General features: G+C 36.5%; 1 protein-coding gene across 4 annotated transcripts; it reads left to right on the top strand.

The window, feature by feature from the left end:
* The first annotated feature begins 25,974 nt into the window (after nt 1-25,974).
* Nucleotides 25,975-111,733, top strand: CD47 (CD47 molecule). Of its 4 annotated transcripts, XM_074214433.1 has the most exons (11): nt 25,975-26,053; nt 35,226-35,570; nt 63,880-63,969; nt 86,434-86,541; nt 89,918-90,010; nt 91,245-91,337; nt 94,048-94,140; nt 100,825-100,856; nt 103,472-103,496; nt 104,122-104,154; nt 106,622-111,733. In XM_074214433.1, the coding sequence occupies exons 1-11, from the start codon at nt 26,008-26,010 to the stop codon at nt 106,624-106,626; spliced, it is 963 nt and encodes a 320-aa protein (XP_074070534.1). In that variant the 5' UTR covers nt 25,975-26,007; the 3' UTR covers nt 106,627-111,733. The 4 variants fall into 4 exon arrangements, with proteins under 4 accessions (XP_074070534.1, XP_074070535.1, XP_074070536.1 ...); XM_074214434.1 differs by lacking the exon at nt 104,122-104,154; XM_074214435.1 differs by lacking the exons at nt 103,472-103,496; nt 104,122-104,154.
* The last annotated feature ends 32,446 nt before the right edge of the window (nt 111,734-144,179 follow it).

Below are 144,179 nucleotides of genomic sequence, written 5' to 3'. Positions count from 1 at the left end.
CATAGATCATCTTCCTATATAGAAAAGTAAAGATTTTACCTAATGAGTCCCTTATGCATTCTTTTACATGTTTACCTTTTTATGCTTCTATTGAGCCCTGATTTGAAACCCAAATTTTCTATTCAGTTCTTATCTTTTCATCAGAAATACTTAAGTCTTCTATTTCATTAAATATCCATTTTTTTCTCTTGAAGATTATTCTCAGTTTTGCTGGCTAGGTTATCCTTGGTTGTAATCCCAGTTTTTTTTTGTCTTTCAAAGCATCATATTCTACACTCTCTGCTTGATTTAATATGCTACAAAATCTTTTTTATGTGAAATGATACACTACTAAATCTTGTGTGATCCTGGGCATGACTCCATGGTATTTGAATGGTTTTTCCTCTTTAGAACTTGAAGTATTTTCTCTTTGACTTGGGAGTTCTGAAGTTTGGCTAGAATATTCCCAGGAGTTTAGTTTTTGGGATCTCTTTTAGTAGATTCTTTCAATTTTTGTTTTATCCTCCAATTCTAGGATAAGGGGCAGTTTTTCCTTGATAATTTAATAATCTTTTCCTTGATAATTTTATGTCTAGGTTCTTTCTTTGATCATGGTTTTCAGGTAATCTAATAAGTCTTAAATTATCTCTCCTCAATTTATTTTCCAGGTCAGTTGTTATTCTATCTTTTTTTTTAAGGTTGTTTTTTTTTTGCAAGGCAAATGGGGTTAAGTGGCTTGCCCAAGGCCATACAGCTAGGTAATTATTAAGTGTCTGAGACTCGATTTGAATCCAGGTACTCCTGATACCAGGGCCAGTGCTTTATCCATTGCGCCACCTAGCCGCCCTCATCCTATCTTTTGATTTTGTTTTATTGTTTTGATGTCTCATGGAGTCATGAAATTCCACTTGTCTAATTTTTTAAGGGATTATTTTCCTCAATTATTTTCTTTTTTCCATCTAGTCAATTCTGTTTTCATAATCTTTTTCTTTCTTTCTTTCTTTCTTTCTTTCTTTCTTTCTTTCTTTCTTTCTTTCTTTCTTTCTTTGTCTGTCTGTCTGTCTTTCTTTCTTTCTTTCTTTTTCTTTTTCTTTCTTTTTTCTTCTTTCTTCCTTTTACCAATAGATTTTATCATGCTTCTAATTTTCTTTTCATAATTTTCTTCCTTGGCTTTCATTTCATTGATTAATTTTTCCTCTAACACTTCTAGTTGATTTTGAAAATAATTTTTAGGTCTTCCAGGAATTTTTTTGAGTTTGTATTCAATTCACATTTTTTTCTTTGAGGCTTTGCTTGAGGTTATTTTGACTTCATTATATTCTTCTAGGTCTATACCTTAATAGTCCCTGTCACCATAATAGTTTTTTATGATCAGGTTCTTTTTACTGTGTTATTTACTAGTTTTTCTACATTATTTCTTGATTTAGCATTTTATATTGATATTGCACTCTGTTCCTAGAGTGGAGAGAGAAGGGGCACTGTTTCAAGATTCAGCTTCTTTTCCCCACTGTTGTTATCAGAGCTGTGTCTGCAGGTTTGAACTTTTTTTTTTGCTTTCCAGGTGGTATGATCTAGGGAGAGATGTGGTCACTGCTCTCTTGGTTTGTACTATAGTCTTTACCCAACTATAGCCTCTGATCCTTTGCAATTGCAATAGGTACTGCTTCTCAGGGCCCCTCCACTCTTCAGAAATGATATTGTTTCTTTTGATCTCTGATCCTTTTGGTGGAAAGTGATATTACCCCTCAGGACTTCGACTCCCTCTTGACTGAAAATGTTTTTCTCTGCCCTTAAACTGATCCAGAAGTGAGTATGGGCCATATGACTGCCAAAATCAGTCTGATTCTGTGTCCAGTGCTAATATAGGTATTACCTCTAAAATATTTCTGACCAGTTGCCATAACTCCTTACTGTCTCTGATTTGAGAGCTCCCAAACCTGCTGTTGCTTCTGACATCACCACCTAGTTCCATTACTAATATTCAGCATCATTATGTGGCTTCTGGGCTAGCCTCCATCCCTATGTCTCAGATCTTTCTTTCTGACTTCCTAAGTTGTCTCGGCAAGAATAATGTCTTACTTTGACCTTGTGTTCCCTCTGCCCCTTCAGAACTCAACTGGAGGTGTTATTTTAAAGTTGTTTGGAAGGGAATTTTGGGAGAGCTCAGCTGAATATTTCTTCATTACACAATCTAGACTCTGTCCCTGGAAGTCTCAGTTTGCTTGTACTTGAGAAGTAGTATAACTAAAGCAAAGCAAAAGCTTTGAGAGCCGTGTTACTAAACCAATGGAACTTACATTAAGTAACTTGGTCGATCCATATTTCCATTCATATAATCAAATCAGGGATCTTTAAGGTCACAAGGACCAATTCCCTCTTTTTACAGATGAAGAAAATGAGACATAGAAAGGTCACATAACTTGCCAAGTCACACAACTAGGAAGCATATAGGGTAGGATATGAACCCAGGTTTTCTTGACTCTTAAGTCAAATGTCCTGATTTTCACAATTCTCACCTCAATGACTAATATTTCAGAGAAGCCACAGGATTTAAAGCTGGGGGAAGAACTTAAGAGATCATCTAGTCTAACCTTATTGTACACATGAGAAAGCTGAGGCCTAGAGAGGTTGTGATTTATCCAAGACCATACAAGTTATGGCAAAGTTAGGATTCAAACTCAAATTTTCTGAAGTCAAATTCACTTGGACTCTCTCCATTATCTCTAACTCTTCTAACTTCTTAACGCATGTTTGATTCTTCCTTTTCTGCCTCTCCCTCTTTCCACCCTTCCTGTCCTCTACAAAGTAGATATTTGAATAGTTTAGGGATCAAGAGGAAATATTTTAATCTTCTGGATAAAGGTCATTTCTTATTATTCCTTGGCTTGGTGCATTGGCATCAGCTGGGTCTGGAAGGTGCATACTTTACACTTGACTGAAACATTCACAGCCCACAGTGCTGTGAGCTCAACTCTGCTGCCTCCATCTGCCGCTTATGATAAACATTCACGTTTTACGTATATTACTATCGATTCATCCCCCTAGTGCTTTGATGGCTCTTCACACAGCATGCAGCCCCACTGGCATAAAGCCAGTCCTGGGGTGGAGGATGGAAGCCAGACATATAAAGGACTCAGAGCTCAGTGGGAAGGGAAGGAGGAGAAAATTGCCTGAAGGAGCTAATGGCAAAAATTGTGAACTGTGCGCCATAGGCCTCCTGGGGCTGTTCACATCACAAGGTAGTATAACACTCCTTGTATTACTATAGGGCCAGAGCTAGCTTAATATGTGGCTTTTCTGAGGGGAAGAGGAGAAGGCTGAGAGGTTGCTTTGCTTTCAATTGAAAAAGGAGATGAACATGCCCAGTCTGGTAGCCTGACAACATTCTATTATGAGGAACCTCTAGGAAACTGCAATACATAGGAATTTGCCTCTAACCCTCAAAGGCTTTTTGGTCACGTTACCATCTATGCCCCTTTTCTGAGTTTACCTACGAGGTTCAGCTGGTGCTGGCTTCCCTTTCAGTGCTTCCCTTCCAGCATCATCACCAATTGCATTTGAGAAAGATAGATCAATGCTCTGAGAGAAGTCTCTCTATCAACACCATTACAGCATAAGCCAAAATTACTGGTATGTTCCCATGCATGGCTATTCCTTCACAATCACAATGACATAGAACATTAAATCTGAAATGGAAAGAACCTTAGAAATCATTCTTATATAATCCCTTCCTACTTGGGAAATGTGATGCTGAAGGGTCAGAGGAAACAGTATACAATGAAAAGTATCATTAAATTAGTAAATAATGGGGAGCATCAAGCACCCCCAGCAGAATATGTGAATTCACATTACATGTCTGCTACTAGATAAAAACAGTTAAATAGGAAACATTCATCTTCAGTTCTTCCTCAACTCACTTCCTTAACATATGGGAGTTATTATGGTGCATGGAAAGAAGTCTGACTTTAGAATTGCAGGATCTGGTTTCACATTCCAACTCTATGACATACTACCTGTATAATATTTATTCAAATTCTGAGTCTCAGTTTCCATATCTGCAAAATGAAGGAAATGGACTGGATGACCTCTAAAATATCCTATACCTTTTTGATAACATTCTTCAAAAAGTGAAAAAAAATATTAAGCATGCATCTGTGTATATTGTTAACTCATTTATATGTGTATATTATTTACACACTTGTAAATTATATACCTGTATTGTTGAACTAAGAATTACATTATTATTTATATCAAAATAATCATTTAAAAGGGATGAGGTAAAATGAGATACTACTTTATTCTAGAGTCAGTAGGGAGTTTATTGAGGAAGAGAGAACAATAGATAGATCTTTCCTAAAGAAAAAAATAAAAATATTTTAAGCTCTTGGCAGCTGTGTAGATAGGTTGGAATAGGAAAGGATTTAAGGCAGAGAGACCAATTGCAATAATCTGGAAAAAGGTAGTTAAATGTTTTAATTAGAAATATGGCTGTAGGAATAGAAAGAAAGGGACAGAAAAGGAAAGGCATAGAGGTAAAAAACAAGATTTGTCAACATCCTAGATATATGGATACAGGGTGACATATCAAAGATGATACCGAAGTTGTGAAAATCTAGATGAGTAGAAGGATCATGGCATCCTTGACAGTAATAGGAGAGTCTGGCATTTTTGAGGAGAAATATAATGTTACGAAATCAATGATATTGTCAAGACCAATCCATGAATGCTCATCCTGTGTGATTCACTGTGTTTCACTCAAAATGAAAAGGGGAAGACAGTATTCTTGTTCATTGACCCCAACCACAGAGCCCTGCTCCCAAGGACCTTTGCTTGGGAAGAAGAGATTGGAGATGGAATTTTACCTCTAATACCTACCCAACTTTAGTAATAGTTTATAACTGGTAGTTAAGTGGATAGAGCGCTGAATTTAGAATTAGGAAGACTCATCCTCAGGAGTTCAAATCTGATCTGGGATATTTACTAGCTCTGTGATCCTGGGAGTCATTTAACCCTGTTTTCCTCAGTTGCTGATCAATAAATGAAGGAAAAGACAAAGTTATCTTTCCTAAGAAAATCTCAATGAGGTTAAATAGAGTTGTTCACAATTCAACAACAACAGTAACTGCCTTGAGGGGCCAATATGAGGGACTGAAGCTAGGTAGGAGTCTGCACAGCAGAGAGAGGGAACTGAGTAGGTATGTTTTAGGGGATAAACTAGGATGGATGGGTTACAAACAAGCTTAGTCAGTAAAGATGGCATGTGATCTGTTTTTGTACCCTTTAATTGGAGTTAGGGCCCCAATAGAAAGAGTCCTACTTAGAGACCTATGAAATATACCCTGAAAACAACTGCCTTAAGATCCTTTGGTCTCCAGATATATGGTCCATTGATCATTCCTCCCAAGATACCCAAAGCCTGCATTCTACTCCATGATCATGAGGAAAAAATAGCTTATGTTTCAACTTTGGGATGGTATTTTTCTAACATTCTATAGGAACATGTAATCCATCTGTTTGTATGATGTGAGGGTGGGAATGATTATATATAGATTACAGAGAGGTAGTATCATGTAGTGCATAGAAGACTAAACTTGGACTTAGGAAAACTTGGATTAGAAACCTGCCTCAAATACTTATTAACAACTTGATATTAGGTTAGTTTCTTAACCTCTACACACTTCAGAGTTGGATAATAATGGCACCAAATTTTCAGTATTCTGAGGAACAAATATGATTTATATGAAGCTTTTGAAACTCTAAAATGTGGTATAGATGTGAATAAGAAAATGAAATTTTCTTATAAGTAAGTTCTCTCGAGCCTGTATGAGGATGTGCCTTCCTTGAGAATTTACCTTCTCCCCCCCACCACATGCCATAGGTGATTTGGCTGCATTCCAAAGATGCCAGGAGCCAGCCACTCCTTGGAATACAGGTAGTACTGGGGAGAACTGGCTATTCTCCCAGTATTTACTTTATTCAAAGTAAACCCTTCCAGCCTGCTATGGCATTTCTTTGAAGTCTTAAAACTGGTAGACTTGTAGACTTTTCTGACTTTTCCCATATTTCTGTTAAAGGACTCAGGAATCCCTCCCAACTAAATTAGCAACTAGCCTTCTTTGTTCTCCACTGATAAATACTCTGAGGCTCCAAGCATTGGCAGAAATCTCACCCATGGAGAATATTTTCGTATGGGGCTTTCTTTCCTTCCCAGTCAAGACTCAAGACTACTGGAAAGAACTCGAGGTTCCCCTAGCCACGGACTGTTCAGAGTTGGTGCTCCCCCAAATTGGTGATGTTTTCTTTATCTTTTTCTTCTACTTTGATCATAGTATTACTAACCTTTTGTCTTTTATGTATTATCTGCTGTATTTGGATGTTATTGTAATCAATCTATTCCTTGTGTTGTGTAATTAAAGTATTTTCATTTTTACTGGTGTCAGCGAGAGTGTCATTTGCAGGAACGAATCTGAACCTCATTTAAAATCACAATACAAGATGTCAACTGTAGATCATAGGTGTGTATAGAGAGTAAACCAAATTCGTCTTCATTAAGATGATTTTCTATTATCTCAGGTGTAAAGTGTGGTGAGTATTAATTAATAATATACTAATGGTCTAAACCCAGAGAACCAAAAACCAAAGAAAGTTAGGTTTGAGAGAGATGCTATTCTGACTGGAGAGAACATAAGAGGGTGGGCACCAGTAGGGGCAGTTGCTGGGAATACTGGTTAGAAGATAGTCAGTAACCTTAGAGCATAATGGGAAAGGGGATCAATCACAGAAATAGGAAGAATTAGAGTCATTTAGTCACATACCAGCCAGGTACTTAAAGGCATCCTAATTTCCTATCCACCCCAGTGTACAACTTTAGCAAACATTTGTTAAGTACCTGCTATATGCATGATAGATGCTAAATATTTAAGAATGAAAATGCTTCTAGCAACTTACAGTCGACTAGAGAAATGTGAAATACATACAGATAAAAATGATGCATGGTAATAAATGATAGAAAAAAAAAGAAAGATCTAAACAAAGTCCTTCAGGAAAATTTGTTTCAGGGTAAGAATACAGTGAGTTGAGGGTAGCTAGGTAATGCAGTAGATAGAGCACCAATCCTGGAGTCAGGAGGACCTGAGTTCAAATATGGTTTCAGAGACTTAATAATTGCCTAGGTATGTGACCATTGTCTTAAATAAATAATTTTTTAAAAAATACAATGAATTAGAGAGATCATGAAAGGCTCTATCTTTTAAAAATTCATTCTCATTCTATGTGTAGGACTAATAGCTACTCACCCATAAATAAATGGTCAAAGGATATGAACAAATAGTTCTTAAAAGAAGTACTGCAAAATATTCACTAACACATGAAAAAATGTTCCAAATAATTACTTATAAGAGAAATGAAGAAGAAACTAACCCTGAAGTTTCATTGCAAATTAGCTAAAATGACCCAAAATAACTCAATATAAGAAGGGTTGTGAAAAAAGATAGACACACTAGTATATTGTTGATGGAGCTATGAAACAGTATAACCATTTTGGAAAGCAATTTGGAGTTATGTAAATAAAGTGACAAAAATATCCATAACTTGTGAACCAGAGATTCTACTATTTGGAAGTCATTAATAAAAAAAAGTTCCCCAAAATGCTAAAATATTTCTAGCAGTACTTTTCCTTTTAGCCAAAAATTGTAAACACTGTAGATTCCCACCAATCGAGGAAATGATTAAGCAATTTCTGGTTCATAAATATAATGGAATATTACAGTGCTATCAGAAATAAAATATGTGGGGGGGCGGAGCCAAGATGGCGACAAGAAGGGATGGAGTCTTAGGAGCTCTCTGATAAAATTCATCAGCTAAGGACTCTAACTAAACTTTCAAGAGACAGAACCAACAATGGGTCCCAGTGAGGCAGTTCTCCTACTCAAGGTAATCTGTAAAAGAGCAGAAAGGCTCTGCTCCCTGGGATTGGAGAGGCGGCCCACCAGAGGGGTGGCCCGCCAGAGCCAAAGAACCTCAGCCTCCTGGAGGCAGCCCCAGGGCGCTGGGAGTCTCACCTCACAGCAGCGGGGGAGTCTCCTGTGCTGCACTCCGAGGAGCACTGGCACAAAGTGGGGGAACAGTGGGGGACCTCTGCCAGAGCCAGCACGTGGAGCCCAGCCCTCAGGGCACACAGAGAGCCTATGGTCTTTCCCCAGCCCTGATCCAGGAAACAGAAGCAGGCGGAGCCAGTAAGCAGGAGCCCCCAGGGCATGAGCCCATTGAGCTGAGGGAAGGGAGTGAAGAGAGACTGCAGAGCTCTTCTGTCCTCTGCCTCTGGAACAGGACTCTGGGGCTCCCACCACAGTCAGATCCTGATAGCAGTCTAGGCCCCCCCATAGAACAGCAGGGCCCCCTCCACCTCAGCCCCGTGGCAGAGGGAGGTGCTTATGGTCATTCACAGACCAGGAGGGAGGACAGAGCCTCACACACTGAGACCTTTGTGGGAGTGTCCCAAAAGTTCAAGAAACACCCCAAACCAGGCCCAGGCTGGGAAAATGAGCAAACAGAGAAACAAAAAGAAGACTATTGAGAAATATTTTGCAAATGAGCCCAAGAAGAACCAAAATACTCAGTCTGAAGATGAGGAAGCACAAGCTCCTGCATCTAAAGACTACAAGAAAAACAGAAATTGGGCTCAGGCTATGACAGAGCTCAAAAAAGACTTTGAAAATCAATTGAGGGAGTTGGAAGAAAAACTGGGAAAAGAAAGGAGAGAGATGCAGGAAAAACATGAAAATGAAGTCAGCAGCTTAGTCAAGGAAATCCCCAAAAATGCTGAAGAAAATAGCATGCTAAAAACCAGCTTAGGTCAAATGGATAAAACAGTTCAAAAAGTTATTGAGGAGAAGAATGCTTTAAAAAGCAAAATTGGCCAGATGGAAAAAGAGATAAGAAAACTCTCTGAGGAGAACAAATCCTTTAGACAAAGAATAGAATTCAGGGAGATTGATGAATTTACCAGAAATCAGGAATCAATACTTCAAAACCAAAAAAAATGAAAAATTAGAAGAAAATGTGAAATATCTCATTGAAAAAACAACTGATATGGAAAACAGACTTAGGAAAGATAATTTAAAAATTATTGGAATACCTGAAAGTCATGATCAGGAAAAGAGACTTGACATCATTTTCAAAGAAATACTACAGGAAAATTGCCCTGATATTCTAGAAGCAGAGGGCAAAATAGAAATGGAGAGAATCCACCGATCCCCCTGAGAAAGAGATCCCAAAAAACCAACCCCTAGGAATATTATATCCAAGTTCCAGAACTCCCAAGTCAAAGAGAAAATATTACAAGCAGCCAGAAGGACACAGTTCAAATATCATGGAGCTGCAGTCAGGATCACACAGACCTTAGCAGCAGCTACATTGGAAGCTCGTAGGGCTTGGAATAGAATATACCGGAAGGCAAGAGAGCTTAGAATGCAGCCAAGAATGAACTACCCAGCAAGGCTGAATGTCCTCTTCCAGGGAAAAAGGTGGACTTTCAATGAACCAGGGGAATTTCAAATGTTCCTTTTGGAATGGCCAGAGCTGAACAGAAGGTTTGATCTTCAGATACAGGACTCAGGTGAAGCATGGAGATTGGAGGAGAGGGGGGAATATGAGGTACTTAATGAGGATGAACTGCATGTATTCCTGCATAGAAAAATGACACTGATGATACTCATATGAACCTCCTCAGTTAATAGAGCAGGTAGAGAGAGCTTTTATAGTTGAAGCACAGGAGAAAGCTGAATTTGAAGATAAAATATGGTGTAAAAATGGAGTCAATAGGAAAAAAGGGAAATGGAATGGGAGAAAGAAAAAGGAGAGGGGGAATAGTCCAAGATATTTCACATAAGATTTTTTTTATTACAATGAGCTATTGCAATGATATGGAAGGGGGAAGGCAAGGGGGAATGAGGGAAACTTTGCTTTCATCAGAGATGGCTAGGAGAGGAAACAGCAAATACTCAATGGGGTATAGACATCTGGAGTAAGAAGGAGGGGGGAGCAGGGGGAAGGGGTGGGGATGTGAATAAAGGAGGAGAGGATGGACCATGGGGGGAGAGTGGCCAGATATAACACATTTTCTTTCTTACTTCTTGCAAGGGGCTGGGAATGGAAGGCCTGCCCAGGACCACAGGGCCAGGTGGATTCTGGGCCTAAGGGGTGGTATGGGGGCTCAGGGCTTCTTGGCCCCAGGACCAGGGATCTGTCTGTTGCGCCACTCAGCGACCCTACAGCAGAGTCATAGTGAAAGGAGAGAGAAAATAGAGTACACGGTAGTGGAGAAATAAGAAAGGAGGGAGTTGCGATCAGCAATGGCAATGGTGAAAAAATATGGAAATAACTTTTGTGATGGACTTATCATAAAGAATGAGATCCACCCATGACAGAGTTGTTGATGTTGGAACAAAGACTGAAACACATTTTTTGTTATTATTATTTGGGGGAGGGTGCAGGGCAAGTGGGGCTGGGTGGCCTGCCTGGGGCCACATAGCAGGGTGATCTTTGGGTGTCTGGGGCCGGATTTGGACCCAGGTGCTCCTGGCTCAAGGGCCAATCCTCTGTCTGCCACCCAGCCACCCCTACTATTATTACTATTTTATTTTATTTTGTGTCTTTTTTTTTCTTTCTTTCTTTTGTTTTTTGCAGAGCAGTGGGGATCGGGTGGCTTGCATGTCACACGGCTGGGCGATTCTTGGGGTTACGAGGCTGGATATGGACTCGGGTGCTCGTGGCTCCAGGGCTGGTGCTTCGTCCATTGCACCACCTAGCCACACCTACAATTATTACTATTATTATTTTTTTATTTTAATTTTTTTCTCTCCCCTTTACTTTTTTCGCCCAAACAAGTCTATCTATATTCATGGGGGAGGAGGGGTATTTTGTTTACTTGTAAACAAGAATATTTTATTAATGTAAAAAAACATTTGTACAAAATGAGAATAAAAAATAAATTTAAAAAAAGAAATAAAATATGTGATGAATACAGAGAATCATGAAGAGAGTTATATGAATTGATTTAGTTGAAGTAAGCAGAACTAAGAAAACAATATATATAGTAATCACAACAACATAAGTGTAAAAACAATGACACAAACTAAAAGTGACTGTAACAAGATTTACATAGATAGAATATTGAATTAAGTAAGTTTCCTTGACCAGCAATAAGACCAATGGATTAGAGAATCAACACAATGAAGGCAAGAAGACAAGTTCGGAGGTTATTATAAAAATCCCAGACAAGCTGTGATTAAGGCCTCAATTATGGTAGCTATAATAATTGGAGTATGGAAAGGAGAATATGGATGAGATAGATATTACAGTTGTGAAATCAATAAGAAAAAGCAGTTGAATAGATGGGTAAAGTAAAGTAAAGGAGAGAGATATTTCAAAAATGAAAGTTTGGGGTCTGGTGGTTTGATGATTCCATCAAAAGGAATAAAGCAATGAATGGAGATAGAATTAAGGATGGGGATGGAAAATAAGATAGGTTAGTGAGAAGTCTGAACATCATCTAGGAGGAATTATTCACCAAGCAGCTAGAAAAGAGAAATTGAATCTTGAAGGAGAGGTAGGGAGGGAAGATATACATTTGAGTAATTTGTTGATAATTAAAGCTATGGGAGTGGATGATATGAATATTTATACCGAGAAGAGAAAAATACCAAGTATAGATTCTTGGGAAACATCCATATTTAAGGGGCAAGAAAAGGGTTTTAAAATAAGCCAGGTAAACTAAAGAGAATAGATTATCAAGGAAGAGCAGCAGATGTATGTTTTGCATGCTATCATATGTATAATTGATATCATATTGTTGCCTTTTCAGTGAGTGGAAGAGGGGTAGGAGGGGAGAGAATTTGGAACTCCAAATTTAAAAAAAGAAAAGGATGTTAAAAACAAATAAATAGTAAATTTAAAAACATTATTAATGGAAAGAACAGGTGGTCATTGCTATCAGGTACTGCAGAAAGACAAAAGAGAATGAAGCTGTTGGATTTGGTGACAAGGAAGTCATCAACAAATAGTTAAGTGAGTAAGGATAAAGTAAAGGCAAAGAATGGCTTTCTTTTAAGATTTTTGACTATGAAGAGGAAAGACGTTTATTTTAGGAGCCCCAAAGATGGTGCTAAAGGATGACTTTTCCAGTAAAGTGCTAACCTTGGTGAAAGAAGAGGCCAATTCATTTGCTTAAAGTAAGGGTTTAGAAGACAGAATTAGGGGCTTGCAGATGGAAGAGAAGGTATGAGATAGATATCATAAAGAATGTCATGGGGCATGTAATGGTCAACAAGAGATGAATAAAAAAATTATTAGAGAGAACTCAGTTGAAATTAGATAACTTTGTAATGGACCCAAGAAATCCATAACCAGCAATTTTGGCACCCAGGATAACAATCACAGAAAGATCCTTTAAATCAACTACATGGAAGAGGAGATAGGATTGATACAAATTCCAAAAAGGAGATCCCCTAGGGATCTCTAAGTCACTTATGAAGAAACTGTCATTCTAAGAGAGACTTGATTAGCATTTGGCCCTTGACCAGGAGAAAGACTGCTGCTTAGTTAAACTATTATTGCTAACTGGTTTTCACATTAGAAAATGAATAGAAGTGTTGTCAAATTGTACATGAATCACATTTTAATTTGAAAAATATTTAAACAATAATTATTTAAAATTTTTGTAACTTCAAAATATTGGTGCCCTAAGGTAAAACCATAATTATGAATTGGGGACCCATTCATCCCAGTTTCTTGATTTCTTCCAGTACTATTTGGATAATTACTTATTAGGGGAATAGGAACAGACCGGATAGATGCTTGGAATTATCTAGTGTGAGGATTAATAGAAGAAAAATGGCAAGAAGTCAAAGAGGCAAGAGACTTAATGGTATTACTCATCTCAGAAAATATCTGTATTTTAATAGCAACCTTCAATGATTCAGCAAAATAAATGAGAAATGGGAAATTTCTAGGTACTCTATCTAGGCCACTGAGGGAAATAAGGGGGTAAGGGAGGGCAAGGGAAGTTTCTGGTGCCCCTAAATCACATTATGTAAGCATCTGCCTGTTGTGCCCCTGGGTGAGGACAGCTCTGTACCTAAACAAACAGAGAAGGGGGTAGGGATAAGAATGCCTACTTGCAGATGTCTGGAAAGGAATCATTAGGTTCAGAAATTCCTTCTTCCATGAAAAATGAACCAGCTGATTACAATAAACTTACCCATCTTATGCATACCGCTATCAATTCATTCCCTCAGTGCTTTGAAGGCTCATCACATAGCATGCCAATCCCCTGGCACAAAGCTACTTCTTGGGTGGAGGAGAAAAGCCAGATATATAAAAAGGGTTCATAGTCTTGTCTAGGAAGATAAAAGGAAGAGAAAATTAACTGAAGAAACTAATGACGAAGCTCAGGGTCTGTGTGCTACAGACTGCCAGGGTTGTACATAATCACAAGGCAGTGAGTGTCTAACTGCCAATGTCACTGTGAAGGGCAGAGTTATTTTAATGTGTGGCAGTTCTGAGGGTGGAGAAGAAAAAGAAGGCTGATCTACTGTTCTACGTGTTACTGACAAAGGAGATGAGCATTCCTAGGAAGTGGAATCCTGAAAGATTTTGTTTTTTTTCTTGAAAATCACTGGAATCCCCCAGGTAAATAAAGTTCTGACAGAAAAGTCATCCGATATATTCAGAAAACAACAAAGTCGTTGGTCAGTTGGACTGATTTCAACCAGTGGTCCTTATCATCATTTCTATAGAATGGATCCATGCTTCTAAATCATTGACAAGAGTCCTTGTTTTCTCTCAAGGAGATTATTCAACATTGCACAGAAATAAGTAGTACAAGGAAGATTAGCCTGAGAAACAAAACAAAACAACACAATACAATATGCCTTAGTCTTTCATAAACTGGAATAATTCAATTAGTTTTGATTATGCTGGAATGTGGCTGAATCTCTCCCTGCACACAGAATATTACAACATGGGCTCCCCCAAATTTTCAGCCTACTAAAACTTATATTCTATTTTTGTATAGTCACACTTCCAAGGAGACAAAAAGGGGGGGAAGTTTCATAATTTTCATTTAATTTAGTTTCTCAATAAAGAAGCCCATCTTATCAGAAGGCTCCTGTATAAGGAAGGTTAAACATATTTAAATCTCAAACATTTAAAAATGGATTTCAATAAAACAGTTCTTATAGCAGCAAACCATATTCAACTAGTTTCTTGCACCACCTCTAAACTCACTAAAAATGAGAAATTAAAAACATAAGACTCCAAAAGGGTGCTGAGAGAGTGGTGCAACAAGGAGAAAATGTTAAGAAGGATTTTCTCTAAACTTAAAAAAAAGTTAAAAATGAAAGCAAAAGTCATTTTGACTTTTTACTACAGAGGAAATGGTCTATCAGCCTTCAAAGACCTCTTAGCACAGTCCCTAGCACATCAATGGTGTTTAATAAATGCTTAGTGAAGATGGCTAAGATGGAAATGTTTTACATAATTGTCCTTATATGACTTATATTAAATTGCTTAACATCCCAGAAGGGGAGAGGGAGAGAGAATTTGAAATTCCAAACTATTAAATAACAAATGTTAAAAATTATTTTTACATATAATTGGAAAATAAAACATTGCTTAAAAAAATTAAATGCTTACTGATTTAACAATGATGGCTTAGGGTTAAACATCATGAGTCCAAGACTGAAGTACATAAAATATCTGTGGTCAGTCAATGAGCTAATCATGGGAGTTTCCCCATACAGTTTCCTAAATTCATTTGCTAGATAACTGTTTTGCAACTTGAAATATATTGCTACTTAGAATTAATGTTATAATTTGTATAGGCCTTCAAACTAAACCACAAAAGTTTGAAATTAGAGATGGAGCTAAGTTGACCTAATAGAGCGAGTACTTTGCTGTAGTTTGAGTTAGGATGTGCTGGGTTTTAATCTTTCCTAAAATACTTAGTTCTGTGATTCTGGGTGAGTGACTCAGTCTCTTGAAGTCTCAGTTCTTAGCCTGTAAAATGTAGAGAATAATATAAGTATCTCCAAGGGTTGGTGTGATGATCAAATAAGATAAATTATATAAAGTTCTTTGAAAAATTTTAAAGACTTTTATTATTGTGAGCTGTACAGGGCTAAGATGAGTTCTAGGTGGAGAGAATATTTTGAAAAAGACTTTATCATTTGCACTCTCCCACCTCCTGGGGCATTCTTTACTTCGGTTAAGCTCTCCAAGGCAGCATTCCAACCAAGCTTTCCAACTAGGCTTTCTATATTTCCCCCAATCAAAGCTGCATTATTTCAGGGAAGTGTAAACTCATCCAGGTTATAGGGGAACAATTTTCAACAGTGTGTGACTAACTAATTGCTCCTTAAATTCTCTCAGAGGTTTTGCCTTTTCCGAAGAGTTAATTATTCACTCAAATAGGTCTCTGACAGGTAGAATGTTAGGCAACATATCTCCCAAAAACATAGGTAAAAATTTTAATGTATAACAAGATAATGTTTGGGGAGGCACATGCCACAGGCAAGATTGTGTTTCTAGGTACCTCCCATAACAGTTATTGCCCTTCCTATGATCCTTTTCTTTACTTCCAACCTTACAGATGCCCTAAAGTAGCAGTAGTGAGAAATCTAAGTGAAAGGAGTAGGAGTAAGGAGTTTGCTTGCCTGGGTCATTTGTAAATTGAATGTTTGTAGGAATTGTCCTGTTTGGACCCTACTATTGTTCTGGAAAAAAATGAAATAGGACTTGTGAGTCAACTTTTTAATCTTTCCTAATGCTAATGAATCCCCTACTTGGGATAAGGTAAATTTTAGAGACATGCTCATAGCTTCAGAGTTCTCCTGGCAATAGGAAAGTTGCTTGTCATTTATCTGCAGCATTCTTACTGAAGTGGGGTCAACCATACTGAACCCAAATTCTTAGTCATATAACGGAGAGCAAAGGAAATCAGCAACTCTGTGGCTGCCACTTGGGGTGGGAGAAGCAGCTGAGGCTGCTTTTCTGACTCTGGAGACTATAGCAGGACACCCAGACTGAGAGTAGGAGGCCTACATAGTCTGCTGTAAGTCAGTGAGCCTACTCTGCCTGATGAACATTAGGGTGAATTGCCAAGGAGCTCTAACTTCTTTTTTCTCCCAGGATCCCTTTTTTTCTGGAATGGCATAGTTTTTAAAAATCTCTCTCTTTCCCCATGAGTCAATTCCCCTCTATGAGTCAGTGTTCCATTTGGAGTTGTCCATGTAAACTATCCAGATGTGCGCTTGAGTAATATGGATATCCAAGAGTATTTTTAAAGGCCGGATAGAATGGAGTCATCTGCTACAAATAAAAGACAGGGTGGTGTTAGTGGAAAGCACCCTGGAAAGACCCTGACACTATGCTGTTGTTGAGTTGTTTTTCAGTCATATCTAACTCTTTGTGAACCTGTTGGGAGTTTCCTTGGCAAAGATACTGGAGTTGTTTGCCATTTCCTTCTCCAGCTCATTTTACAGATGAGGAAACTGAGGCAGGCAGTGACTTGCCCAGGGTCCCACAAGCTAGTAAGCATCTGAGGTACAGATATGAACTTAGGAAGATGAATGACTCTTCCTGACTCTGGGTTTGGTACTTTCTATTGTGTCACCTAACCCCATTGTGTCCATAGGCAAATCACTTACATTTCTGATCTTCTGTTCACTTGTTCTACTTATCCCAGGGTTGTTGTTAGGATAACATATAAACTGTAATGTGATGGCTTAAATGATTTTCAAAGTATTCATTAATGCTTATACTAAACACCAGGGTTACGGATTTTAAAAGAAGTTGGTGTCTTCTCTCAAGGTACTTTAAAAAATTTAAAAAAAATTTTTTTTAATTACATGCAAAGGCAGTTTTCTATATTCATCCTTTTGCAAGTTTTTAAGTTCCTCATTTTTCTCCCTCCCTTTGTTTCCTTCTCTCTTTCCCAAGGCAGCAAACAATCTTATATTGGTTGTACATGCACAATCGTATTTAACGTATTTCCATATTAGTCACATTGTGAAGGAGGAAGTAGAAGGGGGGAAAAAACTATCTCAAGGTACTTCTAATAAGATAAGACAATACATATAGGAGTCAGAAGAAAAGGCACCATGGTCTTCAGAGTGCTGCTGCAAAGCAGGTGCCTCCTCTTTGCTTTGTTATTTCCATAAATAAAATCACATCTGTTTCTGATGATGAAACAGGACTAAAGTAATTAGAGGCAAGGTCCTTATTTTCTGTCTTCAGTAGCTGTGTCTGATGGTGGGAGGTGGGAGTTGTAGTTATAGAGGCAGTTGCCTAGTGCATCTCATCTCCTCAAGAGTTGCTTTTCTGGATGATGGTTTGGGTGGTGATGGTGGTGATCAGTGTATGCGGATGGCGATGTATGTGTGTGTGTGAAATAGAATGTGTGGTCTGAGGGTGCTATTCTTGGGGCTCTTGGCTTACATGCCTGTCAATGGCAGCAGGTTAGCAATTGTTCATGGAAATGTTGGACCATTGTGTAAACATGTTATTATTAGAATATAGGAATGACATGTTTTTAACAATAATTAATTAAACAAAGGGGGAAATTGTTCAGATGGAATAGAAAGTTGTGTCTTTTGGGAGACTGATGAGGCCCTGAAGTCTTGGCTATGATTTTGTAAATTATTCTGAAGCAGCTCCAGGCACAGTGGTAGCAGAAGAGTCATAAATGACACCTTGGCTGGCACTCCTTTCTCCCAAAGAACAGAGAGTTAGGCCAGGTCTCTCTGAGATCCATGCATATTATTTATTGTTACAAAAACAAGGCTCCTGCAATTTATATTATCCAAAAGAAAAGCTTTTGTTTTTCTGATGCTCTCTAGCAGAGTATCACAAGATGTGGGTGTCCTATATAAACAGTACCTAAAAGCAGCAGGAAGTGATGCCACCTTGGCACATAGGCTTCAATGGGGTGCTAAGATCCCAGTTGCATACCAAGACTTCTGTTTGCATTAACACTTGGAAAGGGAATCGGAACATGACTGGTAGAAAGAATTCTGGATCTGGAGTCTGAGGACCCTCATTTGAATCTTCAATCTGACACAAATACTATGAGATATTTGATAAATAACATCTCTGGCCCTCAGTTTCTCTGTTGGAAAACTGGGCAGGTTGAACTGAGGTTTCTTCTTCTAACACTACCTCTGTGTTCTCAATATAAATCAGAATCCACATCTCCATAGAAGAATATTGGCCATGTCAATTCCTCAAGGCTCACAAACTGTCTACCTTTGAGACTGTTCTTAGCCTTGACTTAAGCTGAGTGGATAGGAGACCTCTTCTCTCACTCAAGTCTTTCTTTTTTGTTTATTTCTGTTGCACAAATCCATCTCTCCATCGATCACAGCCCAGACATACCCTTCATCCCAGGCAACATTATCTGTCACTCACTGCTAAACAAAATTTGAAACAGGAGACTCTTACATTGCAGAAGCTTGGGGGGGAAATGCCTTCAGGCGTCCAAATTCTTCAAGCAAGTGGCTGAGATCTGGACTCTTTATTAAATAATAAAAAGTTAAGGCTATATGGAATTTTAGAAATCACTTAATGTAGTCAACTCCCTCAACTTTTCAGATTGACTTGAGACTTACAAGGGTAAAGTGACTTGTCCAATATCCTATCATAAAGATTCACTTTTTATAATGGCTAAAAATGTGCTTGACAGCTAACAGTTTGAAATATATATATAATATATGTATATATATTTACATATACATATAAACATATGCAAATCACTAATATGTGTGTTCATACTATCAGAATAGCTGACATTAGAAGGTAGTATTTTCTCCTTATCTTAAAACAGTAACCAAAGTTGTATGACAATAAAAAGCTTTACTTGTATCAATAACAGGTCACTGAACCTTAGAGCATATTGGAAAAGTTTAGGAGGAAAGAGCTATGAGTTCACTTGTGGAAGGAACTTCTGGTATTGAGACTTCCTTCACTAAAGTAGGTCAGATTCCTTTCTATCACACTCTTAAAAAGTGACTTGGAGGCACCATGAGGTTAAGTGATTTACCTTTAGTCTCATAATAGAAGAAAAGAGCTGAATCTAGACCTTCCTGATTATAAGATTCATCTTTTCTTTATGGTGCTACATTAACCAGCTTCCAGGGATCATCCTGGAAAGAGCTAAACCACTCAACTAGATGTCATAGCAGATAGGACCTAGAGTCAGGATGACTTGAGTTTAACTAGCTTTGTGATGGCAAGGCACTTAACCTCTAATTGCTCACTATTTGGTCATTTTGATGGTACATTTGGAGTTTCTTTCTTTCTTTCTTTTTTTTAGGTTTTTCTTTTGCAAGGCAAACGGGGTTAAGTGACTTGCCCAAGGCCACACAGCTAGGTAATTATTAAGTGTCTGAGACCGGATTTGAACCCAGGTACCCCTGACTCCAAGGCCAGTGCTTTATCCACTACACCACCTAGCTGACCTGCATTTGGAGTTTTCTTGACAGACATACTGGAGTGTTTTGCTATTTCCCTCTCTAGCTCATTTTACAGATGAGGAAACTGAGGCAAGCAGGATAAAGTAACTCGCCTAGGTTACACAGTTAGTAAATGCCCAATATTGAATTTGAACTCATTAGGATAAATTTTCCTGATTCCAGGTCCAATGTTCTATCCATCCTGCCTATGTATCCATTCTTTCACCTATTTGTGTTGTCACCTCTAAAATAGGAGTAGTAATAGCACTTACCTCCCAGGGTAATTGTAAGGATAAAATGAGGCAATTAATTGTAAGGATGAAAGAAATAGTTGTAAGGATAAAAGTACTTAATATAATACATAGTACACATTAAATATCTCCTTTCCTCATTCCTCCCCTTTCCCCTCCCTTTTTCTGTTCTTATCTTTTTTTCCTTTCTTCTTTTCTCTTTCCTTCTTTCTTCTCTTTTTTTCCTTTCTTTTTCCTCCCTTCCTTCCTTTTTCCTTTCCTTCCCTCTTCTTTTCTTTACTTCTTCCTCTCTTTTTTCCCTCCTTCCTTCCTTTTTACAATACCCATCCTAGGATTATGCTTCTTCACACTACTCATCTGCAATCTAGCACACAGGATATTTATACATGTGATATACAAGATTTTCTTCCCCCTTCCCAGGCTGGCTTTCTACTTTTTGCTCCAGGAACTATAACCAAATCAATACCACTTTTCTTCTAGAAAGTACATTTCAAACTGTCCTATTGTTCTATTTGACTACTACCTCAAGGAATTTTCAGACTAATCTTAATCACTATTCTCCTATATGTGCTATTTTTTTCCCCATTCAGAATGCAAGCTTCTTGAGAGCAGGAAAAATGTTATTTCTGTATTTGCATGCGGAGCATTTAGAATGCTGCCTGGCCCACAGTAAGCACTTAAATGCATGCATGCATTCATTCATTCATTCATTCACAGCCTAGACCCTAATTGCTCCTCAAACTTCTATTAGTTATAGAGTTACTGTTATGGACTTCTGCCCCACTATGAAAATCTTTTATTTCAGTTTTAATGAAAGCAATCATCAAAATTCAACTACTGACACTGAACTGAGCATGGTACTGTATTAGATATTGCACAAAGGGAATGATGTGAGCCCACTTTTGTTGGGCCACTTCATGACCTGTCTTCCTACAATCTAAGAAACAGAATACCAGGCAGATAAGAATATAAAGATGACAAAATATAAGCAATACTCCAATACATAGGTAAACCAGATTATACACATTCACTGCAAATCCACATCAGGAAGAGAAGCAATTTGAATTGGTCAGCAATAATTCTATTACTAGGGCAGACTATGAGGGCAGGGACAAACTATGGAAATTCTAAATTCAGCCTGGGGCCACCACCTCTCATCTAATCAATCCAGGGGGCTTCTAAGGGGAAGAAAGCCTTTCAGAACCAACTTGAATAATGAGAAATAGCTATGAGTACAGCAGGGCAGGGATTCCTAATATATGGCAAAGTTTTAGTCATCAGGGATAGTATAGAGTAATCAAAGGCAATATAAAGAAATGGAAAGAGCCTATTGCTGGGAATCATTTTTTAAACCTGGGTCTCAAAATAGTTTTGTCACTGATTCATTTGCCATTATCTTGCCTCCCTCTCCTAGTTGTTGTGAGGATAAATTTACAAATACAGATGAAACAGCCTTGAAAAAGTTTTTTTTTAAGTACCTTAAAATAGAAAATATTTTTTTGTCATTGTTCAGTTGTATCTGACTCCTTGTTATCCCATTTGGGTTTTTTCCCTTGGCAAAGATACTGTAGTGGTTTCCCATTTCCTTCTCAAGCTCATTTTACAGTTGAGGAAACTGAGGCAACTGAGGCAGTTAAGTGACTTGTTTAGGGTCACATAGCTAGTAAATATCTGAGGTCAGATTTGAACTCAGGTCTTTCTGACTTCTGAGTCTGGTGCTTTATGCACTGAAATATTTGCCAGATTTTGTTTTGTTAGAGATAGGAATAGCACAGTCCAAGGGACTTCCCAAGGAAATGATAATACAGGATTGATTGCAGATTGCCTCCAGCTCCCCATTGAACAGATTCAAATAAACCACGGAGCGACCCATTATTTTAATTATTACTCTCAATCCCAATCTCTTCCTCTTAAGGTTGAAGGTTATCACAGAGAGGTCTAATATCAGTACTCTTTTAATTCAAGTTGGGATAAAATGAAGAACTTGGATGACATCAAACAAAAGGAGATGTACTTTGAGCTAACAAAAAGAAAAGGATATACAATAAAGATACCATGCTATGTAACTTCTCTGAACAGGTTTTCTTCATACCTATATGGAAATCAGTATAGTCATCAGCAAAGGATATGACAAAAGCCTGATGACTCTTATGTTCTTCAGAAACAGACCAAATTGGAATGACCCAGAGGCCAACACGGCTGAGACTTTTTTTTATTATATAAATATTTATGTGTTTTCCAATTTTATACAACAGTAGTTTCTACCTATCATTTTTTGTAAAGTTTTGAATTTTTCAATTTTCCGCCCTCCCTCTCTTCCCTCCCCCAACAAAAGGTAATCTGATAATTTTTACATTGTTTCCATGCTCTGCATTGATCAAAATTGAATGTGTTGAGAGAAAAAACATATCCTTGAGGAAGAAATAAAATATTAGAGATAGTAAAATTATGTAGTACATAAGCCAACTTTTTTAAAAAAAAAAATTGAAGGTCTTTGGTCTTTTGTTTAAACCCACAGTTTTTTTCTCTGGATACAAAGGGTATTCTCTGTCACAGATACCCTAAAAATGTCCCTGATTATTGCACAGATGGAATGAGCAGGTCCATCAAGGTTGAACATCACCCCCATGTTGCTGTTGGGGTGTATAATGTTCTTCTGGTTCTGCTCATCTCACTCAGTATCAGTTCATGCAAGTCTTTCCAGACTTCTCTGAAATCTCATCCCTCTTGGTTTCTAATAGAACAATAGTGTTCCATAACATACATATACCACAGTTTGCTATACCATTCCCCAATTGAAGGACATTCACTTGATTTCCAATTCTTTGCCACCACAAACGAGACTGCTATGAATATTTTTGTACAAGTGATGTTTTTATCCTTTTTCATGATCTCTTCAAAGCATAGACCCAGTAGAAGTATTCTGGATCAAAGGGTTAGCACATTTTCATCTTTTGAGTAAATTCCAAATTGCTTTCCAGGAGAGCTGGATTAGTTTACAACTCTGCCAACAATGCATGAGTATCCTAGATTTCCAACATTGATCATTGTCCTTTCTGGTCATATTGGTCAGTCTGAGAGGTGTGAGGTGGTACCTCAGAGATGCTTTAATTTGCATTTCTGTAATCAGTGGTTGAGGCATTTTATCACTTGAGGAGACCAAGAAATTGCACCCTGGACCAACCAGGTCCTAGGACAGCTTTGTCTTCTTTTAGGGAAAACTAATTCTTCTTGAAAAAGGGATGGGGAAGAGCCTGAGTCCACTCTAGATGGTGATTGAGTTTAAAACATTTTTAAAAACTGAATCAGGGAAAGGAGCCAGTCAGGTCCTGTGACTACTTTGTCTCCTTTTTAGAGAGACAAAATAAGTCTGTCACAAGAGGGAAGAAAGAAGGATGTGCCTAATCTATGTTATAGTATGGAAGAAGTAACAGCTATTAGTCCTATTACAGGGTCACTTCTTGACCTCTGAAAATTTAGAAAGAAAAAAGCAAATTGGATTATAGAAAATTTCTGTTATAAAGTTTTGTTCTGGAAATCATGCTAACCTATGTTCCCCACCCCCAATCTTCCAAAGAGCATTATACAAAGAGGATGGAAATGATTGGCAATCATTGGGACTATCTAAACTATCAATACTTCCTACACAGGGCAAGCTGATTCAGAACTGTTAAGTGAAAAAGAGACACTGGTGGGACTAGGAGAGTTTAAGCTTGAGGGAAAAAAAATGATTAGCCATAGCCAGAACTTGTTGGAAACCCAGAAGAGCTGCACAAGTTTTGCCTAGCAATATGTTAAGATCTCAGGGTCTTTGCTCTTTCCCTTTTCTTTGTCTTTGGGAAAAGCTGCTCCATCCTCCCTTTCCCCATATACCACAAAGCCCTAGGAGTGTGGAAATCCCAGAAGGATGTGGAAATTCCTAGAAAAGAACCACAAATTGGGAGTGGTGGGGGAAATGGCTGGATGGGTTTAAGAAAGTGTATCAATTTTATTTTCACTATTATTAAGCTGTAGCAGCTTATAGGTTGCTTGCCTGAATTTGTTGGATACAGGGAAAAGAAACTGAGAAAATTATTCCAAGAATTGGGGGTTGAGCCAGTATAATTAAAGCAATTACCATTTTAATGCTAATTAATAGTAATAATCATTACTACACTTAGTTTTTTTTAAGCTCTGGTGTGGGGGGGTAAGAAAGAAGTCACTGTCAGTTCCCTGTGATCTCTCTACCTTTCACTCCCACCACTCCCAGCCCCTACCCCCCCCAAAAGAAGGCAAAACGGCTAGTTATCTTATTGGAGAAAACTGTCAGATTGCCACCTGGTGGTTGACTCAAACATCTCAGTCTCAGTTTCAGAACCCTCTACTGGAACCCATGTGACAGCTGTCTTTCTATATGTTGAGGAAGGGGGCACAGCAATATTTTGTTTTACTATTTTGTGTGTTTTTGTGTGTATGTACACGCACTAGTGATTTCCAACAGACTGTTAGGAGCACTAATTCTTTTTTGTCTCTTAAAGGAAACTAGATCATTGGTTTATGAATCCCTTGAAAGCAGGATTGTCTTGCCCTTTTGTGTCATCCCAGCATTTAGCAAAATGCCTCATCCTCACTAGGCATTTAATAACTATTTATTGAGTATTAATTGATTGAAACCAGTCTTCATTAGGATTATATAATTTGAGGTAGAGGGGACCTCAGATGCCATCAACCTGTCACTATAGCCTCTTCCAGCTTGCCTGTGAGGAACTGAGGCCCACAGAGAGTAATTCAAGGTCACATTGGGATTAAACAGAACCAGGATTCAAACCAAGGACCTCTGACTTCATATCCAACATTCGTTGCAATGCTTCAGAGTTGTCTGTAATGATTTGTTCAGTCCTGCTGTGCTCCTGGAACTGAGCTAGTCCGGGAAGGCTAGTCCTGGCTTTGTCACTAAGGCCTCTACCATGAGGAAGTTACTTAATCTTTTATCGTTCCAAGTTTCCTCATCTGAAACCGGTTGGGGCTTGGGGCTGGGGGCAGGGCACACCGTTCCAATACTCAGAAGTCTAGGTATGATTCTGTATGATAATGTCTTGGCCCTCGAGGGGTGGAGAGTCCGTAAGAAGAATAACAGGAAACGAAGTGATGGAAACTACAATGTTTAAATTTTGTCTTGCGGATATTTTAAAAAATCATGCTGAAGAAGGGTTGAGGGGCAAAAGAGGAGGTGAGCAAAACGGAGCATTAGTCCCTTTCTGAGAAAAGTAGGTAAAAGAGAGAAATATGATTAAGCTAAGGCACAAAATCATATGGATAGTATTATCACAATCCCACCAAACCTTATTTCATTGGAAAGAGAGTTGAACTTGAAAGGCAGCTTTAGAAGGGTATTTGCTTCTGGGTGACTGATTTTGAACCGCATGATTCAGTGCCATCCAGAGGTCTTGGACATTCTACAGCTTTAGACTCATTTTTCTGCCTTGGTGAAGCCCAAACACAACGCACTCAAACTACGCTCAACACCAAAGCTTGAGGGCATGTGTTTGCTCTATACTTTTGCTAACACGCTTGTTGGTGACCCGGTTTAGTCCCCACTGGACTGTCAGTTTTAATCATATTGGAAAAATGCATGTTGGATTTAACACGGCGGAAAGAACTTTTCCGACGGATCCTCTTCAGAACGCGGGTGGAGCACCGCCCCGGGGTCGGGACCTGAGTTCAAATCAGACCTAGCTGTGTGGCCTTGGGCAAGTCCCTTAAACCCATTGTCCTGCAAAGAAAAACAGACAAGGATGCGAAAACCAGGCAGGGAGGGAGTAAAGAAAAGCAAAAGGGGCGGGGGGGGGGGGGGGTCCGGCTCTGGTCCCACGGCTCCAGGACTCGGGGGGCGGGCGGGGCCGGGCTGGTTGCGGGAAGGCAGAGGGGTAAGGCCGGGGCGGGGGGCGGGGGACAATGGGGGGCAGGCACGCCCCGCCCCGCCCCGCCCCGGGCCCGGGCTGGCGCGGGGGGGAGGAGGCGGGAGGGCGAGTGCGCAGCGGCGGCGGCGGCGGCGGCGGCCCGGGCCGGGAGGGGGCGGGGCGGGCCGGCGGGAGGGGGCGGCGCGTGCGTGCCGCCGGGGCGCCAGCTGCGGGAGGGCAGCGGAGAGCGGGCAGCGCGGCGGCGGGGCCGGGGTGGCGCGGCGGCGTGTGTGTGCGGACACCTGAGGAGGAGGAGGAGGAGGAGGAGGAGGAGGAAGAGCAGCCGCGGAGGAGGAGGAGGGGCCGCGGACGGCGGGAGGCGCCGGCGGGATGTGGCCCTTGGCGGCGGCGCTGCTGCTGGGCTCCGTGAGCGGCGGTAAGTGCGGCCCGGCCCGGGCTCCTGGGCGCCGGCCCGGCCCCCACTCGCGCCCCTTTCACTTACGGGAGCGGGGCGGCCCCCCGCCCCCCAGCGCGGGCACCGGAGACGTCAGAGCCCGCTCCCCTGCCCCCCGGAGCAGGCGGGGGCGGCCGCACTCCGAGGGCCTCGGTGCCATGGCGGGGGGGGGGCAGGGAAGCGCGGGGCCGCCCCCCGCGGAGGAGGGGGGCGTCCCGGGAGACCCCCCGCGGCTCGGGGCGCCGGGAAGGACGCGGGCAAGTTTGGCCGCGGGGCGGGGGCCCCCGCGGCCCGGGTGGCGCCCCCGCCCTGGGCAGCCGCTGTGCCGGGTTCCAAACGCGCCGACTGTGCGGAAATGCCCTGGAAACTGCCCCCAGCTCGTGCCCCGAGGGTGGAAGGGAACGTCCCCCTTGTGAGAAGGGGGCTGCGGGGCCCGGGCTCGGCCCCCGCCAGCTCGGGGCTCCCCGCGGCCGGCTGGCGCCGCTCCCCGCGCGCTCGGGTCTGCAAGCTTCCCGGGGACGCTCCGGCAGCCCCGGCCCGGGGTCCAGGTCGCCGCTGGCCCGGCCCGGGTTCCAGGTCGCCGCTGGCCCGGCCCGGGTTCCAGGTCGCCGCTGGCCCGGCCCGGGTTCCAGGTCGCCGCTGGCCCGGCCCGGGTTCCAGGTCGCGCTGGCCCGGCCCGGGTTCCAGGTCGCCGCTGGCCCGGCCCGGGTTCCAGGTCGCGCTGGCCCGGCCCGGGTTCCAGGTCGCGCTGGCCCGGCCCGGGTTCCAGGTCGCGCTGGCCCGGCCGGGGCCGCCTGCCCGCCTCCCCGCCTCCCCGGCCTCCCGCCCGCAGCACTCGGGCCAGCCGGAGTCCTGACAGACGAATACTTCATTTTAGAAATGTCGCGACAGAGCCTGCTTTCAAAAAGCACCGTTGGCCATGAAGCTTCCCTGGTAGCATTTCGAAATGCAATGTTTCTTTGAATTTTTGTTTAAGAGAAGGTGACTATAATGAGACATAAAGGATCAGATTTCAGAACGATTGTTAATTCAGATTTAATTCAATTAAGTTTAGTTCTGAGTTAGTGAAAGGGTTGGATTAAACAATATTTTTAAAATAATGCTCTTACTCCAGAGCATGTGGTTAGAAACAAGCACTACAAAAGTAGTTTCCTGGTAGAAATCTTTCTGGACCTGCTTTAACAAATACATAATACCCATTTGTAGCGAGCCACATACACAGATTTGCATCTATTATATAGTTCAATAAAAAATAGGTGATGGAGGGAAAGCAGCTATGGGAAGTTTTGATAATGTGTAATATATATATATATATATATATCAAAATATACGTTGATTTCAAAGCAAACTCAGATTACCTAACATTTGCTTGCTTTCGGTTTCATTTCTAATAGGTAGATATTTTATTTCCTTTAGCATAGTAACTTTTCTATCAGTGTCTTCTATATCAATGCAAATTCTGACTTTAAAAATTCCTTCCAAGCCCAATAAAGCTGCATTATACCTTTGTGGCATTTCATTGCAAGATACACCCACTGATAATGAGTTATTTTCTCAGAACAAATGTGTTTTCATTCTTCCTTATTTCCGAGCCTACCCATGTTCTATTACACTTCCTCTAAAAAGGCATCATTATTCTTGTTGTCGAGCATTTATTCAATGCAAAATTGATAAATAAAACAAATAAATCTTAAATAGATGATGACAGGTATATAAACTGCCATGTTAAGGAGTTTTCTTTGTTGTGAGCCTCTAAAATGAGGGTTATGTATGACCAAAAAAAAAATATTTACTATCTGGGCAAAATTAGTAATTTGGTTTGTTGAAAGCAAATGACTTTTTTCTTCTAACAAATGAATTATTTTTAAGCATGAGTTGCCATTTTTAAAGAACTAACGCCAATTTAAAAATATATTTCTGACGATGGCCTAGTGGTCTGGAGATAGTGTTTAAGGATTATGGTTCATTCTTACCATTAGGACACTCACTCATGCTGTCAACTGTGTTTTAGCAGATGTTTTATCTTTGCCACTGAGTTGGAAATGGAGATTTGAGAGGATAGGTTATGAGAGATGGATGTTTCCTCTCAAATTGATAAGTAATCTATAGGCTCAAAACTCATTCACACAACAAAGCATCAATTCTAGGTCCTCAGTGTTAATACTGCTACTGCAGTACTTTCTTATACATTTTTTAAGTGATAATAGTTCTAAGTGTTTTATCAGTCTTTTTAGTATTTTCCTCAAACTGAAATTATCTAAAGCTAAATTTCCCATATTGTTTTCAGTTCATTTCTCATGTCCTCTATTTCTCATGTCCATCATTTGAAGTTGACTATAACTTTTCAAAAGCTATATCAGTAGAGCATAAACTCTAGCAAGACCTACCCCCTGAGTGGAAAGGGTTTAAAGCCTGATGAGCTTGGTGATGGACTACCTGTCTTCCAAGGACCAGCCTAGTTAATTCTGAGCTTGGCCTAAGGATGATGAATTTTTCAGCTTTAGTAACTCTCTAAGACCCATCTACTATGCCTAGAGGGTGGTGATCTATGTTGGTGAAGACTCTGCCCATACCAATGAAATCATAGGTCCTTGCAATATTGATAAAAGCATTTTTCATATTGTAACATAATGCAAATTTAACACTTCATGTGTTAATTAGCTTTTTTAGCAATTTTATTTTTTCAAAATACAATTACTTCATATGTAATCCTTTAATGTTGATAAAGCACTTTAGATTATCTAATTTGAGTCTCATAATAATCTTGTTAAACAGGTAAAAAATGTTTTTTATTCCATGTAGAGAAATATTCTATTCCCTATAATGACATGACCTGGATTTCTTCTTTAAAGTGGGCAAGTGGGATTTTGTTTTGGTCAAGATCTGTGTTTTCATTGTCTTAGACACTTTGTGTTGATAAAACTTCCTTTACTAAATCTTATGTGCAACTTTTCACCTCAGACTTATAGTTAGGTAGGGACTAGAAGGTAAATTGCATTAGGTACAAGTCTTTTTTAGGGTTTTTTTTTTTTTTTTTTTTTTGCAAGGCAAACAGGGTTAAGTGGCTTGCCCAAGGCCACACAGCTAGGTAATTATTAAGTGTCTGAGACTGGATTTGAACCCAGGTACTCCTGACTCCAGGGGTGGTGCTTTATCCACTATGCCACCTAGCTGCCCCTAGGTACAAGTCTTGAACCCAAGTATTCCTGACTCAAAAAAAACCCAAAACTCAAAAACCTTTCTTCTACTTTATTTCATATTGGTTCCTGTACGTGGGTTTTAGTGTTATGAAGTAAAGAAAATAGAAAGCTCCAGCTTTTTGGCTACATGGTGAAATGAAGGGTTGCATGATACAGAGCGGGGAAAAGAGACCTGGATTCAAGGAACTTGGGTTCAGTTTTTACTATCTCACTTAATGACTCACTACATGATATTGGACAAGTCATTTAGTTTTACTGAGCTTCACTTTCCCTTTTGGTAAAATGGTGATATTATTTAACTCAATAGAGTTGTAAGAATATATATAAGAATATATATTATTAAGGCCCAATACCAGTTATGACCTGAACCTTTTAAGACTTCATCAGGAATTGCTGAAATTTTGGACAAACAAAAAATGAAAAAGAGATCATTTGTGCATTCTTGAATGTAATCAGATCTTTTTTTCCTCTCTTTTCTTTTTGGATGAGTTTAGGGAAGGAAAGCAAAAATTTCGTCTACATTGGATTGCATCTCATTCTTTTTTTCCATTTCAGTCATCAATCAACAAATACTTAATGAGTTGCTATTATGTTCCTAGCATGTTGCAAGTCATTTTGAGAACCAGAAAATCATTTGAAGTCATTAGTACCTGCAAACTTAGACTGTAGTTCAGATATTAGGATTCTTGTTTTTTCAGTATAGTACCATTTATCTTGGGTGTTGGATTTAAAGATTGACAGGTATTTCATTTTTAAAACTGTTGTTATTTTACCACCTTAACTTCTAAGTTAGTTGGGACCCAGGATTTAAAGTTAGATATAATATCATATAGTCAAACTCGCTTATTTAACTAATGAAGAAATTGAGGCCCAAACCTGGAAAAATGACTTGCCCAATAAAAGAGAAGAAATTCTAATTCCATTCTTCTGATTATAAGGGCAGTGCTCTTATCTCTATAATTGTCTTATGGAAAAGAGATATTTTAAGAATCTGATGGAAACAGTGATGTTAATAAATAATCATTTATTTAAATCTAGGTTAGGTACTTTCTAGTCTCCTGTGAAACTTTCTTTAACATCTTTTCTCCTTTATAAATAATTCCTCCCTTCTCAGTCTTCAAATCCTTTCTGATTCCTTATCTTTAAAATGGGTTGTTGTGAGAATCCAATGAGGATAATATTTGTAAAATGCTTTGAAAACCTTTAAACAATATAAATACTATTCATGATGATGGTGGAGATGATGCATCCTCTATGTCTTCATCACATCTTAACTTTATTATAATTCGTGTATATCTCAACTTTTGATCAGATTTATTCAGCAAATTAAAATTTTAAAATGTTCATTGAAGCTATGTGAAGAGATGTTTAGATTAAGATCTATATCCTCTTGGAGCTTGCAGTCTAGTAAAAGCTATGACCCATATACAAATAACTATAAAGATGAATCACATATGATAGATGGATGAGATACACATTCAGGTTCTGTAGTAGTCAGAAGATGCAAAGGGAAGGGACAGGGAATGCATCATAAAGAAGGTGGCATTTGAGTTAGGCTTTTTAAAGAATGAGTGGGGAATTCAAAAGGTCAGGCCTTTTAGGTGTAAGGAAACAGAAGGAACTTAAGTGTTCAAAAGGAAATGAAAGAGGTCATTCTACCAATTCTAGGCATCTTTATCCTAATTCCCAAGAAGACAACAGCTAAAAATTATTAGGAGAAACCATATTAATCTTAGCCTCCATAACCCCTTCACTCCTACCAAATCTGTTTCTATTAAGTAGAATTTGATGTTCTACCACTGGCATATCAATAAGTGCTGGCCCAATCTAGAAAATCTTTCCCACTGCGTGAATCTCTTCCAAATTAGAAGTAATTAAGTAGCTATATGAATTCCTGAGTTCTATATATCACTGATATTCATTAGATGCTTAAATTGCCTGAAGATGTAGGGAGGACAAAGAGAACTAGGATTGAGTAGGAATCAGGAAACTCTACCAACCCCTCCTATACCTTAACAGTAAATGTTTAACTCTTACGTATAAATTTAATTCATAATTACAATGCTGTCTAGCCTTGGTGAGCATTTGTACTGGCTGAATCATCTCTGAATTTTCAGACACTAAAGATTTGTCCATTTGTTAAATAATTCCTCTGAGATGTTTTTAATTTTAGGGCTTTAATAGGAGTAGTAGAGAAAGGTTTCTTGATTAAGACTTACAAAAAGTCCTTTTTGATTGATTCCTGACAAGTGGATTTTAATCCATAAGGTTTGAGGTTACTTGAGCCAACAGATATCTCTGTCAATAATAATGAATGTGGTGGTGGTAATAATAATAATAATAATAATAATAATAATAATAATACATTTGAGTAGTTTTCTGTAGATATTGCATTGGATCTTTAGGTAAGAAGTAAGGAATGGAAACCTATAAACGTGGGCTGTCAACTATATATTAGCCTAACTCACTAAGCTTTCTTTGGCATTCCAGGGTGTCATGATATTAGTAATCTCATGGTATTGGGAGAAGTTTGAACTGTTCCTAGGATTTATACTTGGACCTTCACAGAGGTCTTGGGACCCAGTATGCTGTTAATAATTCTTTGCTTGTTCCTCTGAAGACTCCTGTGTCATTCTGACAGCATTGTCAGTTACATTTGTATACTTCTTTCCAATTAGGTGATGCTGATTTTGACTGCTGCTATTAAATCTTGAATATTCAGAAACCAGTTAAATAATTTGGTGATTATCTATGTCTTCCTTGGTTTCTTTCCTCCATGATGTTTATCTTTTTTATCTTTTACTGCTTCTGTATTTGAAGATGGAATAAAAAAGGCATAGGAAAGGAAATCCAAATTGAACCCTTTGGCTATTTAATAACTCAACTAGAGCATTAATGTAATTAATCCAGCAAGCAAATTTATTAAGTGCTTAATACATTTAAGACATATTGCTAGGCAGAGAAGAAAGCAGAAACTAAAAGTTATTAATGATGCGACTCAGGTTATTAGTGGGTGGATTATCCAAATTATTTACCCAGGTCAGTCTTGCTTTCAATTTATTGACATTTGTTCTGCTTAATTGCTTCATTTATAATAAATTATCTGATTATAATAAATAACCCAATATAATTAAAACTACTCTTTCTTATCCCCTGTAAATCAGTTATAGAAAAAAAAACCCATTAGATTTTGTGGTGCTGGCAGACCATTCCTCATTTACTTATATGTTAGGAAAGTTTAACTTAAGAAGAAGTTGTGCTCTTAATTTCTTTAACATCCAAATTGCTTTCTTTTCTTTGTCTTTTTATATACCATGCCATGCCTAATTTGTCATTATTTTATCCCTAGTATCTAGCCTTTTGCTTATGTCACATAGTAGATACAGAAGAGTTTTTTGAATGATTTGCACCATTGTAGACTCCCTCTCAAATCCTGTTGCTTAGGGTAAGTAGTCAGATCAGGAAAACTAAAATTGAAGAAGAATGGAGATGTAGAGGTCTAGGAGACCTTAAGAATGTACATAATGGGGCAGTTTAGTGGCATAGTGGATAGAGTACCAGCCCTGGAGTCATGGAGACTTGAATTCAAATTTGGCCTCGTACATTTGATACTAGCTGTGTGACCTTGGGAAAGTCACTTAACCACTTTGCCTTGCAAAAAAGAAAAAAATGTACATATGTTTGAAGGAACACCTGGTAATTCAGAACAAAAAAGAGGTGAACTATGGAAACTCAGGGGGCCAAGGCATTTGAGCCAGAGAAGACCCTTAAAGTAATTCATTGTTAAGATGCACAAGCTTCTGCATGCATTCCCTATTAGTTTTTCTACATCCTATGAAGACTTCAAAGCAGCTATTGACCCATTTTTTTCCCTAGATGAACTGTCTGAGGTTCAGGTTAGAAAACTTGGACATGGTCAAATTGCTAGCAAATGGTAAAGTTGAATTATTGATAAACCCAAGTCTTTTTACTTAATTTTAAACAATTGTTTGACTAGGAAGCACAATTCTGAATTAAGAAAATCAGAAAAAAAAGTTTCCAAAGTTGAGTTGTGAGACAGGGAAGACTGGTTTAATATCGATTAAATGAAATACAAAGAGATAATCTATTTATTGAATGTTTGACTCACAAAGAAATCTGAATACATGGATACCTTTAGCAAAGGAGAAATCCAAAGAATAAATAGTCTTATAAAAGGAAAATTAAGCAGGGAGTATGAGACAACATAGGAGAGCATTGCTTTTTTTTTTTAAGCATTTGCAAGGCAATGGGGTTAAGTGGCTTGCCCAAGGCCACACAGCTAGGTAATTATTAAGTGCCTGAGGTCAGATTTGAACTCAGGTCCTCCTGACTCCAGGGTGCGTGCCCCAGAGAGCATTGCTCTTTTAAAAAAAAAACAAAATTCACTGAAGGTAGACAAAGCTTTGAGTGACAGATAAGTGCTAGTCAACTCCCTCACCAACACCTTCCTCCTCCCCCACCTTCTCTTACATCTAGCATCAGTGTGGTTAGTCACCCATAGTGACAGGGGCCAATTCTGTCACCTGTGCCTCAGGTACCTAACAAGTATTTAGCTCATGTCTGTGAGTACTATTTGGTCACTAGACCAAAGAAGAATTTGCAGTGTAAACTGCTGGATCTGATGCCAGAGGATTCAGCTTTGGTTCCCTGATTTGCAACTACTTGTATGTTCTTTGTCAAGCTACTTAATCAGTCTGGACCTTAATTTTCTCATCTGTAAAATTCAGAGGTTAGGCAGATATGGTGTTACATGCCTGCCCCAGCCGAAGTTGATGGATCATTTGAGCTTGGGAGTTGAACTGCAGTGGACTAAAGATTATTGGGTGTCCAGACAGAGTCTACCAGCAGAATAGTGAGCCCCCAGGAGTGGAGACGTAGCTCCACCATGTTGTGTAAGAGTATAAAGAGATTCTGAAATCAAAAGACTTGAAAAACATTGGTCTAGAGTAATGGCTATTAAAACATAAGAAATTGGTGAGCCATGCTACCTTTTTTTAAATAGTTATATAACTTGGCTAGTTAGTGATGTTTATCATTTCCTTCCCAACTTCTACTGGAAAGAGTCAACTGGCAACTTGTCAGAATGGTACATTGGAAACCATATATCTTAGTCATTAGAGTGAATGGCTCTTGGTTTATTATTTTTTTTTAAATCTGTGTTTTGGAGGAAGGAATACCTATAGCACAGTGATTTTTGAGTCCATTACTGAACAGTTTTCAGTGAAGTGTGGGGGTGGAAAATGCCATTCAATTGTATATAACCCTTTGCATACAAAATGTCTACTGAAGTCTGTATTTAGCAGTGTGAAAAACAGCCACATAGAATCAGTTTTTCTTGTTAGCATTCTAAGACTTTCCAACCTAGTGGAAAGATGTGATGTGATTCATCCGATTTATTTTGTATATTAAAGTAGGATCAGCCACTTTCCTGGAAATGTAACATAAGGGTAGAGATAAACTTTGTGTCAGTTTAGCAGGTTCTATTTAGAGAAAGTGTATAGAAGTTGAGACTGAATATAATACTTGCCCTGCTTTTCTGTTCAGAATTTGTTCATAGTGAGGACATGACACTTATGTGTCATCAGCAGGCAGCAGCACACATTGCTCCATGGCTTTCAAAGTCATATATTAAATGTGCATGACCTAGCACAATAGTTGATTCTCTTCCATGACTGCCACCCAATCCCAAATGTATTATGATATATATTTTCTGTCACTGGGAGAGAATATGGAAAAACTGATGCTTTGAAATATCAACAGTGGTGCTGCCATTAAAAAAATAATTGGTTTATGCTTGTCTTGCCTCATGCTGCATTATCTCATTGCTTAGTTTTGTCAACAATTAAAACAATCATAAGCATTCCTTGCATATAGTATTATACACTGCACAATTCTAGAAGTTAAATAAAATAGTTGCTTTTTTTCTTTTCTAGGTTCTGCACAGCTGACGTTTAATGCAACCAAATTTGTAGAAAAAACTATTTGCAATGAAACTGTTTTACTTCCCTGCATTGTTAATAATCTAGAGAAAAAAGAAATCAAAACCATGTATGTAAAATGGAAATTCAAAGGAAAAGACATTTTTACATTTGATGGAAATCAAAGTAAGCACTATGCAAGTGATGATTTTAAAAGCGCATCACTTGGATCTCATCTCCCAGAAGGAAATGCTTCTTTGGTAATGAACAAGAATGATGCTGTCCCTGGGAATTACACTTGTGAAGTTACAGAAGCCAACAGAGAAGGAGAAACAATAGTGGAGCTAAAGTATCATATGGGTAAGTTGTATAAAAGCTTCTACTTTATTCATACTTCAGTAAATCAAGCCTCATAGAGTAAGGACAAGTACTGAATGAATCTGAAAGAAATCTTAAAATCAAAGCAGACTATTAATAATATATGTTGATGTAATGTTTTACAGCATTAAGGGTTGGGAGTCTTATTTTATTTCCTGCTAGACATTTCACACTGAAGTATACTTTTTTTTTAAAACAAAATTTAAATTGTGAAGACTGTTCTTGGACAAATGACCTTAAACTTTTGGGACAGAAGTTACTTCAAGGTAGAAAATCCATCTGCTTTACTTCTAATTGTCACCACTAAAAATCCGCATTGTATTTTCAGTTGCCTGACCTTTTATAGATTTTGCATTTTGATGGAGGAAAGGTGATGCCAAGGCTTCAGACCTCTTTGAAGGGTAGTATTTGAAACTAGGGACCAAATGTTGAAAAAGAAAATCTTGTCAACCCTCTCCTTGCTTCCTTTCTTCTTTCCACACATGCTTCCTGCATCTTAAGTCTTACCAGTGTTAGCCAAGATAAGTGTCTTACTTTCCATGATCCAGAGCTGAGACAATGGCTCCAGCCACAATTTATCCCCTTTTGTCCCCTCTCCCACATTGCTAACAGTCCCTACAACTATACTGTGATTAATGAGTTTCTACAGTTGAATCATTTACTCAGAAAGCATTTATTAAGCACCTAGGCACTATACAAAATGGGGGGGATACAAAAAGAAGCAAAAAACTGCCCTCATGCCTTCTAATTCCTTTTCTTTATTATATTGCCAAATTAACCAGATATAATATATCCTGATTTTGTATTTGGTTTTACAGTTTTTAAAATTTTTTAAAAAATCCAAGCTGAAATGCCAAATAAAATGAACATTTCTATATATGAAGTAGGACACTTTCAGATCTGTCTTACTTGTTTCAGTTCTCTTCTATGCATTTAGAAGCACTCAAATGATTGTTCCTTTCTTTTTTCTGTCTTTTTTTAAAAAAAATTTGGTTACTATATCTATTATCCACTCTCTATTACCTACTCCAGACTGAAAAAATAAATATATGAAAGAAACCCTTATATGAAAGAAACCCTTATAACAAGTATGCATAGTTAAGCAAGGCAAATTCACACATTAGCCATGTCAAAGAATGTATCTTATTATTCTACAGCCACAGTTCATCACTTCTGTGTTAGTAGAAGGGGAGTGTGCTTCATCATTGGTACTCTGCAATTGTATTTGATCATTGCATGTCATCATTATATTTTGGACAAGCTTTTTAAACCAGAAAGTCCCTGCAATTCGAGAATCATTATTTGTAGAGCTGGGAAATTAGATTATTCAGTAACAGTAACTTTATTTTTATTTCTGCTGTATATATATTTTATCTATCATCTGACATGAAATATTCTAGTTAATTGGATGAGTGATGTTAATGTGTGATGAAGTATAGGAAGAATTTGATAAGAGGCAAACAGTCAGGAATACTTAGAGGACTTCTTTTTAGTTTTTGCAAGGCAATGGGGTTAAGTGGCTTTGCCCAAGGTCACACAGCTAGCTAATTATTAAGTGTCTGAGGCTAAATTTGAACTCAGGTACTCCTGACTCCAGGGCTGGTGCTCTATCCACTGTGCCACCTAGCCCGCCCCCTAGGACTTCTTTTATAAAAAAAAAATCATTTTACTATTTACATTTGTGACCCTGGAGCTGCTTGGTGGCACAGTAGATAGTGCACCAGCCCTGGAGTCAAGAGGATCTGAATTCAAATTCAGCCTCACACACTTGATACTTAGTAGATTTCTGACCTTGGGCAAGTCACTTAACCCCATTGTCTAACAAAACAAAAAAAAAGTAGAATGTGACCCTGGATAAGTCATTTAATCCTGTTTTCCTCAGTTTCCTCATCTATAAAATGAGCTGGAGAAGGAAATGGCAAACCACCTCAGCATCTCTGCCATGAAAACTCCAACTGGGGTTCTGAAGAGTTGTACATGATTAAAATGACTGAATAACAACAATAATATATCCAGGTGCTAAAATTCATAAGCCATCTATTTTTTTTAATTGTTATTTTTTCCAAGTATATAATTTTCAACATTCATTTTAAAAAAGTTTTCTTCCTCCTACCTTCCCTCCCTCTACCCCTGTAATCTAATACAGGTTATACATGTACAATCACATTATACATATTTCCATATTAGTCACATTGTGAAAGAAGAATTAGAACAAAAAGAGAAAAACCAGAGTGAAAAAGCAAAAAAAAAACAAATTTAAAAAATGAAAATAGAATTCTTTGATTTGCATTCTGATTCCATAGTTCTTTATCCTGATGTAGCTGACATTTTCCATTGGGTGTTTTAGAATTGTCTTTGATCATTGTGTGCTGAGAAGAGCTAAGTCTGTCATAGTTGATCATCACAATGTTGCTGTTAAGGTATACAAGGTTCTTCTGGTTCTGTAACTTCACTTAGCATCAGTTCATGTAAGTCTTCCCAGGTTTTTCTGAAATTTGCTTGTTCATTATTTCTTATAGAGCAACATCAATATTCTATTATATTCATATTCCATAACAGTCATTCTCCAGTTGATAAGCACAAATAGAACTCCTTTGAATATTTGTGTGTGTGTGTGTGTGTGTGTGTGTGTGTGTGTGTGTGTGTTATCTCTTTGAGATACAGACTTTGTACAGATATTGGTGGATTAATTTTATGACCCTTTGAGCATAGTGTGTATCCTAGAGATTAGGCAGTTTGATATGAAAAGGAGAAAGGTGTTGAGAAGAGGGAAACTACATTTTGAAGCATGTCACTTGAGAGAATGTAGACTTGGGTAGGGGTAGGACTTTGAAGATATAGGGATGGCTTTTGAGAGCCTTTTGAGAACCATGAGGTCACTAGTTGCTTGTTTATGGAATGAATTGTATATAGTGTGAGTTGTTTTTCAGAGAAGACCATGATATCATGGTCAGGGAGGTTGATGCCCTGACAAGCAAGTGAACTGGATTAGTACTCTCACTTTTTCCTCCAGACCCATCTGGGTTTGGTGGCCAGATATGAATCAGGACTACTGGAGAGAAGGCCTTGGATGCCAGGCAATCAGGGTTAGGTCACTTGTTTAAGGTCATGCAACTAGTGACCTGATACCAGGACCAGTACTCTATTCATTGAACCACCAAATGCTGATTACAGTTTTACTGGGGTTTCAAGTTAAAGTCAGAGTAGTTCACATTAATAAACATTTCCAAAGAGATTTCTTTATACTTCTTTAAGTAATATACTGAATTTTAGAGCAGAAAAGAGTGTTATTGATGTTTGTCTTTCAGTCTCAAAAGAGATCATGACATCAGGGAGGCGGTGTCATGACAAGTGCATGAATTGGAGTTGAGTGAAGGGAGCTGGGATAAGTCATAAGCCTCACTTCCTTCTCCAGAGCCATCTGTCTCTAGTGGTCAGATATGAATCAGGAGATAGCCCTGACTGTGAGGCAGTCAGGGTTAAGTAACTTGCCCAAGGTCATACAGCTAGAAAGCATCTGAGGCTTGATTTCCTGTCCTCCTTACTCCAAGGTTAGTGACCTATCTACGGTGCCACCTAGCTTGCCCCCACATAGGTATATATTTATTTATAGATATATAATTTTATATAATGTGTGTGAATATTTAACTGTGTAATTAATATAACTTAAATATACAAATATGTGTGCACATACTTCAGATTATTTTTCAATATTTAGAATTTATTAAACTTAACATTTTTAACAATTTAATAATGTGAAAACTATTTTAATAGCTCTCATTGTAATCTGAGAGGAAGTTTAAAAGATCTAGATAATAAAAATGACTTCTAGAAAATTCCTTTTTCTCACTCATTAAATGAATATATGAGTACTGGCATTTCTGTGTTGCCTTAAGATTAATAAAAACTTTCATTTACTAGGTTAAGTAGATATTATGAGGACTATTGGGCACATAAGACAAATCAAAAAACTGAGGTTCAAAGAATTGAAACACTCTTCCACAGTCCTACAACCAGTAAGTCATTCATAGCCCTGAATTCAGATCTGAATGCAGTAGGGGTGTTTTGGGGTCTTCTTCCCCTATGTTGTTAAGACAGTGTAGTGTAATGAAAGACTTACTGGATTTGGCTCCAGAGGGATTGGGTTCAAATCATTTTACTCTGGATCTCTTTTCTAAAGTAAATTATTTCTGGAATTCAATAGATTTATATTTTCTTTCAACTTCTTAAGATCCTTTTTTAAATTTTTTTTGCAAGGCAGTGGGATTAAGTATCATACAGAGAAGCAAGTATTAAGTGTCTGAGATCAGATTTGAACTCAGGTCCTCCTGACTCCAGAGTCAGTGCTCTATCTATTGCACCACCTAACTGCATAAGATCTTATGGTAACTTTATGAAAAAGCACAGCTTTTTGCTTTTAAATATGAAGTTGGATATTATCTCACTTTGAAACTTGAAAAACTTGTTTGATGGGGAAGTAATCCCAGATGTGGACTTTTGGGATACTTTTATTTCCTCTTGCATAACATCTTGAACAACTGTAAATAAAGGTACAAGAGAGTACAAGTTATGGTTAAGAGAGTTACAACTGATAAACTGTGGGTAATAAAGTTTATAGTTTTATTTGGCAGAGAAATACTATATATGGAAAAATTCAATGAAATGTAGAAAATATAACACATATTTAGTTATTTTTAATTATGTATTTTAATGTGATGTCTAATGCAACATATAATATCAGTTCTTTTTCTCAGAAACATGATATAATTTATCTGTACATTATATTTAGCTATTTTTATTAATACTTTATGTTAGTGTAGTGACTAAATGGAACATATATGGGGAATTGTTTTTCTCTGAAAATATAAACCTTTGGAAAGCTAAAAAAATTAAAGTAACTTCTTAAAAGCTTTTATATATTTTCTTCCCTAAGTGATATCTTCAGGATATATAGAAATATATTACTATATAATTGTTATTTGATGATGCTTGTCTTCATTCCCAAAGAAGACTATGACATCAGTAAGGTGATGCCATGAGAAACATTTGAATTGGATTTTAATGAGGGTGTGCTGAGCTGTCACCAGCCTCACTTTCTCCTCCAGAGATATCTGACTCCAGTGACAGATATGAATCAGGATGACTGGAGATGCTCTGGAGGAGAGGCAGTTAGAGTTTAAGTGACTTTCCTAAAGTCACATACCTAGTAAGTGTCAGTTGTCTCAGGCCAAATTCAAGCTCCCATCCTCTTGACTCTAGGGCCAGTGGAATTTTCCTTTATGATGACTCTGAAGTAGTATGAAGTGCCTTCTGAATCATCAAAGATTAAGTTATATCTAACATAATATTTAAGATGTATAAATTTCTTATATTCTCATTGTTTGAAATTGGTGATCTATTTGAGCATTTTCAAACTGAATATTTAATCAGATGAACCCATGCCTCATCTATTCTGGGTAAAATTTACATGAATGAATGATTAAAACATTAGTTAAGTACTTACATGCAAAGCCTGGGTAAATACTGAGATACAGAAAGAAAATTAAGAAATTCTTGTTTTCAAAGAGATCACATTGTAATAAGGGAGAAAACATAGGGAAGTTTTCAGTTACATGGCAGACAGAAAGGTCCCATTGTCCTTAGAGTAGTGAAAAAACAATGTTAATACTCCTGCTTCTTTTTGGGAGGAGGGAAGCAGTGGAGTTAAATGACTTGCCCAAGGTGGCACAGCTATTATGTATCAAGTGTCTGAACTCAGGTCTTCCTGACACTGGGGCTGGTGCTCTTTCCGTTATGCTACCTAGCTATTCCATTGCTTCTTTTTAAATGCCATTTCCACGGCTAAAATATTATCAATTCTTATATTGAACTGTTTGGCAGAACCAGTGAAATGAATTTTTTTTTCCTGGGATTTCAATAGATGTGGTGGCAGCACTTGCAAGTTGCATCCTCAGAGGTTATATCCCAGGATAATGGCTGAGAGTATTACACACTGGAAGCATTGTCATTCTCAGGTCTCTTGAATTCATGGTCTTGGGCTATCTCTATCAGGGTCTGAAGGAAAATGTCATTCAAAGATGTGTTGGTGGTTTGAAATGCCTAGTACATGTTACCCCGATTCTCTTCAGCTAGTCCAACTTACCTGCCTTGTGTGTCATGGTTGTTGGAGATGGCTATCCCCTTTACAGTGCTCATCCCTTTTAATGACCATGAGGACTAACCTAGAAGCAGGACCTGTGATCTGAGTTGCGCTCTGTCTTCCAAGATCCTTCTTCTTATCTTCTGATTGGTGGCAGTTGGCATTGCTTGTGGTGATGAAGAGGAAGGTGTGCATTGATTTCTTTCAAAGATGACTGGAGAGAGAGTGCTATTCTCAAGATTCTTGTTCAGGAACATGGTTATCTGAGTCTGGTGGTCAAGGATGTAGTAGATAATTATTATTTTGTTTAGGTTTTTTGTTTTGGTTTTTTTTTTGCAAGGCAATGGGGTTAAGTGGCTTGCCCAGGGCCACACAGCTAGGTAATTATTAAGTGTCTGAGGCCGGGTTTGAACTCAGGTACTCCTGACTTCAGGGCCAGTGCTCTATCCACTGTGCCACCTAGCCACCCCCTGTAGTAAGTAGATAATTATTGTGCCAAGTTATACTGATGCCTAGACACAGAATAATTTATAAAACCTCTCATCCACAGCTTCTACTCTTTAAAGTCAACCATCTGTTACTTATAATAATTATATATAATAATTATTTATACTGTTATAATAAAGTTACTTATAATAACTTTTTAGCATCTAGATCCCATCAGGGAAAGGTAGTTTGAAGCCAGATTGTTGAAGATCTTGAGAAGTTTGATTTTCGGTGGTGGTGGTGGTGGTGGTGGTGGTCATGGTGGTGGTGACAGTCATAGAAGGTTTTTGAGTAGTATAGCTGAGTGGTAAGATTAAACTTCAAAAATATTAATCTTGAATATAAGATGGGATAGAAAGCCTTACAAAGTCTTTCCACAGAGTAGATGCTTTAATAAATATTGAATTGTGGGAAGAGAGGTGAGGTGAAGAGATTCTTGCAGGTATTTCAGGTGTCAGATAATAAGACAAGGGTGGTAATGTTAGCATTGGAAAGGAACAAATGGATGTTCGAGACTTTTAGAGAACTGATATGATTATAGTGAGGTCTTGGGGATAGGTAAGAGTTGGAAAATGACCCTGAGGTTTGAGTATGTCTATCTGGAGCAAAACTCATTTCTCAGAGTCACGACCTCTGAACTGAGTGAGTGAATAAGAACCTCAAAGTCATCTAGTTCAACTTGTACCTGAAAATGAAAACATCACACAATTGGACATCCAGCCCTCATTTGAAGATAATCAAGGTGAGATATCTACTATTTTCCAAGGCAGTTTATCCTACTTTGGATATTATTTGGGAAGTTTTCCCTATAGCAATTCTAAATCAATTAATAGTAAATAAGAAAATAAAAAAAGGACAAGTTTTGTGGGAGATATAAGTCAACTTTGGACATCTTAAATTGAGGTGTGTATCTCAACCAGTCAGGTCACAAAGTGATGGTTATGCCTATCAAGTCATATATTTACACCAGTTTCAAACTTGAATTTAGGCTCATCACTTGCTTGATCAAGATTATTGGCTATTTGTTGACCCAAATACTCAGATAGTACAAGTGCCACCTTTTTGTCACCTTTGGCCCCTTGGCCCCTTGGATCTTTGTAATAGTGACAGTCTACTTCTAGTAAGAGGCATGGGGAGTAGTATATCTTAGTCTGGCCACCATTATCATGCCGCTTTGACCTTATTACATAAATTAAGAGCCCCTTTCATCAGGCTTTAAGGGATAGAGTGATTAGATAGATGAATGACCAGATTTTCATAAAGTTTTTCCTAAGAATAATCAGCAAAAGTTCTTGGGCTGAACCAATCAACTTTTATCATAACAGTATGTAAAGCCTTTTAGTATTATATGTAGAGCATAGCCTACGAAAATTCTTAAGAATTTTTTAGTGAGACTTTAAATGAGGTATATACTTGCAATCATCTTAAAAAGTTATTTAGTCAAGTAGGTTATAGAGTTATAGTCATTCGGAGTTAAACCAGACCTTATCTTGCTACTTGGTGATGGTGGGGAGAATAAATCTTATCTGGATTAGAAAGGAAATAAAAGCACTGGAAAAGAACAATTCCAAGAAATTACTAGGTGGATTCCCTCAAATAGGGGTATGCAGTATGCTGACTCATGAAATAGTGTTTCAAAATCCAATTTTATCTTCAAAGTGTTCTATACCACTGTCTTATGCCTTTGTAAAAGAGGGAGGAAGGTACTGGGATATCACATTTTCTCATATCTTTGGTGATAAGCTTGGTTATCCAAAAATATTTAAAGGACACAGAAATCCATCATGACCCGTATCATTTGAACTCCTCCACAGTGTTAGAGGTATCCTTTAGGCAGCTAGAGATGAAGATCTGGAGCTCTGAAAAGAGATCATAGATAGAAATAAGACATTCAATCCTAGAGTGGAAGAGGTTGTAGAGAGAAAGAGTAAAGAAACAACAGTCTTGGAGACATCCTACCTTAGAAAAGGAGACAGAATGATTGCTTGAAAAGATAGGAGCCTGAACTGTTCTTACTTTTTTTTTTTACAAGGCAATGGTGTTAAAGTGGCTTGCTCAAGGCCGCACAGCTAGGTAATCATTAAGTGTCTGAGGCCACATTTGAACTCAGGTCTTCCTGACTCCAGGGCCAGTGCTCTATCCACTGCGCCACCTAGCCACTCCTGTTCTTACTTTTAAGCAGCCAATTAAAGAACTTGTTGAATGAGAGTTGGAGAGTTTTGTTGTTGTTTTTTCAGTCTTGTTCAACTCTCTACGACCCCATGGATCACAGTGTACCAGGCCCTTCTCATCTTTATTTTCTCTAGAGTTCTGTCCAGGTTCATGTTCATTGTTTCCATTAATTACCCTATCCTTCTCATCTTCTCCCATCCCCTTTTTCCTTTTGCCTTCAGTCTTTTCCAGTGAGTCCTGGCTTCTCATTATGTGTCTACCCTATTTAATCTTTAGTTTTAGTATTGATTTTTACAGGATTAGCCTGAATCAATTTCTTTAATTATTGACTTCCTTGCTTTCCATAGAAGTCTCAAAAATTTTTTTCTAGCACCAAAATCTGAAAGCATGAATTTGGCAGTGCTCAACTTTCTTTATAGTTCAACTTTCACAGCCTTTCATCACTATTGGAAAAACCATAGCTATAACTATATGAACCTTTGTTGACAAAGTGATGTCTCTGCTTCTTAGTCTGTTTCCATCTTTGCCATAACTTTCCTTCTAAGGAGCAAGCATCTTTTAATTTCTTGGCTAGAGTTGATGTTTGCCGTGATCTTTGAGCCCAAGAATATAAATTCTGATCTTACTTTCATTTCTTTTCCCTCATTCACCAGAAAGTGAAGGGATCATTTGCCAGCTTCTTCGTTTTTTTTTTTTTTTTATGTTAAAGTCAGCTTTTATACTTTCCTCTTTTACCCTTATCAAGTAGCCTCCTAATTCTCTCTCTCTGCCATCAAAAGTGGAAAGTGGTATCATCTGTTTATCTGATATTATTGCTATTTCTCCAAGCATCCTTAATTCTAGTTTTTGATTCATAGAGCCTGCAATTTCACAAGATGTATTCTGCAAATAAATTAAGGTGACAATTTACAGCCTTATTGTATGCCTTGTACAATCTTTTTATAAAAAATTTATGGGGGGGGGTGTTAAAAAATTTTTTTTACTTATTGAAGGCAGTGGGGTTAAGTGACTTGCCCAAGGTCACACAGCTAGGCAATTATTAATTGTCTGAGACTGGATTTCAACTCACTCCAAAGCTGTTGCTCTATCCACTGCACCACCTAACTGCCCCATTCCTTGAGCAATCTTAAACCATTTGGTTGTTCCATGTCCAATTCTAACAGGTACTTCTTGGCCCCTGTACAGGTTTCTCAAGAGACAAGTGAGATGATCTTCAGGACTTGCCACATTTTGATGTGGTCCACACTGTCAAAAGCTTTAGTCAGTGAAGCAGAAATAAATATTTTTCTGGAATTCATTGCTTTCTCCATAATCCAGTGAATGATGGCAATTTGGTCTCAAGTTCCTCTGCCTTTTTAAAACTCAGCTTGCTCTTCTGATAATTCTTGGTTCACACATTGCTGAAGCCTTACTTATAGAATCTTAAGCATAACTTTACTGGCATATGAAATGAGTGCAGTTGTTCAGTAATTTGAACATTCCCTTAGTATTGCCCTACTTTAGGATTGGGACATTAAACGATCTTTTCCAATCCAGTGGCCACTGTTTTCCAGATTTGCTGGCGTATTGAGTATGGCACTTTTAGCAGCTTTTAGGGTTTTAAAAAGCTCAGGTAGAATTCCATCATTTCTACTAGCCCTTATTGTTAAATATAGTTTCTAAGGTCCACTTGACCTGTCTGGTACTAGGGCAGTAACTGTCCCATTTTGGTTACTGGTGGTGTTAAAGATATTTCTTATATAGTTCTTTTGTGCATTCTTGCCACCTCTTAATCTCTTCTGCTTCTTTTAAATCTCATTTTGTCTTTTATCAGGCCCATTTTTGTATATACTTTCTTGGGATAGCTCTAATTTTCTTTCTATTGTCTTTCCTATTCTTTTGTTTTGTGGAAGTTAACACCTCAAAAGGATTGAGATGAACCAGGAAGGGACAGAAAATATGGATAATTGGAACATGATTTATGTAATAGGTAAGCTTGGGAATGGAAAACAAATTACTGATTCAGCATTTACTTTTGAGTAGTACTTAATGAAAATAATATCTTCATATTATAATCCTTATTTTTCTGAACTCTCTAAAATGTGCCTAATGCTAAGTAAGTTGTTACTCTACCTAGAATTATAGAATTTAGAAGTAAACTGAAACATCATCTAGTTCAAACTTCCATACCTCCCTAATGAGAGCAGCTGGATGGCGAGTAGGGCACTGGTCCTGAAGTCAGGAGCACCTGAACTCAAATCTGGCCTCATACACTTATTAGCTATATGACCTTGGGCAAGTCACCCTGATTGCTCTGCATCCAGGGCTATTTCTGGTCATTCTGATTCATATCTGTCTACTAGACACAGATGGCTCCAAAGGAGAAAGTGAGATTGGTGACTTAGCACAGCCCCCCCCCCCAATCTAATTCACATGCATGTTATGACATCATTTCCCTGATGTCGTAGTCTTTTTCAAAAATGAAAGACAGATATCATCATCATCATCATCATCACTTCCCTAACAGATGTTCACCTTGCCTCTACTGATATAATAACTTTTATTGAGTTCATTACTTAATAGAGTATCCCATTGTTTTATTAAACATATTTTTTATTTCATTTCCCTGTGTTGAACATTTCTTTATAAAAGAGAAGGAATAAGAAAATGAGCCTGATAAAACCAGCCAAAACTTAGACCTTGTCTGCCAGCATACACAATATTCCACACATATAGGTAACCACCTCTGCAAAGATGTGAAGAGGAGGTATATTTTCTCAACTCTTCTTGGCCAAGCTTATGCAGTATAATTAATTTGGTTTATCCTTCTTTCTGTTTACATTTGCTACCAGCTTCAGTATCCAAGAGATGATGGAATCTTGGAGAGTAACAGTTTAATTGCCATTTTCTGAGGAGAAAGAAAGCTTAACAGCCTTCCCAGAATGACAGTTTTGTCATTGTATGTGTATTGTTTGTCTTGTGCACAGTTAAAATTGCCAGAAAACATTTCTTTATGGTGCATCCAAACTAGACAATATGTAACTTTAACCCTAGTCCTCTGGAAATATAGTGTCCAGAATATCTCTTTCATTTTCCACATTCTAGTCAATTGCAAATTATTTTTTCTTGAAATTAATTATCAATGCTTTATTTAGCCATTCTTCATATAATGAATTCCACACATTTATCCATGTTGATCAGTATCTCTTAGAAACATCATACTTTTTTTGTTGGGTTTTTTTGCTATTATTTTCGTAACCATTTAGGGTCGTATGGTTAGCATATGTTTCAGTCAAGATTTTAACTCCGGTCTTTTTTACTCTACTATGTAAATGAGAAAGGTAGACATTTATTTTCTATTGTGTTCTAGAGGGTGAACTTGTATGCTCCCTCGAACATGAAAGGGAAAATAATGGTGAAAATGGATACATGTTATTTAAAAATATCTATCTACCTTCCCCTTAAATACTAGAAAGTTGCTATTGTCTCCTTTACCATCAAATTTCTCGAAAGAATAGTTTATAGTCATGACTTCCCCTTATTCTTCATTTGCTCACTTTCTATTTTTGGGCAACATGAATTCTGTTCTCATTAACATACTGAAAATTCTGTCTCCAAGGTCGACAAAATCCATTAATAAACAATCCCAATGGTGTTTATCCAGTAATTATGAGGCAAGATTGGCCACACCCTCTTTCTTAAAACTCTCCTCCCTAAGTTTCTTTGGCACTCTCAGTTCTCTTTTTTTTCTTTTGTTAATTCCCCTTTCTCCTATCTAAAAGTAGGCATTTCCCAAGGCCAGATGTCTTTTTTTCTCTCTGCATCTAGCTTCACACCTTCAACTGTCATGATTATATCAATGACTTTCATATCTTTTATTTCTGTCCCATTTTAAAAAAATTTAAAATTTTCTTTATTTACATATTAGTAAAATATTCCTGTTTTTATGAGTCCATCAGAGAAGTTACTTCCATATTTTTCCACAGTTGCTGTTGCTGATTGTAATTCCCTCCATCCATTCCTCCCCACTACCATCTATTATATTTTCTCTCTCCTTTTGCTCTGTCCCTCTTCAAAAATGTGCTGTGGGGCAGCCAGATGGCACAGTGGACAGAGCACCGGCCTTGGGGCCAAGAGGCCCCAAAGCCACATCCCACCCCAGAGACCCCATGGTCCTGGACAGGCCACCCAATCCCAACACCTTACACAAAGTAAAAAAGAAAATGTGTTATATCTGACTATCCTCTCCTATGCTCTGCCCTCTCCTTTATTACCCAGATCACCCCTCCCCTCCCCTGTCCCCCTTCTCTCCTTTTTCTTCTAAATGTCTATTGAATGTGTATTATGCTGTTTCCTCTCTGAGCTATTTCTGATGAGAATGAAGGCTCCTTCATTCCCCCTCACCTTCCCCCCTTCTATACCATTGCAAAAGTTGCATGAAATATCTTTTACATGAAATATCTTAGCCTATTCTACCTCTCCCGTTTCTTACTCCCAGTACATTTCCTTTTTAGCCATTGACTCCATTTTTACAATATATTATATCTTCAAATTCAGCTCTCTCTTGTGCCTCATCTGAAAATGCTCCTTCTACCTGTTCTATTAAATGAGAAGGTTCATATGAGTATTATCAAGTATCCTCTTTCCATGCAGGAATATGCACAGTTCATCATCATTAATTTACCCTTCTCATCCATCCTCTCTATGCTTCACTTGAGTCCTGTACTTGAAGGTCAAACTTTCTCTTTATCTCTGGTTGTTTCCAACAGGAACAACTGTTCCATTGAAAGTCCATCTTTGGGGTGGCTGGATGGTGCAGTGGATAGAGCACCAGCCTTGGAGTCAGGAGTACCTGAGTTCAAATCCAGCCTCAGACACTTAATAATTACCTAGCCGTGTGGCCTTGGGCAAGCCACTTAACCCCATTGCCTTGAAAAATCTTTTTTTAAAAAAAGTCCATCTTTTCCCCTGGAAGAGGATGTTCAGTTTTACTGGGTAGTTGATTCTCAGTTGCATTTCAAGCTCTTTTGCCTTCTGGAATATTATATTCCAAGCCCTACAAGCATTTAATGTAGTTGCAGCTAAGTCCTGTGTGATCCTGAATGCAGCTCCATGATTTTTGAACTGTGTCCTTCTGGCTACTTGTAATATTTTCTCTTTGACTTGGAAGTTCTGGAACTTGGCTATAATATTCCTGTGGTGGTTGGGTTTTTTTTTTTTATCTCTTTCCAGGGGAGATGGATGGATTCTCTCAATTTCTATTTTGCTCCCTGCTTCTAGGATATCAGGGAAGTTTTCCTATAGAAATTCTTTAAAAATGAAGTCAAGGCTCTTTTCCTGATCATGACTTTCACGTATCCCAATAATTTTTAAATTATCTTTCCTGAATCTGTTTTCCAGAGCAGTTGTTCATTTCAGTGAGATATTTCACATTTTCTTCTAGTTTTTCATTCTTTTGGTGTTGAATTATTGTGTCTTGATTTTTCACAAAGTCATCAGCTTCCTTTAACTCCATTCTACATCTGAAAGATTTGTTTTCCTCAGAGAGCTTTCTTATCTCCCTTTTCCATCTGGCCAGTTTTGCTTTTTAAAGTATCCTTCTCCTCAATAACTTTTTGAACTGTTTTATCCATTTGATCTAAACTGGTTTTTAATGTTATTTTCTTCAGCATTTTTTTGGATCTCCTTGACTAAGCTGCTGACTTCATTTTCATGTTTTTCCAGCATCTCTCATTTCTTTTCCCAATTTTTCTCCTACCTCCTCTACTTGATTTTCAAAATCTTTTATGAGCTCTGTCATAGCCTGAGCCAAACTTCTATATTTCTTGGAGACTTTAGATGCAGAAGCTTGGACTTTCTCATCTTCAGATTGTTTATTTTGATCTTCCATGGGACCAAAGTATTTGTCTATGGTCATGCTCCTTTGTTTCTTCTGTTTACTCATTCCCCCCAGCCTGTGCCTGGCTTTGGGGGGCTTTCCTGAGCTTTTGAGTATTATTGGGACACCCCCGTAAGGACCTCGGTGTGTGAGGTTCTGACTGCTCTCCTGGTCTGTTGGATGGCCACAAGCGCACCCCTCTGGGGCCCCAGACTGCGACCAGGGCCTGAATGTGGTCAAGGCCCCAGAATCCTGTTCCAGGGACAGAAGACAGACCTTGGCAGTCTCCCTCCACTCCCTTGCCCTGCGTCTGCTGAGTTCTCAGGGAGCTGTGCAGCTCCACAGGCCTGCTTCCATCTCCTGGGATCTGGGCTGCTGAGGGCCACAGCCATGTTGAGGAGGGCCATGCTGGCCTGTGCTTTGTGCTTGCTCTGGCAGAGGTCTCCCTGCTGACCTTCCAAGTTGGTCTTGGTGCTCCCTGGGGTGGCAGGTCAGGAAACTGCTTCTGCTGCCAGGAGCCAGTGCTCCCAGGGACCCAGATTCCCTGGAGCTGTTCCTGAAAGACTGAAGTTCCTTCCCTTTGGTGTGCTGCCACCCTTCCAACCCCATGGAACAAGAGCGTTCCCACTATTTTTCAGGTTACGTTGGGCTGGAGAATTGCCTCACTGGATCTTTCTTTGGGTTCTGTCTCCCAAAAATTTAGTTAGAATTATAATTTTAAGGTTCTTGAAATATTTTGGGGAGAGCACCTAAAGAGAGACTCTTCTCCTGCCGCCATCTTGCCTCCACCCTCTCTAAACATAGTTTTGTTAAATATCTCATAAAATATAATACTTCTTTTCCTTCTTTTGCCTTTGTTTTCTTTTCCAATTTAAATTCTGCCCCTCTCTTCATTTCTCCCTCAGCCATTATGAAGGCACCAAATACAGTACCCCTTGTCCATTTGAAGTCATAAAACACTTTTCTGTATTAGCCGTGTTTCAGGAAAAAATAATGGAAAAAAAATTTCAATTTATGATCTGAGTCTTCAGTTCTCTCTTTGAAGGTGGATAGTACTGTACATTGCTAGTCCTCTGGAGTTTTGGTGGGTTTATTTTATTCTTTGGAATTACCAAGTGTTTCACACTGATTATCTTTGCAGTATTGCTGTTACTTTGTAGATTGTTTTGCTTACTTCACTTTGCATCAGTTCATATAAGTCCTCCCAGATTTTTCTGAAACCATCCCCTCATTATTTTTTACAATGTAATCCATATGCCATAACTCTCTAGGCTTTCTCTTGTTGATGGGCATCTCTTCAGTTTCCAAATCTTTGCTACCACAAAAAGACCTGCAGTAAATAATTTTGTACATATATATGTCCTTTTCCTTTCCTTTGATCTCCTTGGGCTATAAATCTATTAGCAGTATTTCTGCTCCAAAGGATATGTATAGTTTTATAGCCTAAAAGTTCCAAATTATTTTCCAGAATGGTTGGACCAGTTCACAGCTTCACTCATAGTGCATTAGAGTACTATTTTCCCTTCCTGCATTTGTCATTTTCATTTTCTATAATTTTAGCCAACCTGGTTGGTCTGAGGTGGTGTTTTAATTTCTTTTTTCTGATATTAATAGAGATACTAAGTGGTTCAGAATATAGAATAATGGGACTGGGGTCAGGAAGATCTGACCTCAGACACTTACTAGCTAGTGTGACCCTGGGCAAGTCACTTAATCTCTGTTTGCCTTAATACAGTAGAGAAGGATATAGCAAATCATTCTAGTATTCTTGCCAGAAAAATCCCATGCACAACATTGGCATGCTTTAGTATACAGGGTTATGAAAAGTTGAACAACTGCACAACAGTGAAATATTTTAGAGTATTTTTTCATATAACTATTGATAGCTTTAATTTCTTCCTCTGAAAATCACCTGTTCGTATCCTTGGGGAATGGCTCCTATTTTTAATAAATTTGGCTCAGGTCTCTATATATTTGAAAAAAATGAGCTTTTTTTTTCAGTCAAATTTGCTATAAATAAGGTATGGTATTATTACTAAACATGATATTCCAGATATAGTGTGACCAGTACAGAATACGGAATCCTCACCTCTCTTTGTAAGTATTTTGAGAGATCTGTTATTTCATTTATCTGTACATTTTCTCCAATGAGGCTCATTACAACTCTTCCATGTTTGCCTATCCTGTTTAACTCTTGACCATGCCCTTAAATAATTGTACTCTTGTTATTTTATTTGATATCCCTTTAAGGGCCTGCCTTTCTTTGTTTTGTTTTTGTTTTTGTTTTTTGTTTTTTGTTTTTAGGTTTTTTTGCAAGGCAATGGGGTTAAGTGACTTGCCCAAGGCCACACAGCTAGGTATTTATTAATTCTCTGAGGCTGAATTTGAACTCAGGTACTACTGATTCCAGGGCCAGTGCTTTATTCACTGCACCACCTAGCTACCCCTAGGGCCTTTCTTTCTAAAGAAATGATAAAAATACAACTTATGCAAACTATTTGTTGGTTAATCTGTATGACGTGACCAACCCATTTGTCATACATCTCTGGAAAAGAAATTTGGATGCAAAGGCAATTTACAGATGAGGAGATCAAAGCAATTGGTAGCCATATTGAAAAAATGCTCTAAATCATTAATTATTAGAGAAATGCAAATTAAAGCTCTCAGATTGGCCAATATGACCAGGAAGGATAATGATCATTGTTGGGAGGGTTGTGGGAAATCAGGGACACTTACACTGTTGGTGGAGCTGTGAACTCATCCAACACTTCTGGAGAGCTATTTGGAACTATGCCCAAAGGGCAACAAAAATGTGCATACCCTTTGACCCAGTAATACCACTACTGGGTCTACACCCTGAAGAGATGATGAAAAAGGATAAAAACATTACTTGTACAAAAATATTTATAGCAGCCCTGTTTGTGGTGGCAAAGAATTGGAAATCAAGTAAATGTCCTTCAATTGGGGAATGGCTTAGCAAACTGTGGTATATGTATGTCATGGAACACTATTCTATTAGAAACCAGGAGGGATGGGAATTCAGGGAAGCCTGGAGGGATTTGCATGAACTGATGCTGAGTGAGATGCGCAGAACCAGCAAAACACTGTATACCCTAACAGCAACATGGGAGTGATGGTCAACCTTGAAGGATTCGCTCATTCCATCAGTGCAACAATGGGGAGCAATTTTGGGCTGTCTGCAAAGGAGAGTGCCATCTGTATCCAGATAAGGAGTTGTGGAGTTTGAACAGTTCAAAGTTCAAGGGCTATGCCCTTTAATTTAGAAAAAAACAGATATCTTATTGTCTGATCTTGTTACCTCTTAGACTTCTTGTCTCTTCTCTAAGGATATGATTTCTCTCTCATGACACCCAATTTGGATCAAGGTACAACATGGAAACAAAGTAAAGACTGACAGATTGCTTTCCATGGGGGGGGGGGGGAGGGAAGTAAGATTGGGGGCGAAAATTGTAAAACTCAAATAATATCTTTAATAAAAATTAATTTAAAAAGAAAAGAAATTTGGAATAGTAGATAGAAAGCTAACCATTGGAGTCATTTTCAGGTCCTGCCTCTGTTACTATCATTGTAACCATAGTCAAGACACCTCTCTATTAGGTATATGGGTGATTGTGTTGTTATATGGAACTTCCACATCAAGCACTCCTCCAATTTAAAAAAAACCAATTTTGAACCAAAAGGCAAGGTAAAAAAAAAATATCTCTTTCAGGATAACTAACATCTTTGATGCCACTTCTCTTACATGCCTCTGTATTGATGATCTTTTGCAACCCTATTTTCTATATACTGTGCATCATCCTTTACATTCATTTTTTGGAGATTGATATTCCATATCTCAGACATACAGCACAACTGGATTCATATTGTTAAAAAGATAAATATTATGCTTCAAACATAATATTAGTAGTCTTGAGTTAGCTGTTTTGGCAGCCTTTAACTGTAAGATTTGGTTCCTTGTGCTTTTGTTCTACTTTAGCTCTTGGAGGTTTTAGACATAGAAGCTTTGACTTTGTTATCATCTGAATATGTATTTTGATCCTCCGTGAGACCAAAGTAATTTTCTATGGTCAGATTCTTATTTTTCTGTTGTTTTCTCATTTCCTTAGCCTATGACTGATTTACTGTACTTCTAAGGCTTTGGAGGGGGGGGGTTTGGGACACCGACCCCACAGGGACTTTAATTCCTCTGAGGTCCTGTGCTCTGGTATGTAGATTGACCACAGCCCTTCCCCCTGCCCTGGAGCCATGAGCAGGGTCCCTGCTCAGCAATGGTAGTGTGGGAGCCCAAACTACAATCTGAATCTGAGTGTGAACATACAGCAGAGTCCTCCCCCAGGGAGAGCAGAGAGACTTTTGCCGTCTCCCCAACCCCCTTACCATCTGTGGACTGGGTGCTCTGGTAGTGCTGGGTGGCTCCACTGATTCCAGCTGCAGGTTCTCGCTGCAGGGCTGCTCTGAGGCTGGAGCTCCACTCTGTGCTCACCCTGGTGTGGCAGAGTTCTGTTACTACCCTCTTCAAGGAGTCCCCAGTGATTCCTAGGCTAAGAGGTCTGAAAACTGTCCTCTCTGTCACAGACCCAGGTGCATCCAAGGACCCAGGTGCCCCACAGGCTGTTCCTAGAAGACTGGAGCTGATTTGCTCTGGCTCAGCTTGCACTGTGCTGGGGCTGTGCTGTGGCTCTTTCCAACCCCTGGTCCTGGTGAAACAGACCTTTCCTTTAGAACTTCTAAGTTGTCTTGAATGGGAAATTGTATCACTTAGTCTTTGTGTGGGTTTTGCCCCTCTAAATTCTGGCTAGTCATAGTTTGATGGCTTTTGGAGTTTTTTGTGGAACAAATTTCCTGGAATTCCTGCCTTCACACCATCTTGGCTTTGCCCCCATTCTACTTTATCTCTTAAGGATTTTCATGTGAAGTTCTGTCAAGTCTTGGTTTATACAAATGCAAATGATTTTTTGAACCTGACTACATGACTTTATATTTATCTATTTTGTATTTTATTTAGTTGACTTCATTCCATTTTTCTAGTCTACTGAGATCTCTTTCAGTCCATACTCTATCATTCAGTCCAACTTACTTCACACTTTCTGCAGATTTAATAAGCATGCTTCGGTGTATTGTTTTTAATTATAAAAAGTGCACACACACACACACACACACACACACACACACGTCACAAAGAAGAGAGGCCAAGGGCAGAACTCTGGCAGGACATCAGAGACCTTCCTCCAGTTTCACATTATTCTAGAGTTGGGGGCATTGAATCTCTCTAGTTGACTGAAAATTTAGGTGTGAAATATATTTGATAAGTTACCTTAAATATGCTTTCAGATGATCAAATGTATTTTGGTCTCCCCTTTCCCCTCTTAACCCCTAGGGATTTGTTGGGAATCATAAGCGACTCCTAGGCAGTGCTGCAAACTGTCAACAGATTGGAAAGGCTTTTCCCTGGAGTAGATTTTCCTTCCTTCCCCAAAGTACAAAATATGGTAACTAGGAGGTCTGATCAACACGGAAGATCTAGGATGAGGAATAGTCAGAATTGGGTGAGGAAATAGAACCTGTTTTAAAAATATATAGACTTTTTTTTTGATGGGGAAAGTTTTTTTTGAGGAAGTATGAAGCTGTTAGAGTATATGAATTTTTCCAAGCCCCTAGACACAGCTTTTGCTCCAATGGAATTTTTAACCAGGTTTAAATGACCCCAGAATAGTAAGAGTTGAATCTCATTTCTCAACCTCAGTAAAATCCAGAGCAAGCAGTAGCTTACTGATTACTGGATATTTCCTTCTGTACCTGAAGGAGTTGGTTCTTGTATAGTGCCTCAAATATTTAATAAGAATTTGGTTACCCATGACTTAATATTGAAGCTTGGACCTAGTATTCTAGTTCTACTCTCAAATAATTATTGTCGAAGATAGTAAGAGCCATGGTGACTTGATACTCAAGATTTTTTTATGTGCTAAACAGCATTCTTTGGGTAAACTTTTTTAATTAACTGTTGCCCATATTTGGCCATCTTATCCACAAGGATATCATGAGAGATTTTGTCATGAATTTACTGTACCTAAATTGAACAGTGTCTGTGGCATTGCCTTGATTTACCAGCAGGTCAATCTATGATTCTATTCATCGGTTTAGGGAATTGAATCTAGCAGTGCATTTCATAATTCTATCTGACTGGCAGACCATAAGTCATTGACCTAGAGCTAAAGGAACTATAGGAACCATCTGTTCCAGCCCTCTTAGTTTTCAGATTAGAGAATTGAGTCCCAGGTCAGTTAAGAGACTTTCAGTTAGGAGAAACAGCAACATTGTACATAGTAACAGCAACATAAGTGATGATCACCTATGATAGAAACTCAGCAACACTATGGCACAGTGGGTAAGAGTGTTGAAGTTGAAGTCAAGAAAGATTTGAATTCAAATCCTGCCTCAAACAATAGCTTTGTAACCCTAGACAAATCATTGAACCTCCCTCAACCTTGGTTTCCTCATCTGCAGAATGGAAAACTACAGATGTTATGAGGATCAAATTAGATAACCTGTTTGGCACTGTAAATCTAGGGATGCTTTAGAAATGATAATGATGATATAATAACAATTTAATAACTGCTTCAGTGGTATTAATGGAGCAGCATTAAGTACTTTTAAAAGTTTCAGTAAAAACTTTTTAAAAAATGCCTACACTTAAAATATTTGGTAATTAAAAATTCACTAGCTACAGAAATTTTTAATAACATATTTAACTTAATATTAAAAATATATAACTATTTAATTTTGGTTTGTTGTTAGCACTTTATTATTTTGAACATGTACCTTATAAATAAGGTTTTCTATGTTTCTTACACAAATGTGATACAGTAGGGTTTTTTGGGGGGGTGGAATATATTTCCTTTTGAGTGAATATTACATGATCAGACTTAAAAATTTAAGAGGCAAAAAAGATAGCTATTTAGTAAATTTCACAGTTTATCCCTATCATTGAATCATTGTAGATATCTGAGCAGATTTTGGTAGATTTTTAAAGAGAGACAATAAAGTTGAGAGAAATAAATAAATACTGGATTAGGAACCATGAGACGTGGCTTCTAGTTTTAGCTTTTCCACCAACAGACTGTGTGGTCTGGTGCAAAGTATTTCATGCCTCAGGACCTCAGTTTTCTCATCTTTACAGTTAAAAAAAAACCAGGGTTTTAGATTACATGGTCTCTAAGGTCTCTTCTAGTTCTGAAATTCCGATACTGTAACTAAAGTAATGAGGCTGAATTAATCTCTGGTTGAAGACTTCATTTCCTAATTATCATCATCACAGTTAGTTACACCTTGCACTTATCTGTGCACTCATATACACACACACACAGGCAGTAGTCTTTTTTTCCATAAGTCACATTTTGCTGCTTTACTCATTTGACACTGATTCATAGAGTTTTTCCCTTTACTGCTTGCTTCATTTCCTGGTTCATTTTCTAATTTCCATTGATAGACAAATTCAAACCAATCCAAGTGCTTGCATAGGCTAATTTTGCCTGACTACTTTGAGATGTTGTCTTGAGAGTTGACACTGTTTTGTGTGTGTGTGTGTGTGTGTATACATGTCACAAAAAAATCAGGAGCATCAAAGACAAGTAGACAAATCATGACTGATTTCTGCATAATAATATAGAGGAAAGAGCATTAGATTTAGTGTCAGAAAAATCTCAGTTTTGTTTCCAAATCTTCTACATGCTATCTGTATAGTGTTCAGCAAATCACTTAACCTTTCAGTTTTTCAGCTTCCTCATCTATAAAATGGGAACAATAAGACTTATATTCCCTAGCTCCCAGGAAAGAAGAGAGAAGATTGAGTTAGGCTTAGAAAGCCAGAGGTAGCCCCACTGCTTCCATGAGAGAACACAGGCTTTGCCACATTAAACCTGAAACTGCCTGAGGGCTAAGCTCTAACCTCCACGGATCTAGGAGTCTTTTGCCAGCTCTGTTTCATCTCCAGCCCTGCACTTATGTCATTGGTTTTCTGTCCAGGAAGATCAATTGATTAATAAGAATTTATTAAGCATTTACTATATGCCAATATACAAAGAAAAAGAAAACACAGGTCTTACCTCTAGGGATCTTGCAGTCTCCCAGAGGAGATAACATACATATACATATATAGTTAGTGTAAATGTGTGTATAGTGCAGTTAGGTGGCCCATTGAATAGAGTGCTGGGTCTGGAGGCAAGAAGATCAGAGTTCAAATCCAATCTCCTTCCTAGCTATGTGAATCCAGACAAGTCGCATAACCCTCTTTGCCCCAGTTTCCTCATCTGTAAAAGGAAATGGGGAACCACTCCGGTATTTTTCCAAGGAAACTCCAAATGGCGTCACAAATAGTCAGACATGACTGAACAATATATGTGTATATACACATATACATAAAATCATGTGTAAAATGTGTGTGTGTGTGTATATGTACTTATAAAGCATGTATATACATATATTTTGTGTATATATATATATAAAATATACGTGTGTATATGTATATTATTATAGACAAATTATATACATATACTATGTGTGTGTGTGTGTGTGTGTGTGTGTGTGTGTACATATACATACCCTCTCCACTCCAGTATTACCTATATTTGTATTACCTATATTTCTGGGACACGACCCTCCAGTCCCTTTTTCCTCTGCACCCAGCTGCTTGTCACCAGGGACAGCTCAACTCTGAGCTTGAACCCTTAGGGACAATGATTACATGGTTAACAAGCATTCTTCAGTGATTAATTTACCTCCACCTTATCAGAACCTCCCCCTCCCCAGGGATTCTGAACATTGGTAATGGGGAGTTCTGAACTCCTCGTTAACATTGTTCAGAATCTATTCTTCATTCTTTACTTATTCCTTCCTTATTCTGTCCCTCAGAAACCATGTCCCTACCCTCATTAATGTCCCCATTCTGAAGTTCTTGCCTCTTTCCCTTTGTTCTCTAGAATGCCTGCTCCACAGGTCACCAACTAGCTTTCATCTTAAACCTTTTCTTTTCCTCTCCTTTTTATATTCACTGAACCTTTTTATACCCTTTTCTAGCTGGAAATACTCATATCCTCTACTCACTGATGCTACCCATTGCAATTTCCAGAACTTCCTTCTACTACCATCACTTTGTGACCTCTTCTCCTTTGAGATAGATATTCAATCATTTTTATCTCCCAAGTAAAATTTCTGGTGGTTGTTATTTGAGGACCTCTCCTTTCCTTAATGAGTTCAGTGGTTGGTTCACAATTATTTTCACTTCTCTAATTCCCTCCTTCATACTAGGGAACTTCAACATAAATAATGATACTCCCTCAAATATCGTCACTTTCTTATATCCTTTGACTTAAACTGTTATCTTGCCATCACTCACAGATGTCCCACTTCCATGTTCATGAACTCTGAAATGCTTTTATTTGATCACACTCTGTTGTCATTCCTCCTCTCCTTCTGACTGGTAACTCCAAACCCATTTCTTCTTCACTGAGATCTCTAGTCTCTCCAGGCTTGAACTTTTTCCTGAATGATCATTATTGCACTTTCAACATGCTCCTCCTTTTCCTATGTTTGCTGCTTGGTGAAACAGTTAAATCCTGTACTGTCTTCCTTTAGTATGTTTCCTGGCTTTTTATCCTGTTGAAGATCTTGCCTTGCCAAACCTCAGTCATCCTTGAATTATTCCCACAATATACCTTTGCTCTTATAATGCTCTTGAAAACTGGAGAAAATCATAAAACATGCTGATTAGGTTCAAAACAAAATTTTGTTACATAGTTTCGACTGGGCTCTCACTACTGCAAGGCTATCCTTTTGAACTTCCTTAATTATTTAATATCTCACTCACCATAATGACTTCCAGGGCTTTTTATCCTTCCTCAACTCTCCCAACACTCTGCATCTCCCCACTCTCTCATATTTGCTTCATATTTCACTGAAAAGATTAAGGCCAATTTGCTCAGTGTTCCCTCTTCTCCCTTCCTTCTCATATCATATCATATTGCTGAGATATTTTTTGCCACTCTCTTTTTACCCTTGATTTACATGAAAAGGTTTCCCTTCTCTTTACTGAAGCAACCCTCTCTACAAGAAGTGATTCCTTCCATTTTCTCCATCATATTGAATCATCTATCATCCTTATATTCTCACTAATAATCAATATTTCTATCTACTGACTACTTCACTGTTTACTATAAGCTTACCCACATTTCCCCCATCCTCTCCCCACTAGCTCTTGTCCCATATCTCTCCTCCCTTTTGTCATTAAACTCTTTGAGAAGTCTGTAAGTAGTTTCTTTACTTCCTTTCTTCTAATTCACTTCTTAACTTTCTACCATTTTTAACTGAAACCACTCTCTCCAAAGTCACCAATGATCTCTTTATTGCCAAATCTAACTCAATGCTCATCCTTCTTGACCCCGCTGCATCCTCTATCACTGTCTTCTAAGTTTTTGTGACAGGGTATTCTTCTGGTTCACTGCCTGCCTCTCTGACTTTGCTGAATTGCCATTTAGGTTATGCTCACTAACTATGGGTGTATCACCAAACCTTTGTTTTGGACCTTTTCTCCCCTCTATAATATTGTGCCTGATGATCTCTTCAACTTCCACAGATTCAGTTCTCTATGAATGTTGGTTGTTCTTAGATCTATTTTTTCCAGCCCACACCTCTATATCGACCTTGTCTTTAATTTCCAGTTGCTTTTTGGACATTTCCAATTGGATGGTGTTTTTTTTTTTTTTAGGTTTGTTTTTTTTTTTTTTTTTTTTGCAAGGCAAATGGGGTTAAGTAGCTTGCCCAAGGCCATACAGCTAGGTAATTATTGAGTGTCTGAGGCTGGATTTGAACTCAGGTACTCCTGACTCCAGGGCTGGTGCTCTATCCACTGCGCCACCTAGCCGCCCCTCAGTTGGATGTTTTGTAGACAGCTTAAACTCAGCATAACCGAAACTATTTTCATTTTCATTCTCCCTCAAACTCTCTTCCTCTCTTTGTACTTTCCTATTATAGTAGAAAGGCACTATCATCTAGGTTCATAAGTTTAGTTGTTACCATCAACTTCTTACTCTTTCATCTTACCCCCACCATATCCAATAAGTAATGGAGTCCTGTTGATCTTATCTTTGTAACATTTTTTAAACCCCTTCCCTCCTATCACCCTTGTCTAGGCTCTTACCTCTTAATGCTTGGACTGTTAGAATAGCCTGCTTAGTTTCTCTGAATCAAAACTTTCTAATCTTTAGTCCTTACCTGTCAGAGTGATCTTCCCACTTATTCAATATAATCTTGAGTGATTCTCTGTTAACTCTAGGATAAAATATAAAATCTTCTGGTAGTCTTTAAGCCTTTCTTAACCTGGCCCTTCGAATTTTTTGGTTTTGTTTTATCCTATCAAGATGCAAAAAGTTTAAATTACTATTATTTTACTAGTTATAATCTTTTCAAAAGTAATAGTTTGGGAAAAGACTTTATTATTTCCCTGGAATAGTTAATATTTATATTAATTGTAATAATCAAGACCCCAAGCTTTTAAAATCAGTTTACCTGTGGTCAGTTAAGTGTTAATAGAAACAAAATTCCTAGATTTCCTTATTATTTTTTCCTGTTAGGATTTGAACCAGGGAAAAAATATGTAGCTTTCATCTCAGTTATATAACATGGGGTAATGTGGAAAGTCAAGACGTTAAACAATTCTGGTATCCTAGAACATCTTTCTCAGTGTATAGATATTCAGCATAAAGTTAGACAATTTTCCAGCATTTTTTATTTTAGTCATTAAACTTTTGTTGGATAGTACTCATCATGACCAACATTATAAACATTTGTTGAGCACCTTCTTAGGGAAAGATATTAGGAGGTATTCTTTTAAAAAAGTGATTACATAGTGAGTTAGAATTTCTTAAGGTAGTGTATTTATTATTTAGTGACTTTTATGAATATTTCACCAATATTAAATTTTTTAACCTTAATGTTAAAAGATAAGGTTTATCATATTGTTTAAAAGTCATGAGGTTATTTGTTTAACTTTCCAGTGTAGTTTTGGAATTTTTACTGGTACATGTTGATAATGGAGAATAATGAAGTGATAGATGAAGGAGAGTGAATTTCATTGCGATATTGATGAGATATTAAAGTACCAGGTTCTTCCAAGTGGAAATAATAAGAGTTTAAGAGAATATTGTGAAAAAAAGAGAACATTTTGAATAGTATTAGTAACATGGATGTGGAATCAGGAAGATCTGGATTTGAGTATCTTCTGACTCTTACTGGTGGCTTAACTGTGGAAAAGATACAGTTTCTCTGAGCCTCAGTATCCATATTTATAAAATGGGAATAATGGCACTTACCTCTACAACCTCTTGTGAAATGCAAATGAGATAGACATAATGTTACCTTAAAACTTTAACTCATTAATTCATTATATAAATGTCAATTTTTTTTTTTTACTTATTTAAGGCAATGGGTCACGCAGCCATGCATTTATTAAGTGTCTGAGGCCATATTTGAAGTCAGGTCCCCCTGACTCCAGGCCTGTGCTCTATCCATCAGACCCCCTTGCTGCCCGTAAATGTCAATTTTTGTTGTGGTTATTATTTGCTGTGGTTATCATTATTTGTTGTGGTTAATATTATTACATTCTATTATTAGAGGAATTAATTTTACAATAGTAGATTTAATAATGAATTATAGTTTATCAGATGCCGTTCAAGTTAATTTTCAATGTCTTAAAGAATTATGTTATTTCTTGTGTATTGAAATATTTTTTCATTTCCATTTTTTATTTGTGCTTCATTTAGAAAGATAGAAGAAACTATTCATTCATATAACTAATGTGCTCCATTTCAACTTTGACATTCCTATTTCCTTCATATATTTTATTTGGAGAAAATCTCTTCATCCATATTTCTAGCATCATGTTGCAATAATCTATTCCTAGTGTAGAGTGAGTTGCAGAGAGCAGTTATGCTTAGTGGGAAGAGAGGAAACTGTTTTGTTTCCTAGTTCTTCCCAAGACATTTTCACAATGTAGTTTGATTACTGTGTGACTTCCTGTGACATTAGCCATAGCTGTATGGCTCTGTAAATGCAAATATGAAAACTTTTTTTAGATAAAATATGGAAAAGCAAAGATTAAAAACATTTCATAGTCAAGTGTAGATTCTTTTCTTGTCAGGCTTTGTGAATAATCTGTTTAATTTCTCTTTATTAATGCAAATGATTGAAATAACAATTCCTCTAGCACAAATTATTGAAAGTATACTGGAATATGTTTTTAGAAATAAAAATATTTTCATAAGATCATAGAATGTTAGAACTTTGAGAGAAACCTTATAGATCATCTTATAGATGAGGAAACAGATTAGACCCTGAGGTCCCTTTAGGTCTAGAGCTCTGAACCTGTGAAACTAAGTAATTTACCCAAAATTACATAACTAGAGGTAAATGAATTGCACCACAGTGTTTTAGTTCATAAGTTTTGTGTATTGACATCAAGGATCTACACTCATTTCACCTTTATCACATTAAAATTTGATTGTACAAAATTAAAATATTTAAACTGAGTATGAAACTTAATGTTTATTTCTCTTTTTTCTTCAAAGTTTCATGGTTTTACCCAAAAGAAAATATTCTCATCGTTATCTTTCCGATTTTGGCTATACTGCTTTCCTGGGGTCAATTCGGTATTGTGAGTAAGTACCAAAATAATTTTTTATTATTTATGCACATTATAGTGGTAAATGCTTTTTAAATTTATGTACATTATAGTAGTGAAACTGCTTAGTCTTTTTAAGACAGTGATAGAGAACTATTAAATGAAATCTTTTTATTAATGAAATGTGGTCTGAAACAATGTCAATATGATAAATAAAAATAGGTTTTGCAGTTATATGCAGTTGTCATGCTTTACCTAATCTTTCTAGTAGGCTAACCTAAATCTAATCTAGCTCATTTTCAGGTTCTAAGGGTTAGGGTCAGTATTTTCCTCTATCTTTTTTAAGGATATTCAGATAGCACCATGAGTTGTAACGAAAGGTCCTTGGATCACAATAATGTTGTTACTAATATTATCAACTGAACTGAGTTAAATGAACTATTTTCCCATAGTTAAACTTCCCAATATAAACAAATGAACCCTCAGAAATTACAGTATTAGGAATGCTTGTTTTTACTACTGAGAAGCAGTATACTATAATGAATAGAATCTTTGGTTGGAGACAAGAAAGACTAGGGTTCTAGTCTCAGTTCTGATACTTGTAAGTTATGTAATAAGAGAAGTTATTTAATCTCTGTGAGCATCAGGCAACACTTTAAAGACCCTAAAAATTGATATTTATTGGCGAGACCTGGTTTGTATTAGTGGTAACAGTTCCCATTGGGCAAGTTTCTCTGCTGGTCAAATCTAAGGTCATTGATTAGTGACATTGTTCCTGCTACATCCCTCATAACCCTAGGGGGAAATGTTAATTTTCTTTCACCTTTTGATTAAATTCAGCCACATGACTTTTTACACAAATTACTAACCTTCAGTTGCTTCACATTTAGGATTATTATTCATTGTTTTTACTATGGGTAAAATAGATATTCTTCGTGTTAAATTCTCTACTTGTGATTTTCCTCTAGCTCCCTGCCTGGTGCCTTGTAATTAGTGTGATCTTACTAAATACTTGTTGGAGTTTGGGAAAATTTCTGTGTGTTTATACAATTATTTTTGAAGACGATTCTATGAATTTAGTTTTTACATATTAGTAGAAATCCAAATTTCCAAAGTTATGGTAGTCACAATCTTTTATGCAGACATGTCTAGAAGTTTTGCTAGGGTCAATTAAAAAATTATATTATATGTTTGCATATCTTAGATATTAAGTTGCCACTCATTGAGGTGAATAAATATTTCATATTTTTGGTGTCTTTGCCTACTTCATATACCTTGTGAAATGATTCCTCAGTGCTCTCACACATGTGTCTCATCTCTGGCACTGATCTCTGTGGTATACACTGTTCTAATCCATCTGCTTTTCCTCCAGAGCAAAAAAATAATAATAATAAGATCACTCTTTTCAAAGTTGGTTTTTATCCTGTTTATTCAAAATAGTAGTCCTTTCCATCCTTTGACTATTTTATTTTCCCCCAGCATGACTTTAAAAAAAAAACAAAACACTTTCTGTTATTTTTAGTTTTGTTCATCAAACTCTCAGGACTTGGTAGCATCCTGACTCTTCTTGCCAGGCTTTTGCATTGTTTCTTAGTGACTTGCTTTTAGGTTTCATTCTATCTTCAAAATTTCATGATAGAAAATTGGTTGGAGAATTTTCCCCTTATTGCTTGGAGCCAGTCCCCTACTCTTTCAAATAACTAGAATATTTGAGCTGTCATGTTTGAGTTGAGAATATCTTGCTGTATGATGTATAAATGAAAATCAGTAAAATTATTGCAGCAGGCTAATCTTTTTTCATTTGCTTCTTTCATAGAATGATTTACACTTAAAAGTTGTTGCCTAAATGTTTTTCTTGACATTATATATGTCTCCTCTATTTTTAGGGACTTTCTTCTACATTTGTTATCCAGAGTTGTTTTCCACTTGCTGTCTATTAGGGACAGAATATTTGCACTGGAGTTAGAAATTAATTACACTTCAGACTCGACTTAACTTTGGGACCCTCTTAGCAAGTTCCATAAGTGCTTCATGCATCAAGGACTTAGCCACTGAAACAAAGATGAGTTGCATTTAGCATCATTGTAAATAGTTCCAAACCTGGAGTTAGTGTCCTAAGGAAGAGTGTAAATATAAGAAAAACTATTTCCCAAAAAGGTGGACTCTAAGACGTAGTGACTGCCAATAATAGTGATCTAGTTTGAGCTGTGATTTCCTTTATTCTAGGTATAAAATTAGCCCAAAAATATTCTTTGCTACTTTTATCCTACTTCTCAAACCTTTTAGCCAGAGGAAGGGAGAAGGACCTGTTTATTGGTCAAGCTTTATTCAGATCCTGCTTCTCCCTTTCTCTGGGAGAAAAGTCTTTCCATTGAGGTTCAGGTCCCATTCAGATCCACCTACTTAGAGGGACCAAAACTTCTCATAAAAAGAACTCAAGATTCACTGAACAGAAGAATGTCTTGTGTTTTGCATTCAAGGACAGTATCACCTGCTTTTTAAGATTTAGTATGGGCAGCTAGGTGGCTCAGTGGATAGAGCACTGGCCCTTGAGTCAGTACCATCTGAGTTCAAATCCAGACTCAGACACTTAATAATTGCCTACCTGTGTGACCTTGGGCAAGTCACTTAACCCCATTGCCTTAAATAAATAAAAAAAGTTTGAAAATAAAAAGATTTATTATGTAAGTGGAGAGTCATACTTTCATATACAGTCCTTTCAATTATCCTATAATATGAAGTTCTTATCTTAGTTGATGATTCTAAACTTCATGATTAAAATGGAGAAAATGATGATTTAGCATAGTACTTTTTTTTAATGTGCTTCCTTATAGCCTAATATTCTTGATGTTTACTTTCTTAATTTTCATTAGGATTAGTCTAAAGCCCAGATATAGCCTCTTATGGATCCCTTAGCACTTGAGGGCTTTTAAAAATTCTTTGTTATTACAGTGTGGATGTGATAATATAAATTATTTTCTTGGTTCTGCTTACTTCAGTCTGCATCATTACATATAAGTATTCTCAATTTTTTCTAAAACTCTTTTCTCATTTCTTACATAATCATTGTAAGAACACAGATTCAGATTCTGATAATTCTGTAATAGTAATATATAATAATTTGTTTAGTTACTCCCCAACTGTTTAACCCCTTGGTCTTTGAGATGATAAAAAGAGCTGATAACAAATATTTTTGTACATATTATGTATTTTTCTTTTTTCTTTTTATTCTCCTTGGGTTATAATTCTGAAAATAGTATTTCTGGTTAAAGGGTTTGTAAAGTAAAGTTTAGTAATTTCCTGGCAGTAGTTAAAAATTGTTTTCCAGGATAGTTAGACCAACTCATAACTTCACAACATTGCATCAGTATCACATTTCTACAGTTCTTCCAACATGTCATTTTCCTTTTTTGTCAATTTTGCCAGTACTGTGACTGGAAACTGGGACCTCAAAGTTGCTCTAATTTAATTTTCTCTAATTATAAGTGATTTGGAGCATTTTTCATAGGACTATAGACAGCTTGGATTTCTTTGATTAAAAAAACTGCTTGCTCATGTCCATCGAAAATTTATTATTAAAGACTCTTCCTATATGTTTAAAAAAATTCTTTAAATATCTTGGAAATTAGACCTTTGCCAGAGATACTTGCTACAAATTTTTTTTGGTAATAAAAATAGTCCATTTTTTTTCTTTTTTTGAGTCTCTATCCCTTGTTTGGTCATATCCCTATCTAAAGATCTAAAAGGTAATTTCTTCTTTCTTTCTCTGATTTATTTATGACATTTTATACATTGATCATGTATCCATTTGAAGCTTATTGTGTTAGGTGATGGTCTAGATCTAATTCCTGCAAAACTCTTGACCAGTTTCCTCCATAGATTTTTGTCAAACAGTGAATCCTTACTTAAGTGGTTGGATTGGGTTTGTCATATATTGCGTTATGATGCCATGTACTTAATCTGTTCCATTTATTTACTTCTCTAATTTTTAACTTGTGCCAAATTATTTTGATGATTACTGTTCTGCAGTATAGTTTAGGATCTGATATTACTGGGCCTCCTTCTTTCCCATTTTTCCCCCTCATCATTTGCCTTGAGATGCTTGAAAATTTCATTTTTTTATATAGTTCTATAGTATAATCCTTTGGTAACACTTAATAAATTCTCTTTTCATTTTTATTATATTGACTTGGTCTACTCATAAACAAGTAATGTTCTTTAGTTATTTAAATCTGTCTTTATTTCCTTAGACCATATTTCATGGTTGTATTCATAGTTCCTGTGTATATCTTGATAGGTAGACTCCTGAGCATTTTATACTTTCTATAGTTAGTTTAAATGGAATTTCCTTTTCTGTCTCTTATATGTGATTTTATTTGAATTATGCAACTTTTCATAAGTTATTGCGTTAATTTTTATTTTACTTTGAGATTTTCTATATATCCTATCATCTGCAAAAAAGTGATAATTTGGTTTCTTTATGCTTATTTCTTACTGCTATAGTTAGCATTTCTAACATATCAAATAGCAGTTTTGATAGTGATCCTACTGAAAAAGACTTTAGTTTCTTAGCTATATATATAATGCTTTCTCTTGGTTTCAGATATATACTATTTACTTTTTTAAGAAAGAGTCTACTTGATTTTGTGTTTCTAGTTTTGTTTTTAACATTATGTGTTATATGTGTATGTCTGTTGATATGATAGAATGATTTATAATTTTCCTATGTTAAACAAATTTTGCATTCTTGGCATAAATTTATTCTGGTTACATTATATAATTGTTGATGGTATGTTATTATAGTCTTGTTGGTAATATTTAAAATACTTGCATCTCTGATCACTGAGGTTATTGGTATATTATTTTCTTTTTATGTTTTGACCCTCCCTAGTTTGGGTATTGAGACCTTATTTGTGACATAGAATTTTTTAGAGACTTCTTTTTTCTCTTTTTTAAAACAATTTATACATTGGGATTAATTGTTCTTTGAAAGTTTGGTAGAATTCACATGTAATCCCATCTGTTCATGAAGTTTTCTCCCTTTGGAGTTCACTTATGGCTTGTCAATTTATTTTTCAAGGAGTGTAAATTGTAATAGATTGTAAATTCTCTATTTGGCTAATCTGGGTATTTTTATAAACATGTATTCATTTCTTTTAAATTATTCTGTAGAATACAAAATTCTGTACAGTTGTATTCTGTAGAATGTAAAAAAGTATCAGAAAACCAAAATATTTCTTAACTTTCTCCTTTCCCAACTATCAGAAAGTAGTTCTAAAATCAAAAATCAGTATCAGAAACTAACCGAATAGTATGCTTTTTCACCAGTTTCACCATGCTTAGACCTTTCTCTGTGCATTCATTAGTCATAGAGAGGATCTTAAAGGTTATCTAGTCTTCTTGATATGATTTTTCCCTTGAGCCTATCTTGCATTCTTTTCAAATACTGAATTATTTTAAATGATTACTTTTTTATACTTATATGTACTTTTTTATACACTACAGTTCACAATTATATTTGGAGCCTGCTAAATATAGATTTCAAAGAAATCATATAAATATTGTTATGACTGCATAGTTCAGTTATTTAAAGAACCATATTAGGCCAAGAGCATAGGTTTGATCTCCTTGCTGACCACTTAGATTTGATTCATACCAGAGTTTACATCCTAGATTTTGTTATTGTCTTCCAAATAATTAATAATTGCAAGGAGGTAAGAGTGTATATCTGGAGTAATGCAAATCTATCACAACAAGGAGACTACATCAAGAGCATGCCCTACTGATAATCTACCAAGAATACCATCTTCACATCATCATTATTATAATTACTATTGCCAATCTATTTTCTAACCTCGAGTTTGACCTATCTATTTTTTTCTTAGCTAGATCATTGCTTTCAATTATCCAGTCATGAAAATCATAAATTATGCAGCTAGAAAAGACCTTAGAAGAGGTCTAACCCCTTAGAGTTAAGCATGCTGAGGTCTAAGGAACTGGAAGTGACTTACTCAAGGTCATTCAAATGTTAATGACAGTGAAGACTAGAAGCAGGTTCTCCAGATTTATAATTCTTTCTGTGATAGTTAATGGAATTAGATCTTCATCTGAATTTTGTCATTTTAGCTTCTCAGGTATTATCTTTATAAAGCCACACTACACTAGTTTTAGAATAATCAAATACTAGAGCCAGGGGAGTTTTTATTGGTCATCCAGTCCTAACTACTCATTTTTATAGATAAATTGAGGGCAAATGAAGTGAAATGACTTGTTCTTTGACATATTTATTCCTTCTTTTCATTGTTCACATGTCACTAATGTGAAAGTGAGCCATCTCTTATCAATGTGATAGAGTTTGATAGTTATTTCTTCAAATAAAATAATTTCTGTAGGAGAATCTTGGATGCTGTGTTTGGACAGAATGCAACTTACAGTTTTGGTCTTTTCCTCCCAGTTTTATGTGTTTGTGACCATGAGGTTTCCCCAGTATCATCACAGTGATTTTTTATTTTACAATTCACTGATTATCTAGCTTATAGCAGAAAGCTGTGGGTAGATGGTAATTGTTACTATTTAAATAGCTCTAAATAAGGAAGCAGCAATATAAGAAGAAAAAAAGAAAGTGTCTGAAGTCAGAGTACCTAAAAATCATTCTTGGTATTACCTGTGTTATCTGGGGCAAGTTATTTGACCTTCCTTGGAGTTTCTTTCCTCATCTATAAAGTTAGGGAGTTAAATTCAATGGCCTATGAGATCCTTCTAACTCTAACTCTGTGACTATGATTGTGGGTTTAGGTGATAGCTTTTTGTAATGAACAGATAGTGATGGAGACATTCAGAGCCAAATCTTGTTTGAGACAATGGTAGTTTATTCTCCCATCTTCCCTTCTCCAATTTTCCCATGTGTCTCTTTTATCCTTTAATAACCAAATAAAATCATTGTTCTGTATTTTAAGAGTCAGTCTTTGGGTCTCCTTTTCTCTCTCCATAGTGGCAGAGATATTAAATAACCTTAATTGCTTCTCCTTCCCATGATTTTGGTATTATGTGGGGTCAAATATAAGCTTGACATCAAGAAAAACTTCCTAAATTACACAGACTGCTTTGAATAATGGTGACTTCTTCCTCTTTGGCTGTCTCATCGCAGAGGCTTGTTAAATATGTTCTAGTCGAGATTTATGTATCATATTGATTAGAGTGGACATCCATTGACATCCCTCCAACTCTCAAACTGTGATTCTGGAAATGTTATTCATAGAATGGTTTTTCTAGACCTTTTTCTTTTAGTGAAGAAATTTAAAAATTGTCTGCTCCTTCTTTTGTGATAACTTTAGTGACAAAAGGATGAAATTCATAATTTGCTCATTTCATTCCTGTGCAGTCTGCTGCTGAATTTAATAGCTAGCATTTACATACCTCTTTCAGGTTTGCAGAGTGCTTGGCAAATCTTAACTCACTTGATCCTCACTACAGCTTTGTGAAGGAAGTATTATTTTTCCTCCATTTTACAGATGAAGAAACAGGTTGAAAGGGGTGACTTGCCCAAAGTCACTTGGCTAATTCTGACTCAGACATTTAATAACTATCATTCCAACAAAGCAGCTGGGTGGTGCATTAGATAGAACACTGGACCTGGAGTCAGGAAGACCCGAGTTCAAATACCCCCTGGGCAGCCCACTTGAGAATAATAACATCTCTTGCCTCCCAAGGATTGTTGTGATAAAGTAATGTCTCATTTGTATTTTAGTAAATGAAGTACATTTTATTTGCATTTATTTCATTACAGTACAGTATAGATCTGACCATGTCATTCTCCCTACTCAGTAAACTCAATATCTAGAATCAAATCCAAACCCTGTTTGGTCTTTAAAGTCCTTTGCAACCATGTTCTTCTTCATCTATTACACTTGACTCTTTTCTGTGCTCTCTAAAATCCATGAACAGCAATGTACTTGTTCTTCCTCTCAAACAACACTCTCCCAACTATCTTGTCTCATATTCTTTGTCCTATTTACCTGGAAATCTTTCCCCCTCACCTTTGTCTCTCAGCTACCCTTGGCTTCATTAAAGACTCCCTTTTTCTTTTCCCCTCCCTTCCCCAGTCCCTTCCCCTCTTCAATTATCTTCCATCAACCCAATATTTGTTTTGTATGTACATAGTTATTTACATATTGTCTTTTCCATCAGAATGTCGGATTTTCAGTGTGGCAGGTACAGTGTTTTAACCTTTATTTGTACCACCAGTACTTGCTTAGTGTAGTGCCTAGTACAAAATAAATGCTTAAGAAATATTTGTCTGTTTTTTTGTCTTCAAAAAAAACTGGAACAACAATTAAAAATTTGTTTTATATATTTTCTATAATGTTTTCTGTAATGACTTTAATATATAGATTAATATACAGATTTTTCTGCACCTCTGAAATCATCATGTAAAAGCAGCAGTTTTTAAAATTGAGAAATAGACTGTGTCATCAAGAACCCTAAAATATAGCATCAACAAATGAGATAGTGTTTGGTGTGCCAGTCTAGTGCATTTCACTTTTTATTTAAGCTCCAAGTTTTGCTTGGATCCTAGGTATTTGGAGGCGACTTAACATTTGTTATAGTTGCCACCTTTAATTTCTGAACCACTTTTTTAGATTCACTTATGTGACATAGGAAAAGATCACAGATAGTAAAAGTCCTTGAGATTTTATTGTATCTCAAAACCCAAATTTTACACTGTCAGAATACATTAACAGGATACCACATAGTTGCCACAGAACAGCAGTTCTGTGTAAGGTTGACAAACGAAGTTTTTGTGAGATGAACTGAAGTTCAGAAAAATTTGAACTCGTGTTTCAAAGATATTAATTTCTGGGGCATCAGGCAGATAATGCTAATATATGTTAGATGTTTTTGTTTAACTTGAGCAAGAATATAACAATTATGTTATAAAAGAAACAAATGTAGAAAATATAAATAAAATATAAAAATATAAATAATAAATAAAAATATAGAAAACTTAGAAGCAAAGATTTTATATTAGAAACATGGTTGTATCTATAGCTACTGGCCAATATGTTAGATACTATTATATGGAAAATTATAGTCCATGAATTTATAGTCCATGAATTTCTTTTTTTTTAAATATATATTAAAATCTTCATTTATTAATGGTTTCTCTTTTTTTATTAGAAACATTTGTCTTGAGCCTTTTTTTTTCAGGCCCTGTTTTCAAAGAACTCTTTTTTTTAAATTTTATATTATTAAAATAATCTTGTTGTGAGAGTAATCATAACCCCCCAAAGGATGAGAAACCTCAAGAATAGTAAGAGGAAAAAAAATGTACTTCGCTCTATGTTCAGACTCCAATGGCTTTGTCTCTGGGATGAGTTGCCTTTATCATAAGTCCACCAAAAATGTTGCTTCAATATTTTTCCCACAGTTGCTATTACTAGCTGTATTTCCCTCCACCCTATTCCTTCCCACTCTCATTTTTTCTATTCTCTCTCTCTCTCTCTCTCTCTCTCTCTCTCTCTCTCTCTCTCTCTCTCTCCCCTTTCACCCTGACCCTGTTCAGAAGTGTGTTGTATCTAAGTACCCTCTCCCACAATCTTCTCTCTCTTCTATCACCTATTCCCCCTTTCCCTTTCCCCCTTATCCCAGTCTTTTTATCTCATTTTGTTCTAGGGTAAGATAGATTTCTATACCCTATTGAGTATGTTTTTTCCTCTCTGAGCCATTTCTGATGAGAAGGAGGATTCACTCATTCCCCCTTGCCTTCTCCCATTCCTCTTCTTTGTAAAAGCTTCCTCTTGACTCCTATATGAAATATCTTAACCCTTTCTTCTCTACTTTCCCTTCCTCCCAGTACTTGCTTTTATTACCCATTGATTTTATCTTTTTACTATATTATTCCATCATATTCAGCTCCTTCCTGTGTCCTATCTATCTATCTATCTATCTATTCCTTCTAACTGCTCTTATGAATGAGAAAATTCATATGAGTTATCAGTATCTTCTTCCCATGCAGGAATACGAACAGTTAACATCATAGTCAGTCCTTCTTATCCACCCCACTCTGTGGTTCACCCCCTCTATGGTTCACCTGAGTCCTGTACTTGGAGATCAAACATTCTGTTCAGTTCTGGTTGTTTCATTAGGAAACTTTGAAAGTCCCCTGTTTCATTGAACGTCCATCTTTTCCCCTGAAAGAAGATGTTCAGGTTTGCTGAGTAGTTGATTCTCAGTTGTAAACCAAGATCTTTTGCCTTCCAGAATATCATATTCCAAGCCCTACAAGCCCTTAATGTAGATGCTGCGAGATCCTATGTAATCCTGACTATAGAGCCACAGTAGCTGAATTGTTTGTTTCTGGTAGCTTTTAGCATTTTCTCTTTGACTTGGGAGTTTTGGAATTTGGCAATAATATTTCTGGGAGTTTTTCTTTTGGGATCTCTTTCAGGAAGTGATCAGTGAATTTCCTCTATTTCTATTTTACTCTCTGCTTCAAAGATCTCAGGGCAATGTTGCTGTATTATTTCCTGAAATATGAAGTCTAGGCTCTTCTCCTGGTTGTGACTTTCAGGTAGCCCAATAAGTTTTAAATTATCTCTTCTGGATCTGTTTTCAAAGTCAGTTGTTTTTCCAGTGAGATACTTCACATTTTCTTTAAAAAAATTTTTTTTGGGGGGTACAGTTTTATTACTTCCTGGGTTCTTGTAAAGCCATCCACTTCCTTTAGTTCCATTCTACATTTGAAGGAGTTATTTTCTTCAGAGAGCGTTTTTATCTCCTTTTCTGGCCAATTCTGCATTTTAAGGCATTCTTCACCTCATTTGCCTTTTGTGTTGCTTTTTCCATTTGACCTAAACTGGTTTTTAATATATTATTTTCTTCAGCATTTTTGTTTTTCTTTCACCAAATTGCTGACTTGGTTTTCATCATTTATCTGCATCACTCTTATTTCTCCTCCTAATTTTTCCTCTACCTCCCTTAATTGCTTTTCACAGTCTTTTTTTGAGCTCATCCATAGACTGAACCCATTTTCTATTTCTCTTGGAGGCTTTGGATACAGAAGCTTGAATTTTGTCATCATCCTCAATGGGACCAAAATAATTTTCTATGGTCATATTCTTCTTTTTCTGTTGTTTGCTCATTTCCCCAGCCTATGACTGATTTACCAAGATCCAAGGCTTTGGGGTTCTTTTGGGATCTTAATTCCTCTAAAGTCTTATGAGAGGCTTCAGTCCCTTCTCTCCGCCCTGGAGCTGTGAGGATGGTCCCTGCTCAGCTATGGTAGTAGGCTATGGTAGTATGGAAGCCCAAACTACATCCTGGATCTGAGTATGGGCAAACAGCTGAGTCCTGCCCCCAGGGAGAGTAGAGAGATTTTCACAGTCTTCCCCAACCATCTATGGGCTGAGAGCTCTGGATGTGCTGGGTGGCTCTGCTGACTCCTGCTGCAGGTTCTCACCACAGGGCTGCTCTGAGGCTGGCTCTGCACTCACTCTGGAGTGTCAGAGTTCTCTCACCACTCCTTCTGGCTGTTTCCGATGATTAAACCGCCCCCTCTGCCATGGACCCAGGCATCCAGCCCAGCTGTACCGTGCTGCAGCTTTTTCTAACCCCCAGTCCTGCTAAGTTGTCTTGGCCTGGGACATTGTATCACTCAATCTTTCTGTGGGTTCTGCCCCTCTGGATTTTTTCCAGAGTCATAATTTGATGGCTTTTGGAATTTTGGGTGGAATGAGTTTCCCTGAATTCCTGCCTCACACTGCCATCTTGACTCTGCCTCACATCTGCGCCCCTACCCCCCTCCATGTACTTCTTTTTGCAGTCAACTCAGTAGTACAGAAAAACCTGAATTCAAATCTAGACTTAGAAATTTTCTAATTGTGTGATTAGCCAGATCACATGTTTGTTTCCTCAACTATTAAATGGAGATAAAGATAGCACCCACAGGGCTATTGTGAAGATTATATTTTTAAAATTTTTCTAACAATGCTTGGCATATATAATTCATGTTTAATAAATGCTTTTTCTCCTCTCCGTTTCTCTCACATTTTGTTTAAGACTAGAAAAGCTGAATTTCAAATAAATTTAAATTTTTTTTATTGCTTTAAGAATGGTCACTTATGCTTGAAATTAGCTTGTGTGAGTTTTTCCTTTTATCCTTTTATCCATAAAGTCTTAAAAAGAGGTTTTATGTCTGACTCATCCATAGATTAAGAGAAACAGTGATGGGCTCTGTTTTATAGCTCTGCACAACCTTTTCAAATCTGTTTATATAATATATTCAGGAAGAAAATTGTTATAGAAATATGCTGTACGATCCATAGTCATAACGAAAATTGCTCTAAATCATTACTTATTAGAGAAATGCAAATTAAAGTATCTCTGAGGTACCACCTCATCCCTCCCAGACTGGATAATATGACCAGAAAGGACAGTGATCATTGTTGGAAGGGTTGTGGGAAATCTGGGATGCTAATGCATTGTTGGTGGAGCTGTGAACTCATCCAACCTTTCTGGAGAGCAGTCTGGAACCTATGTCCAAAGGGCAACAAAAATGTGTATACCCTTTGATCAAGCAATACCACTACTGGGCCTATACTCTGAAGAGATGATGAAAAAGGGTAAAAACATCACTTATACAAAAATATTCATAGCAGCCCTGTTTGTGGTGACAAAGAACTATAAATTAAGTGAATGTCCTTCAATTGGTGAATGGTATATGTATGTCATGGAACACTATTGTTCTATTAGAAACCAGGAGGGATGGGAATTCAAGGAAGCCTGGAGAGATTTGCCTGAACTGATGCTGACTGAGATGAGCAGAACCAGAAAAACACTATACACCCTACAGCAACATGGGGGCAATGTTCAACTTTGATGGACTCATTGCAACAATAAGGAACAGTTTGGGGCTGTCTGCAATGGAGAATACCATTTGTGTCCACATAAAGAACTGTGGAGTTTGAACAAAGACCAAGGACTATTCCCTTTAATTTAGAAAAAAAAAAAAAAAAACCTGACATCTTATTGTCTGCTCTAACTATCTCTTTTACTTTATGTTTCTTCCTTAAGGATATGATTTCTCTCTCATCACATCCAGTTTGGATCAATGTATACCATGGAAAGAAAATAAAGACTGGCAAATTGCCTTCTGTGGGGAGGTGGGGGGCGTAAGATTAGGGGAAAAATTGTAAAATTCAAAATAAAATCTTAAAAAAAAATGTGCTGTATACTTCCCTTGTACACAGAGAAGATGCTATTTTCTCTGGTTTTGGATCCCTTCCATTTAATTCCCCTCCCAGATGATGTTTGCAGTCCTTGGAAAACAAGAGTTGTGAGATTTCTTCTTGTGGTATCTTCCCTGGTTAAAATAAATTAGTGAGGGATAACCATACAAGTTCCAAGGTTGTGTGGGCAGAAAAGTAAGGGGGAAAAAAACCTATGAAAATTTTCTATGTCCAAGTCAAAGAACATTTATTAAGTGCATCTTTTGTGCCAAATATTACTAGGTACTGGGAATATGAAGATGAAATCAAAAGTTTCTACGTTAAGAAACTTGTTGACTGGGGAAGATACATATACATAGACAATTATGTTCTTAAGACCAAAGTGTGTAAGAAGTGAAGGTAAAATCCAAAGTACTATAGAATATTTTGAACAGAGGAGGAACACTTATTAAACCCCTTGATCAACCCATCTTAATACTAGTACCTTTCCTCTGTTATTTCCTATTTTTATCCTGCATATGCTTTATATACATCTGTGTCTTAGTTTTTCCATTAAATTGTAAGCTCCTTGACTGCCAAGCTCTGTCCTCTGCCCCTGGAACAGGACTCTGGGGCTCTGAACACATTCAGATCCTGATCGCAGTCTAGGCCCCCCCAATAGAACAGCAGGGCCCCCCCCACCTCAAGCAGAGAGGGGAGCACATATGGTCATTCACAGACCAGGAGGGAGGACAGAGCCTCACATACTGAGACCCTTGTGGGAATGTCCCAAAACCGGAGGAAGCACCCCAAAACCAGGCTCAGGCTTGGAAAATGAGCAAGCAGAGAAACAAGAGGAAGACCATTGAGAAATATTTTGTAAATGAGCTCAAGAAGGATCAAAACACTCAGTTTGAAGATGAGGAAGCACAAGCTCCTGCATCTAAAGACTCCAAGAAAAACAGAAATTAGGTTCAGGCTATGACAGAGCTCAAAAAAGACTTTGAAAATCAAATGAGGGAGTTGGAAGAAAAACTGGGAAAAGAAAGGAGAGAGATGCAGGAAAAATATGAAAATGAAGTCAGCAGCCTAGTCAAGGAAATCAAAAAAAAATGCTGAAGAAAATAGCATGCTAAAAACCAGTTTAGGTCAAATGGATAAAACAAAAAAGTTATGGAGGAGAAGAATGCTTTAAAAAGCAGAATGGGCCAGGTGGAAAAAGATAAGAAAACTCTTGAGGAGAACAAATCCTTCAGACAAAGAATAGAATACAGGGAGATTGATGAATTTACCAGAAATAAGGAATCAATACTTCAAAACCAAAAAAAATGAAAAATTAGAAGAAAATTTGAAATATCTCATTGAAAAAACAACTGATATGGAGCACAGACTTAGGAAAGATAATTTCAAAATTATTGGAATACCTGAAAGTCATGATCAAGAAAAGAGCCTTGACATCATTTTCAAAGAAATACTACAAGAAAATTGCCCTGATATTCTAGAAGCAGAGGGCAAAATAGAAATGGAGAGAATCCACCGCTCCCCCCCGAGAAAGAGATCCCCAAAAAAAACCAACCCCTAGGAATATTATCTCCAAGTTCCAGAACTCCCAAGTCAAAGAGAAAATATTACAAGCAGCCAGAATGACACAATTCAAATATCATGGAGCTGCAGTCAGGATCACACAGGACTTAGCAGCAACTACATTGGAAGCTCTTAGGGCTTGGAATATAATATACTGGAAGGCAAAAGAGCTTAGAATGCAGCCAAGAATGAACTACCCAGCAAGGCTGAATGTCCTCTTCCAGGGAAAAAGATGGACTTTCAATGAACCAGGGGAATTTCAGATGTTCCTTTTGGAATGGCCAGAGCTGAACAGAAGGTTTGATCTTCAGATACAGGACTCAGGTGAAGCATGGAGATTGGAGGAGAGGGGGGGAATATGAGGTACTTAATGAGGATGAACTGCATGTATTCCTGCATAGAAAAATGACACTGATGATACTCATATGAACCTTCTCAGTTAATAGAGCAGGTAGAGAGAGCTTTTATAGTTGAAGCACAGGAGAAAGCTGAATTTGAAGATAAAATATGGTGTAAAAATGGAGTCAATAGGAAAAAAGGGAAATGGAATGGGAGAAAGAAAAAGGAGAGGGGGAATAGTCCAAGATATTTCACATAAGATTTTTTTTATTACAATGAGCTATTGCAATGATATGGAAGGGGGGAGGCAAGGGGGAATGAGGGAACCTTTGCTCTCATCAGAGATGGCTAGGAGAGGAAACAGCATATATACTCAATGGGGTATAGACATCTGGAGTAAGAAGGAGGGGGGAGCAGGGGGAAGGGGTGGGGATGTGAATAAAGGAGGAGAGGATGGACCATGGGGGGAGAGTGGTCAGATATAACACATTTTCTTTTTTACTTCTTGCAAGGGGCTGGGATTGGAAGGCCTGTCTAGGACCATAGGGCCAGGTAGATTCTGGGTCTAAGGGGTGGTAGGGGGGGCTCTGGGCCTCTTGGCCCCAGGACCAGGGATCTGTCTGCTGCGCCACTCAGCGACCCTACAGCAGAGTAAGAGTGAAAGGAGAGAGAAAATATAGTACATGGTAGTGGAGAAATAAGAAAGGAGGGAGTTGTGATCAGCAGTGGCAATGGTGGAAAAATATGGAAGTAACTTTTGCCATGGACTTATCATAAAGAATGTGATCCACCCGTGACAGAGTTATTGGTGTTGGAACAAAGACTCAAGCACATTTATTATTATTATTATTATTATTTTGGGGGGGGGCAGGGCAAATGGGCTGGGTGGCCTGCCTGGGGTCACATAGCAGGGTGATCATTGGGTGTCTGAGGCCGGTTTGGACCCAGGTGCTCCTGGCTTCTTGAAGGCAAGTACAAACATTTTGCCCCTTTTTATATGCCAAGTATTTAGGGTAATTCCTGGCCCAGAATATGCACTTAAATGCTTATCAATTGATTGATTTCAGTTTTTTCTAGTATTGAAGAAGTTTTCAAAATCAGCTTCAACCAGTGAATGCTTCCATGGCTTTTAAAACATAGGGCTTAGGAACTGGACCTTTGATTTAATTAGTGTAGGGAATTCCTGATGATCAAATTAGCTTCACTAATGTTTTTTGGAATTTTGTCTTGTCTTAAGTGAGTTGCTTGAAGGGATGGGAGATGAAAAGGACTTACCCCGGGTTCAACAGCCTATATGAGATAGAAGAGGAACGTGGATACTTGAACCCAGGTCTTTTTACTTCCAAGTCCCAATTATCTTCTAAGCAAGACAATCTCTTTGAAATGTGGAGAGAGGCAGCTGTTTTGTATGGCTATGGTATACCTTAAATATATTTTTTCATAATTCTTCTGAGCTTATTTTTTCCCATGTATTTGTCATTATTTTCATGGTAGCCGTATTACCATCAATTACTGTCATATATATTATTCACTTACTGGATTGTGCACAGAAAGTTCTTAATCTTACATTGTTGGTCTTCCTTCTAATATTTAACATTGTCTTAGATAAATGCTGTCTCATAGCATGTGCAGAATGTCCCTTGCAAAACAATTTTTTTGTGCTGTATATGTATGGGAAAGGGTGTATGGTGATCTAGACCTCCTATGATTTCAACGATGTAGGGACCTCTCTACATTTGGAAATTCCCTCTCCATTATGGATAGTGTCACTTTTTTTTGCATCCACAGATAAAGAACTTTCTTGGTGACACTGAGAGGCAAGTGCCTGTGGTCATATGGCTAATATATAGCTTTTCAAAGATTGGGCTCTTTTTTTTTGGTTTTATTTCCTATAGTATTTTTGTTTTCTAATTCTCTGTTATTTTTCTAATCTTAAATCACTTTTTTCTTATTTTGAGTTTATTTGTTAGGGTTCTAATTTTTGAAAGTGCATACATAGTTCAGTAATCCTCTCTTCTATTTTGTTCATGTATGTTCTTAGGGGTATAATTTATTATCTGAGGACTTCTTTAGCTTTAGGCTGTCTGGTATCTTGTTTCATCTTTTATTGTTTCTTTTCACATACTTAATGATTTCTAAATATATTCTACTTCTATGATTGGTTCTTTGACCTATTTATTAAGTCTCTATTTGGATCTGTTTCTCTTGTTTGAATTTCTTGAACTGGTTATTATTTTTATTGCATAATGTCCTATATGTTGTATGCTTGCTACTTCTGTCTTTTTCATTTATTTGCAATTTTTTGTTTCCTAATATGTGGTTATAATTCATATGTGTATGTATATGCTAATAATTCTTTAGCAGTTCCATAAGTTCTAGTTTCTTCATCTGTTTGCTCAAATCTATATTTTCCTTTTTGTTTGTTTGTTTCTCTTTAAGATTTGTCTACATCTATGAGAAGGATATTAGAGACTTGCAGTTTTTTATTGGATTTTTTTTTGTTGGGTGGGGTTGGCCAATTTAGTTCATTTTTTTCTTTTTGACCTTAGTCAAAATTTGGAAGGTAGAAGTTTAATATAGATATTGATTGTCTAGTATTCGTTTTCATTTAATCTAAGTTCCTCATTTTATATACTATGAATTTTTAGTTTTTTTAATTTTTTATTTAAGGCAATGGGGTTAAAGTGACCTGCCCAAGGTCACATGGCTAGGCAATTATTAAGTCCATCTAGCTGCCCCTATTATGAATTTTTGATTTTGCTTTGTTTGATAGCATGGTTGCAAGTCCTGCTTCTTTAGCTATGCTTGGTGAATAGCAAATTTTTATTCTACCTTTCATTATTCTGTGAATATTTTGCACTTTAAATGTGTTTATTATAAGCAATAAATTTTAGAGTTGTTTTCTGATCCAATTTGTTGTTTTTACTTTATTTAGTTGTTTAATACATTCTCATTTAAAGTTATGAGTTAAGTTTATAATTTCCTCTATGTGCCTTTTTTATGTTACTTTTTTTCTGAATCATAATTTTAAAATTTCTTTTCCTGTTTTTAGACACAATACTTTCTCCTATCAGTTATTTTTGCTTAAATTAGCTCATAACAACCCTCTTCCCTTAGAATCCCTTCCTGCCATCCTAAAGCCCTACTTCCTTTTATTTCTCATTCCTTTCTCTGGTTTTATAATTCTACTCATATTAAGTCATTTTTCTTTCTTCCTTTTATTGTCTTTTTACTTTACTTTTCTTCCTTTCTCCTCTTAAAAAAAATTCTCTTAAGTAATCATAAAAAATATTTCTGGGGGTGGCTAGGTGGCACAGTGGATAGAGCACTGACCCTGGAGTCAGGAGTACCTGAGTTCAAATTCGGCCTCAGACACTTAATAATTACCTAGCCCTGTGGTCTTGGGCAAGCCACTATTTGCCTTGCAAAAATGTAAAAAAAAAAAAAATCATCTCTGGCCTCTTCTCCCCTTCAGTTTTTGTGGATTAGGAATTTTTTTTTTTAGTTTCTGTACCTTTTCCTAAAAAGAATTTTGTTTTGTCATCCTCCTCATTAATTCTCTATCATTCTTCACTTTTATTTTTTGATTCATAGACTTTATTTTCACCTTTTCAAGTACCTATTTTGAATTCCCTCTTCTAAATAATTTCTGTGTTATTGCCTAGTAGATGTTCCCCTTTCCTTTTTTTATCAGTTGTGCCTCATTCTTAGAAGAATCAAGTCTTGTGGGAAACAGTAAAAATATACCTAATGATCAAAATTTAAATTTCCCTATGTCCTTGATCATACAGTTCATTTCTACTCCTTGCTAACTCCATGGTGCCTTTCTTTCCCATGAACTGTGGTTAATCTTCTGGATTCAGATTTCTCTATCATCTGTTATCTATTTCCCTTTATCTTGAGGCAGGGTGCTGTCCATGGAGTAATAATCTACCCTCAGAGATTGTGTTCTCTAAGCCCCAAATCCCTTCAGAGTATAAGCATAAAGTTTCTGTTGTCCATTATATAATATCACTCTGCCTGTGATGGAGCATTTCAAGCTTTTATTGGTCTGATTAGCCACAGTCAGACATGTGACTCATCTCTAACATAGTGATATCATTTTGGTCTTCTTTGATAATGAAGGACAAGAGTCAACCGATCCACCAACCGTCTCCCTTCCGCTTCCCCTTCCCCCAGCTACATACAATGAGAAAGCTTTTCAATGGGGAGCCCCTTGCACCACTAAATTCAGATTTCTCTGCTTCTTTCCTTCCATTGACACTTCACCCATAGCACTTCTCAAGTGTTCTTTTCCCTTAATTATTTCCATTGACTCTATTAGTTTGGGAACATTATCCATTTTTCTTCTGTCTTTTACCTCTTTCCCTTTATGCAGCCTCCCATTTTGCAGTTTTCTTCCAGATGACTGGAGGAGAAAGTGAGTGAGACTGGTAACTGCACAGCCCTGCCTCACTTAAATTCAATTCATTTGCCAGTCAAGAAATCCCCTTCCTGATGTCATTAGTCCTCTTCCATAACTAAGTACAGACGGTGGTTAACTATAATTACTTCTACCTTCTACCAAAATAAAACAAAAAATCTTTGATTTACCTGGCAGGGAGGGTATTTATAATAAAGTTTAGTCCCATAGGTCCCACCCTCTACCAGTATTGTTCTTATTTAAATTCCAGTTTCATCTTTAACCCCTGGTGTATTTTTAGAAAGAAATTTATCAGTGATCCTTTTGCTTTTATTTTGTTGTGATTGAAATCTGGGCTCAGTTGTCTTTGGTTGTCTTTCTTTTCTAGTTTTTTTTTTTCCATTTAGATTTATTTCATTAATTTTCCTTTTCCTAATAGCTGTTTACCTCTACTTATGGTTGTGTTGTCTAGGGTATTTCTAAATCAGGCAATCTGCTAATTTTTGTCTTTGTTTTGTAGGAATACTTCAAATGCCTTTTTATATTTAATAGCATCCATCTTTTTTCATTATTAATTAGACTCAGGTTTCCAGAGTATGTCATTTTGAGTTTCATCTTAAACTCTTTGATTTTTTGCAATATATTATCCCTACCCTCCTATGATTATTTGTTCATGAAGAATAAATAGTCTTGTATTATTTGTGTTTCTTTTATTTTATATTTAGAGGCTTTTCTCCTGGTCATTTGCAGATTTGTTGTTTATCATTGAAATTGTTGAATTTAACCATTATGATCTTACAGTTTGCAGCATATGGTTTTTGTTTCTGTTTTTCACCTGGAGACAATCCTGAATTCTTTTGATTCATTTTGGTTTTTGTTTTCAGAAATTTTGTCAACTTTCTTGTATTTTTTTCTTAATATTATGATATTCAGATATTTTCTTAAAATTTGTATTCTTCAAGGAGGCATGATCCTTAAATTGTGTCTATGCATCCTGTCTTGAGATCAATATATTTTGTTTAAATAGATATATAATGGGTCTTTTAACATTTTTGCATTTTGCTTCTCTTATTCTGTTAGTTTCACTTAAATACATTTATACTTAGGCAGATGATGTAAGACTTGGAGTAAGGAAGATCTGAGTCCAAATCTTGTCCTCTGACACTTGTAATCTGACTTCTCTCATTCTCATTCCCTCATCTGTAAAATGTGATAATGACGATATTGACCATACAAAATGTTTGAGGATTAAATGTTAATAAATGTACAACATGTTGCAAACCATAAACTGATATGTAAATACTAAGTCCAGTAGCTCTTATTCTCAGTCACATGTTTGTCTGCTCTTTTGCTTCTGTTGAGAAACCTTACCATCATGGATTCAAGTTTTCCTATTCAGTAAATCATTTCTGCTGTATAAGCAATACATTCCATAATTTTTACCCCTTTTAGTTTTCATTTTAGGATTTTTGTTCTCTCTTGAACTGTTCATCAGCATTCCACAGTAGGTCTATGTTACACAGGGAATGCCCTGAGTCCTCTGACTCATCATGTATTGGTTCGGTTTCCTTTGTCTTGCAATATTTATTTAGAAAGTTTTAACTCATTTGAATGTCTTGGTGGTCACTTACCCTTCTATTTTAATATTTTCCATGTTGATTTTTGTCTTTTGTTCTTAATTCTAGTCTTCCCTCCCCCTCTTTTTATTCTCCTTTTGCACATTTTCTGATTCTTTCCCTCTTTGATGGCAGATCCTGTTGAGATTGAGTGTCACAGCTGGGAAATTCATTCTGCCAGTTTCATTTCTAAGTTTTCTGAGAGTGGGGATGCTCAGCTAGATTATAGGTGGGCCCTTTTCCTTAAGGCCTCATACCGATTTTTCCCTTTTGCCCTCCTCCACTTACTGGCATCTTGCTCCATTTTCCCATGTTCTTTAGTTCTCTGACTCATCATTGCTATAGTGTTCTACTACCCCATGAAGAACAGTTTCCACTTTCCTATGTCTCCTCTTTCCCCTCAAGGGGTGCCTGCTGATTTGTTGGCCACGGAATGGTTGGATGAAAATAGGGAAATGGTGTGCTGGCAGAAACTGCAATAGAAGGAAGGAATGCTGAGAGATCCCCAGAGCATTAGTTAGTAAGGTAGATTGATGGCAACTGGGGAAATGTGCCGAATGATCTTAGCCTTCTCTGCTCTCAATTCATCAGGTCCTGATCTTCTTAGGCTTCTTGCTATCTTGGCCTATGGAGACACTTGCATTTGCTTTACCTCTTACTCATAATTCCTATTTTGGGAAATTTTATCTTTCCATAAACTTTTTAATATAGAAATGAGGTTGAATGAATATAAAAATGTTTTCTTTAATTTTCTTTTGAGTATGAAAGCACCAATTGTTTACGTTTTAGTTCCTGCATTGTTATGAAAACTTTTAGTTTATTTGATGATTTCATTTAATGTAGCAAAGAGCATTTTAGAATTTGTGTGGTTCTGTTCTTTATGTCACTGTCAGCCCTATTAGTTTGGGAGTCACCTATACATCCTTTGGAGGATTCATGGGATAACCTAGTTAAGAAGGTTATGGCAGAATGGCATAGACCAAAGACCTCAAAGGGTCAACATTTTAACTATATAATTTTCTATCTGAATTAAAAGTCAAAGGGAATGAAGATGCCCTAATAAATGGCATTACAGTTGGAGAGTTAGTTACTGACACTGTATTTAGATATGTCAAGTTGTGGAAGCAAAATGGTTCCTATTAAAATTGAGTTGAAGTTGGGATGGCTAAGTGGTGCAATGGATAGAGCACTGGCCCTGGAGTCAGGAGTACCTGAGTTCAAATCTGGCCTCAGACACAATAATTACTTAGCTGTGTGGCCTTGGGCGGCAAGCCACTTAACCCCATTTGCCTTGCAAAGAAACCTAAAAAAAAAAAAATTGAGTTGAAGTAATTCTCTCTCTTTTTTCTTTTAAGCACTTAAATACAAATCTAACTGTACAAGTGAGAAAACTATTGGATTAATTATCGCTGGATTATTCCTTACCGTGATAGTTATTGTTGGGGCCATTCTCTTTGTACCAGGTAAGTTATACCAAGTAACAAAGCAGCAGTATCTCAGGGTATATAGAGAATTATGACTGATTATCCTTATTGCATTTAGGCAGCACAGTGTATTGTTTTAAAGTGACATCAGCTCTGGGATATACCGACCAAGTGAAGTTCAATTTTTATGTTAATAAGTCTTTCAGTAAGTACTGAGCAATATGCTGGTGTTTTAGAAGAAGAAAAATATTATAAAACCTGCTTCCTACTTATTTTCTTAGTATAAGAACCTTATTCTGGTTACATAAAAGGCATAGATATGTATGTGTATTTATGTGTGTGTGTATATGGATAACTGTACCTACACATAAATCATTATTTCTTTATGTATATATATGTTTGCACATCACATACTGCTTTTATGCCCATACATGTTCACAGTGCATATGTATACATGTACACTGCACCCATATATTTTGTATACACAGAATAATTATGTAGACACAGAAGAGAGTGTGTGTGTTCGTTCTTGTGAAGGACTGGATAAACTCTGATATCTCTGTGAGGATTAAAAGAAAGGAGAAATCTATGAGCTCTGAATAATTAAGTAAGCTTCTGGGAAAAGGTGGGGCTTGATCTGAAGAACTGGGTGGATAAGATTTGGATAGGTAGGGAGTTATTCTTGGCAGGGAAAACTTCTTGAACAAGGGAGTAGACAGGTGACATCATTTTAACCCAACCCTAAACATCTATTACCAGCAGAATACTATATTATGAATGGGGGTGGGGGGCATGTCAGGTAGGGGAGTTGGGAAAGAGATAAAATGTTTTTAAAAGATGCTTTTTATCTAAATTGTAAACTTCTTGAAAACTTACAGTTTATGTGAACCAGGTGCTATGAGAAATGGTGATTAGTGCTGTGTCTTATATGGTGCTTAATATATTTTTTTAATTTGAGGGGAAAAGGTCTTTACTAAATAGGGAACTCATGGGAAGGCTTCATAGATAAATTTAAGATTCAAAGTATTGGTAGGAAATGAACAGGTTTAAGGGCAGTAAGAAGGCATTCTAGGGATAGGTATAGGTAAGTAGTTGTGTGACAGAAATTTCAGAGTTTGATGGGGAATGAAATGTAGTTCAGTTTCACTTGAAATACAGAGTAGAGTAGAATACTTTTAGATTTGAAAATAGATTGAGATTATAATAGATGTTCAAAGTAAGGTTGAATTTGAACTTTAACCTAATTGGGAAGCCATTCCAGAGTTTTGAGTAGATTAATAAAAATTAATCTGACTGAAGTGTGAAAGGTGGTTTGGAAACAGAGTTGGAAAGACTATGGCAATAATCCAGTTAGGTGGCAATGAGACTATGATGGGGGTGGTGGCAAATGGAGAGGAAGAAAATGCTGATAAAATACATTTCACAGCTTGTACATAGTTGAAAACTATATACATAAAGATGGATGAGTTAAAGAAACACCAGAGTTTCAAAAGTAAGAGGCTGAATGAAACCATAGACAAAAATAGTGAAGTCAGAAAGAGGATCTGGTTTTTGAAGAAAGACAGTGAGATGAGGTTAGGAGTCATATTGAGTTTGAAGTATCTATAGAGCTTGCTAGGGGAGATGCAGGTCAAGGAAAAGGGAAAGGATAACCTGGAGGTAGAAATTTGGGAGCCATCTCTGCAAAGATAATAGTTGAAGTTGTGAGAGCAAATGAAGTTGCCAAGGGATCAGATGTAGAGAGAGAAAGGAAGCGGGGGGTGGGAGGGTGTCAAGGATCAAAAGCACTAGAGAATATCTACCTTAAATTATTGGGAACAGGACAATGAGCCATGGAGGATAACAGTCAGCCAAGAGAGAAGAGAACTATGCAGAAGGAAGGAGGTGAGTCAGTAATGTCAATGCTGCAGAGAGGTAAGTAGGATAAAAACTAGAAAACATTTCAGAATTGTCAATTGAGGTAGTTACTGACATTTGAGAAAGCAGTTTTAATATAGTGCTGTATACCATATTTCAAGGGATTAAGGACAGTGATGAGACATTGTTTTTTTAGAGAAAGCTGTCCAGGAAGAGTGATGGGATGGTAACTGTGTAGACTCATCAGTTCAAGGGAAACTCTGTGAATGAATTGGCATTAATTTTTTTTTTTAGTTGACCAAAAAAAAAAATATTCCATGATCTTGGACTGCATTAGAGGGAGATGACTTCCAGGAATAACAGGTTGATAGTTCCATTGTATTCTGTCTCTTCTGGATTATTGTGTTCAGAACTGGTTTAAGAAAGCTGAAGTGTTCCCAGAGGTGGGCAGAGTTGAAGCTATGTGAAGATTTGTTGAAGGAATTAGTCATGTTTAGCTTAGAAAAGAGAGTGCTTAGGGTAAGTATGATTTTTGACTTTAAAGTATTTGAAGGACTATGATGTAAAAGAGAGAAAAGTTTATTCTATTTGACCCCAGAAGACAATGGGTGAAAATTGCAAAGTACAGCAACTTAATTGACAGGCAATTTGATGACAGGAAAATCTGTTCAGAAAAAGAATGGATTGCTTTGAGAGAAGTGGGTTCTCCCTCCTGGGTGGTCTTTTAGGTAGAGGTTGATTGATCACTTGATGGACATTTTTCCTTTTGTTTCCTTTTGTGTTTGGATTGGTCTCAATGACCATTTTTGAGGTCCTCTCCTGTTCAATGATTGTGTTTTGTTTTTTAAGGGAAATTCTGAGCATGTTTGCCATAGAGACAATCCTGAAGCACTCTACATATTTGGAAAATAGTCAGAAATAAGGTTGGTAGTTAGCATAGGGATAAATTGTGGAGAACTTTGAAAATCCACTGAAAGATTTTGGACTTGGGCAGTAGGAAATCATCACAGGCTCATGAATTGAGGGATAATATTTGAAAATATTGTAACAGCATGTAATCTGGATTAAATGGGGGGGAGATTAGAATTAGAGAAAACTGATTCACATCTAATGTAGTGATCGAGGCATAAAGGGATAATGGACTTGGATTTAGGACAGTACAATGGGAATGGTAAAGAATTGGTGAATTTGAAAGACTACACAAATGAAGACATAATAGAATTTAGGGAGATTAAGAGTAATGAAAGAATGCAGGCTACAGGCAGAAATTCAGTATTTGGAAGTATAAAATCAATTTTAGGGATGGGCAAGAAGTTGAGTTCGCTTTTGGAAGAGTTGAATCTGAAGTGAATCGGAGGTTTTGGTTGAGGCTTAATTATGATCTTGCCAATTTAAAAACATTTAAGTTCCTAACTTTTTCACCTGAAAATAATATCTGTTCTATTCACTAAAATAGTTTAGAAAGTATTTAAATATTTTTAAAAGCTATAAAATATTTTACCTTCAATGTAGGTATAATTTAGTGTAATCAAAAAACTAACATTTTTACTATTAACAGGTGAATATTCAGCAAAGAATGCTTCTGGACTTGGTTTAATTGTCATTCCTACTGTGATATTAGTGCTACTCCAATATTGCGTATTTATGACAGGTAAGGATTCATTTCTTGTTATCATTCTCCCATCTGTCATTTATTTATTTTTCATATTTGCTGGAAATAATTTTTAAAAATTTTAAACAAAAATAACTTCAAATATTTTTCAAGTTATTCTTGGTATTATAACCTTTAGACTATGATATAATTTTAAAGCTGCTTTAGGTTTTGGAGGCATAAAAAGGTAGTTTTATTTCATGGTCTATTTTCATATATATTTGATGTCATTCAGTGTATTTGAAGTCATGCTGTGTAATGGCTTGATGTTTCTTTTTATTCTTATCACAGTTTTATCATCATAAGGGGAAAAAAGCAAAGTAAAACCTTGTCCACAAAGAATTTCTACATCTTAGATTTATATAAGAAATAAAAATAATATGGTCAATGTATACTTCTTTCAGAAAATGTTATGATAGATATGCTAAACTAATCCCTTTCTCATTTCTTTCTTCATTATTTGCATTATTTAAAAAAGAGTTCAACCAAATGGTGCTTTAATTCATAAAGCAAAAAATGTCCTTTGTTAAATTTTATAATTAAACAGGGAGTGAGATGAATAGGCCATATGTTAATCAATCTTTAGTGTTTCTATTTTTTTTATATCTACTTCATGAAAATTCATGTTGTAGTAAAATGTCATTCTAACTTATTTTCTCTTGGTGATAAATTACAAAAGTAATTTTTATTAATAAACATTCTCTTCTTTCTGGTGTTTGTTAGTCTTTTGGTTGTGTAAGTGGAGTCTATTGCGTTTTGAGAACAGAAGTGATTCATTTATTATAAGTTCAAAAACCTTATTAGGTAACCAGGTAATTTGGTAGACATTGCAATGTTTATAAGAATGAATGCGTTTCCATAATGAAATTCTTCACCAGAGCAATTTTGTGTGAACATGAAAAAGTCATATGGAAAACTAAAATACATGGGAAATTATAAAAATTTTATTCTTTAAGATATTACATATTGGGCTAACCTGTCTGTTGGAATAAATTGTTAATCTTTTATGTGAAGGTAAAACAGAGGTCTAGTACTTAGGTTGTATAATAATAAAAACAGATTTCTGCAGGTAATAAAGACTTACTTTCATTTGTCCAATGACTTTTTGCCTGTATTTTCCCAAAATAAGAAACCAAAGAATTAGTATTAAATTCTTTCATCTTAAGCAACTAAAGAGAAATAAAAGCTATTAAGGTTTCTCTTTCAAAAAGTTTTTGTGATTTTTTTTTTCCAGCTTTTGGGATGAACCTCTTTGCCATTGGTGTATTGATTCTGCAGTTATTGGGTTACATACTTGCTGTCATTGGATTAAGCCTGTGTATCACAAGTAAGTGACACATGTTTTATATGTGGAATAGTTATATTTCATTTGTACTAATAGTGCTGGAACGTTGAAAGCAATTTCTCTTGTCCTACATATTTAAAAAAATTTTTTTTAAAAATCATTTCTTCCTCACAAGAACAATTTCTTTCTCCATAGCTGTGAAAATATTTACTTTAAGTGGCTTGCCTGATCATTGGTTTAGGAGTAAAAATGTAGTTAGTGCCTAGTTTGTGGGAAGGCTGCTAAAAAAAAGGTTTCTTTTGAAGCCAAATAGGAATGGTGTTATTTTCTTCTTGATACCTTTATTATATGACCAACATATTTTTTCTTATAATTTTTTCTTGTAATTTCATCAGTGTTGTTTCACATTTGTTCATCATCCTTGGATGCTAGTTTACAAGTTTTACAAATATCAACACAAATTCTTTTCATCTCTTAAAGTCTATGTAACATTTCGAAGTATTCCTGTTATTTATCACTTAATCATGTTAGCCAGGCATTTCATACAACTTATAAAAATTCAAGTGCTCCTTATTCTCCAGAAATTTTCCTTTCATGAAAAGACAAACCAATGCAAATAGGAAAAAAAAAAATTAATCATCTGACAGATAATTTAATGCTTTTTTAAGCTGACTGTTGTGCTTGGGTGCCCTGTCCAATATAGAGGTTTTGTGTTTTGTTTTGTCTTTTAAATTTTGCAAGGCAATAGGGTTAAGTGACTTGCCCAAGGTCACTTAACTAGGTCATTTTTAAGTATCTGAGTTCAGATTTGAACTCAAGTCCTTCTGACTCCAGGGCCAGTGCTCTATCTACTGCACTACCTAGCTGCCCTCAATATAGGTTTTGTTTTGTTTTGTTTTTTAGGTTTTTGCAAGGCAAATGGGGTTAAGTGGCTTGCCCAAGGCCACACAGCTAGGTAATTATTAAGTGTCTGTGACCAGATTTGAACCCAGGTACTCCTGACTCCAAGGCCGGTGCTTTATCCACTACGCCACCTAGCCACCCCATTATAGGTTTTTAATATCATGGTTCTGCCCTCATAGAATTTAAGAGTCCAGTAATCATAGACATATGAAATGGCATTATCCACTTAGATTTTGATGGAAGTTGTTACAAGATAATAAATTCACCTGCTCTCCATTTAAGTTACCTGTTTTAGACTTCTGAGATTTAAATTTAGCATCGATTTAAAAAATAAAACTATCCATTTTGTAGATTTAAAAGCCCAGATTCCTTTGTATGTAACTCTACGATGAGAAGTTCAAACATATGATTTCCATTGGTCTTCTGTTAAAACAGTGAAACTTTCAGAGATTGCAAAGTCCTATTACTATTTTATCTTAATTACCATTTTCTTTTAGTCTCCAGTTCTTTCCCGACCCTCTCAACTGTATCAATTCTCAGAATTTTAGATTTTATATTTCTGGTGATGATATCCAACTTTCCTTAAGTCTTAATTTATCAAATGCCACTCTAACTCAAATTCATAGTTTTAAAATCACCTACTATTTCAGAAGTTTGTCTTCAATGAAATCTCATGACGCCAGGCTCCAAATTCCAGTTCTAGAAAGAAAAATATAGGATTAGTATTTGGCTTTTTCTTCCCAAAAGTGGAGAGACTGCTGCTTTAGCAGTTCTTGAATATTCCTTTCAGGATCTACTCATCTTTTCCAGGGTCACCCTGATTCTGCTGAAGCCATCTTTGGGGTGTTTAAACATTGATGGGAATGCCATGTATGTGTGAGAACAAGTAGATTTTCCATTGTTAAAAGTGCAGTGCCTATTCTAGAAATTTCATCACAGGTCAAAAGTATTTGCAGAAAATTTACAAGATTTCTTCCACCTTTGCTTTGTTAGGCATTACTACCTGCCCAGGTCCTAATTTTTAGATAGGTATATCAAGAGTAAGCAAGTGCTTATTTCCATGATTGATGAAGGTGAATGTTGCACCAATAATGAATAATAATGTTTTCTAGCATAGTAGTCTGAATCTTCTTACTTTACACCTAAGATCTTGGTGTATTAGTAGGATGTACCAAACATCCTACTTCATGGAGTTTTTTAAATTTTAAGGATAAGAATGAAGTTGCTTTGAAAAACTACACACAGAGAAATTAAGAACATTTGCTTTTGAACTTCTATCTAACAGATCAGATTTAATCATTGCAACTGATTATTTTGAAATAAATGACTCCAGAAACCCAGGTGCTTATGTAATAGCATAATATTCACCTATGTATTGCTTTCTTAAAGTTATTTTAAAAGATAAAACTTACATTTTATCAAACCTTTCATGACATTTTTAGCATTTGTCCTTTAAATGAATTTAAGTAACTTATTCTATTTTCTTGATAACTTAGAATAGTCATAGAATGAACTGCAGCAATAGCTAGCATTTATATAAGACCTTATGGTTTGCAAAGCACTTTACCTTTATCAATCATTTCATTTGATCTTCACAACACTTCAAGGTTGGTGCTATTATTACCTCCACTTTTACAACCAAGGAAATTGAGGCTATGAGAAAATAAATTACTTTTTCAGAGTCATATAGCATTTTAAATTCTGGTCTTTCTGACTTCTAGTCCTGCACTCTACTAACTGTACAATCTAGCTTTTACTGTTTTATATATGTATATACACGTGTGTGTGTGAAATAGGTGAAATTGTTTCATATAAGCTTCTAATATAGAGTAATATTTGTTTTTGGCAGAGTGTTCCCCTACACAGGGTCCTCTCATGATTTCAGGCTTGGGTATCATTGCCCTTGCAGAATTGCTTGGTCTAGTTTACATGAAATTTGTGGGTAAGTAGACCTTACTTTCTTGTACTTTATCTTGAAAACTTAAATTTAGGAATTTAAATTTTTTTGCTGATTTATTCACTTTAGTGACAAAAAGGATTAAATGAAGCTTTGAATTTAAAAATAAGAAACTAAAGAGAATAGTAATTCTTTGGGATTGGGGTTCTTTTTTTAAAAACAACTAATTTCAGTTAGTTCAGATCATTTGGAGAGAAGAGACAGTTGGAATTACTAGGAAGCTTATAGCATAGACTACCTTTTAAAAAAGTCCATTTAGTTAAATTCAAGTTAAAGGTAAGTTAGTTCCTACTTTAATGAACAGAAAAGAATCAGAATGTTAATTTGTGTGTATGTTAAAGTACACTTGCAGAGTCTTAGCCATTTGTAGATCAACCTGCTCACAAACTATTAGATGTGATGACTTTTCATGTGCCGAGAATAATACATAGCTTAAATAATAGCAAAAACTTTAAAACTCCTAAAAAATGCCAATAACAAAATCTATTTTCATTCACTTTAAAAAGCAATGAATTCTAAACCATGTTTTAAAATTTTTTTTTAAATTCATTTAGTTAGATCCTGAGTGGAATGGGCAGAACCAAAAGAACATTATACATATTAACAGCAATATTGTCAACTTTGATAGACTTGGCTCTTCTAAGCAATACAATTTCTTCTTTTTTTTTTTGAAAGATTTTATTTATTTTGAGTTTACAAGTTTTCCTCCATTCTTGCTTCCCTCCCTCATCCCCCACAGAAGGCATTCTGTTAGTCTTCACAGTGTTTCCATGGTATACATTGTGATGACAGAGAAATCATATTCTTAAGGAAGAGATAGTAAAGAGATAGCTTTTCCTTATATTTTATTGAGATAGTAAAATTATATAATAAGATAACGGGTTTCTTTCCTAATTTGAAGGTAATAGTCTTTGTTCAAAGTTCATAATTCTTTCTCTGAATACAGATAGTATTCACCATTGCAGATAGCCCAAAATTGTCCCTCATTGTTGCACTGATGGAATGAACAAGTCCATCAAGGTTGATCATCACCCCCATGTTGCTGTTAGGGTGTACAGTGTTTTTCTGGTTCTGCTCATCTTACTCAGCATCAGTTCATACAAATCCTTCTAGGCTTCCCTGAATTCCCATCCCTCCTAGTTTCTAATAGAACAATAGTGTTCCATTTCATACATATGCCACAGTTTGTTAAGCCATTCCTCAATTGAAGGACATTCACTAAATTTCCAATTCTTTGCCACCACAAACAGGGCAAAGCAATACAATTTCAAGACAGTTCTAAATTAGTGATGGAAAATAACCATCCACATTCATAGAAAGAACTATGGAGTCTGAATGCAGACCAAAGACTACTATTTTAAATTTTTAAAATTTGTTTCATGTTTTATGTTTTTTTTTCTCTCATAGTTTTTTCCCCTTTTATTCTGATTCTTCTTTCACAACAAAACTAATATGGAAATATTTTTAACATAGTTGTACATGTATAACCTCTATCAGATTATATTCACTATCAAAAGGAGAAGGGAGAAAATAATGAAACTCAAAATCTTAAGAAAATTGAGTATTGAAAACAATTTTTACATGTAATTGAAAAAAGAAAAATCACATAAAATTTATTAGTTAATCATGAAATAATACTGCTCTAAAATTTTTTATTATTTTTTCTCCTTACTGTTTTAAGAATTCAGACTTTTCAGGGCTCTACATTTTTTGTCTTTAAATTATTACTTGTAAACTTAGCACTTGAGCCAAATCCTGTTATCAGTTTGTAGAAAATATGATTTCTATAAATGACTTTTACTTATATATGAGTACTTCCAAGCAATAAAATGATAGAACTTAAAGAATAACACTTCAAAAATCATCTAGTCAGTAACCTACTATGTGTCAGGCATACCAGCCTTCACTCAAAATAAGCTTTTCCTTTACAAGACTTAATAATTTATCATGTAGTCTCTATTTGAAGATGTCCAGTATCACAATCTAATTTTGTTTCTGTATATTTCTCATTTTTTTTTTTTTTTGCAAGGCAGTGGGGTTAAATGACTTGCCCAGTGTAGCACTGCTAGGTATTTATAAAGTGTCTGAGGCTGGATTTGAACTCTGGTCCTTCTGGCTCCAGGGTTGGTGCTCTGGTCTGTTGTGCCACCTAGCTGCCCCCTTACACTTCTAATTGTTAAGAAGCTTTTCCTTATATTTTATTGAAAATTTCTTCCTCAGTCTAGTCATTGCTCCTGATTAACCCCTCACAAATTAAGAAAAATTTATTCTCCTATGTGACAACTTTTCAAAAAGGTTTGGAAAGAATTTGTTCTTTTAAATGGATTTTACATGCTTCCCCATTTCCTCCCAAAACATCTGATTTACACTACTTATTTGCTTGATCAACATCTTTTTCATAAATGAAAGTAAATTTTAAAGAAAAAACAACCCAAAACCAATTCTTATCTAGATTATTTTAGATTTCAAGTTAGTGGAGTTAAAGTTAATGAGATCTTACTATATTGAGATTTATTCAGTAGATGTATTTCTTTTAGTTGTATAAATCAATTTTTTTGTAAAACAAATCAGTTCTTAAGTGACATTATCATTTCAAAATGTTACCTTCCTTTCTAAATTGGCAGCCGGCAGTGAATTTACTGAGTTCCTATGTTGTTTATTCATTTTCACCCATATAATTAATGACCTACAAATATTGCATGCTTGCTTGCCCTCTTTCTCTCTTTCTCTCCCCCTCACTCCTCTTCCCATACACACAAACAACACAGAGAATAGCTATCACAATTTAAAGTAAACCCTTATATAATTAGTCTTACTCTAATTCATCTGATTTGTAATTTCAGTGAGCATTTTTACAATCAAGTTTTTTCTAAACTTTTCTTTCTCATCTGAAAAGGGTGACTAATCTCAAAGCAGAATCAGTTACTTTTAGACATACAAAGAGATGATGTAGATTCTATTTTTATGAATCCATCTTCTATAGAGAGTAATCATTATGTGAGTTCTTGAAACTTAAAGGTAACACTACTAATTTAACATGCACTTGAGAATAGTTTCATAAACTAAAATGTTTGTAATACTATGACCAAATAGTATGAACTGTCTCTATTTGGAAGAACCCTTTTTTCCTTCCCTGATACGCTCTCATAACCTCCTCTGTGATGTGTTACTGTTTATAGTTTTCTTTCTCCCTATAAGTTGGTGATCTTTTGTTTGTAACCTGTCTGCCACAGTCAGTGGTTTATAAAAAAGATTCCTATAGCGCACTTAGAAAACCATGGAATGACATCTGTATTATGTAGTATTTTCTTTATTTTTGTTAAATATTCCCAATTTTAGTTTAATCTTGTTCTGGACAGTCTAGCAAGCTGCTGATGAGCTTGATAAATCTTGTTTACAGGATATTTGCCCCTGCAATCATAAATGTTTCCATTAGTGAGGAGAGTATTTCTTCAGCCTCCCTCATTGTAGTGTGGTATGCAATACTTCTAACCTTACCTTTCACTAATTGTTAATTTAGTAACTTTATCCCTATATTTCTTTGGTTGTCCACAATGGAAATTCAGTGACCTAGAAAGTGAGTTCTGGGCAATTAAAAAATTTATTGGGGAAAAAAACCAGTTTTTCATATTACCAGTTTAGCATGTATTAACACATGCAAAGCACTATTAACAAAAAGACCAGGGGCAGCTAGGTGGCATAGTGAATAAAGTACTGGCCCTGGAGTCAGGAGTACCTGGGTTCAAATCTGGTCTCAGACACTTAATAATTACTTAGCTGTGTGGCCCTGGGCAAGCCACTTTACCCCATTTGCCTTGCAAAAACCTAAAAAAAAAAAAGAACAAAAAAACCCCACTATACCAAAATGCTCCTTACCCTTAAGGAGCTGTATTCAACTGATAGCAAATTTCTGACAAGCTCCTAGAATTATTATTTTTAGAGCAATTTTGAACTTACACATATTAAGAATATAGTCTTACATCCTACTGAGAATATCTTAAATTAACTTTTCAAACAAACTTATTTGGTGCCAGAGTTGAGAGACACTCCCTCGGTCAATTGATGGGCAAGAAGAAAAAAGGTACAGGGGAGTTTCTATTTAGTTGGTGGTGTTGTAAGCTCAAACTTTTCTGCATCTTCTGTGTTCATATAATGTAACATTAAGGTTGCAAATTGGAACATAGTAATCTAGGAGTGAAAATTAAATGTACCCATCAGTTCTTACCATTACCTATATTCTGCTTTAGAATAGTCTTGTTTGTATACTACTTAACAAGCATTAATCTACTTAATTTTCAAACTCTGCCCTGTCTGATGCATGGTGAATCATTGTTCTCATGAGAATTAAAATTATGCATTTTTTATGAAATATTTACATTTGTAGCCTTAATTGTAACATTATTGTAGAATTTTAGCGTTTATTTTCTGAAAGATCTTTACTGAATGTGGACTTTTTTCAAATGGGGGAGGGTTTGTGATATTGACAAAAGGAAACAGAGATGAGAATAAAAATTTAATAGGTTAGAATAAGATGAAGGGGGGGGTTAACTGTATTCACTGAGATAATGCTTACTTCTTTCTTAGAGTTTTCATGTATCACTTGGAAAGTCCCCCTACTTTTTAAAAAGGGCAGATGTAGATTCCACTGTCCAATACATTAATATTCAATCAGATTCTTATATAAGCAAATTTAGGTTGATACAAGCCACTTTATCATCAGTTTTACTTCTGAACTTTGAAGGAAACTGGCTGAGCCAAGCAAAGTTTTTAATGAATATTTTGAAACTAGGAATTAAATTGTAAAGTGTATTGAGGGCCAGAAGAAAAATTCTAGGGTACAGAGATGCATTGAAAATAAGACTCTATCTGTATGGATGGGTAAGGGTGTAACGTACGTTAAAATGAACTTGACACTTAAAATATTATCCCCTTGCCTGAAAATTTAAAATATTATGCCATTGCTTGAAACCTTTAATTCCAACAAGCCCCTTTAGGGTTTATTAGGAAGAATTAATAATTATTTTCATTTACATAGAGTCCTGAGGTTTACAAAGTATTTTTCCAGAAATAAAACATCTGATAACATCTTGCTTCTTTGTAATTAGATTTGTTGGGTAAGGGAGCTGAATATGGTCAACAGATATGGTTATATCAAATAAATATTGTTTTCCTGTGGTTACCATTGCCTATAGATAGTTTTCTGCAATGTTCCCAAGCAAGATTGCTTTATAGAAAACTCAGGAGATAGGACAACAAACCAAAATATTCTTTAAATGTTATTTTAGAGGAAAAAGTAGAGTTTGTACCTACACTAAAGCACAATTCTACTAAGAAATTCAACTTGGTGGCTTAAGATTAAATTTTGTACCCTTAGCAGAAAATTCAGATATAATGTTCTTTTGCATTATATACATGTTGCAAGAGGAGGTTTTGGACTGAAGTGCATGCTCTCTGTCGACATAACAGTTTTATGGAAGTGTAACTTTCTCATGAATTCTATAATTCTTATTTGTCAAGAAGGAAGCAAATAATACTTTAGCATACCACTTCATTAATACTCTCCTCCCCTTTTTAGATAGAGTTCTTACTTTCAACTTGACAGTAAGTGTGAAGATTTCCCCAAGATGACCCTTGTCCTTGAGATAGTCTTAACTGTGTTGTACTCCAGAAAGGAATCTGCAAATGTCTTTCAGGAGACATATCTATATTAACTCTATTCCAGAACTATAATATGGCTTTTACACAAAAGACTACTTACCATAAGAAAAATAAACCAAAAAAACCATACCACCACTCTCATTATGAATTTTTTCTTGGTATATACTTGGTAGCAAGTGCATTCTATGAAAATGAAATAATATCAGTTCAAAAATTAAACATTTTATTCTCAATTAGATACCAACTAATTTGTGATTACCTAGATGATGATGATGATAATGATAATAATAATAATAATAATAATAATAATAATAATAATAATAATAATAATAAAAGTAGTCTATAATATTAAGCTTACATTTGCTGTCAAGTTGTTTTCAAGGTTGCAGTTCTGACTGCTTTTATTAGAAATAGCTTCAACCGTTCTGGTATCTTCCTCCTTTCTTGATGTTTTAGATCATAGCTTTCTATTCAACTGATCTTCCTTTCTTCACTTCACTGTGCTCTTCCCTTCCTTTTACCATTTAGACCAAGATGATACTAAACTCGTGAAAAGTTTAGCAAAAGACTAAAAAAAAAGAAATCGCCAAAGAAATTTTTCTTGAACGAGACCTGCTGAAATTTTCAGGGTATTCTAGCATAGTTAATCTTTTTAAAATCATTTTCCAATTCACTATATTTTCTTTTGTTTGTTAAAATTCTGGAACAGTCTAAATCAGAAAGGGAATTGGGGGACTGTGGGGGAGGGGGTATGTGTACAAATTTGTACCTAGTCCCTATTTTGGTAGATTTTTTTTGTCACTTTTTCCCTTCCATCAGTACAAATGCTGAATCTAATGCATTCATTTTTAATAGAAGACTAGAATAGAATGCTTTTTAGGTGTTATCTTGACATCTTTAGTTTTGGAGTTGAACTATTTTGAACTTAATAAAATTAAGTAGTAGTATTATTTGTCTTAAGCCTCTTTGTGAAATTCTGATCTCTCTTTTTTGATATTTTAATGATTTCAGCTTCCAATCAGAAGACTATACCACCGTCTAGGGTAAGTAACTTCCTAATGAGTTACAAGTCTCTGATGAATAAGGGAATTGCTAATGGTTGAGCCTTTTACTTTTTACCTAGAGCAGGGGTGAGGAACCTTTTTCTGCCAGGGACCATTTGTATAATTATAACATTATTCACAGCTATGTTTGGTCAAACATTTAATTAATTCACTCCTTATTGAATTTCAAGTTCTGTCTGCAGCTGCCTTGGCAATGCCAGATCTTCTGACCAGAGGTTCCCAGCCCCTGATCTAGAATTTTACCAACTTGTTAGCAAGCTAATGTCATTCCATTGGAGTGGATGTTCATCCAGTTTTTTGTTTTACTTAATGAGAAGGCACAGTTCTATACTTGAACTTGGTAGTTTTATTTGCAAAGGAATGGATTGATTGGACCTTTAAAAATCATATTGCTATCTCCCATTCAGACCATGAGGTTTTACAGATATTACCTATTTACTGAATAATTATGACAGTAGCGAAGATCAATATATAATTTCTACCATAACCAATTTTTGTAGAAACAAATATAATTTCAATTTTTTTTTTGTTGTATCTTGTCACAGCTGGGAAAGAGATGAAATGAAAGACTAATTAGGGACATTGTGAGTCTTTGACTCTAGGTCGCAGGACAGGAATCTAGGAAAAACAGAAGTCTTCTGTGGACACCAGGGCAAGAACAAGCCCTATAGGAAACTTAAAAAAGCTCAGATATTGAGCACAGTGATAATCCTGGGACTGCCTTCAGATAAACTTTAAAAAAGAGATAAGGTAGACTTAAGGAAATGAGGAAGGATAAGGAAATGAATAGAATTTTGAAAAATGGGTAGGTCTTGGGTCATGACATAATAAGGAGAGAAAGGACTATCTTTCCTGCCTTATTTTATAAAAATTAATCATTTTATATTAAAAACTTTATAAACAAGTATGGAAAAGCAGAAATATTAACAATATCCTTTTATTGATCACAGTACAATAATAATGATATCCAATAAAGATCCTATAAAGAAAGAATTAAAAATTAATGGAAGAATAAATTTTGATCTAAAGAATTAATGGGTTAAGGAACAAGTTGTAGAAATAATTAATTTCATTAAAGAAAATGGTAATAATGAATCTATATAAAAAATGGAAGGAGGTGATCATTTGCGTAAGAAAGAACAATTAAATGATTGGACATAGCACCAAAAAACCCTAAAAAAGCAACATCAAAAATTTCAACTCATCACCAAAAATAGAAATTCTGAAAAAAAATATAAAATAGAAAGCAAAAATATATCAACCGATTGAATAATTATAATTTTTCAACCAAAAAACCCCATTAACTCATTTGATTAAAAAAGACCAAATCATCAGTATCAAAAATCAAAAAAAGAATTCACCACAAATAAAGAAGAAATAAAAGAAATTATTAGAAAATATTTTCCTAATTATATCAAAAGAACTGACAATATAAATGGATAAATATTTACATATACACAAAATAATCTAAGTTATCTGAATTAAAAAAAGAGAACTTAATCCAATTTAGGGAGAAAAAAAAGAAAAGGGGGAAAAAAAGAAAACTAGGGCCCAATGGTCTAAACAGACATTCAAAAAACAATTAGTTTCAATATTATGTAAACTTTTGCAAAGTTTTTTAGATGTTAAAATTCAAATTTAAAATTTGTTTAAAAATAAAACGGTGTATTTATAAAACTAATTTTTAAACTATATCTTGTGAATTGTTTAGTTTCTTTCTCTTTTCCATTTCAATAATTTTTTATGCCTGACCTCGCCTCATCAGATTTTACTGCATCTTAGATATTCTAATAATAGCAATCAAGAGCATAGATATGATCTGGGGAGAAAAAATAAAAGGGAAAATTTTGAATCAAATTGCTAGATCCAACATTGTATGGAGATAAACTCATTATAGAGATTTGATCAGAACTTGAAGCAAACTTCACCAGGAATGAGCCAAGTCAAAATCTGCTAGTGCCAAACTATTTAAATCTGACAAATTATTTAAAATTTATATATCTGAAAGGTTACAGAAATCCATTTTTGTGCATCTCCATATCCTTCAAAGGTATTAAAAAAAAAAGTATTCCTTAAAAGGAATCAGCAGTTCGTTACTCAGTCTCTACTTCTTCTGTAAAATAAATGGGTTTGACCAGATGACTTCTGCAGTCCTTCTCAGCTCTGATTCTTCGATGTATAACAGTTTTTTTTAGTGATGAACATTACCTGTTGGTTCATAAAACTCAATAAATTTTCATTCCACATTTCATGGTTCACTTTGGCTGATTTTTAAGGTGATTCTATTCATTCTCATTGCTTGCAGAAATAATATGTTAACTGCTTTTTTGTTCTGCTGATTATTGTTGTTATTTGTGGATAACAAATCACTTCTTTCCCAGAAAGACTAACTCTTGATGGAAAAATAATAAGAGTTCAGTTATTGTTTAAATTAATAGTCTGAATAAGCCTTATTAGCTTTTAACCTTTATTTTCTTGCATGTATAGATGTTAGAATTCATTGTATCATGAAATATTAGCTTAAAGTAGCCCAAGTTTAAAAGGACATGAAATAAATATAATTTTTATATAAATTTATTTTAAATATTTTCCAGAAAGCTGTAGAGGAACCCCTTAATGGTAGGTGTTTATAATCACCTTATTTATTCTCTCTTTTTTTTTTTTCCCCAAACCAGTTCCTAACTTGGACTGGCTCAGTAGTGTAGAAAGAGTGCTTTCACCATTCTTTGTGAAGAACTACTTTTCTTAAGTCATTAAGAGTTCAGACTGTTGATATTGTGATACTCTCAACTCTGAAATAACGTAGTATCTTCTGTCACTACTGTACTTGATTCGGCCAGTCTGGTTCTAAGTCAAAATTAGCAACTTAAAAGAAAAACTTCTCACATGTTGCAACCATTGTTCAAAGTGAACTTTGCAAGTTCTAGATTTTAGTGGCAAAAACTTAAGATTCCAGTATAGGACAAGATAGATTCTAGCTTTCTTAAAACCTATTATTGTTCCAGACTGAGTCTTCTTTAGATTTGATTCTTCTGGTCTAGGGGATGGAGAGGGAGGAGGGTGTAAGTATAGGATTCAGAGAACTCAGTCATACCTGGTTAAAGTTTTTCAGTTTTTTGAAAGCAGTCTTCAAAATTAAAGATTCTTTAAAAATTAAAAAGTTGGCATGATATTTCTAATTTTTTATTTGGCCCTAATTGTATAAAATTTCTAACTGCTTGCTTGGCTTGTTACTAATGCTTAGCGTTTAAAGAGTCAAAAGGAATGATGAATGATGGTGAGTATTAAACTCATTTGCAACTGTAGACTTGTTACAATCTAGGAATTTTTTTTTTTTAAAAACCCATTATTTTTACATTTGGGTTAGTAACACTGCTTGTAATAAAAGAGATACTGTCATGTCATAGAAATGCCAAAATGTTTAAGATGTAAATCTTTCTTTCTGAGGAGTAATAGTTCCAAGATCATCCCATACCCTGCAAAAAAAAAAAATTCTTTTAATTTGTCAAAAGTATTGCTTATTTTTTATATGGCATACAAATAATCTGGACAAGTGGTGTCAAGAGTCACATAGAAATGCAAGCCACTATATAAGAATCCCTGTAGTCCATATTGACAATAAAAACCATATAATTAATATTACCCGTTCTTTATTGTACTTGTATTTATTTTGTTATGTAACTTCCAATTACATTTTAATTTGGCTCAGGCTGTACTGGGCTACATATGCTATCTGGGTGTTTTAATACCTCTTATCTAGAGTATATCTTTACCTTGACAGAATCTCTTTTATCCTTCTGTCATCACCTTGAGGACTTAGTATCTCTATGCTTTCATGCAGGAACTTTGCAAATTTTTTGAAGGATAATTTAAAAAAAAATGATCCCCAATATAATGATGTTGGTTTTCTCCCACACCCAACATTTCATAAAGTATAGGTTGGTTGTGTTACTTCCTTACTTAGTAAATTCTAGTGATTCCTTATTACTTTTAGATTTAACTATAACTTTGACATGTAAAAGCCCTTGATGACTTTCCTCATTTCAACCATTATTATCTTCTTAGCCTTGCTCCTTACCCTTCACACACTTTTCTTTTTTAGGTAATGGAGACTGACTGTCCCCATATCTTGGATAATCTCCCTTCTTACCTTCACCTTTTAGCTTTTCTGGCTTCCTTCAGATCTGAAGTCAGATGCCTTCTTCTGAAGGAAGTTTTTCTAAGTTCCTCCTGGCTGCATTCTCCTCTGGGATCACCACTCGTCTACATTCTGTACATATGGGCTTCATTAGTACATGTCTGCCTATTTGAATATGAACTGTTTGAGGGCAGAGACTATTTTTAGATTCCTTTGTATTCCCAGACCTTGGCATAAAATAAGCCCTTTTGATTGTTTTCAACCTTTTCATTATTTAAATTTTCATAAGCATATTACTTGATTTTTCCTATCTGAAAATATAAACTCAAATATTAATGTTCTTTGGATTCATTTTTCCCTATGTGTTTATGACTTTTCCATATTTTTAAAACATATTATAAATGTTTACCATGTTTCTTTAGTCCTGCATGAAAGAATACGAGATTATACAATAGATAACTTCTGTTGATGTCGATCATTATTCTTTTCTATGTTCCATTGAAGGCTGTGACCTAAAAGAAGGAATGGTGGGTTTGGAGGGAGATCTGGTTTTTGGAATCCTGCTTTGATATTTACTACCCCTCTTTGCCTCAATTTTTCTGATCCATAAAATGGAGATGATAGGAAATCTAGGACCTGTCTCACAGGGTTATTATTTGCAAAGTTTAAAGTGCTGTATAAATTATCATTTTTTTTTCTTTTTATCGTCCTAGAAACAAAGGACAACACTGAATTAAAAGGGTGAATTTTTTTCAGTTAATTTTTCCCTGATATTATCAACACTTAGCAGCTAATTTCTAAAATCCGTTATATGTTGATGAAACCTTTGAAAATAGTAATTGAACCTCTGTATAGTAGGGATTACAAAAAATTCTTTACTTGAATTGGTTTGTGTCACAGCCTTTTTTACAAACATGTTTTACTAGTTAAATTTGTTTGGAAAAGAATGGGGAAGGTTCCATTAATTTCTTAGTTGCAATTTAGGAATAAATAGAAAACCATTTTAAAATGATCTGATTTCTGTGAAATATGGAAATGTGGAGTCCCTTATTTACCTGTATCTACATTCTGGTGATCTGTATCTTTTTTCTTGCTGCTTTGGAAAGACATTAGAATATTAGAAGACAAACATGAGAACTTTGAGTCCTTAGTACTACATCTCATCATTTCTTTGATGATTTACTACCTTTTTAATGCATATTTTTAGGGGAAATTTAATGAAAGGAATCTATGACAGATATATTCTCTGGATATGATTCCTCTTAATAAAGTTAGAAGATGGTCAGAATGTGATACTTTAGACAATTTCAGTACAAAACTTCCATAAATCTTGATTGATGGCTCAGTAATTCTTAAATTTTGTGTGTGTGTGTGTGTGTGTGTGTGTGTGTGTGTGTGTGTGTGTATCACCAATTAATCTGCTCTTGAAACTAATGAGGCTGCAGGTTGCTGATGAGCGAGCAGTGTGCTGGTCCTCATGGACCACATAGTAGCTGATTGTAAAGATTCTTGGCTTACTACTTAAATTGTGTGAAATAGATTTATCAGCTTGCTGAATGAAAATGTACTTAAATACTGACTAGATGTTTACTCTTTAATTCTGTAGAGTAATTGAAAGGAATGATGGACTCAGATTTGGAAGAGTAGATGTGAATGAAATATACTTGTGCTCAGACACCATGACCTGGATTCACTATCTGAAGAGAAGAAAAGGAGGAAATTCACTGGTTTGCATCTGTGGGGGGAGAAACCCACCACCACCCTTAAATGATTGCTACAGTTAAGTTTATATTCAAAACAGCTGTAATTTAGTTAATTAAAAAATCATGAATTTGTATATTCTATTGCCCAATTGAGATCTAGTTTTGGGGGAATCATTGTTCAGTAGGGACAAAGGTAGAGGTTGTAACATTCCAGAATGCTACCTTTATCAAACCCCATGTCTTTATTTCCTGTAATTTGTTGGGTTTTTAAAAACTGGTCAAAGGTAAAATCAACTCTGTACTAGTTGGTGACTTCTCCAAGAATTCTATAAGACCTGAAAATCAATGATTTCCATCTAACTTTGAAGAGTAGTATTCTCAGGAGTACATTTGGCAGAATTGGTTTATTGGGCCACAGAATATCTCTGCTACTTCTGGGTCAAGAGAAATAGATGTTTTAGAGTCAGGTCGAAGTACCTTGCATCTTGCATTGCCACCTAGTGTCTGTCATATGCTTACTTATGTGGATAGAGGCCTTCATTCTGGAGGGGTTATTACTCTTGCATCTTCGCTAAATGTGAAATGTAATAGTCAAAAACTTCTCTAGATTCTGAGTGTTTAACTAAGGCCCTACAGCTTAATCTTGTGATTTTCTTGATGTTTGGTTTTTGTTTTTCTTTTTCCCCACAACCTTTTAAATCCTGTCTTGTCCTCCTGTTAATTGCTTCTGTCTTACAAGATGTTGAGTCTTTCCTCTTCCTTGAACCAGGTCCTATGACATACTCCAGTCTAGTTACTGAAAGAAATGGGTCTTGTTCCAAAAGCGCTGTTTTCCAGTCTTAATTTTTTGGCAAAAATAACATCAGCATTCCTTTCCCCTAAACTGAAGGTATCTTCCATTGTTATTTTACATATTTTTTGGTCTGGGGCATGAAAAACCAAGATTGAGATTTGAGCTTTGAACCCCTGCATGGCAGAACAGTGAAGTGCATCACCATCAGGCCAGCTCCTCCAGAGGGCCTTTTTTAAAACTACTGTTGTATCTATGTTGCATGGAAAAACAACTCATCACCACCATCCTCTTGTATTCTCGCCTCAACTTCTCCCTTCTCTAAAACTAAAAAAACACAAAATCTTTCCCACCCTGGTTTGAAGTTTAGCATTATGGCAGCTGTGATTGCCTCTACTTTTAGATTATTAGCACTCGTTTTTAACTTGTTCATGTGTCTGTGAGTGAGTGAATGAGTATGTGTGTGTGTCTGTCTGTCTGTGTGGTATAGGCACATCCTTGTTTCATGTGGACAGTTGGGGTGAACACAAAACAAATATTGGTTTTCTACTTTCAGTAGAATTATTTTAAAACAAAGGTGTTTATTAGATAGAATTGGTCATTAAAATAATTTGGTTATTTAAAAAAAGTCAATTGTCCAGTTTTGTGCTCATCAATATCCTTAAGTACCAGCCATTTTTTTCCTGTTTGTATAATTCAGAGGTCATATCTGTGATTGCATTGATGATAGTTATTTCTTAGTCCACCGAATGTTCCCATGTGCCTCTTTTGTATGCTAGTTCTATACTACTCAACTTAATTTTCATATTCATGTTGGGACCAAGTGGTTTGTCCTTGGCAAACCAAAATTTAATGACCTTTTGATGCCTCACAAAAAAAACCAAGACAATTTTTACAAAAACCAGCTCTATTTTTCTTTTATACTTTTGTCTTTTTTCCTTCCCACCCTTTGTGGTATTATTCAGAATATTGGCATAAATAGAGGAACTGGATTGCAGGAAGTCCATAGGTTCCTGTTGTTCTTCCCCCTGCATTATTTCCACTTTTGGAAGATAAAGGGGGACATCTACATTGATAAAATTTAAAAAAATAGTTCTCGCAGATAAAATTGCAAAAGTACAAATCTCTATTTTTTAAGAAAATAGCCAGATATGAGGATTTTTCCAGTGAATTCCTCACTGAACTGCCATTGTCCTTTGGGTTTTTTTTTTTAAATATATAGTGAACTCTCAATAATTCAGGGACAGTCATGCAGAAAGTATCCTTACTTTTATATTCTCCCTATTTCTGCCCACTTTGGGGGCTTTTCACCATCAAAGCAACTCCAGAAAGTGGCAGGGGGAAAATTAAGAAGAGGAAACGAAATGAATGGGTCATGTGGTGTAGTGCTTGGCACATGTGGTGCTTCACAAATTTTCGCTGATTTGCTGTCAGCTCTGACTAGGGGTGGGGAGGATATTGAAACCACCAGCCAGACTAGGTTTTTTTTTTTTTAATATTCATGTATTTAATTTTTTAAAAAGTGTAACTCCTATTATCTTTATTTCCCATGTTACATTCATCATTTAATTTTTTTTTATTCTTGCCTTCATGATATTTTACAGATGTGGTTATTTCTTATCTATATGACATCTCAACTACTAAAATATACTAAGAACCTACCATGTATGTATTTTTTTTTTAAATAGGCACATTACCCCCATGGAGGAGTCAGTAGAAAGAGTACTGAACTGAGAATCATGAGACCTCAGTTTGTTCATCTGTAAAATGGGCCTAGATGAAATGATTGCCGAGGTTTCTTTCAGCTCTAATAGTCTAATTGACTCCAACTGAGTCTTACTCAGCTTCCCAGCAGTCTTCTTGGCTATCTTTAGCTTTTTTCCATTTGTTTGGTCTGTAGGCTCAACAGGAATCATCTTCCTCAGTCATCATTTTGACCAAACTGTTCTTAACAGAAACCTTTACCCAATTACCTTAATGCTTCAGAACATGTAATGAATCCCCTTCTTCCCCCTTTCCCTATCAGCCATTTTCTTTTTAATTTTGTATCCAACCTATCCTCGTTACTATATTCCTGGTACAATTCCTTCATTCCCTTTTCTGATCCCTCTAGTATTTAATCCCTTACCTATGAAGTACCCTTCCCTTTTCCTATTATCCTCTCTCCTCCCCCAACACCACCTTTCTTCTTCAGATTCATAGACCTATTTAAGTTTCAATAAGACTATGATCATCCCTTTTCTCTTTATCTTACTAACAAAATCCCCATTTACTTAGTACTTAAGTGTAGATATGTCTGTACAACTATTTATAGATGTACCTTGCTTTAATTAAGTAAAGCCAATTTATGAAAATTCAGAAATTAAATATGGAAATTATTCTCTTTTTAAAAGAAGTTTCCTCTAAAACAGGGAAGTTCTTTTGGATGAATTCAGAAGAATTCAATGGACATACTTTTAGGTGCAGGCAGAGCTGCTGCATATCAAGTTATACACATGTATACCCATACACACACACACACACACACACACACACACACACAGACATTTAGACATTTGTCCTATGTCTCCTACTAGATATTACAGGAGAATAAACAATCTTTTTTCTTTCTCTTCACAGTGTCTACTTCAATGCTTGCACACAGTAGATAGTAATTTGGATTGATGATAATCAAGAGTTGACTATAATTAGATTCCCCCCCCAGTATTCTTATTAAGGTGAATAGGAATTTTCTCATTTGACAAATTTTGTGTGTTGGACATCTTAAAAAGTGATTTTTTTTTATCATGAATGTGTAGGTCAAATAAAAAAAATTCTTCAAAATGTTAGAACTTTTTTAAAATGTAGGCGCTTTCCTGTCAGTGTGAAGGAAATAGATGACTTTTCCATTTAGTAAGTAGCTAATTTCAAAGCACTTAAATGATGTCATTCTTTCCAACTTTTCTTCACCTTTCTAACTAAAAAAGGAATTAGGCAGTGGTAGTTTTTGTGATCTCTATGGAAATGGATATATATATACAGATAAGCCCATTCATTCATTCATCTGTGAAAACCAGGAAAAAAAAACCATACGTCAAGCAGCTCTGTATGACTTTGTGTTTAGTGTTTTTTTTTAATGTTTGTTTTTTATGTCTTTGGTGTTTATGTGTGCATATTGTGGGGGGAAATCACAAATAGCAATCAATCACCAACTGCCCCCAAGCCCATATGGATCCTGAGTTTGACTGTTCCCATATGCCAATGAATATAATCCATTTAATCAGTGGAAGGGGACAGCAGTGAACAAACAGGATGCTAAAATGTTAATACCACTTTTTGGGGGGAAGCAGAGTATGTGCTTGAACTCTTGATCATAGTGGTTATATACTCTAGCTTTATTCAAAAATGTTTCTCACAAATTCAGACTTTTCAAAAGAAAAATCCCCTTTAATGGACTTCCTTGTAAGGCAACAGCAATGGAACCTTAAAGTCTTGTGATAGTGGTTGGTGAGGATGAGAAGCAGATTTTTTTTTTAATTAAATGGAGCATCACTTGCAAAAAGCCATTGTCAAAAATTGGATCCCACGTGTTGTAAATATCCATTAACCATTCTAAATGAAGAAAATGTCAGTTTTGCTATATACAAAGGCCCTTTTGGGGGCTTTTCTGCATAGCAATTAAAGGTGTGCTCTTTGTCAGTAGCCATTCTTACAGTGATTTAAAAACCAAAGTTGTTTTACAGCTGTGTTGTTACTGTCAGAGTTTTTTTTTTAATATGTATTAAATCGATTTATCACTGTTTGAAGCTTTGAAAATCTGCAATCTTTGCCAAGGTATTTTTTTTAATTTAAAAAACATAACTTTGTAAATATTACCCTGTAATATTATATATACTTAATAAAACACTTTAAGCTGTTTTGGTGAGCTGCCTATATTGCCGCTGTAGTGGACTACAAAAATATAATTATGTATAATTTGAAGGGATGTGAATTTCCAGAGGTTTAAATGCTTAGAATGAGACAGTGATGGGAGGGGTAGGGGGAATGATTATTGATTTCTAGATAACATTTCAAAATGTATGAGGGAGAGTTAATAGCCAAGGTGAATCTCCATTTTTCATAAACATAATGTATGTATTACTACATTACCTCATTATAGTTGAATGTGTGATGCTTATATTTGCTGCATTATAAAATGGCAATGTTTTTGATCATGTTCCTAAAATAAAGTATTTTGAAGATCAAATTCATCTTAGATTGACTCACCCTCATAAATAAGCTGGAAAATATATGGGAATGGGGTGGGGCAAGTAACAAATTTATTAAGAAAAAAGTGTCCTTGAGACTTTTTATTATTCTTTGTTCCTGAATCATATTAGAAGGGATACTTTACAGGATGTCTCCAAAGTCTTAGTACAATGTTAAGCTATTAAAGCTAAAGTGGTTTTTTTTAAACTTTTGGGATACCTTGTACTAGGGAATCAGAAGATGTGGTATCTGGTCCTTGGCTCAGTCACTTAAATTCTAGGGACTTTAGATCCCTCCTTCTATGAGAGCAGAGACTGAGCTACTGACCTGAAGGTTCTATCCAGTTCTAAAATTTGTGTCTCCATTTTAAAATGAAAGTGAGGTAAACTGCTAATGACCATAGGGCATTAGCAGAGACATTGATTCTGGCTTGCTAAATCATGTACTTACTCTATTCCTGGTCCTTTATGTGCATTTTGTAGATTATTTCATCAGAAAAATATTTGGAAAGAAACTACTATCTTATTCCTTACCTAGTAAGGTGATTTAATTTTTATGTGTCTGAGGACTTTTTCACTATCAGCAGGGGTGGCTCTAATGGAGCTCAGAAAGCATTTAATGGTCTACCTCCTGCCCTGAAAGTTGCTATGTGTAGCACAGAACTGTACTCAACATGATTAGAACGCCCGCTGAGGCATACATCTCTTTGAATGCAGCTGAATTGGATTTCTGGGCAGCACCTTTCAGACTCAAGGTATCAAGTATGACAGCTTCAGAAAATAATAGATTGTGATAACACTGATCATGTAGGACGTGGTTTCACCAATTACTCAAACACAGATTTAAGAAAAAAATGGAAATGGATTGAGTGTCAGAAGGTAGTTTAGGACCCTGGCTTCCAGTTTTGTTTTAAGTAAAGCTCATGCTCATCAGCCCATTGCTCAGCAAAACATTTAGAGCCAGACATTTTCCCTGCCAGAAAAAAAAAATAACTTCCAACTTGGAAGGTTTTTTTGAACATTTCTTTTTTGGGGGGAATGAGACAGACCTATGATTTCATTGGTCTTGTCAGTTCTTCCAGGTGAGCCTACTCCCTCCACTCCTATAGATTAGCATTATTGTTTTAGTGGGATGTTAGGGGGACTCTTAAGATTAAGGAACTTGCTTAAATAGGGAAAGGTACTTTTAACGCCAAAGCTAGCTTTCTCTCCACAACAGGCTATATCTCTTTGGATTACTTTTCAAGGCTAATTTCAAACTCTATTTAGTGAATAGAAGTGGATGTCATCTTAATGATTAGAATATGTCACTTAATAATTGAAATTCTTATTTTACTAGAGTTTGGCTTAAAGGCAGCCGCTTTTGTATGCTCACTGTTTTGGCAACATCAAAAGGCAGTTAACAATTGCCTCATTGAAACTGTTGCAACTTAGTTCAGTTAGTCAGGAACCTCCTAGATCTGTTAGTTAAAAAACAAACAAAAAACTTCTTTCGCCTTTACATTTGTCTAGAAATGATTATTAGCCTGAAAAATGAAGTCTGATGGTACTCTTTTATTGTAAACTTTACAAATTGACCCTTTTGTTCTGGCCAGTTTTTTTTTTTTTATGCTGTTTCACTGTAATGGAAATTGGCATTCTGGGGACCTTGGGGAATGATAACAAAAACTTCCCAGGACCTTCTGTTGAAAGTTTTCTTTGTGATGTTCGAAAGACTTGCTTATCATTAAAAACTGCCGGTTCTTGCATCCCACATTTGTTAATCACAAAGTTCCTGCTCCATCAGACATTTTACTAAATGTAAAAGATTCCACAAAAAGATTAAAAACCAGGGCCCCTGTCCTCAAGAAGGGCATTATTATGAAAGAGACAATATAAAAATAACTAAGACAATGCAAGATAGAGAGTAGATGGAAATCATCTCAGTTGGGAAAGCCTGTTCTCCCTCCTCAAGGTGTATCCTGATACTTGGTTATTAAACCAAGCTTCTAAATTTTCAGCAAAAAGCCAAGGTCATTGTAACAAATAGTGTTTGTAAACTACATTTGAAAATAGGTTGATTTGGATTGAGTCATTTTCTACATAAAAATGGTTAGAATTGAAGCAATTATGCTAGTAATGAACTCTATGGCTCAGCTACATTAGGGTTCAATGGGTTTTTGTGGACTAATTTCTGACCTTAAGCCACCATAGCATTATTTCTGTTGGGATAATGAGTTCTGTAGTATTAGTTCGGTTCAAATATGACTCCTTTTTGTGTCCAACTAAAATTCAGACTCATTTGTTGTTTAAAAAGCATTTATGAAACACAATTACTGGGTTCCAGATACCTCCTTAAGAGCCACAGATATAAAAAAGGTATAAAAGCTAGCTAGACAGTCCCTGCCCTCAAGAAGCTCACAGTCTAATTTATTCATCATCCCAGGCTCTCAATCTACCTTTCCAGTCTTATTCCCCCCCCCAATGTATTTATACATTAAAAGATGAATTACCTTCTGTTCATCAACAGCTTTGATACTCCTCAACATTATGGCTTTTACTGACCCTGTCCTATATGTGTGGAAAATCTTCCATGCATATTTTGCTGGTTGTAGTGCTTCCCAATCTTTAAAGACCAGTTCAGATGCCTCAATCTATCAGAGAACCTTTCCCTGATCACTCCTATAAGCAACAATTTTTCCTTTTGGGTCTAATAAATTCTTTGTTTTGTCACTCTAATGCATTTCTCTTTTAATAGTATGTATAATCTATGCATGTCTTATTTCCCTATTCAACCAAGTTCCATGCAGGCAAAATCCTGTTTTATGAACACTACATCTTCTACCAGTACCTTCAGTGGGTGAGGTATAGAAGATAGATGAAAGAACATTAGAGCTCAGTAAAAAGGCTTAAATTCAAATCCATCTTTTCCTCTCCCATTTCTTCCTTTTCCTTTCCCTTTTCTCCTTTCTGTTTTATTACAGGGACTACTAACAGGCCTAGCCACACTGTTCAGAACTTTGACCTGTTCTGTGTACAATGTGGACCAGTTAGAGTTTTGCCCCTCCCTTAGCCATCTGATGGCCCACACAGAAATTCTGGTAGCTCACCATATTAATGCCCAAGTTAATGCTGGGACCATAAGCTTAAACCACTGCAGAACTCCACATCTCTAAGAGTATAACAACCTTAACTTAATTTCATAGTAGAATGCACCAGACCCAGCTCTGTTTCTTAATACCTTTGTGACTTGGGGCAGGTTGCTTCAACCTCTGGGCTTCACATTCCTCATCTTTAAAATAAGGGGATGTGGCATTAAATAACAACTGAAGACCCCTTGATCCTAATAAATGAATCATTTATTGTATGAACGATAAATAAGGACCCTCAAGAAAGAGCAACATCAAAATGTCACTAGCAACTGCTATTGTAAATAGTTTTTAATTTTTTCCAATTACATGTAAAGATAGAAATTTTCTCTTTCCAAGATGGCAAGCAATTTGATTTGGGTTATAAATGTACAATCATGTTAAATAAATTTCCACAGTAGTCATGTTGTGAAATAAGAAACAAAACAAAAGAGAAAAAACATGAAAAAGCAAGCAGAAAACAGAAAAAGTAAAAATAGTATGCTTCCATCTGCTTCAGATTCCATCGTTCTTTCAATGTGGATGGCGTTTTCTATCATGAGTTTTTTGGAATTATCTTGGATCATTGTGTTACTGAGAAGAGCTAAATCTATCATAATTGATCACTGAACAGTTTTCCTAGCAACTACTCTTAACCTGCTATTTGAATATCATCCTTCTTTCCTTTACATTGAGCAAGGACCTCTCTTTCATCAAGAAAGGAAGAGAGATGTGAGGGACTGTATCTTATCTCCTCACCTCACAACCACAAAAAAACAAACATCCAAAATTTTGGAACTGAAGGGAGTCTTAAAGACTCCTCATAATAAAGACCCCAGTAATTTTATTTTTAAAATGAGGTTGGTTAAATGAGGTTCAGAGAGGTTGTAATTTGTCTACAACTAGTTTGTGACAGAGAGCCCAGACTCAAACCCTGGTCTCATGATGCCTAGTCTACCTCTCTTTATTTTATACCACATTGCCAAATCAGCCAAACTCCATTCAGTGTAGGATATTCATGTGTCAGTTGTTTGACATTATTTGGTCTCCTGAAATGATATTAACCTTTTTTTTAATGCAGTCTTGTCATGTGTTTGATTCTTTTTATGATTGATGGGTTCAAATTATGTGATATATATCTTTTGATGTTTGAATTTAAGAAAAACTTTAGTTCAGAAGTTGCCCAGATTTCTTTAATGCTATTCATAGGTGGCTAGTACCTAAATTGCTGCATAAAAAAGATCATGATGGTTTTTTAAAAAATAAGTTAGATAACAAATAAACCTAACATCAGTGAACTATAGTGAATTTTTAGGAAAATTTGAATAATCCCTTAATTATCTAGGGAAATTCAGTTAAAATTTCACAGTTTTCTTTCAAACTCCCCTTAAATAGTACTTGGTCTGACATCCAAGGACTTCAGGAGTTTATGGATAGATTTCAAGGAGGTCCATGCAATTGGAATTTCTATTTTGATAACCATTTCAATGTAATTACTTGGCTTTCTTTGTAATCATATGTTTTATGCACTCAAAAGTCCCTACTACTAGGGAGTGAGTCTGATGGAGATTTGGAGCTTGGGAGTTCTGAGGTTCCATGGGCTAAGCTAATAGAACTAAACTACATAAATACCAAGCACACACACACACATAAACTACATAAATATCAAGCACACACACACACACACACACACACACACACACACACACACACACACACAATCACAATCTAAGAGACTTGTTTTTAAACAGATCTGAGGAAAAACCTGACTCAGTTTTCAATCCTGGTTTTATCTGGATTATAAACCCCAATGCAGTCAATTAAAAGATGTGAAATACTTCCCTTGAAAAATCTAATCTAAAAGCAACTCCCCCATATTTCATACAGTGTACTTTCTAGGAGCATCTTTAGGTCTGGAATCTTTCTGTAAAAATATTTCTCAGCATAGCCCAAGTTCAGACTAGATTTAATACAGCTACCACAGGCATTTTGCCTCCTACTTCAAAACAACAGGGACACTCCAAAACAGCTGATAATATAGAAGTGACTGCATAGTCTCAGAACAGATTTTTTCCTGAACAGCTAGGCCCAGAGGAATATTACTGAGTTGGTTGTAGCATGTGCTAATGAGGCCAGCATTGCTGGTTCAGTCCCCACCTGGGATAGTTATCTTTGCTTCCAGGAAACAGCCACATACACTCTTTCTTACACACAATTCCTCCTTTCAACAGTTACAGTTCAGTCAGCTACCACACAGAGGAATATCCCATATTCTACCACTAACTTCTTTTTGCAATTATATAGGAAATATATGATAATCAAACTGGGGGTGATAATGGCTCTGAAAACATTCAGAAGAGAAGGGAGAAGAAAAGTGATTATACCAAACCGGAAATTTTCCTTTTTGTTTGATCATAGATTTGGAGCTGGGAAGGAAACTTAGAGACCCCAGGTTTTCCTCATTTTATAGATATAAATGTACACAAACACATATACTTCTGCTCTTTATTACTGTGATCAATAGTAGTCAATAAATGTTTATCATCTTTATCAACCCCAGGCAGTGGGGTAATCTCTTCAGTAAACATAACAGGTAAAAAGATAGTCCCTGCCCTCAAGGAGCTTGCTATACCAAACTTTATGCAAAAACAGATTTAGAACTAGGAGGGACTCTACAACTACCACCTTTATTTGACAGGAATGGAAACTGAGGCTGAAAGTGGTCCTTGCCCAAGTTCACACAAAGTAGTAAATAGCAAAGCCATGGGTTTTTTTTTTTGTTCTGTTTAATCTCTCTGTTGTAGTTCCTATAAAAACAGATTGCCCCTCATTTTCCACGGTTTTGCCTCAGATGTTTTAATAGAACCAATGAGCTATTCTCAGGGCAGCATGCTTATACCAGGGTAACCAGTTGGTACAGTGAATAGAGCACCAAGCCTGGAGTCAGGAAGACATCTTCCAGAGTTCAAATCCAACCTCTGATCCTTTAATAGCTGTGGGACCCTGGGCAAGCCACTTAACCTTATTTGCCTTGGTTTCCTCATCTGTAAAATGAGCTGAAGAAGGAAATGGCTAACCACTTCAGTATCTTTGCCAAGAAAACCCTAAATGAGGTTACATCTGACATGACTGAACAACAACAGTGCTTATGCTGTGTGTTCAAGGGGAACAAGGGTAAAAGGGTGAATGAGATTGTATTTGGGAAAGCCATTCTTGGAGGTAATAAAAAAAAATACCCTGCAACAAAGCAATTAGTATTCCTGGATCCCATCCAGCCTAATCTACTAGGGATACATGTGCTGATGAAAACAGAAATTTGTTAGTATCCTTTTCCCAGTTCTCTCATAGGTACTTTACTCTTTAATGAGGATGAATATCAGAAGGTGAAGAGGAAGAAAAACATGAGTCTGTATTCTTCAAAAGCATTAACAAGATCATAGAAGAGAAACCCAACTATTTCTCAACTATTAACCCAGGCTTTTTTTTTTTGGTTTGCTTTGTTTTTTTTTTTTTTAATATCCTTATAAACAAGATATCAAGAACCCCCTGGGGTGCTTGGTTAAAGTCTGTTAGTGATTTAAATTTAATTATTAACCTAAGAGTAAAGAAGAGAAAGGACTGGGCAAGTGCCACCCTAGAAAACAATAACAGCCCAAGCCAAGCACAGCAGCCTAGTCATTAGACTTTAATGGAGAGTTGAGCACATTTATTCTTGCCCTTGAAAGGTGGCCAGAGAGGTTAGATTTTCTGATAATAGTTGGTGTTTTAGAGGAGTCTTTAAATGAGTCCCAGGTTCCTTCCAAATGTTCTCTCCTCTAACCTCATAGTCATGGCAGGGAAACTTGGCCTCTTCCCAGAAAGTAATTCTGGGTTTGAATTTAGACTCAAGACCTAGGTTCAAATATTATTTCTTCCACTGATAGTAAATAGCTTTAGAGCAGGGAGAAAACTTGGGAGCCATTTAGCCAATAGTTTTCTGTCACAGATGATTTAAAGTTAAGGCCCAGACAGGTGAAGTGATGTGCTCAAGGTTATAACCTATTGTAATGGATCATGATGTACAGGAAGATAAAGTCAGGAAGACAAGTTCAAACCCCACCTCTTACACTTACTGTGTGGTCCTGAGTAAGTCACTTGTTGTCTCTGAGCTTCAGTTTCCTCTTCTGCAAGATGCTATTTGATTAAATGACCTCTATAATCTCTTCCCACTTTAAGACTATGATCCTCTGAACAAAGCTCACATCATAGAAGCAATAAGTAGCCTAATGTAAGTTAGGTTAAATGTTCCTCAAAAGGTCGGGAAGACCATCCGTGAGTATTAATTGCCTCAGGGAACTAAAGGTTCATTCTGTTGATGGCATTTCCTATTGACTAAGTACAAAACAGCTCTAAGGAGGTCCTGTCACTCTTTGATGCTTCCTGGCCACAATCAGTAACTCAGGGTTGAATTCCAATGTTGAATATCTTTATCCTGTTCTGGCTAAGTCTGGAGCCTTTCATTAAATGTAGAATGATGTATGAGTATCTAACTTTTTTTCCTAATATCAAACCTATGGACTGACCTGAGGAAGGCCAACCACAACAGGCCTTAAATGGTTTGACCAGGATTAGACCCATGGTCTGGTTTCAAATCTAACATTCCTTTGACCAGGCCACCAAGGTATTTTCTTCCTAGCTATAGAATACACTCCTCCCCTTTATCCCCTCCTTTACAAAGTTATTAGGAAAAAAAAGCATTTTTTTAACTTCAAAATGTTACATGAATGTGAGTTATTTCATAAAGTTACATGAGTACCACAACTCCTGGAGGTTCACTGACAGTCATTTGGCAGTGCCAATAGTCTTAAGAATCAGTGGTCGATGATAGGAGGGAAAAGGGCATGAAGACTGAGATAAATATAAAAGGACATGAGTACTTCCAGAAATGCAGTTTCTTTTGTTGGGTTTCTGTCAGAAAACTGTTAAAGCCAGAACATAGAACTGGACCTGTCAAATGTCATCATACCCTATCCATGCACAATATTTTTTGTTATTTCTCTGATCTCTCAAGGCCCTCGCAAACACTTTATTATGAAGAGAAGAAAAATAAAGCCATAGGCATGAATAAAATAGCATCAAAGGAAGGCAATTTAGGTAATCCCATTTATCCTTTCCTGGAATTCAAACATGACAACACTTTCTTCAAACTAAAGAGTCTTTGGAATTCCCCTCTGCTTTACCAAAATGACTGAGACAAATCATTCATTCATTTCAGTGACTGATGATCTCCTGACTGTCTGAAGATCCATAAAGAACAAACCCTCCAGTCACAGTAGGGAAGATAAAAATGAGTAACTTGGGCTTTTTGGAAACTAATTATGCTAAATAAACCATTGTTATTAAATCTAGTTATATAGGAACCATGATACAGCAAAAATGCTGAGCCTAGGCAGTATGAACTCACAAATTATCACATCTCAGTAATAGTCACTGGTGTTACTAGGCAGAATGAAGCAGCTGAATGATGAAATGAATAGAGTTGTTAGGCTCGTGTTAGATATGCTTGAATGTGAATCGTGTCTCAGACACGTACAATCTAGGTGACTGGACAAGTCACTTAACCTTGCAGCCTCAGTTTCCTCATCAGTTATAAAAAGAATAATAATATCACTTACCTCATAGAGTTATTGTGACCCTTGCCTGAGATTACATGAAAAGTACCTTAGAAAATCTCAATAATGAGGCATGCATTTCTTTTTTTTTTTGAAATTATTTTATTTTTCAATTACATGCAAAGGAAGTTTTCAAATTCATTGTAAGCTTGTGAGTTTCATGTTTTTCCATCTCCCTCCCTTCCTCTCCCATCTCCCCATGATAATAAGTAATGTAATATAGGTTCTACACATATATTTCTTAAATTTCTTTTTTGGTAAGGCAAATGAGGTTAAGTGACTTGCCCAAGGTCGCACAGCTAGTAAGTGTCTGGGACTGGATTTGAATGTAAGTCCTTCTGAGGACTTGGAGCCAGTGCTCTATTTACTATGTCACCTAGCTGTCCTTAAACGTGTGTTTCTAAAGTCATCGGATACAATCCAAAATATTGAGATCTTGCCCTGTGTCCACCTTTAGGGTGGGCAAATGGAAAATGGGAAATATGAGCTATGAACTAGAAAGAAAGTTATCTTCATATGATTTGGGACACGAATTGAATAATCAACAAGCATTTATTAGCATCTACTGGTCTAGCTCCTGAGGATAAAAATAGGATGAATAAAACAATTCCCTCATAAGAAGTTTCATTCTAATGGGGGAGACAACAAAGACAGATACAAGTAGAAAGAATTTTAGGGGCTATCTACTCTGATTAATTCATTTTACAAGGATGAAGTGATTTGCCCAAGGTCACACAGCTGGTATCAGAGCCAGAATTTGATTTTCATTGCTCTTGTCATCATATCAGGCAGCCTCAATTTGCTTTAACAAAGAGTTATTAAGAGTCTATTATGTATGGGGAAATTATGCCAAACACTGAAGGAGGTGAGAAATTTAAATGAAACCCTTCCTTCAGTTTAGGTTCTAGGGAGAATATGTTGAGTTCACAAACTATTAAAGTCAAACTATCAAACATTTGTTAACTAGGGACAGTAAAAGGTTTGGTATTAGGGAGTGGGGAATTTTATTCAATCTGTGATCTCACTGGAATGGGGAATTTCCAGTGGGAAACTCCCTTCAACCAATATATCTGCACCTTCTCTGAAATTTAAAGTCTTAGATCAAGTATTTTTTCTTTTAATTTGATCTATTTTACTCCAATTACATATAAAGACAATTAACATTCATTTTTTTAAATTAAGTTCCAGATTTTCTCCCTCCTTACATTCCCCCCCACCATTGAGAGGGCAAGCAATTTAATATAGGTTATACATATACAGACATGTAAAACACTTCCATGTTAGCCCTGTTGTGAAAGAAAACACACACACAAAACCCAAAGAAAAATACAGGAAAAATATGTTCTTTGATCAGCATTCATATTTCAGTTCTTTCTACCGAGAAGGATAACATTTTTCATCATAAGCCATTCCAAATTGTCTTGGATCATTGCATTCCTGAGAATGGCTGCATCATTCACAGTTGATCATCATACAATATTGCTGTTACTATATACAATGTTTGCCTGGTTCTGTAGAGCAAGAATTCTTAACTTTTTTGGTTTTATGGACCTTGTTGGCAATCTGATGAAACCCATGTACTCCTCAAAATGGGGTTTTTAAATGCAGAAAATTTAAATTGTTAGGATTATAGAGGGAATTGATTTTTACTGAAATTATTGTTCAGTCATGTTCGACTCTTTATGATTCCATTTGATGTTTTCTTGGCAAAGATACTGGAATGGATTTGACATTTCCTTCAACTCATTTTGCAGATGAGGAAACTGAGGCAAACAAAGGTAAGTGACTTATTCAGAGGCAGATAACTGGTGAGTATCTGAGGTCATATCTGAACTCAGGGCTTCCTGACTCCAGTATCTTGTACCACCTAGCTGCCTTTTCATTGAAATATATTTATCAATTTGAAAAAAAAAATTAATGGACTCTAGGTTAAGAATCCTCATTTTAGGAGCATCTTGGTCTTGCAGTGAATAGAAAACTGGCCCTGGAGTCAGAAGGACCTGAATTCAAATGTGGCCTCAGACAATAATTACTAACTATATAACCTTGGTTGGGCAAGTCACTTAACTCCATTGCCTTGCAAAAAAAAAAATGATTAAGAGCACTGACTGAGGGGTTAAACTGTTTACTCAAGGTCACCCAGCCAGTCTGTGTCAGAAGTGGGCCTTGAACTCAGGTCTTTCTGACTCCATGGTTAAACCCTCTATCCACAGAGGAAAACAACCTATCAAATGATGAGAATGCAAAAATCAAGACTGAAGAATAGGATGCCCTCTGTCCTCGAGGCTTTTGCAATCATAACATGAAAATTATAATATGTAAATACAAGATAATTTTAAGAGGAAAATTACTCTAACAGCTATTTTTTATTAGTTTTCCAATTATATAAATAGTAGTTTCTACCAAACCCTAACAACTGTTGGCATAAATGGGGGGCGGGGGTTAATAAGGATCAAAAGAGAAGGAAAATGTCCCTTGAGCTGATACATGATAGAAGCTTAAGATTCTAAGAAGGGAGCTGAGGAGGGAGTGTATTCCAGCCCTAAGAAAGGGCTCCTTGGGCAAGGCTTAGTAATCAGCAATGCTGAACTGGGTCCTATGTATGGCTAGAAGACAAAAGACATGAAAGGAAATAAAATGAAAACAAGAAGAGGTGGGAGAAACTGGCAAATCGGGGCCCAGTCCTGACAGCATGCACAAGGGATGCATGGGAATGTTTCTAGAAGTTCAGGAGAAAGTGTTTGGAAGGGGTCCAGCTCTCCACTTCAGATCATATGCAGGTATTCCTGTATGATTCTGACAAAGAAAAGGTCTTTTGGTTATTTGCTAAGCTTGAACTGAGACACAAAAGAATCCCAGTGGAGAAATTCACAATTTCCTTCCTGCTGCCCATAAAGCATAAAGACAACTAACTCTAAATTTTAAGGCCATTAAGAGTAGGTCCTTCCCCATGCTCCCCCCATATACACACCAGGGAGGCAAGTGAGCACATAGACCCTAGGCAAGCCTACGTTTGAAGAGAGGCACCTCTTCTTTGTCTCTTCCTCCCTTTGATGATATGGTGTGTGACCTCAGAAAGGTCAGAGAGATAGAGGTCTAATGCAGGAATCCCTAGGAGACCTTGCCAGCTCCTGGTGGGCCATGCCAGGCCTGAGGATGAACCTGCATGGCCCAACCCATCAGTACTTCAATCGGGCAACCAACGACATATTTCCTATCATTGTCCATTGACCATGCCAGATTCAGAAGAAAATTTGGTGGGGTGAATACTTTGTAGAAGTCACTTTAATTTTGAAGTCATTTCCCCCAGTGACCAAGGGTGCAGAGGGGAATGAGGGGCCTAACTCCATTTATACACTGGTCCCAATAAGGTCAGAAAGCTGTCTATCTGCCATGTGTCCAACAAGGAGAGAAAAAAATGAATTGGGCATCTTTATTTTCATTTTTAAGTTCTGACTCAGGAACCAACCAAAAGGCCTTTAATTCACTGTGCAATAAACAGATAGGAAATAGAGAATACCTGTGAATACTCTGAGGTGGAAAAAGCCTTCACTCTATAGCATCAGAGACAGTCCAGAAACAGGTTCAGTGGAACATCATGGGCTGGTTCCCCCCCCCACACACACACACATCTGGAAAGAAAGGTATAGATTTTTAAAGAGGTTAACCATCCAGCTGAGGAGTTTATAATTTAAAATTTATCCTTGCAGCAGTAGAGTTACTGATACTTCTTCAGCAGAAGGATAATATATTCATATTCTTTAGGAAGATTACTTTTGGCAGCTAGGTAGAGGAAAAATTGGAGAAAATAGAAACTAGAAGAAGAAAGTTCCAGGAGAGTACTGCAATCCCTCAGGAGAGAAGCGATGAGACGCTGAATTAGAAAGGTAGCTGCATTAATAGAAATAAGGGGATAGTTACAAAAGATGCAAGAGAGTGATACTAAATCTAATTCTTGGATAGACCATAAGGTGAAATAGTAAAGGGTTGATCCTAATTGGAATTCTGTTTATGACAGGTTGAATTTAAGTTAAAGATTTTAAAAATACATGATTTTTGACTTCACAGAGAGTATAGTAAAGGGAATACTATACAGACAGAAATAACCATAATATACATTATACAATGAGCACATCACAGTTTTAAAACAATATGCTCTATTGGTATCCCATGGGAAAGTCATTATCTACATAGAAAATCAAGACATTTTCATACAAATTATCATTAGGGTGATACAACCAGGGTTTTGACATAAGGCTATAATATTCATAGGCCCACAGCTTCCCTTGGGAGTCCTTCTGACCTGCTGTCCTCAAGCCTCGCTTCCCTCTGACAGCTTTATTCCATGAAACTTTTGAGCTTTTATCTGACCCAGGCCACTGCCTCCTAAGGGGCCTACCCCTCTCTCCTCTCCAAGGACTTAACTTCTCCAACTGATCCATTCTCCTCTGTGGTTTCATCCCCATCTACCAGCTCCTGGAATTTTTTTTCAGGGTGTGGGGGGGAGCAGGAAGAGGCTTGGGGATTGAGGGTTATTGGCCATCTTTCTAATGGATGAGCCTCTCTTTCTCCTGGATCTTCTGCCCTATTCCCATCACCCTCTATTGTCCTAGAAAAAAATACTGAATGTGCCCAAGGCAATAGGTTTCTTTGTTAGGGCATTGACTCCACAGAGGAAATATAATTTAAATTGAAGGGAAGAGAGAATATCTAGAACATGGCATGATATTGGCAAAGCATGGAGATGAAGAACAAAAATGTATGGGGCAAAGACAATAGACCAATTTGATTGGAACACAGAAAGCAAAGTTGTTACTAAGACAAGGTCAAAACAACTAAAAAAAGGTCAAAATATAACAAAAAAAAATCATGGTACCATGATCTTAGAAAATTTTGAATGCTAAGCAAAGCAGTTTGGATATATATATATATATATATATATATATATATATATATACATATATATGTATATATATATGTGTGTGTGTGTGAATATTTATAATATATATGAATATATATGTAGGTATATGTATGTAGGTTTCAATGCTTTAAGGTTTACAGATAGCTTTCCTCATAACAAACTGGTGAAGTAGGTATTGTGAGTTCTTTACCCCATTTAATAGCTGAGCAAACTAAATTTAAGAGAGAGAATGAGTTTTTCACCCTCATCAAAGCTGGGATTCCAGGCCAGATTTTTAACTCTAAAAACAGCAGGCTTTTCCTATTACTTTAATCAGTAAGCAATAGAAAATCACTGAAGTTTTGGGGGGTTTGTTTTTTTTTAGTAAAGGAATAAGTTGATCAGATTCATGCATTTTACAAAAAAAAGATTGATACTTTTTGTACTGGATATATTGGAGGAAGAGAGAGTTGATTTTGAGGTGCTCATAGGTCATTACTGGTTTGGAGGTTATTCTAACAGTCAAGTAATAGAGAGGGCCTATTCTAGGGGGTAAGAGTTGATAGGGACTAATAACTGATTAGGTACTAAGAACACCAAGACCAAAAAATCAAACAGTCCTGAGGTTTTGAGCATGGTGAATAACAATGCCTGAAAGAAAAAATGACTCTCAAAAGGAGAGTCAGGGCAGGGGAAGAGGTAATGAATGATAAGCTCAATTTTGGACATGTTGATTTGGAGGCACTAGGGAAGATAGCCTAAAGGTAGTAGAAGGGGCTAGTCTGGAAGGTCAGATAGAAATTTGGAACTCCTCATAAAAGAAGGTAGTATTGGCTATGGTTTTGAATGAGATAGCTAAAGGAGAATGCTGAGAGAAGGGAAAGGAATATAAATATATTCTTGGAGAACATGAACATTTAAGGATTCCTTTACAGTGAAGGAGTAGATTGGGGGAGGGGTAGCAGGGGAAGTAAGAACACAATGAAGAGAGAATATCCTGTTGGAGAGAGTGATTAACAATCACACAAGCTACAGAGTAGTCTGAGAAGATAAGGTCTAGAAATTTGGTGATTAAAGGGTGACTCCTTTAAGAAAGGAGTTTAAATAGGGTGATGGGCCTATACTACTGCAAGTTGCAAGAAGTTGAGAGAGCAGTTGTTGAGGAAGTGAAGATTTCAGTTTATTGTTATTGTCCGTTATGTCCACTTCTTTGTGACCCCATTTGGGGTTTTCTTCTAATCCCTTTTGGCAAAGATACAGGAGCGGTTTGTAATTTCTTTCTCTAGTTCTCTTTACAGATGAGGAACTAAGGCAAATGGTTAAGTGATTTGCCCACATTCACACAACTAATTCACAATTAGGTACATTGTGCCACCTAGCTGCCTTAAAGGAGTCAGGAGGACCTGAGTTCAAATCCAACCCCAGACACTTAATAATTACCTAGCTGTGTGGCCTTGGGCAAGTAACTTAACCCCATTGCCTTACAATTTTTTTTTTTAAAAAGACATTCTTAAGTAGTTTAGATTTTATCAGGAGGAAAGAGATAGGATGGTACTTGGATGGGAACAGAAGGGTAAATGAAGGCTGTTTTAGGATAGAGGGGACTTAGTTATGACTGAAAGGAGATTGATGGCGAGACTGAAAATACCAGAGCCAAGTTGTGGATCAAGGTGAAGGTGGAGAATGAAAGACACAAGTAGAGGGACTAGTCTTAGGTGAAAGATACCTTTGCTTTAGTAACTAGAAGAAAGGAAGTACAAAGGGGAAATGATGCTGAGAAGTTTTGAAGAAATTTTGAAAGGTCAGAAAAATCAGATATGGGTGGCTGGAGCTTACCCTCCTGTCTAGTACAAATTTTCTCTAACTAGAGAGCTCCCTTTGCTGCCACCACCAGCTAATTAACTTCAAATCAATCGCCACTCTTTTCATGAAAACTTATTGAGACCTGTTCTGCAGAACAATGTCCTTATACCTCTCTTGCCATACTTATCATGCTCAATTCTAGTCATATTTGGGTTGGTTTTATACTGCTTATTTGATTGGAAGTACCTCAAAGGTTGAATTGTGTTTCTCAATTTTTGTACACTGATGGGGAGGGGGGGTATGTCTGGTATATAGCATCCAGATCAATAAATGGTTGTGAATGGGAGAAAGAAAAAGAATGGAGGAGAATTGAAGGAACTCACATTGATTGGGCTCAATCTTTTCAGCAAGATAAGAAGCTAGGAGTTAGGTACATGGGTTAGATGAGGGGGAGGGGAGGTTGGCTCTCTCATTAAGGTAAGAATAAAATGTTTGGAACAATTTGTTGTAGGGAATGAGACAGGGAGTCAATAAAGGTTAGAAGAGAAGGATTATCAAGTAGCAGCAAGGGCTCAGCTGAAGACAATTGTCAATTTGCAGTGGTTGAAAATCAATTTGATTTCATTATTTTCTCCAGAATTGTAGAGTTACTGTGGAGCAGAACAGAGAATCCAAATGATGGAGATTGCCCAGGGATGAGGATTGGCAATTTAGGAATGGGATGGATGGTCAAAGGGAAAAGGGATTCTTAAATGGTAGCTACTTAAACATTAAAGTACCAACTCAAGGCTGGTTGTGGACATGAAGACAAAATGGGGATGTGCTGGAAAAACTGAGGCTACTTGAGACCTGAGATCACAATAAGGTCAAAGTCAGGAATGATCAGAAAATTATAGATTTAGAAATGGAAGAGATCTGAGAAACCATTTAATCAAACCCTATCATTTTACAAATGAGTAAACTGAGGTCCCAAGAGGTTAAATGACTTGTCTAAGAGCAATCATTTAAATGACAAAGTAAAATAGGTTTATTGTAAATAAGAGAAGGGGGGGAAAGTAAAAAGATAAATTTGGGTAAAAGAATGAAGTTTCAGAGTGCTAATCCAAGAGAATAAAATTTAAGATATGTTCATATAGGGCAGCTAGGTGGCTCAAGAGCCCTGGAATCAGAAGGACCTGAGTTCAAATGTGACTTTAAATACTTAATACTTAGTCATGTGACCTTAGGCAAGTCACTTAACCCCATTGCCTTCTAAACCCCCCCCCAAAATATGTTCAAACATACTTTTTGACCTGATTATGGGCACAGTTAGGTGGCACAGAGGATGGAGCATTGGCCTTGAGGAGGACCTGAATTCAAATATGACCTCAGATATTGACACTAGCTGTGTGACCTTGGGCAAGTCACTGGACCCTGATAGCTTCACATCCAAGGCCATTTCCAATTGTCCTAATTCATATCCAACTGCTGGACTCAGTTGGTTCAGGAGGAGAGAGTGAGGGGAAAGTCACCGGTTTAATACCAGCTCACTTAGACGCAATTAGTATGTATGTCATGGTATCACCTCCCTGATGTCAAGAACAAAGGACAAACATCTTGCCCTGGTTAAAAGTAGAATAGAGAATAAAGTTATTAGAGTTGAGAATGTTAAGGAATTGGGTATGGTATTTAAAACATTGAGAGTTTCTGGGTAATTTAATCATTTTATTAATAAGACAACTTGTTTATTAATAAAGGGATGATCATTTGACCATCTCTCTTAGATCAAAGACTCGTAGGTATTTCTGAGTAGCAATCAACTCTGTTTAACAATGAGAGAGAATATTACAATGAGAGGGTGGGTTGTATTTACAACAAGGCTATTGGAGTACATTACTTGTATCATCCAAATCTGGATCAGAGAGATCAATTTCCATATCACTTGCCTGACACAAAGGAGGATCCATATTTTCTCAGACTTGTCTGGGCAAGCATAATGAGCAGGAATGTACCCATTAGCTCAAACTTAGAATTTCTTTTACTGCTTTTGAATAGCTTCCAGCCATCCTGACTGGGTGTTTTAGAAAAATTTCCCACACTGGTTGGCTTTTGGATAAGGAAGTAGAAAAGAGGGAAAGCTTTAGTCCTAATTCAATAATTAGTTACAAATACAAGAGAGAGATAATCATTTTTCATAGAATATTCAAGTTGTATGAGGTATTGTCAGCTAGGGAGTTGAAAGCAACACCTTTCTCGGAGGATGAGGTAGGTAGAGGAAAAAGACCAAGGAATACTAAAGTAGTTCAAAAATTTAAAAGAATTACCTGGAGGATATCAGCTATGATGAGGAGGAGGTAAAAAAACAGATTCATCAAAAATGGAAAAGATAATTAAGGGATAGTGGCAGAGGAATAGTTCAAAAGAAGCAATGAGGAAACAACAAAAAGTCTAACTTTTCTCTGGCCTCATGATTCAGGGGGAGTAAGAGAACTAAGAAATTTTAGTGGAGAAAGTTACAAGGGATAAGTGATCCTCAAGGTAGAGACAAATCTAGGTTAATATAAAAGTAGAAGGAATGCTGTTAGGAATATTTGAGGATGGGGACAGCTAGTTGGTGCAGTGGATAGAGTACCCACCCTGGAGTCAGAGGGACCTGGATTCAAATCCAGCATCAGACACTTACTAATTAGCTATGTGACCTTGGGCAAGTTTTTTGTTTCTTAGGTTTTTGCAAGGCAAATGGGGTTAAGTGGCTTGCCTAAGGCCATACGGCTAGGTAACTATTAAGTGTCTGACATTGGATTTGAACCCAGGTACTACTGACTCCAAGGCTGGTGCTTTATCCACTGCACCACCTAGCTGTCCCTACTACCCACCTAGCCGTCCCTGACCCCAGTGCCTTGGGAAAAAAAAAACAAAAGGAATATCTGAGGATGTGGGGAAGTTTTCTGATACTCAGTCGACATTTTTTTTTATTAAAAATGAGCCTCTGAATCAAAGATTTAGATACAAAAATAAAAAAAAAAAAAACCCTATCCTCAAGAAGGTTATATTCTATCAGGAGGGACAGCATGTACATAAACAATCTCACTGAGCACCATGACATCAGGAAAGTGATGCTATGACTTGCAAGTGAATTTGATTTAAGTGAGGCAGGGCTATGCAAAGTGACTAACCTCATTCTTTCCTTTGGAGTCATGTGGGTTTGATGGTAAGGTATAGATGAGGATGATTGGAGATGGACCCCTACAAAATATAGAAAAGCTATATGGATAGACTACTGAGTTTATCAATACAGAAAAATCCCAGAGGAGGCAACTCTACCAATTTAGGTGATCATTTTCTTAAAGAGTTGGCTGGAATACTGAGGAGTTAACTGACCTACCCAATGTCACACAACCGTATGTCTCAGAGGTGGACTTTGAACCCAGGTCTTCCTGACTGAGGCCAGTTCTCTATTGAGTACACCACACTGCCCATACAAAATATATTTACAAATAAGCAATCACAAGATAAACTTAGGAGAAAGGTACTAGCAGCTAGAGAGGGGGATGGGATCAGCAAAAGTCTCTTGGAGAAGGTGATTCTCTGCTTGAACAAAGTATAGAGGTGTTGGACACTGAGAAATGATGTAGAAAACAGGCTATTTGGGCAGAAATGGGTTTGGAGAAGAGGAATGATTGGAAGAAGGATGAGAGGTTAGAATGAGCATGGACATTCCACTAGTACTTAAGATAGTAAAATTGCAGCATTGAAATAAGGAAATCAGAACAACTTAAGATATATTGCTCTGACATATTTTCTTGACAGAATTTAACCAATAGAGGATGGGCAAATTTAATCTGTCCTAGCGGTCAGAAGTCAGAGAAGGACTTATAACACGGGTGTTTTGAGCCTGGGCAGGCTTTGACCTCTCAAAAGCTGAGGATTTTTTCAGTCTCCATGCAAGATAGCTGAACTAGAAAACTTATCTGATAGGTACACTTTCCAGAAGACAGATGATATCAAAATTTTAAGCATTTAAGACTAAGAATTACAACCTTCCAAAATAACGAAATAAAAATTAGTAGACATAAATACATAGTATCATAGACTTAGAAATGGGAGGTTCCTTTGAGGTCACTATGGACCCCTGAGGTCCAGAGAGGTTAAGTGATTGCCCAGGGTCATATATCTGAACCCTATATTTGAACCCAGGTCAAAGGCTCTAGCATTTTATTCAAAGCACCAAAGCTCCCTCCAGTTTTGGTTATATTGAGTTTCAAATGCCTGCAGGTCACCCAGATGGAGATATATATTGGGCAGTTGGAAATGCAGATCTGGACCTCAGCAGAGAGGTCAGGGCTGAAGTTACAGAATTTTAAATTTACATAGAGATTGTAGTTGAAGCTGTGAGAGTAAATGAGATGAACAAGAAAAAGGGCTTAGAGAGAAAGCATATGGGGAATATTCACATAATAAAATAAGAAAAAAAGATGAGATCTCAAAGAAAATGTTAGAGGAAACAGAATGAGAGGAGTAGAATATCTCTAACAAAAAGATAAATTTTGTCCAGTTTAGCAAGAAAAGAGGGGCTAACTGGCAAAAGGTATTTGAACTAGGTGTGGAAGTGTGACTTTATAATGGATCCATTTTAAAAGGTGATGGAGTAAAAATATCATCTTTTTTTTTCCCTAAGGCTTAGCATCTGATATGCTCTTCCAAAAAATGGAAAATGGAAACATTCTCCTATCCTTAGCATCACAGGTGTTGAGTCTCCATGCTTGGTCAGAGATGTATGGCAAATCCATATGTTAGAGTTCATTAAAAGAAGCTTTGCTATTTATATTTGGTGTTTAGAAATGCAAAGTCTTTACAAAGGAGTATTATTTTAGTCCTGTCATCTGCCTTGCAGAGTAAAGAATGATGCAAAGAACCAATCATGAGACATTTGTGTCCCTTGTATGGTCAAGACAGACCTCACTCTGCACTCTGGACTCCACAATAGAGCATTTTGTGGACAAAAAAGAAAAAAAGCCAGTATGAATTGTGGATGCACCACCAGAGTTCACAGTAAATTAATTCATTCTGTAAGGAAAATTAAAATGGAAACTGAAAGCATCTGAACAAGGATGTTACTGTGCTTGAAGAAAACTTTAATAACATTGAAGGAAAGTAAACAACAACTTTGTGGTTACCAATTATGAATCTCTGATGCAAAAGATCCACTTACAGGATGCCCCTGACAACATAGAAACAAACAAGAAGTTTATACAGCAGTAAGTCAAGGATCATATAGAAGTCTCTAAAGACTCTGCATTAAAAAGATGCTGTATAGTAGATCATGCTGAATGTATGAGTCATGTTGGAAAGCGAGTAGATAGAATTCAAAAAAAAAATCTCAACAGGCTAGATTGTTTACCAAGACAAGATGAAATTTAATAGATACAAATGTTTGAGTCTAATCTTCATCAGTATAAGACGGTTGAAGTGTGACTGAGATTGGTTTGTTTGGCAAAGACCTGAGGATTCTTGGAACCTTCATGCTCAAGATGAATTAATAGTGTATGTAATGTGGCAACCAATAATCAACTAATGTGATATTAGGATCGCTCAGATCACCTGAGAAAGCTGATTTTTAAATTTTCGGTGTGAGCATTTACATTTCAAATGGAGCAAATGTTTTGCTTTATTGTTTTTCTTGATTATCTAGGCTTAAGAAAGTGATGAACTAAATGTTATTAAATCATATGGAATTAAAAGTGTGTCCTGTCTTTTCTTGCAGAATCAGTTGTCAAACATTTACCAGAACATACCTGCTTTACTTAAAATATTATATCCAAAATAAGAGGTATTACTACCCCATTCTCTGCCCTGGTCAAATCATATCAAGGCATTGTATTCAGTTTAGGATTGTTCTCAAAGAAGATTAATGATATCATGAGAGTGATGTCTTGACTTACATATGGATTGAATTTAAATGAGTCATAGCTACACAAAATTATTAACCTTATTCTCTCCTCTGAGTCATCAAAGTCCCCTGATAAAACAAAGGTCAGGATGACTGGTGATGAGCCAGAATGCAATAGGTAGATAACCTTGACCTTTCTAAATTAAAGTCTTAGGTTTCAGTTTGTCTGAGAGTACATGCATTCAATGACTATCTACTATTCCATGTTGTTTGCTGAGAACAATAGAGTTTTTATGTCTAGTATATTTAAGAGAATATGACACATGGTTCAACTATTTAACATGAAACAAAAGACAGGGATTATAAGAAAAGGGATGAGGTCAGAAATGACCCACCAAAGTAGGGCAGCAGTTAACACATAAAACTGAACAGAGATGTTACTAGGACTGTATCCAGAGAGGCATGGAATCATGAATGAGGGCATCTAACAATGATCTTAGAAGTGACTCCACCCTAGACTTGACATATCCTGGCAACAAACTCCTGCTACTTGGGGAGCCTGAAGAAAGCTAGGTCTTTTTAGGAAGTGGTGGAATCTTGTTCAAGCAAGTCTGATTTGTTTCCCATTCTCATACTACAGGCAGGGAGGTATCAATCAGGGATGTGGCATGGAAAATGAGAGTTTCTAAAAGATTATAGGAAAAGACAGACAGAAGAGAACATGAGAGGCCAGTTCAGAGGAAATATATTAGAGAATAACCAGGTCTGGGAAAAAAAAAGTTTTTTCCTGGTCTTCAACAGAGTATTGTTCCTTTGGGTGGAATATGATTGAGAGGAAGCCAAATATTAAAAATATAAATATTTAAATGTAAAAAATATAAAATTATAAAACAAATAAATAAAAATAATTTAAAAAGGAGAATACTTTCAACTTATCTCTATTATTCAGGCTCTTTCTCTTTAAGTTGAATCTATTTTGCTCAGATAGCACCTCTCTCTCCTACTTTGGGTAAGAATATATAAACCGTGGGAATCATAGGTTCATGGTCCTTAATAATATTTTAATTGAAAATTTAATCCCCCTAATTAGTACTCTTCCCAGATTTTTAACAGTGTATTTCTTTTTTTTTTAAATTTATTTAAGGCAATAGGGTTAAGAGTGAATTGCCCAAGATCACACCATTAAGCAATTATTAATTGTCTGAGGTTGGATTTGAACCCAGGTCCTTCTGACTCCAGGACCAGTACTCTATCCACTGAACCACCTAGCTCCCCAGCAGTATATTTCTTTTTCCAGTTACTGCATCTTACATTGGCAGTGTCAGGAGGATTTAAGACATGGGAACCTCCGACCTTGGGGAATATTACTGGTCTGGTGTTGCCAAGGCAACAACAAGCAGGACTTGAAAATTCAATAAATCTAGGTGGTTTTGGGGGGTGACAACTAAATGTTTCAACAAATATAGCCTGCAAATGATGTTACAAGTAACCAAATGGCCCTTGGCAGATAAAAGGTTCTCCAGCTCTGAAGGGGAAGATTTAGACTAAAGTCAGTTTCTAAATTCTGTCTCCCCTCCTTTCCTATTTACCCTAGAACCACTTCCCAAGTTGAGATCCTCATCTGGACCTCTGTGATAGTCTCTTATGTGGTCTCTTTGTTTCCAATCCATCTCCAATTCCATCCTTCATACAACTATCAAAATCTTTGTCAGGCATCATTATGACCATGCTACTTGCATGCCCAAATACTTTCACTACCTCACATTGCCTATAAGATAAAATACCAACTCCTCAGTCTAATCATCTGACTTTCACCCACCTTTCAGCCTGATTTCTGCCCCTTCCCTTCATGAATTTTATGTTCCATATAAAACAGACAATAATCCATTTTCCCAAGTCAGAATCAATTCATATAAACCACTTCCTGCAATGAACTCTTTAATTGATCACTATGGATATAAATAAAATGAATGAAACGTCACTAGTTACAGGAACTTCACATTCTTTTTTATTAAATATTTTATTTAATTTGAGTTTTATAATTTTTCCCCTAATCTTACTTCCCTCCCCCCACCTCCCACAGAATGCAATTTGTTAGTCTTTACATTGTTTCCGTGGTATAAATTGATCCAAATTGAGTGTGATGAGTGAGAAATCATATCCTTAAGGAAGAAACATAAAGTAGAAGAGATAGCGAGATCAGACAATAAGATATCAGTTTTTTTTCTAAATTAAATTTAATAGTCCGTGGTCTTTGTTCAAACTCCACAGTTGTTTCTCTGGATATAGATCGTATTCTCCATTGCAGACAGCCCCAAATTGTCCCTGATTGTTACACTGATGGAATGAGTGAGTCCATCAAGGTTGATCATTGCCCCCATGTTGCTGTTAGGGTGTACAGTGTTTTTCTGCTCATCTCACTCAACATCGGAACTTCACATTCTAAGAGAAAAGAAGTAAATATATGTAATGTATAGTCTTAAGACAGTTAATCTTTAATAGCTTTTAATTAATAACATGAAAATGCACTGAGCATTTTGGGATATCCTATTTAAGTAAATACACAAACATAAAACAAATAAATACAAAATAGTTCAAAAAAGGAGGAAACTTTATTATTCAGGCCCTTTTTCTTTCTTCAAGGTGAATTCATTTTGCTCAGGTTATCACCTACTACTTTGATAAGAATATATGAACCATAGGAATCATAGGCTCATGGTCCTTGAATTGCCAATCTATGTTGATTTGAACTTTTTGCAACCTTCTCTGATTTCACTGCCCTCTTCCAGTGGATGTTTATCTCCCCCAGAAGAATGCACGCTTCTTGAAGGCAAGGACTATTTCATTTTACTCCTTTAATCCCCAATACTTAGCATAGTATCTTGCATGTAGTAGATACTTGCTTAATTAATTGCTCAAACATAAGCCCAAAGGAAAGATGAATCAGTACTGTTTGCAAAGGTTTCAGTTGATTTTAATTTCATTAGAATTCTCAGGAAATAAAAACTAGATGAGAATTGGAAGACTTCTCTCTTCCCTGGAGAACAAAGAGAATAAGCATCAAGGAAATGGGCAAATATTCCATCTGTACACTTTTCTTTTTCTTAGAAAAACAGTAAAATGAAGAAAAAAAACTTGTAGTAGAAGAGGCTAAAGCTTTTTACTAAAATAAGGCTTTAGAATTAAATAGCAGACCACAGATCAGAACCCACAGAACTCATAGCTCTCTAAGCCAAACCTTAACTGTCAGACCACACTCCATCAAGGAAAATGAATCCTTTATCTCTACTTGTGAGGTTGAAGATTTGAACCTCAAGCAAATAAAACAACATGGAATTTTGGTTGTTGGGATCCACATGAGGGAAGTGGAGTACTGAGCTCAGAGTTCAGAGATGAGAATCATAAATTTCCATAACCCACAAACTAGGAAGATGTAAGAGTTGTGTTTTAACTTGCAGAAAATCCATTTAAAATATTTAATACATAAATGTTGCTTAGGTTCAAACTTGCATTTTGGTATAACAAACCAGAGACTGCTTGCCTTAGAACATTCTCAACACGACAGCCTACATATCTCTTAATTTTTGGTTGGGATGGGTCTTAGATCAAGTTCTTAATATGAGTTATGTTTTAATTCAAATTATTACTACCCAAGAAAAAAAGGGAGACTGTGTCTCCATCAAAAATATCTAGGTTCAGGGACTTCCAGCCAAGATGTCAGGGAGAAGACTGGCACTGTGTTAAGTGCTCCTGGTGTTCCCTCAAAAATAACATGAAAAAAAACCTCTTAACAGAAACTCGATCAACAAAACCCAGAAAAAGAAGATAGGAGAAGAACACCTACCAACAAGGTCTGTCTCAGGGGACCATGGGTGAACTCGGAGTGGAGCCCAGAGGTTCAGCACAGGGACAGCAGTGAAGGGAATCCAGAGGACGGAAATTCAACTTTAGCTATGGAGTATTTGGCCAGGGCCAGGGGAGGTCTGCATGCCTGGAAATCATCCAGCTCTGTTCAGGACTTGATCTCCATACTTTTAACAAAGCATTCTTCCAGGAACAAATGGTAGCAGCACCCCCCACACACACACCCTCAGTCTCAGGTGTGGACTACAGAGTGCACTCTACTGAAAGGAAGATTGGCTTCCAGCCATGTTCATGGTTAACTCAAACCCTGCTGCCTCTCTTCACTCCCTCCTCACCGACCCCTCACTCCCTCCAGGACTGGGAGAGGGCTTCAATCACTCCAGAGAAATCAACAAGTACCCCCTACTGGCTGGCCCTTGGAATTACTAAGCCAAATGAATAGAGCCTCAAGGGCTTTCAAAAGCAAACCTCAGAGAGTTAGCCCCTCCCCCAACACAAGATCCTAGAAAAATGAAAAATCAGGGAAAAGGGGAACCCATGGAGAAATACTTAGTAGAACCAGATTCCAACACAGAGAGATCTAGCACTTCAGAAGAGAATATGGTCTCCAGCCCAGAAAGATTTCTTGAAGAAATCAGGAAGGAGTTTAAAAATCAACTGGAAAAGTTGGGAAAAGAAACTAGAGAAAACTAACACACTGCAAGAGAAATCAACACCTCACAACAAGAAAACAAATCCTTGGAAAATACAACTGGACAAATACAAAAATGAGAATAATTCTCTCAGATCCTCAATTGGACAAATGGAAAATGCCTTCAAAAATAGAATTGACTAATTGGAAAAGGAGTTGCAAAAGGTAAATGAAGAAAATTCTTCTTAAAAAAAAAGAATGGGATCTGTGGAAACTAATGACTTCATGAGGCAACAAGATTCTGTTAAACAAAACCAAAAGATTGAAAAAATAGAGGAAAATGTAAAATACCTCAGCAACAAAACCACTGGCCTCAAGAACTGATTGAGAAGGGACAACCTGAGAATTATAGGCCTTCCTGAAAACATTGAAGAGAAAAAAATCCTAGACTTAATATTACAAGATTTAATGATGGAAAACTGCCCTGATATCATGAAACCAGAGGGCAAAATAGTTATTGAAAGAATAGATCAATCCCTTCCAGAGAGAGATCCTAAAATGAAAACACCAAGGAATGTTGTGGCCAAATTCCAGAACTATCAGATAAAAGGAAAAATCTTGCAAACAGCCAGAAAGAAACAATTTAAATACCAAGGAGCCATAGTATGGATTATGCAGGACCTGGCTGCATCAACATTAAGGGATCAAAGGACCTGGAATGAGATATTCCAAAGAGCAAGGGAGCTTGGGATGCAGCCAAGAATTCTGGAATATCTGGAAAAGCTGAGCCTTCACTTCTAGGGAAAAGATGGACATTTAATGAAATGGGAGACTTTCAACATTTCCTGATGAAAATACCAGAGCTAAATAGAAAATTTGGACATCAAACAGGATGTTCAAGAGACACATGAAAAGGTAAAAAATAAAGGGGGGTTAAAGAAAAAACTGCTATCCAATAAGAAGAAATTGGTTATATACCCTTGGGAGAAAGATTCTCATAACTCTAGAGAATTGTAACTCTATTAGAGAGAATATACTTAGCCAGAAGTGATGGACACTCATGACTTTTCTGTGACTCAGATAGAATGATTTAAAAAATAATACTTCCTTAAAAAGGGGGACAATAAGGAGTGGGAGGATGGAGGAGATTGAATGGGTAAATCACATTACCTTAAGAGGTACAAAAGACCTATTGCAATAGAGGGGAAGAAAGGAGGAAGTTAGAACCACCTGAATCTTCTTCTCATCAGACTTGGCTTAAAGTTAACATACACACACTCAGTTAAGTTAAGAAACTTATCTTACCTTTCAAGTATTAAATGGAGAAAAGGAGAGAGGGGGACAGGAAGGGGGAGGTAAAGGGGAACTAACAGAAGGAAGGGAAGGAGGAAGGGGAAAAGGGAAAGGGGAAAGAAAGGGGAGGGAGGTTGATGTAGGAGGGCAAACACACTGAAGGTGGCAGTATTCAGAAACAAAATACGGGGGAATATGGACAAAGGTGATAAAGGGGAAAAATACAAACAGAGGGAAGATAACATGGAGGACAATGAAGAGTTAGCAATTATAACTTTGAATGTGAATGGGATGAACTCTCCCTTAAAACATAAGTGAAAAGCAGAGTGGATTAAAAACCAGAATCCTACAATATGCTGCTTACAAGAAACTCATTTGAAGCAGAGAGTTACATATAGAGTAAAAGTAAAAGGTTAGAGCAAAATATATTTTGCTTCAGCTGAAGTGAAAAAAGCAAGGGTAGCAATCCTTATCTCAGTCAAAGCAGCCGCAAAAATAGATAAGTGTTAAAAGAGATAAGGAAGGAAACTTTATCCTACTAAAATGTACCATAGACCATAAAGTAATTTCAATACTAAATATGTATGCACTCAATGGTATAGCATCCAAATTCTTAGAGGAGAAGTTGAAAGAACTAAAGGAAGACAAAGATTGAAAAACTCTACTAGTGGGAGACCTCAACCTCCTGCTCTCAGATTTAGACAAATCTAATCATAAAATAAACAAGAAGAAAGCTAAGGAGGTAAACAGATTGTTAGAAAACCTAGATATGATAGACTTATGGAGGAAATTGAATGGGGATAGAAATGATTATACTTTTTTTTCTGTAGTACATGACACACAAAAATTGACCGTGTACTAGGGCATAAAAACCTAATAATCAATTGCAGAAGGGCAGAAACAGTGAATACATTTTTCTCAGATGATAATGCAATAAAAATCATATGCAATACTGGGCCAGGGAGACATAGACCCAAAATTAATTGGAAACTAAATAACCTCATTTTAAAGAATGAGTGGATCAAACAACAAATTATAGAAAGAATTAATTATTTCATCCTAGATAATGGCAAAAACGAAACAACATACCAAACCTATGACATACACTCAAGGCAGCTATCAGGGAATATATTATATCTTTAAATTATTCCATGAATAAATTAGAGAAAGAGGAAATCAATGAACTAAATATGCAACTTAAAAAATTAGAGAAAGAACAAATTAAAAACCCCCAATTAAATACCAAATTAGAAATTCTAAAAATTAAAGGAGAAATTAATAAAATCAAAAGCAACAAAACTATTGGACTAATAGATAAAATCAAGAGCTAGTTTTATGAAAAAAAAACAATAAAATTGATAAACCTCTGGTCAATTTGATTAAAAAGAGAAAGAAGAAAACCAAATTGCTAGTATCATAAATGAATAAGGTGAACTCACCAACAATGAGGAGAAAAATTAAAGTAATAATTATGAATTATTTTGCCCAACTGTCTGCCAATAAATTTGACAACCTAAGTGAAATGGACAAATATTTACAAAAAATATAAATTTCCCAGATTAAATGAAGAGGAAATTAATTACCTAAATAATGCTATCTCAGAAAAAGAAATTCAACAAGCCGCCATTGAACTCCCTAAGAAAAAATCTCCAGGGCCAGATGGATTCACAAGTGAATTCTATCAAACACTCAAGGATCAATCGGTTCCAATTCTATATAAACTCTTTGGAAAAATAGGTGAAGATGAAACTACTTGTTTTGTGTCCTACAATAAAAATTCCAAAACATTAATGAGTTAGAAAAAATTATAAGTAAATTCATATGGAGAAATAAAAAGTCAAAAATTTTCAGGGTTTTAATGAAAAAAAGTGCAGAAGAAGGTAGTTTAACCTTACCAGATCTAAAATTATATAAAACATCAGTCATCAAAACTGTTTGATACTGGCTAAGAAATAGAGTGGTGCATCAGTGGAATAGACTAGGTGCAATAGCTGTTTGACAATACCAAAGAGTTCAGCTATTGGGATAAAAACTCTCTCCTATAAAAACTGTTGGGAAAATTGGAAATTAGTATGGCAGAAACTTGGATTAGACCAACACCTCACACCCTATACCAAGATAAGATCATAATGGATACAGGATTTAGACATAAAAACAATATTATAAACAAACTAGATGATCAAGGAGTAGTATACCTGTCAGATCTATGGAAGAGGAAGCAGTTTATGACCAAAGAAGAGATGGAGAACATCACTAAAAACAAACTAGATAATTTTGATTTCATTAAATTAAAAAGCTTTTGCTCAGACAAAACCACTGTAACCAAGATGAAAAAAAATGTAGTAAATTGGGAAACAATTTGTACTACTAATATTTCTGACAAAAGACTCATTTCTAAAATATCTAGAGAACTGAGTCAAATTTTCAAAAAAAAAGCAATTCCCAATTGACAAATGGTCAAAGGATATGCAAAGGCAATTTACAGATGAGGAAATCAAAGCAATCCATCATCATATGAAAAATTCTTCTAAATCATTACTGTTTAGAGAAATGCAAATTAAAGCATCTCTGAGGTACCCACCTCACTCCTCTCAGAGTGGCCAATATGACTAGAAAGGAAAATGATCAATGTTTGGAAGGAAATCTGGGACACTAATACATTGGTGGTGGAGCTGTAAACTTATCCAATCTTTCTGGAGAGCAATTTGGAATTATACCCAAAGGGCAACAAAAATGTGCATACCCTTTGATTCAGCAATACCACTACTGAAGAGATGATGAAAATGGGTAAAAACATCACTGGTACAAAAATATTCATAGCAGTCCTGTTTGTGGTGGCAAAGAATTGGAAATTAAGTCCATCAATTGGGGAATGGTTTAACAAACTGTGGTACATGTATGTCATGGAACACTAATTGTTCTGAAACCAGGAGGGATGGGAATTCAGGGAAGCCTGGAAGTATTTGCATGAACTGATGCTGAGTGAGATGAGCAGAACCAGAAAAACATTGGACACCCTAACAGCAAGATGGGGGTGATCATCAACTTTGATGGACTTGCTCATTCCATCAGTGCAATAATCAGGGACAATTTGGGGCTGTCTGCAATGGAGAATACATCTATATCCAGAGAAAGAACTGTGGAGTTTGAACAAAGAACAATTTCGGGGGAAGAAACCCTGCTATTTCTTATACTTTATTTTTCTTCCTTAAGGATATGTTTTCTTTCTCATCACATTCAACATAGATCAATGTATACCATGGAAACACTATAAAGACTAACAGACTACCTTCTGTGGGGGGGTGGGGGGAGGGAAGCAAGAATAGGGGAAAAAATGTAAAATTCAAAATAAGTAAAATCTTTCTTAAAAAAAATCCAGGTTCTGGGCTTTCCCACCTCACTTTTTTTTTCTGATAATCCTCAATTTTTTCATCTGTCTACCCTACTTTATACTATATTTTTTGGTTACAAGCATAACTAAACTTTACTTCAACATGAGGAAAATTAATTATGCAAATGCTATATTAATTTGAATTTAAATATCATATACAATCTATTATAATCCTCTCTTCTAGCTTGGGTAAGAATATATGAGCCACAGGAATCATAGACTCATGGATCTTGAACTGTCAACCTATGTGATTTGAACTCTTCAGATAGGGCAAATGTTCCAAGACAGTTGACCTTATTCTCTTCTGCTGACCATATGTGTTTCCATGTGGAGATGCTGTGGGAATGGTAGAATGAGAAGGTAGGATCTAAAGAGGATAAATGCTAGCATATCTTTGTTGACTATAATTTCTGGCTAAATTAATTTTCTTTAATGAACTGTTTAGTGAACTATAAATGACTTATTTAATTGACTATTGAGTGAACTATGGGCCTGAATTTGCAAGTTTTTCTAATTATTCCCAGTACCCAATGTAGTTAGTATCTTGCATGCTTAATAATGGCTACTAGTTTGATTCAGAACTACTTCAATAATGGATATGTGTGTGTATTGGGTGGGGGTGGGGGGAGTGGAACAGATAGCCAGCATAGTGCAAAGAGTCAGAAAAACTCAGCTTTCTGAGTTTAAATCTGGCCTCAAACACTTGCTAGCTGTATGATCTTGGGCAAGTCACTTTACTCTGTTTGCCCCAGTATGTTTTTCTCTGAAAAATGCACTGCAGAAGGAAGTAGCAAATCATTCCAGTATCTTTTGCCAAGAAAACCCCAAATTGGGTCAAGAAGAGTCAGACATGACTGAAAGGACTGAACAACAAAAATGTGTATTAGAGAGGGGAACATGATATCATCTAATGTATTACTCTGATACAAGAACAAAAGCAGGAATATGACTTATTTCTTAAAAATACTTTATATCTTATCTCAAAAATTAAAAAAACAAACATAGTGGCAAGTCCTGTCATAATTGGGTGAGCAGAAACAAAACAAATCTTATCTATCTAATAGACCCTGAGGATAAAAGCCAACATTGAACCAACAACCTCCAGCTTTTCAGTAGAAATTAAGTCCCTGAGTGTAAGAAGTGTCTAGTTTTTCTATTTCTCCCCAGCACCCAGTTGTAGTGCCTTGCATGCTTAATAAATGCTTAATGACTTCAAGTATATTCCCTTGTCATACCTAATTGTCATCTAATTTTGTTACCTGTTTTCCAGCTTTCTGACCATTGTTTGACTTCACCTTAACCCTATTACCTGTCTGATTATGTCTTGCTGACTAACATTTTTATACTGTTAACTTTAGCTTATCAGATGGGTCTCAAAGACTTTGGAGGATGTCAATAGGCAGAAATGAAGAGTAAGGCAGTGAAAGGAAGAAAAGATGAGTACACATAACATGAGGAAAAGGTGAGCTCAAGTAAAAGTTTATTAAGGAGAGGCCCTATATGTATTTGGAAACAGTAGGAACCAGTTAACAGAGAGAGACTGAAGATGAACAAGGGGAAAGAAATGGTCAACTTTCTGGAAGAGATCAGAGGAAATGGGATCAAGGAAATAAGTAGAAAGGTTGACCTTATCTAAGAAAAGGTTTTTTTGGGGCGGCTAGGTGACGTAGTGGATAAAGCACTGGCCTTGGAGTCAGGAGTACCTGGGTTCAAATCCAGTCTCAGACACTTATTAATTACCTAGCTGTGTGGCCTTGGGCAAGCCACTTAACCCCATCTGCCTTGCAAAAAAAAAAACCTAAAAAAAAAGAAAAAAGAAAAAGAAAAGGGTTTTTTGACTCTTCCTCCATAACTTGAGCAAAGAGGAAAAAAAAAGGGTGAAGATTTGTGAATCTGAAAAGTTGAATAGAACAAATAAGGAAACTTCTTATAGATG

Source organism: Macrotis lagotis, chromosome 1, assembly GCF_037893015.1.
Source record: "Macrotis lagotis isolate mMagLag1 chromosome 1, bilby.v1.9.chrom.fasta, whole genome shotgun sequence".
Lineage (NCBI taxonomy): Eukaryota > Metazoa > Chordata > Mammalia > Peramelemorphia > Peramelidae > Macrotis > Macrotis lagotis.
The sequence above is the reverse complement of the archived record's forward strand: the minus strand, read 5'-3'. Positions and strand labels throughout refer to the sequence as shown.

Bases quoted from the DNA above. Each gene is read 5' to 3' on its own strand.
- CD47 (XM_074214433.1), top strand. From the start codon at position 26,008: ATGTGGCCCTTGGCGGCGGCGCTGCTGCTGGGCTCCGTGAGCGGCG. The intron at 94,141-100,824 runs GTAAGTAGACCT...TAATGATTTCAG, and splicing joins AGTTTACATGAAATTTGTGG to CTTCCAATCAGAAGACTATA. The intron at 103,497-104,121 runs GTAGGTGTTTAT...ACTAATGCTTAG, and splicing joins TGTAGAGGAACCCCTTAATG to CGTTTAAAGAGTCAAAAGGA.